This window comes from Tachysurus vachellii, chromosome 17, assembly GCF_030014155.1.
Source record: "Tachysurus vachellii isolate PV-2020 chromosome 17, HZAU_Pvac_v1, whole genome shotgun sequence".
NCBI lineage: Eukaryota > Metazoa > Chordata > Actinopteri > Siluriformes > Bagridae > Tachysurus > Tachysurus vachellii.
The window spans coordinates 9,801,717-9,936,241 of record NC_083476.1 but is presented as its reverse complement, the minus strand read 5'-3'; the positions used below and the strand labels follow the sequence as shown (position 1 = coordinate 9,936,241).

Sequence of the window (134,525 nt, the reverse complement as noted above, 5' to 3'; positions counted from 1 at the left end):
ACACATATAACTAATATTTAACACACAGTAAATCAGCCAGATGTTTAGAAGCCATTAAAGTAAATAAATGAAGTATGGTTTTAAGTATAAACTAACAATACACCTCTCTACAGTTACTATTATTATTAGCAGGCTTGTTTAATTCGAAGCCTGTTTAATAAGATGAACTTGTAAAAGTTTATTGATAAATATATTAAGGGTTATTCATTTTATTAACAAGGATTATTAAGTTTATTGAAATTACTTAATTTCATTTTGTATGTCGGTGCAGCGCGAATGAACGGAGTTAAATTTACACACTTTTTTTGTACATCTTAAATAAAAATGGTAATAAACTCGAACCTAGTGGTCACAATCGAACCCAGATTTCTGGCAATGTGAGACGGAGCGTTACGCGCTGCTTCCCGTCCCACGCGCGGCTTGAGGACCGACCGCCTCAGTAACAGGTGAACTGGTCTCATTTACGGTAGGCAACATTATGCTACTAATAGATTATATATTTGTTTAAATTGCATTTAGTATTAACAAGGATATCGCACTTAAAAGGTGAAAATAGTTTCTATAAATGAAACATTTTCTATTAAATCAGACTGACCACATTCCATTTTTTTAGTAAGTTTAACAATTAGGTCACATGACAAACAACTCAATGAATCTGTGTCACGTGATTGCATTGAGTTACATTATCATAATTCGTTTTAGTACAGACAGCAATATATGATCGTGTAATTTAAAAAGAAAAACCCTGAATAAAATGAAACCCTGCGCCCCCAGTGAAAGCCAATACCTTCCAACTGAGAATGATGGGGCCAAAAAAGTTGCCATAAAATTAATACAGGAATCATACCTAACCTTTTAGCTCCAGCTACTTCACAAGGAAGATTAATATTGTAATGAGTGCCTAAATGTCATGCAAATTCATGCCAAGAACTTGTGGAAATTAAAAAGCTTGTTGGCAATCTGGAAAATTAGACACATTTTTTACCTGGGTTTTCATTTGCACTTTGCCCCACTTTGTCTCATATGTAATCTTAATATCTTGCTAATTTGCATTCCCATGGGAAACATATGCACAGATTCCCTCTATACCTTCAGCACCACCCTAAAATTGATATGCAGGTTTTTAATGTGTATGCTAATATGCATGTTCATTTCTCACTGCAGAATGTTTCCATCAATCCTTAGCACATTTTTACTCTTGTTAAAATTTAATAAAAGTATAAGCATAATTTATAGTGTACATTTGAGCAAAATGCATTATCAGTTCAGTTGATTAACATTATCACACTTTCCTTCTATTTGGTATTCAATAAAATTGGTTATAGTGTCCAAAGTGATATCACATGATTGAACAATTCATGTATTATTTAGCATTGTTTTAAAGTAATTGTTTCAAATTAATGTCTTGAATAACACTTAGAGTTTAAACTGTTATTAGACTGAAGTGGTATAGACTCTCTGATAATAACTTTGATCCTCTAATGGACTGACTTCCCTTTCAGGGAACCCACTGTTTCCAGAAATGGATCCACTTTGAATCCCAACCAGAATAAATTTTTTACTGGAGATGTTTAATGAATATATGATATATTGATTAAAGTGTGTATTCTTAAAATCTTGGATCTACAATTAAATTTTTGATATGATTGGACTGTTGTACAATCCACTGTCTTGGTGTAACTCAGGTCCAATCAGTATTCTACTATTCTAACACTACTAATTTTAGATAATTAGTCTGATGTGAGAATGATTATGCTTTATACATAAATAACAAAGTCTCAACCTTTTTCTCATATAGTGTTACAACTGAAAACATGCAGTTGCTAAAGCTAGCACCAGTGGAGAGCAGCAAACCTTTTAAGAAGAGATAAAAATTTTGTTATCTGATGTAGACATCTCCCAACATAAAAACTAATAACAGTACTGAAGGATTTCAGAAATTCAGGGTTGAATGAAGCAACATCCCATCTCTAAAATCTGGCTACTGTTGACAGTGAGCTCCCAATTGCCACCATGACCCTCTACTTGAAACAACAATCTGTTATTAATTTCTATCTCCATTGGAACCAAAATGGTGGAAAGGAATTGAATAGGTCAGTATTTGAGTGTGTTTGATGAAGTGAGTTAGATTTTGCAGTATTTTATGTCCTGGCTGTATTTTAGTATTATTAGACCTTCATGTTAGTGTAATTGTGTAACTGCACAATGTTATAGTGGGCTCAAGCACAGATCATGTTCCTCATGAGGTAATGAAATGTATACACAAATCAACATCAATAAGAACTTGGAACTGCTTGTAATTTAGTTCTAATTTTACTGTCCCTCTTAAATTTATTACCGTTTTTATGTAAATTTTACTCTTCAATATGCTACACACATCAGCAAACAAGCAATCCATTGTGGCTGTAACACTTGCCAAAAATGCTGCTGAATATATGGTGAATGATCACCTCTTAATGCTACTTAAGAATGGACAGGCTTGTGTCTTGAGTATACCCAATGAACTTAATTCCAGCCAAGAAAGCTGCTGTGGATGATGTAATAATTGTTTATGTTGGCAACCAAATCAGGGGTGACATGGACTTCAAAATAAAAACTGCACTGACTGAATATTAGTAAAGATAAAACCAATGTTAAAAACCCAATAAGCTGCTATTGTTATAATGAGATAATGGCTATTAGTAGTAATAGCAGTTCCCTTCTACTGTTCAATTGCACATCATACTTATTAAACAGTATTAATTCCATTAATATTAAGTATATTCCGTTATGTACAGTAGTCTATTATTTCTATTACATGCATATTTACTATTATTATATATAAGTGGGGTAAATACAAACCTATGCTATTTAAGTTTCTCTCTCTCTCTCTCTCTCTCTCTCTCTCTCTCTCTCTCTCTCTCTCTCTCTCTCTCTCTCTCTTTATTTTATAAATTCTTGTGAGACTATTGCTGCTAAAATATATTGTTTTTCACTTTTTCACTATCTTTAGCATACATGTTTTCTTTAGCACGGTATTCTGTTTGTTTTAATCTTGTAAAATCACTGACAGTGTCTTTCCCTTGTGCTGTTGTTAGCATTAACTGAGCTCATGGTAGGCAATTAGGATAATCGTGAATGTTACACATTAGATACCTGTTTCTTCTTGTTTCATATGATAAAAATAAATATATCTAGATTATACTAGCCTGTGAAATAAAATGTCAGCTAGTTTTATTAATATTAGCACCACTTTATCATGGTAACTCGGGTTGAATTTGTTTATCATTGTTAAAATAGATTTCCTGTCAATCAGCTCTGTAAGTGGTTGGTATGTTTAAATACAGTTATGCTTTGATAACTAATCTTAGGATTAATGTACATTTATGGAAAGATTTATAACGCGTAATGTCCTCATGGAAGTTTCATTTGGAATGTTTATGGGACTGCTGACAGATGGTGTTATTCTGCATTGCTCTGCCACTAGTTACCTCTTCCTGCCAAAGATGGTCGTCATCAAAAAAGGAGTTGATTGAGAAATGAAATGAGCTGTGAAGTCTCCTTGAATTTGACTTCAAAGTTTTACTTAAATGTAGGAAAAGAAGCTCACTGCCATTTTCAGTGATTGGAACTGAGCCACATCTTTGATCAATTTTCTAAACATTTGTTTGTTGATGTGCTTTGTAAATAAATCGCACATTACAACTTTTATGCCCTGTTAAAGATTGTGATATGGTTTTTAAGCTTTCTTAACTTTTCAGTACATGGACACTTGTCCTGGGACTTCTTTACCAAAAACTATTAACAGACAATAAATCCCTAAAGTCTGTCATTTCTTTGAAGCAGAGATCAGAGACAAATGAACTGACAGAAGACTGTAGCTAAAGCAGGTATGAACATTTGGAAGATAAAGGAACCTTGATTCTTGTAGAAAACATCATGGTATTTGAAGCTGCTTTCAAATCCAGCCACGTAGATCTGCTTCCAAATGCATACAGTGATGGCAAGAGATGAAGACATCTTGCAAAAGCATGTCAGTGTGTGGTGCAAGAACAAGACAGTGACAACACCACTTAGTCATATAGCAGACGCTCATATCCAAAGCAACTTACAAGCCGTGCAAACAGTGAACATGAATTACAAGACTGATAAACATGTTTTATCATATGCAGTAGGTATGACCAAAGAAACACTAGTATAAATATATATATTTAGTTATTTACTAAATTAAAATTTTATTGAAATATTGTTAAAATTTACAACTGAACTCACCAATTGCATTTCAATCCAGGATGGCTTCTTCTTTTACTTCATTTTCTTAGTCAAAGATTTGCTATTGTCCTAGCCTAAAGGCTTAATATAATATATCTACATTTGAATTATTATGGTGAACACAGTGAATGGAGGGGAATGTGTAGATGTGTGGATAGTTGTCCTGTGTCTAATTGTATATGTTTTACAAAGCAACTTACAAACTGAAAAACTTCTGCATTGTAGTTCTGACAACACTACAGGGTACAAGGTTTGAACAGTTGACTGAGAAGAACTATTTAAAAATTACACCTGAATGGGTCCATGCCACCAACCAGCCATGCTAAATGAATATGCCCATGCTACACAAGGCTATTAAACTGGCAGTGTTTACATTAAAATGTGACAGTGTTTCCAGGTCCAAATGGATGACCCACAAAGACCTGTATGAAATTAATTATTTCAAGTGTCTTATCATAATGTATATGGGCAGTTAGGTTAACACCCTGAACTGTCTCATTGGCCGGTTCCATTGGCCAGGCATTTGGCACAATATTCATAAGTGGGGCCATTGCATCTCCTTCCATCGAGGTCCACTTCAAAAGAATTGATGTGGACCTGGTCAATGAAGACGTGGGCTTTTTGTTAGTTCTTGTGGATTTCACAATGTAATATTTAGAATATTACATTGTGGTGGTGCTACACATAGAATATTACATTGTGGTGGTGCTACATCATTTATTTAGAAAAGGTTCATGAAGAGCTCAAGGCCATGCTCAACACACAGGTAATTGAGAAGTCCCAAAGTGACTGGTCCAGACACTTTGTCCTGGTTCCCAAGTCTGACTAGGCAGTCAATTTGCGTGTAGAATTTTTGTGCAGAGAGAAAACTAATCAAATTTGATGTGTAGCCAATGTCGTGCATTCACAAACTGCACAAATTGTTGGATGTGGCTCTTTTTTTATTACTGACCCTGGAATTGACAAATAGATATTGGCAAATTCCCTTAACCATAATTCATATAACTTCAACCCTGTTTGGTGTACATCAGTTTGTCACCATTCTGTTTATAGTCTAAGATTCCCACCTACCACTGCTTACTTTATTATTTAATATTATAATTTACAGTATAATAATGAATGACAATGGCACCCTAAGCATCTGAGGCCTTGAGGCATTTAATGAACCTAATTTATCTATATTTTCTTTATATAAGTTGTGTGTAAATGTTTATATAAAATAAACAGACCTAATGTACCCATATTTTCATAATTCTACACATTTAGAAAAGGCTGCAAAACTGTGGCAGTGGGGGCATTGACTGTGTGCTGGTTTGTGAATGGAGGGCAGAGTAGAGAGAATGTGTAAGGAATAAGCGTGTACCTGTTGGTGATTAATGAACAAGTATTTTTTTACAGTGAATGACTGAGAGACGATAAAGTAGGCAATGAGAGAGCGCAGATTTGTGCTTAGAGGCACAAGACTCAAACACTGAATGCTGAGCTGTGTGTGTTTGTGTGCCGAGCTGTGTGTATGTGGGGGTGGGGGTGGGGTGGGGGGGAGAGAGATATATATAGATATAATAAAAGCCCTAACCCTAACACTAGGAGTTGTGAAAAGTATGAAGAAATATGGACACCCCAATTCATCTGTGATGAGTAATACATATTTTTACTTTCCCAAAACACTCAGTATGTTGGTTGATCTAAAGCAAATATTAGTATTTATAGCATAATTAATTTAAAGGTAAACAGTCTTACTTAGTTTTCTGTTCTTGCTGTGAGTAGCCATATTTGTTATGCATTAGTTGCAATTTAGGAGGCAATAAAAATAATAAAAAGCAATAATGTTTTTGTATTGCATATCATGTTCCTCTATGGCATCCTAAAATTCAACAAAAAAATTATGAAGGTCCAGTAATAAAATGTCCTGCTTACAAAGATCTGGATAACCTCATGAATGATGACTACAATTACTTTTTAATTCTTAACCATAAGTGATTTTTTATAAATAAGGCCACTTAAACTGGCTGTTTTGGAACTTCACATTATCACTTTTAAGTAGTGCCTTAGGCTCAGAAATAGATCTGTACAGTGCATGTGTGTGTATTTTTCTGCACTCCCTCAGAAACTTTGACTAATCTTACTCTCTCCAAGATTTTATATTTTTATTGAAACAGACAGCAATATTTTTAGCTGTTCAAATATCTAGGGGATCTTCATTCCACCATGTAGGTGGCAGAACAGAGAAGAGTCTTGATGCATATCTTCCTTGTACCCTGAGAGATGATGGGACCAGTCAGAGTCCCATGCTAGTAGATCCCCTGGAGCATGGTGCAGAGGAAAAAGACAAATGATTGTCCATGGTTACCCCAAGGTTTTGTGCAATGACCAAATGAGGGATCAGAGAGCTGTCTAGGGAAATCCAAGATACTTACATATGGATGAAACACCTAGGATAAGCAAAGGTTCTGAGTTAGTTGGATTAGATTTCAGCTGATGAGCTGTCATCCATATTGCCAGTGCTCTAGGAGCACTAGTGGAAAATTTGAGGGGAATAGATGTCAATTCTCTCCATGTCACCTGATATAACCAATCTTCTAAGTAGGAAGCAAACTCTTGCCATGCTGTGCCATAATTTCCAAGACTTGTGACAGTGGACAAGAGTGTTGTGGTTGACTGTATCAAACTATAATGACATTTTGGTGGATCTAACAGCATGTAGCTTCTCAGTAACAGCCAAAAGCACAATCTTTGTGGCTTGCCCCACTTTGAAACCACTGTTTGGGATCTTGGTGGTTGTTCTGTAAGAGATAGAGAGACAGATGATTATGAACAGTGTGTTCAAAGATTTTAGAAAGAAAACAGTCTGGGGATCCAGAACAGGTTTTTTTTAGGATGGGAATAACCCAATGAAGGCAGCTGGTACATTTCCAGATGTTATGGAACCATTTATGATTGTAGTAATTAAGGTCAGGGGGTCTTGTGAAATGGTCTTGGGCATTGTGGAAGGGACTGGATCCACTGGGCAGATGGAAGGATTGCAAGACAAGATGACTTGTATGATCTCTTTACTTGATAAAAATCTGTGTATAGTGTAAGGGAAGTCAAGGTAGAAGTAAAGGTAAGCAAAATTTTTTAATCATCTCCTCATAAAAGTCTTCAGTAGTCAGGGAAGATGGAGCAGAATAAGCTAGTGGGTTAAGTAGGTGCATTATGCCTTTCTTGTGAAAATCCTGTACATTTAACACAGTGACAATATGCACAAACAGTTATCAAAGTTAGCAAATTCTCACTGCAGAAATTGCAAATGGTCCCTGCGGAAGCTGGGGCATGGTTGAGTGCCATTTTGTGAATGAAGTGCAGAGCTGAGGAAGATAAGTGGTTAAAGTCACACAAGTGAGAGCAAAGAGAGAGTGAGCTGAGCACACAGAGCCATGTGTGTGAACATGAGTTTGTTGCTTGTTTACCACAGACATGTGATTGTGGCATTAAAAAGGTAGGCCTGGGCCAGTCTGCTGAAATAGTGGGGGAAGCCAGGCACTCCCAGTGTCAGTGTTCAGTGTCATTTGCTGATTCAGATCCTGACTGTGAGTGTCCAAGGGGGTACATAACAGGCTTTGGTGGGTTCAGGCTTTGGGTGCAGCACATAGGGGGAAGCTGAGGCGTGTACACAGGGATATTCACAAATACCCATTAGTGCCCATCACTACTCAATTTAGGGGTCAGAAGCATAGTATCAAGACTTTTATCAAGTTTTGATAAAGTGATTTACCAGCATTTTTATTTGACCAAGTGAAAGTTATTCACAGGTGGTGTGCAGCATGTTGCAAATATCAGCTGGTAAATCTTCTCGCTACCTTAAAAGCATCATTGTGCCCATTACCACTATTCAAGGTCCTTCTTAAAAAGAACTGGCATGGACATTGTTGGGCCATGCGAATAGACTGCACTAGTGCGTCACGTTGTACTAGTTTTGGTGGACTATGCAAAACAATACCCGGAAGCAATGCCTCTATCTCAGTGCATAGTGAAGCTGATGCAAACTTCCACGTAATATCCTGATTTAGAAGCCCAAAAGAGATTCTGACTGATCAAGGCACTCTTTTTATGTCTACACGCTGGAGCAGCTATCACTGAAGAATTTGCTACAGGCGCAAGAATGTCAATCCTGGCTGTATAATACACAGTCTCCTTAAACCTTAGAGAGATGTGTCCCCTGTGGTTTAGTTCCAGAGAGGGAGAAGCTGGGACCTGAGGTAAACTTAAAATCTGCAGTTTTTTCCATTCTTTTCCCCATGGAAACCATCTCTCACTGTCATAACTCACAGAGGTTGCCAAGTGGCAGCAGGAATGTTTTCTGACGTGTTATGAACTCTCCCTGGGTGCACTAACAACATAGAACACCACGTTGAGACACAGAGAAAAAGAATGATTTCTGTCATTTTAATCATGCCATGTCTTTTGCCAGATAGGCTGGTTTGAGTATTTTAGAAACTTCTGATGTCCTAGAATTTTCACAAACTAGACTTTTAACAAACAAATAAAAACAAATAAAAAAACAGTGACAGTTCTGTGAGTAAAATGGCCTTGTTGAGAAAAGATGTCAGAAGAAATTTGTTTGAGCTGCCAGGAAGGAAATAGTAACTCAAATAAGCACTTAGCAACCAACTTAAACAACCTTAAGGTGGATGAAGTACAGCAGCAGACAGCAACATTGGGTTTACTCTCTCATTAACAAGATGTTTTTGCAGAACCTTTGCTCTCAGGTATTTTGTTTTCTATTAACAACTATGCCAGAGTTAACAGTAACATAGATCACATTTTTTCCTCATTCTGATGTTTTATGTGTACATGAACTCAATCATTTAACCTGTTCCTGCATGATTTATGTGTTTTGCTGCTGCCACATGATTAAAAGATTAGTAAAATGAATAAATGCACATTCGTTCCTAATAAAGTGGATGTTAAATCTAAACAAAAGATTTGGGAAAATAATTATAGCTGTGCAAGTATAGCTCAATATGTTTTCCTTTAAATCTTTTCACATGTAGGCAATATGAGTCTATTTCAGATTTTGCTGTTAGAGACTAGAGAAAATTAATGTGTAAATATGTAATGGCACATAATTAAAATTTCTCATACCAATTTAAAATTTAATTGGATTCTGAAGTAAAAAAACCAGAGAAATATTGTTTTAAAATAAAAAGCTATAAATGTTTTACCTCATATAATAAGGGGAGATGTGTTTCCTAGCAGCCAATGATATTCCAATGCTTTACACCTATTGATTTGGAGGATATAATTTAAATTCTAACTCTAATTAAAAATAAATAAATAAATAAATAAATAAAATTATATATAATTTTTTATAATATAAGAGAAGAAAACAAGAAAGAGGTCATTCTTTTAACATTAATAGTAACATGGTGTGCATTTTCTAATTTTAATGGTGTGCATTTTTTATTTTAAGGTTTATTTTCTATTTTTCTTGTAATTATGTTGGCTTTGCAGAAGCCAACATTCAGTTTTCCTATTTAAGCTTAGACAAAAATTTATAAAGAGTAACTCCTCCTAGAGCTTTCGAGCCACATGCACCAAATTCGGATATGTTGTAGACCCTGGTCTGAAGTTTGTTGCTATTACTTTTCTAAGCGATCCGAGTACCGGTACTTCCAGTACTGGGTCTCAAAATGGACTTTTTTCTCATAGACTCCCATTATAAATTTTGGAGGTTTATAACTCGGCAAGCTTTCGAACTGTCTACACCAAACTCAGCCAGCTCCTTTAGGGTGATATTCTGAACAAACTTTTAAATTGGTGTACTGACTGGCCTTCCGGTTGTGCCGCAGCCCCACCCCCAAAATATGCAAAATCAAAAACACTTTTTACAACATGGACATGTGACATATCAAAACACTCAGAACAATGAGGGGAACTTCCTCACGTGTATTCTGATGGCGTCACTTGACACCGCGTGACTTCTCCTGCAGCCCCGCCCCCAAAATAAGCGAAATCAAAAATTAGCACAACATGGACATGTCATATATTAAAACACTCAGCCCAATGAGGGGAAGTGCCTCACGTGTATTCTGGTCATGTCACGTGAAAATAAAAAATTAGCACAACATGGACATGTGACATATCAAAACCCTCAGCACAATGAGGGTTACTGCCTCACGGGTATTCTGGTCACGTCACGTGACGTCATGTGATGTCACGTGAAAATCAATAATTAGCACAACATGGACATGTGACATATCAAAACACTCAGCACAATGCGAGGAACTTCCTCAAGAGTATTCGGATGATGTCACATGCCCGTCTCCACTTGCCTCCAAATGTTTTGGCACCCTATCTTTCTGTCCACTTTCCTCCAAAAGTAACACTGACCCTTATGTCCACTCGCCTCCAAAAAGCACCAGCATTTGCGAGTACTTGCACCGTCAAAGCCAACATCAAAGTTTGCCGCGACGAACTTTACAAATCTAGTTTCATATTCTGTCTTCTGACAATATACTGTATGTTTCAAAACGCTTTTTTGACTCAAGATCGACTTGATTTTATTTCATAATTTAACACCAGAAGAATTTAACAACACTTTGGTCAACATTTTTTTTTTTTAAATTGAGGCTTACAAATAAACGTCACTTTTTGTTGTGTCACGTGACAGTTACTGATCCAAAATGGCTGCCGACAACCTCCCATCTGAATTTGACGTTATCATCCTTGGTACAGGTAGGAAAGTGTGTTAGGAAAATAAACATACTTGTAATGGTTTACAAACATATATGAAGTGTGCTCTGATGACAAATACTGTGCTATCACTATCAGGAATCACGCTACGCCGTCAGTGTATCTAGTCTGGGTTGGTAGCTAATGCTAATGCTAATGCTATTTAGAAAACCGAATTACTAGGCGGTGTTGACATGGAAACCTCATTGATCAGAAGCGTCGCTAATAATATGTGTGAGATCGGATAGTTTTAAACTCAAATATATTGATTTATAGATTAGTAATACAGGTTAGTGTCTGTAGTCAGGTGACTGTGATTGCTAATTAGTTTGGACATTTCTGCATTGTGCATGATGTCATTGTGACTCTTATGATACTGGACTATATGATATAAATCTGGTAGCAAAAAGAGACCTCGATTTCCTCTTCCCAGCTGTTTACACACCATGACTTTATGTAGGTGTTGATCGAAACAGGAATTAACAGTGAAGCCAAACTGTCTCTGAGGCCCTCTAGTGGGTGACAACAGTACAGTTTTAACCCCGTTTATTTCCAACACAGGCCAAACTTCAACAAATACATTTCTATAAATATGGTTTTCTTAAGCAATTCGTGTAATGTCTTACAGCACTTTTAACAATTGACATAGTCTCAAAGCAGCTTTACAGATATGTTTAATATGCATGAGACTGGCTTGAAATAGGCGAGTGTCAGTGTTTTTTTCCTAAGACAGTAACTTTTAATTAGAATCCAGACAACTGGCTTTTATCAAGCTGAATATTAAAATATTTAGTCATACAGTCCCCTCTGAAACTGTTGGAACAGCAAGGCCAGTGCTTTTTTTTTTCCACTGAAGACATTTCAGTGTGAGATCAAATTATTAATATGAGAATTCAGCTTTTATTTCTGATATTTCCATCTACTGTAGATTTGTCAAGTGATCATTTTCAGTTACATCTATGGCATTTGGCATGTGCCCTTATCCAAAGTGATTTGTTGATGTAACTCATGATCGTACCATCAGAATGAATTCAGAAAACTGCAGAAACATTGTCTGCCAATTAAAAAAAAACCTTCCAGTCTAATTGAGAGTATTTTTTTATTATGAAGCAAGACAATGATCAAAACACACTGCCAACACAATCAGGTGAAATTTGAACAGGGAAAAGAAATGGAAGGTTTTAGACTGGCCAATCACCAGATTCAGTCACCAGACCTTAACCCAGTTTAGGAGCATTTCACCTCCTTAAGAGGAGACTGAAGGGAGACACCCAACATTTCACCATAAACAACTGAAAGATAATGCACTAAAATCTGGAAAAGACTGCAACAGCCATTGTCACATATTTCTCAACCTGATACAGTTATTGTTAGCAAGTGATATGCAACCAAATAGTTTATTTTAGTAATTTATTTTAAAACTATCTGCTTCATTACTTAGAAGTTGGATGTTCTGCCACCAAACTATGTTGTTAACAGAACTAGATGTAAATATAAGGAAATTAAATCTAAAATTCTTATCTCTGATCTTAGATTCACCTTTTGATTTCAACAAAAGAATTGGCCTGACTGTTCCAGTACTTTTGGTTCATGATTCATGAAAGTTTTGTGCAGCCCAGTCATTTATTTTATTTGGCATTAATTAACGAATATGAAAAACAAAAGTTTAAGACAAATAACTAGTCACTCTGTTATAAGAAAAGAAGTGCCTTTGTATAAATAGAAAACACAGGTCGGTCGGTCTGTCTGCGTTTGAAAAATAAGCTGTAACAAATGTCTGAGCTGACTGAAGATTAAGGTCCCACTTCTATAGAAAAGGATGTGTAAAGTCTTTTTTTTTTTCTGCAGTTAACGGCTGACTTTTGGTTCTTTTTATTCCATCTGCCAAGGCATTCTTTTAACACTTGTAACACATCCAGCATGTCGGTGCTTGGTGTGCATGATTACCTCTGGGTACAGTGTTGATCTAGACTTTTTCCTCTCATGATTCACTGTGTGCTCACAGACACTTGTGCACTTGACTTTTTTGGATGTTTGTGGGGCCTGTACATACACTGTCACTTTATTTTTAATCACCATACACACAGGAGTGTGAAGTAAATCATCCTTTCTAAAATGAAAAAAAAAATGGTTTGGCACATATAGCTTTACTTTAAAACTTTTAAGAGGCCCAATTGGAGTACATGACACCATGTTGCCCACTTATATATATACAGCCATTAACCTAGACACATTAAAAACTTGCTATGGTGGCACGACCCTAGATCAGTCTGTTAAGTCAATGACTTAACAGACTGATCTAGGGTCGTGCCACCAAAGCTAGTTTTTAATGTGTCTAGGTTAATACTGTATATATAAGTCATTAACCTAGACACATTAAAAACTAGCTATGGTGGCACAACCCTAGATCAGTCTGTTAAGTCAATGACTGTTTTACTCTTTTCATTCATAAATTATATTGCGCTTCTGTTAGCTGGTGCAGCAGGTAGTGTTTGCGGCTCCACGGCTCCAGTGTCTCTGGTTTGAAGCTTGGATTGCTGTCCATGTGATATTTTGCATGTTTTCTGTCAATTATTACAATATGTTGTTCAGTTCCATTGGTTATACCGATTTTACTAGTGTGAGAATGTGTAATAGTCTGTGATGAACCCATCCAGGATATATTCCTGCTTTGTGCCTAGTTTTCCTGTGTACTTTTGGCAAAATCGGATCAGACAGAACAATATAATCACTAATTTACTGGATTTTAATTTAATGAAGCTGGTGGAGTTTTTTGAGTTCTGTTTACCAGCGTTTTTGGATCTGGAGTGTTGGTTGAGTGCTTTCTGAGGTGTGCTGAGTGAACAATAAACAGGATCTCTCACATATGGTTTGTCAGAGGTGTTGTGGATTTGATCATATCTACAGCAACCTCTTATAATATGGGGCATAGTTCAGTGTGCTATTCCTGGCTAAGAGTCTACTTTGAAAGTGGGACAATTTCTTCACCACAACTGGCTCAAGACTACCTGAACTCTTTTAGTGAACGGAGGGCTTAACAACAGGGCTCTCTAATCAGTAATTGTAACTGATTCAGCAGACATGTTTTTTTTGTTTACTGGGGTTGGTTATGGTGAATTAAAGTAAAGAAGTTTTTACAATATTTGGCAGACATGTGGACTTTCTATTCAGAGACAAACACCACTGAAATAGGGAATGTTTCTCTCCTCTAAGATATTGGGAAAGCATCATTAGGGGTTTTAATAATAGCTTCAGCTAAGAAACTCTTGGAAAGTGAGCTCTCAGAAATATTGAAAAGTTTGCAGTCCAAATTAGAGGATCTTGATAGAAAATCCCAAACCTTTCCTAGTTAAGGACTGCACAGAGAGTTCATGGCTACTTGATCTGCACTGGAGGAATTGCGTACACAGAGGGCAGAATCCGCTTTATTTTATGTGGGACAAAGGCTTTATGATTCTGGAAATCGGCCAGGGTTCCTTTTAGCTAGGCTTGTGAAACAGAGATCAAACACAGTGTCGTGTTTATTAATAAAACAATGAAGGATTATTATCAACAATTGTATTCATTAAATAATATCCCACTTTCAAATTTACCAGCGGACAGCAGGAAGATACCAAGGAAAAAGATTTCTAAACAGATGTTTATAGACACCATCAAGTCACTTATAAGTGGAAAGCCTCTAGGTTCTGATGCCTCTGTGCCTGAATTTTATAAGAAAATGAGGGACCTGGGAAATGATAAGCTTCTTAACATGTTTACATAATCTTTTTTTTTTAAATTATTATTATTATTAGGATATCACTGTATCAAGCAAATGGGCAATTTCACCTTTTTTAAAAAAAACTATTATAAATTATATACCCAATATAGAATGCTGTTTATGTCTTCCAACGTTTCTAGTAAATGTAAATTCTGTTTTTATATCCGGGATACTTGCTAGAAGATTAGAGGCTTTTCTGCCACAATTTATCGCACCAGATCAGACTGGTTTTATCCACAATGGCTCTCAATCTCTCAAATATTAGATGTCTTTTTACCATGTCACAGTATTGTTTTGTGACACACTGTGAGTCCATTATAGAAATAATGTATAGGGCACCACAAGCAGCAGTCCTCACATTTATTACACTCCCTTCCATTTGATCTTAAGTGTTGCACGAGACAAGGAGGCCCCATCAATCATTGCGTTTTGCATTGGCTTTGCAGCCTCTGGTAGTGTCTATTAGACAAGAGTTAACAAAGTAAGGAAATTCAGGTTGGTTACACTACTCGTACCATATCACCATATGTTGATGGCAGCTTATTGTCAGTGCCAGCCCAGATTGTCCAATAGCTTCAGCTGCTTTTTTACACAATAAGATTAAATGTAGTAAGTCACAGTCCCCTCTTCATTGTTCCCCTTTTAGTGGTGGATTCAATACACTGTTAGTGACTTACAAAGCCATCTACAAAAGTTCATATGAAATAAAAGTTCAGAAAGAGAATGTCAGAACTTTACCTTCCAATATATCGTCGCTGTCGGGCTGAAACCTCGTATGTCCAAATTTTGTCAATTTCATATTTTTTCACATATCGATGCTATTGGTCAGTCCCCACGTGGGTCTGTTATTTTTACAAGTTATTAACCAATCTAAAGTCTTGAAAATAGCTTGAGCGCAAATCTCATAACTCCATTGGACACTTCAACTGTCCACCTCTTCCTCATTCCGCATTAGAGCTTCGCTGCATATTTCTCCTCAAGAAGAGTCGCAACGAATCAACACGTCTTCTGAGGTAAATGTCAAAACACTGGGCTCAGAGAAAAAAAAATCTTGACCCCCGCTAGTTCTGGTGCTCGTCTGAGGACAGGAATTTAGCGCAAGACAATCCACTGCAACGCGGACTAAACCCTGTGCACAGTAATTTCCTGAAAAATAACGGTTTTGGAGATACGAGGATTCCACCCGACAGCGACGATATAAAGGTGGCCTAGCACTGCTCTACTTACATTTCTATATTTGGGATTGTTGTATGATAATCTTTGTGTGTGTGTGTGTGTGTGTGTGTATATCCATCACATTTGCTCACTGTGAACTTGTTCTCATCCATGAAGGGAACTGTACATCAGTGGCAGACCTGCCAATTCTAGTGTTCTCTGGCAAATGTCCGTCAAGCTGCATGGTGCTGGTCTCTGAGTACAGGTCCCACTAAAGGATGTAGGGCCCACATCCTCATCCTCATACCACCCTCACAGAGTCTGTTTCTGACAGTTTGGTCAGAAACATGCGCACCAGTAGCCTGCCATTTTTGGTCATTTTGCAGGCTATTAAGCAGTGCTCTTCCTGTTCCTCTACGATTGTAGCCCTTCTGTGGTGTTATCCAAATCTCCTTGTATAACCCCCCATCTCCTCCATGTTCTTGAACCTGTGCTGGGAGATGCACCAAACCTCTTTGTGGCAGATCATATGGATGTGCCATCCTGGATGAGCTGGACTACCTGTGCGACTGGATTGGGTTGCAGGTATTGTGTTTTTCTAGAAGTAGCGCCAAGTACCCTAACAAAATACAAAACTAGAGACAAATCAGTAAGGAAAGAGAGAGCAGTTGTCTGTGGCCATGATCTACAAAACAATTCCCTTTTGGGGGTTGTCTTACTGTTCTTGACTTGTGCGTAAAAGTTTGCATTCCTGAAAGAAATTGTAAAACATTGCCAATTATTTGGAGAATATGACTGATGCAGATTATTTATTTTTCTTTGGCAATGTAAAGTCATTAATTATCACAATGTTGTTTAACTCCTTTTTAAAACCTAATGATAACTGAAATCACCTCAACAACTCTGATCAAAAGTTTACATATCCTTGAATGTTTGGCCACATTATAAACACACAGGTTGACACACCGAGGTTTAAATGGTTATTAAAGTGAAGTTTCCACACCTGTAACTCATTGTAATTGCAATTAGTGTCTGTACATAAACAGTCAGTGAGTTTCTCAGCTCATGAGGTGATGCACTGACTTGGCCGGATACTGCACCATGGGGAAGACAAAAGAACTGCCAATGGACCTGTTTAATAAGGTAGTTGAACTTTATAAAGCAAGAAAAGGATATATAAAGATGTCTCATCACTTGAAAATGCCAGTCAGTACTGTTCAAAATCTGATAAAGAGGTGGAAAATAAGAGGTTCTTTTGATACTAAGCCACGGTCAGGTAGAACAAGAAAGATTTCACCCACTACTGCCAGAAGAATTGTTCAGGACGCAAAGAAAAACCCACAAACAACTTGAAAAATAAATACAGGCTGCTCTGGAAAAATGTGCTGTTGTTTCAAGAAGCACAATAAGGAGATGCTTTAACACAAATGACTGCATGGTTGAGTTGCCAGGAGAAAGCCGTTATAGCACCTATTGCCACAAAAAGGCCCACCTTCAGTACACCAGACAGCACCTACACAAGCCAAACCAAAACAGAACTTTAGTCACAACCATAAATGCTTTGTTTGGAGAGCAGTCAGCAAGGCCAACGGTGATAAGTAGCATGTTATCAGAAAATACTAGCAGACAATTTGCATGGAACGCTTTTGGATGTTCCAACATGACAATGATCTAAAGCACAAGGCAAGGTTGATCCTCCGATGGCTACAGCAGAAAAAGCTGAGGGTTCCGGAGGCCATCACAGTCTCCTGACCTCAATATTATTAAGCTACTTTGGGGAGATCTCAAATGTGCAGGTTCAATATACATGTTCAAATATTTTAACAGGGATTATTTACTTATTTGTTATGATTTGTTTGAAGCTTGTGCCATTCTGTTATGCCTTACCTATTAACTTTAATCCTATAAGAAATAAAATTTGTCCTGAGTTCTGACTCATTCTGCATTAATATGTCTCGCACAAGTTACAATTTTTGTATTTGTCCTGCCATGAAAGCTTTATACCAGTCATATATATTTTTATTATTATTATTTATTTATTATTTATTATTCATATTAAAGCATAAAGATAAAACATAAGGGACAAGCTTAAATAAGCCAAATATTTTGTTTTGTTCAGAAACACTGAGATCTGGCCTTGTTTAAGCTTGTTATCCCTTCACTAATATGTAGCCGACGAATTCTTTACAAAAACCCGCAAGTAGCCTCCATGTTCAAAATGTCTTGGTTTTAAACACAATCTAACATTGTTTACTTTATTCTCTTGGAGCACATGAATATTACTGCCCTCATTCTTTATGCTGTCCTGATTTAGTGTGCATTTATATTATAGGCCAGATCCTTATGACAGCTGAAGCTGCTCACTAGTGCATGGGCATATTGTTCTTTAGTATGGGGAGGGAGGGAAGCCAAAGAGGGAGACCTACCTCTATGAATAAGAGTGACAACATTGGGCCATGATTGATGGTGCACAAATTAGGATCTCTGGCCCACTTTTACTTGAATTTTTGTTAATCCACCACAGCCAGGGTATGTGCACCCTGTACATTTTCTTTATAGTGTCAAGGTTACTTATTCTGTTTGTCCTACATTTATTCTAAGCAGAGTTTAGGTATAAATAATGCCTGGCTTCTACTACCTTACTGATGTGTATTTGCATTGCGCTGCAGTGATTGAGTTTATGGGCATGCGTAGCATGATGTAATACTCTCAACGCAGTTATGATCTGTGTTTAATGTGTATCTGCAGTACAGTGTTAGGTTGACTTGAGGTGACTTTTAATTTATGTTCTCATTGCATTCCTGGAACTTATGCTGAGATGCTGCCACATCTGCTGATTTGATGTTGTGCATTTTATTCATTCTTTCAAAGTAATATTGTTCCATACACACATTGAGTGTCAACCATATAAATGTTGTACAATAGATCATTAACTAAAATTTTTTATTGCATTCAGTACATTCCACCTCGTATGGACACGATTGTGCTTTTCAGCATTTTTCAAATGTGTACTCTGTTTAAAGGCCTGTGTCGGTTTATATAGTGGTCAAACCCCGCAGAATAGAAGCCTTGACACAATGTAGGTAAGTCATAGCAACTTAAATAAATATTAAGAACATGAAATCCATCAATCCTTCACACACTAATAGTTTGGATTTAAACACAAGTTAAACTGAAGTGTTTCAATACATGAACTTTTATACTGATTAATACTGAAGAGTAAAAACATTTTAATAATTGACTAGGCCTGTAAGTGATCATGAAAGGTTGTGTTTATTATTCCTACCATGACACATGGAACTCTGTTCATTGGCTCAGATTTTATCCTCCTTTTATTAGAAATTTGTACGCTTTCCACCATGAAGTGCACAACTAACACGTCTTATTTCCCACAATGTTATCTCCCCATTTTCAAAAAGTTATTATATTATTATATTATATTATAATATTATTATGTCAAATGTTTGGCTTGCCAAAGGTGCTTGGCTTATTCTGATTCTACATTTTTTCTTCTTCTGACTAGGGTGTCTACCGCAGCCCATAAAACTGTCTGATTAAAAGGTGAAATGTTAGCACCACCATTAGGTCAAATTTGGAAGTAAATCTTTGGTCATAAACCTTTATTTATTTTTACAGTTTTATTAAACATTTAATTTTTATGAACATAAGAGTGTGGTTAACTAACATCTTTAGAATAAGAGATAATACAATTAATTCAAATGAGGTGTTGCAAAAAATGATTACACCAAACAACAAATTGAACTAAATCTAATAGTTTGAAATACTTAATTTTTAAGAACAGCACCATTTCTTCTAGACATTGAATGAACAAGTTGATGACGTCTATCTTTTACAATCTTGAAGTATGGACTCTTTCAGGTCCTGGATGCTGTTTCAGCTCGTCTTTTCAGAATGTCCCACAAGTGTTCTGTTGGCAGGCGGTCTGGTGACATGCTTGGCCACTGAATCACTTTTACCCTGTTCTTCCTCAGAAATGAACCAGTGATCTTAGATGTATGTTTTGGGTCATTATCATGTTGAAAGACTGCCCAGTGACCAGTAGGGTATGGAGTAATGGTAGCATCTTCTCTTTCAGTATTTCACAGTATGTCTGTGAATTCATGATGCGATCTATGAATTGCAAAGCCTCCACATAAGAGCACGTCCTTCGTGAACGACAGCCATGCATGCCAGTCCTCTGCGGTGTACGTTGGTGTCATGGGAAACACTCACCCCAGTTTGACTTGCTAATGATTTAGCCAACTGTGCAGAACTTGCATTGCAATTTTCTTCAACTTTTCTCATCACGAAATGCTCTTGACGAGGTGTTAACTTGCAGGGATGGCCTGTACATCTCAGGGAGCTTCCCACAAGTCCATTTTTGTTTGTTTTTTTTTAGATTATTTTTGTGTGACAGTATTCAAGCTTATTACTAATTTCTTATACCCTTGACCTGTTTATGCACAGAAATTATTTTCTTTCTCAGGTCTTGTGACATTTCTTTCCCATGTGCTGCCCTTGTGTCAGCATTATGTGGGAGTGGATTTTCTATCTTAAATAGCATTCTTAATTGTCTATTATTCTGTGACCACCTGTATGTTGATGGATTATAGAATCCTCTGCTGGTGAATTCCTGTAAATTTATTTTATTTTTTCTCCTAACACATTCATTGGGGTATAATTTTTGCACAAATTTTTTTTTTATCTTAAATTATTTTGTTAGAATAGTTAGAATACCGACTAATCTCATTTGATGAGATTACAAATGAACCAGATTTGCACAAATATCTTCTTGTACTGATTATACCTGTTACTTTGTTTTAAGAAGTATCTTAATTAAATTATTATTTATTTATTTTATTTAACGTTGAATATCTGCTGTGTAATTCCCAGTGAATAAGCTGTAGTAATGATAAATGGTGATGTTCTTACTGGTACTTATGCTTATTTAGTCATTATTATATGAAATGTTTATACACTCAGTTGATTACTGATGTTTTAACAGTATGAGATTTGGGACTGTTGAATTTTTAGTTTCAGGATTGCCTAAACAAACTTTTGGGACAATTCTTAAAAGTCTACAGCTTAATCTGTTCTAGAATGACTGAAAATAAATTGCAAAGTAAGATTCTTGAAGACATAGTTTGCTAAGTTTGGTGTAGCAGTACTTTAGTGGCATCTACTGAATATCCTTCTCACCTGATGTCATCGCCCACCGTCATGTGCTCTTATGGCTGAATGAGCATAAACCCCCACAGCCATGTTACAACATCTAGTGGAAATCTTCCCTGTAGAGTGGAGGCTTTTATAGCAGGAAATTGGGAGCAACCCAATATTAATCTCATGGTTTTGGAGTAGGATGTTCACAACTCAGGTATCACATACTGGATATAGTGGATATAAATCTGCCAATTTATCTAGTTCTGTAGCATTAACAGTGAAAATTATTTTAACAGATTTGATTATAACTGATGATTGTGACTTATAGAATTAATCCTGTCTGGTTCTGTGAGACTGCGTGAGTGAATGAGTGTGTGTGTGCCCTGCGATGGGTTGGCACTCCGTCCAGGGTGTCCTGCCTTGATGCCCGATGACGCCTGAGATAGGCACAGGCTCCCCGTGACCCGAGGTAGTTCGGATAAGCAGTAGGAAATGAGTGAGTGAGTGAGTGGTTCTGTGAGAAACTTTTTACTTTAGCAAGTAATTTAGCACAGACAGCAGAAACATGGGCTTTATACATCTCAAAGGTTATCTCTTGCTCATATCTTACGGAACATGTGCGACTAGATTAGGTTAATAACTCATCAAATGCGAAATTGACTAGTGAACTATGAAGCCATGCAAAATCTGAACAAATATTACACTGATCCATACGCTGAAGCTCACCTTGGTAACACATATATGAGGGATAGAAGAGAGGAAATGCTGACTGTGTGTAAGAAGGAGATGGATAGCAGGAATGGCTAACAGAGAGAAGGACTGAAGAAACTTAGCTTTCCCTGCTTCTCTCTGTCCTCTCTCCTTGTCTTTCAGCTCGGGCTATAAATAACACCCAAAATGACTTTCAAGGTGCAAAGATATAGAATGAATTTTGTAATGTTCTCTGAAAATGAAAGATGATTTATGATTTCATACAATTCCTGCAGAAAGCATTTCAGGGCTTTGCTCAGTCATCAAAGTCCTGCGGACCGTGATCTATTATTTATTGCCAAGCATCTCTGTGTGGCACCAGTATTTTATAGCAGGTAATGTTTGTCTTTAGCAAACATCATGTGGGGGAAAATCAATAGTAGATAGGAAAAATTACATTAAAGATAGTGGCAAGAGGTTATTTAAAATGTTTTTTTTAGGATGTCTGTAGTATTGCTTCAACAGTCAGAAGCAGCCCAGCTCAGAAAGAATCTGAGGCTATCATGAATACAGACTCACTAAAACTGCACAGTTAAAGGCTTGAAGGTTATACAAGGTGATTTTTATTTTTATTTTTTTCATTTTTAGTTGTCCAATTTTGATGAGTCCATGATAGCCTCAGATTCCTGTTCTTGGTTGAAACAGAAGTGGGCCCAGTGTGGTCATCTGCTCTTGTAATGCATGCTCAGATGCGTTTATCTGCTCTCCATGGTTGTAAATACTTCTTATACTTTATAGGGTGGTGTACTTTTGTAACATTATCCTGCATTTCCAATAGATTTTGATCAGATGCTACTGCATGGTTCATAACTTATTCCAAATAATAAAGAATGAATTTCTTATTATCAAGATTTCATCAATTATTATTCAAACAGAAGGCTATTTTCTGGGGGGGCACGGTGGCTTAGTGGTTAGCACGTTCGCCTCACACCTCCAGGGTCGGGGTTCGATTCCCGCCTCCACCTTGTGTGTGTGGAGTTTGCATGTTCTCCCTGTGCCTCAGGGGTTTCCTCCGGGTACTCCGGTTTCTTCCCCCAGTCCAAAGACATGCATGGTAGGTTGATTGGCATCTCTGTAAAATTGTCCCTAGTGTGTGATTGCGTGAGTGAATGAGAGTGTGTGTGTGTGCCCTGCGATGGGTTGGCACTCCATCCAGGGTGTATCTTGATGCCCGATGAGGCTCCCCGTGACCCGAGGTAGTTCGGATAAGCGGTAGAAGATGAATGAATGAATGAAGGCTATTTTCTAAGTTGCCTTAAATGCTTAAATGCTTAAAAGACCTTTACAATACAGTATTGTTATGTCCTGAGTCATTTAGTTTAAACAGAGATGTCTGTTGTGAAAAGCAAATGTAATATCAGCAAAGATGTTTGATAATCCCCAAGTCCTTTGTGAATAAAGCTGCTAAGACCATCAAGATGCTAAGATTTAATTGAGAATTTATTGATTTAATAAGAAAATTCTATTTTTCGGTTTGAGTGCAGGCTTTGCACATCTGTGTTCTTGTTGTTGTTTGTTTGGGTTCCCTCTGTTTTCCCTGCCTGTATTCCCTCTGCTTCTGAGTAACCAGTTTTGACAAGGTGTTATGAATCTTCAAATAAACCTTAAACTGAAGTCTTCAGTTTTGGATTATTTTTCACTTTGATTCTCACCATATCCATTACTTTTCTTAACATTAGCCCCCACAGCATTAATCCCAACACCACATGTGCAGTTACTGGGGGGTTAGTTACTATTTACTGGTTAAGTAGCTGTGCTTGAACCTGGACAACAACCAACTTACTACATGATTTTAAACATGATTCATCCTGGTTATAATTATGTTGCTAAGCTTCCATGGAGGGGTGGTGGGCTTTCTGTTATTGAAACGAGTGGACTGACTTTTAAATTCAGTGAAGTTACATCACTTAAAAGTCTAGTCTTGAAATTTCCAAATACTGTCCCTATGCAAATGATTTTGATTTACTGATCACCCAAACCAGTGCCATGGATTCTGTCAGGAGGTAATGAAGTGCTCACTGTTGTCCACCCTATTTGTGCTAAATATTTACGTTCCTTTTTCTTTGGCAATCCTTGATTGAGTTTATGCAACACGTTGCTTTCCCTACTCCTATGAAGGGACATATATTCGATACAGTTTGCACCGCTAACTTAGACCAGACCTGTTTCACCCTGTGATAGCTCCCCTGTGGCACTTTTCTAGACATCTCAGATCACAAATTTATTCCCTTTTATTAAGTCTTCCATTAACCCACTGCCATTCTCCACAACAATTGAGACATCTCTGTTTTTACCCCTTCCTGCTAATGTAGTGTTCTGGTTGTCAAACATCAATTTTCTCATTTTAAATTCCCTTCTACCTATACCTCTCTGTCCATTTGGTTGTTTATTCACTTCTTAAAGCATGTGTACTCACTCTCTAAGTTCCCTTTTCTAATATCTTAAATGGTTTTCTAGTTGCATGTTCTGTTCCATCTCCCTTTAAAATGGCACAGTTTTTCAACTCATGCCTCTTTTTACTGTAGCTCTGAAAACAGCAGCAAGCTCTGTCACAAATGTTGGTTGGATGCCCTCAAATAGGACATGACCCTCAAGGCTGATTATCCAGGGTCCAGCAGCCACAGTTTAAACAAGAAATAGTAATTTAGGAAAGCATCTTGACCTTCGAATCCTTCTATGTATATTTCTATATTTGATGCAGATAATGTTAAAAAAGCTCATCTGATATGAAATATACAGTATGTCGTTTCAGTGAATACATACTGAGCAGTATTAGATGAGGAGTTGTGGGTAGCTTGAACATCCTGTCAACATCACCCACTGTGACACATTATAGTGAACAAAGAATAGTATTGTAATGAAAATAAGGAAAAACAGACTTATGTCTGCAAGAAGGATGAGCCCATCTGTGGTCTCTGTGGCCAATCAGTGGTTGGACCAAATGAAGTGCCACCTTAGTGTCCTTAGCTTGGGAGAGAGCAGTCTGGACATCTTGTTAGTAGGGTTGCACTTGAAATATTCTATAATAGTTTTCCCACATTCTTCCATGGCAAGCTCCAGGAGACACAGCTCATTAATATTCATGATTCTCTGACTGAGGAGCTAAGACCATTTGTTTCTGATCTCTTCAATGGCATAAGAAGGAATTGCATTTATATGACGACACAGTGGACAGAATCTAGTCTCCATGAGACCTCTGCTCTATCAACCCCACCTGCACCCTCCTGTCTTTAAAAGTCTATTCAAAGGCTTTTGCTCCACAGTATCATAAGTCTCCCCTGGTGTTAGTTCTGGTTGAAATCTGGTATATCTGTATGTATCTGTAGGCCCCCTCTTTCACTCAGAGTTTGATTAAGAGCTTCACACAGCTCGATTAAGCTGCTTTTTCGGGTTAAATTCTTAGTTTTTCTTGAGTTTTTCCCTGAATGAGAGAAGTGTAACCACCAGCCATAATGGTCAGCCATCTGCAATGGCTGACTGGATTTCCAGTGGCATTTGGTCCCGAAGCATTTGGAACCTTTCCGGATATGTTTTGGATATCTAGGATGGAAACCTTCTACTGCTTGGGCTGCTCAACTTTGATGGATGATGGGCTTGATAATGGTGAACTGTTTTCCAGTGTTCATGAGGTGAAGTGTGATGCAGGGCTTGGAAGCACACTGAGAGCCGTAGTGACTGTATTTGTCTCTAAATCAAAGAAAGCAATACATTAGTGAATGGCTATTTAAAGATGGAAACTTGACAAAGGTGCCATCACCTCATCAGGCAGGACCTCAAGATTTTTTAGATCTATGTAAATGGGGTCATGTCTAAATCTTGACCAAAAAATTTGAAATCCTGTTCTTTACAAAGATGAACAAGCTACATATGATCAGTACTTGACCTGTTTTTGAAAAATATCTGCAAGAGTAAGATTTTTCTTGCTAGAGCCAAGATGGTTTACTACTTCAAATGCATCATGATATAGAATCAAACCAATTGATGATACCACTGTCTTAAACAAGAAGTTCTTCCTAATATTGGTGCCATCCAATACATCTCAAAGAATATCCTCAGGTGGAACTTGGGAGTGTACTTGATTGTATTGCTTACTCATTGACTTACACTGGAAGAGGGATTCTATTGTTTGTTTGATTGGGCCATACTGAGTAAAGCACTCTTTACCTGCCTCATTTATTCTAATGCAAATGGGCAATGGTTTAACATATTTGAAACTTTTTTTAAAAGTTTTTCTTCTTTGATCAGTTTTCAGTGTCTTGGTAAGGCAATCCCTCCAGAGATCTTAAGGTTTCAGCACCCTGAGTACAACTAATTTTTATAAATCAAAACTTTTGTTTGTTGTGTCCTATCACAACTCATTAACATCAACATAGGCAAAAAGGTTATTGCAGCAATTGTTTTCTATGCTGCACACACACACACACAGCAAAAAAGGAGGAAAACTACAAAATCCACAAAATAGAAGCACAACAGTACTACTAGCCACCAAGCAACATGGCTAACTTATTTTAACACTTCAGTAATCAGCTTTACCTTCCAAACAATAATAAAAAAAGTCCAAGAGCTGCAGGTTTCTGGCCAGTCACAGCACAGCAAGAGGATCGCAAGTTATTTTTTTTTAAAAATTGTATGCTAATGTTACTAATCAGTTCCAGTCTCTTTAGAAGCTAATATGACATTAGGTGATAGATTAATTAGAAAATTCAGGATTCAGATAATTAATCCTTGAAAGACCAGACTTGGCTCCACGCCTGTTCTGTTTGCCACTTTGAGATATGCCGCCGTCTCATATTTTTGCGGGCTCTTTGCTGTTGATTCCAACATCACTCCCAGAATGCACTGTTTATTGTATATTGCAGTATTTTATGGGTAACCGCAAGTTGCACATAAATATTTCCCATAATTCATTGTTTTCTACAGTATAGTACCGTTTTGAGGGAAAGTGTTATGTTACTGTTGGAATTTGGCCTTTTCTTAGAGTATTTTGTTACACTGTACATTATGATTTCTTTTTAAATTATTCATTTAATTACAATACAATTGTTTAGTGCTGTCAGTATTTTTTCTCTTACACTCTCACCTGTACTCAGGACATTTCTCCAGCAATCACATATTATGTATGCTTTGGCCTGCTGGCCACATAAGGAAAAAATCAAGTGAAGCATAACATTTTGTGACTTGTCAGACAGGAAAATGTGCTGGAGATTTGATTAGGCTCATTGACATTCGTCCTGTCTTCACTTTTATTTCCAGGCCTTACTGAGTCTGTCATTGCTGCTGCATGCTCAAGAGTGGGACAGAGAGTTCTGCACTTAGACAGGTAAGTCAGCACTTTAACACTTAATGCATATGTAACTGTGATTCCATAAACCAGCATAACTTCCTGTGGCTTGTGGACATGAGCATGCAGCTAAAAAAAAATGTAATATTTTGTCTTTTGGTTTAGAATCATGCTCTATCCATCAGAGCAAAAATGTCCTTTATGTGTTACAGAAGAAACTACTATGCTGGAAACTGGTCAAGTTTCACATTCAATGGCCTTTTGTCTTGGATTGAGGAGTACAAGGTTTTTATTCCTTACTTCTGCAGAGACATGGTGTTAATGATGTTTTGATGTTACAGGTTGGTTTTTGAGGTTTTGACAAGCAGCTTATCTGTTTTGGTTTTGTTGACTTTAGGCTCAGCAAGAAATTCCAAGCACGAAGTCAGAACAGGGATGGAATGATCAAATCAAGGATGAAGAGGAAGTTATTTTTCTCAGCTCCGTAGACTCCTCCATCTCCAATTTGGAAGTTTTCTCTTATGACAGGTATTGTTTTTCCTCAATTTTTGCCATGTATTGTCCTGAATGAGTTAGTATTAATTAAGTATTAATGCTTTAAAACTCTTTATTTATTCAAATTATCAGTGTATGTTTTTCTCCAGTTTTAGTTTTTGACTGCTGTAGTGTAACACTAGTTTGTGTATTGGTGTAACACTGGTTTATGTATTGAATTATCTTTTTAAAAATGCCACTGAAGTAGAGCCTTTTATTACAAATTCTAAAATAATCAAAATTCTAAAACAATAGTACACAAGTACATTGTTCTATTTTTTTATTTTTATTTATTGTATATAGGTAATAGTAAATGTTTAGGTTTTAATGGTAACCCTGGTTCTTTGATTGCATGAATGAAGTAACTTACTTGCCCTTCTGGGTTGTACACCAGAGCTAAAAAAAAAAATAAATAAAAAATTGAAAGGTTCTACCCCAACCTTTCGAACAGCCCAGAGCCTTAACCACTTGAGCATTACCATTAGTGTTAAAAAAACCACTTTCCCCTTAAATACTAATGTAGTGTGTATATATATATGGAAATATATGCTCTGAACACTACCTACTGTCCTACTGCCTGACAAATAAATTGTATAAATATTCAGATTTCAGATAAAAAATCTCCAGGCAGAATGTTACGTTTTGATTATTCATCCTGTATACAGCAAACATTGTATTTAGTGTGTTTTTGGCCATGCATTTCAACACACCTGCCCTCTGACACTGTTTCAGAAGACAATTCTTGAGCATCAAATCAAATTAAACTAGATTTGTAAAGTTTGTTTCGACAAACTTTGATGTTGGCTTTGACGAGGCAAGTATTCGCAAAGGCCGGTGCTCTTTGGAGGTGAGTGGACATAAGGGTCAGTGTTACTTTTGGAGGCAAGTGGACAGAAAGATAGGGTGCCAAAACATTTGGAGGCAAGTGGAGACGAGCATGTGATGTCATCCAAATTCTCCTAAGGAAGTTCCCCTCATTGGGCTGAGTGTTTTGATATGTCACATGCCCATGTTGTGCAAAATGTTTTGATTTTGCATATTTTGGGGGCGGGGCTGCGGCCCAACCGAAAGGCCAGTCGGTACACCAATTTAAAACTTTGTTCGGAGTCTCACCCTAAAGGAGCTGGCCAAGTTTGGTGTAGATAGTTCGAAAGCTTGCCAAGTTATAAACCTCCAAAGTTTATAATGGGAGTCTATGGGGAAAAAAAGGCCATTTTGAGACCCGGTACAGGAAGTACCGGTACTCGGATCGCTTAGAAAAGTAATAGCAACAAAATTCAGACCAGGATCTACAACATATCCAAATATGGTGCATGTGGCTCGAAAGCCCTAGGCCGCATTAAATTTTATAAATTTTTGTCTAAGCTTAAATAGGAAATAACTATATAATTATAGTTCCTTTATATTTTAGATATATATTTAATTTACTTCAAAATTAGCCTGTCAGTGCACCTAAAATGCAGTTCTGTTAAAATGTTTCATTTATTTGATTATATCATGTCTATTATAAAAGCAGTGTTTACAGATTTATAAATCACTTGCTTCAGAAAAGATAATAAATAAACTTTCATTACAACTTGACGTGGGTTGATATAAGGTTGATATAAGAAAAATTTGACTGTTTTAGATTATCATTAATAAATGTATTTATGTTGATATTGTATTGTGTAGCAATATGTTCTGTCACCTATAGTGAAGAGTCTAAGGATGACGAGCAGCCGAATGCTTCTCTAGTGAACAGCTTGCCCGAAGCAACTGAAGAGACGAATGGCTGCCATATAGAAGCCCAAGACATGGATTCTTTCAATTCTTGTACACAAGGTGATGCTGACCCACAGAATCTAGAGGGGAATGAGCAAACATCTAACAGCCAAGACACCTGCCAATCAAAGGAAGAAATAAAAGATCAGCAGACAATAAGAAGCCCAGAGCAAGCACTAGAGGTCAAAAAGAAAATAACCTATGCTAAGCTACTGAAGGAGGGTCGCAGATTTAACATTGATCTTGTGTCTAAGGTGAGTGTTTATTTAATCATGGAAATACTGTATATGTATATAAATTTTGCACTGAACCCTTTTTCTGATCTTCTGCCATCTCCTACCAAGGTTCTTAGACACACCTGGAATCACTTTCTAGTACATATCCTACCATTTAATATATTTTCTAGATTTTTCTTTACATTTTTCATACAGGTTATTTAATTCTACTTTAATAAATTATATAGTTAAAGCGATGTCCTCCACTCTCAGCCATGCAGACTATGCACTGTGCTTAAAATAGTGGCTTCACCAGTGCACTGTGGACACTGTTTTTAGAGTGTGCCATGACTTTTTAGTGCCATAACAGCCTAATGCTGGCTTTATAGTATTTTACAGATACCCTTATCAGAGTGCTTTGCAGAATTGCTTTGTAGAATTGTAAAACATATTCTCCTGCTTGCAGGTCTGTGTCTCAGAAAACCATCAAAATAAAGCTCTATTAGAGTACAGCAAGCTAGTCAACATAAGCACCTGGCAAACAGTTCTTGTTTTTTGGTTGTTGTCACTTTTTACATAAAATTATTCTTTATCTATCTATCTATCTAGCTAGCTAGCTAGCAGTAAACAAATGTAGAAAATACAATTTTAATTAATGACTGATTATTCTGAACTAGCCAACACTATTTGCATGCAGTCAGCAATTTGTCTATTCTTAAGCACAGCCAGCATTTTGCATACTGGCACAATGGCTAAACAAAGAAATTATGGAAACAAATATGTATATTACCATCACACAACATTATGAGACAGTTAGGATACTGATGCAAGTGAACATGGATGAAAGAAAAAGTGAAATCCTCTCTTCGAGAGGATAGAATTTTATTTTGCAACCCATTTGCAGCATGTGCCACCATAAAGGAGGGAGGATGTTTTAGAACCACAGGTATGGATGAACACTGAAATTTGATGCAATATGCGAGGGTAGTTACAAGAGAGGGACAATATTACAGTTACATCCTCAAAAATCAAGATCCCTTTATGTTGTTGGCTTGTCTGCTGGATCTCCATATCAGAAATGGCTTTGACCTGAAACTACAGACAAGCAATAGATGTGATAAGGCTTGAAGTATTTATTATAATTTAGTCTACAAAATTAATAACATTTATTAATAACATTTTCCTATTTGTGAAACTTTAAGTGTGTTTGAATGAGAAAAGGTGTCTTGCTATGTTTTGCAAAAATACCCTATGAAAAGTAGATGTACTATATTGCATTGAAAAGAGGTGTAATTAAATTTACAAAGCAATTGTAGATTGTTTATCCTGTGTGTTGTTACCAGGATGATCAACAATTGTTTTTATGTTTTGCGATAGGTCCTCATGAGTCCCTTGTTTTTTCCTGAACAGTTAAACTGCCACATTTCTTCTACATATTACCAACAGAGGCTATATGATTTTATATGATCCATTTTTTCACTATTACATTATTGCACTCTGAGCACTGGGGCCCCTTAGGGCTGTGTAGTCAGGAAGTCCAGGATCAGGAACAGCATCTCCAGCACCACCACTCTGAGCACTGGGGCCCCTTAGGGCTGTGTGCTCAGTCCAATGCTGTTCACTCTGCTGACTCTGTGTAGAAATGCAAAGCTCAAACCGCATTGTCAATTATGCCTATGATACGACTGTGGTGGGAATAGCTAGTCAGCATACAGAGAGGATGTGAAACAGCTAACTGCCTGGTGTAGAGCCAACAACCTGTATCCGAACTTTGACAAAACTAAAGAGTTGATGACCCTCCGCTGAACATCTTTGTCAGATCTTTTGTGTAAGTTGTCAAGAGCACCAAATTCCTTGGTGTTTATCTGGCAGAGAACTTCACTTGGTCACTCAACACCAGCTCCATCAGTAAGAAAGCCCAGCAGCACCTCTACTTCCTACAAAACCTGAGGAAAGCCCATCTCTCTCCCCTATCCTGACCACATTCATTAGAGGGACCATTGAGAGAGTCCTGAGCAGCTGCATGTCTGGCTTGGGAACTGCACCGTCTTTATTACAATACCCGGCAGCAGGTAGCGAAGACTCTTCCCTCCATCACGCACATTGTGGATGACCCCAAACACACCTTACACACAACAATCAAAATTCTAAATTCTTGTGGTGGTAGTGTGATGGTCTGGGGCTGTTTTGCTCTTTCAGGACCTTGAAGACTTGCTGAGAGAAATGAAACCATGAATTCTGCTGTCTACCAAAAAATCCTGAAGGACAATGTTTGTAGCCTGAAGCTGAAGCAAACGTGGTTTCTGCAGCAGGACAATGATCCAAAACACACCAGCAAGTCCATCTCTGAATGGCTGAAGGATAACAAAATGAAGACTTTGGAGTAGCCTAGTCAAAGTCCTGACCTGAATCCTATTGAGATACTGTGGCATGATTTTAAAAAGGCGGTTCATGCTCGAATATCCTCCAATGTGGCTGAATTACAACAATTTTCAAAGATGAGTGGACCAAAATTCCTTCACAGCGCTGTAACGGACTCATTGCAAGTTATCGCAAACACTTCATTGCAGTACTTGCTGCTAAGGGTGGTGCAACCAGTTATTAGGTTTAGAGGGCAAACACTTTTTCACATAGGGCCATGAAGGTTTGGATTTTGTTTTCCCTTAATAATAAAAACCTTTAAAAACTGCATGTTGTGTTTACTTGTGTTATCTTTGACTAATATTTAAATTTGTTTGATGATCTGAAACATTAAAGTGTCAAAAACGTGCAAAAAAAAAAATACAAAATCAGGAAGGAAGCCAACAATTTTTCACACCACTGTATGGTTGAAATAACAATAAAAGCTTCATGACTTGACTTGACTTCACTATTTGTGCCCTAAATAAGCTATTTCATATCTCTTATGTTAAATAGCTTTTCCAGATCTCACATTGATAGGAAAAATTGTGTTGTGTGCATCAGAGGCTCAATGTTGTGTAATAACAAATTATTCTTGTGTTTCTAGTCCACTGTTGTTATAGATGCCACCTAAAATTAAAACTATGCACACATGAACCGAGAGACACAAATTTGATCATTGCATATATTGAAATGATAATTTTCTACTTACAGCTGCTGTATTCCCGTGGCTTACTGGTGGACCTTCTCATTAAGTCCAATGTCAGCCGTTATGCTGAGTTCAAGAACGTCAGTTGCATCCTCACCTATCATAATGGCAAAGTGGAGCAGGTAAGCTGGAACCTCAATGCACTAATAATGCTTAAAAGTGTATTCCCTCTAAATTATTGAAACAGTCTTGGACTTTGCCTACTGTGAAAAAAATACTAATTGTTTAAGTATATATTAAAAGGTTTAATTTTGTGTTACCCTTTACACTGTATTTTTTAAAATTAAATAAAAAAATAAGGTTTGAATGTTTAGGAATGGTTAGAAAGTGTGAGCATGTTTATATTCAACATAGCCACTAGTGATTCAGTATTTCTGACCTACACATAATCACTTGATACTTAATTATACTTACATATAATTTCTGCTTCAACTGTTCTATTTTAATGTGACCAAAAATAATAATTTGTAATTTTTTTAGAAGTGTTTATAATGCAAGAAAGCCATGTTTGAGTGTTTTCTGCTGAGTTTCTTAAGTACTATTCGGACGGGACTAGTTTTACAGGGGGTCGTTAGAGAAATTTCAGTTTCACAGACGTACTTTGTGATTTTAATCCCGTCCGAATCTTTCATGTCTGTCTTTTTCTCACACGACCTGTGTAAAAATTCCAGAGCAAATTACCTACTGTTTTTCAGTAAAATCGGCGCTCCTCTGAGAAATCTAATCCCGTCCGAATGCGAATGTCTCTGATTGCTGAAAAGTTTTTTCCAAAACGCGTTTTCTTGTCTGTTTTGGTCAACGTGAACTACCGTATCAACCCTAGCGCACCGGTATTCAAGTTTATTGATCGGTCATATGACCATACGCAATCCACGCATCCTGGACATGTGGTCTTGTGCAACGCCCACATGTAAAACACAGACACTCCTACCTCCGTAATAAACACAGAGATTAGTCCTGTCCGAATCTAACTCAAACGTCGTTTGGAAAACTAGTCCCTTCCGAATATAGTCTCCTTTTTTTTCACTGATATTTGAGTTTTTTGTACTGATTATCTTTCACTCCACTTTGTATGTTCACTCATAGCCTTACCTCTGTCTTCTAACTGACACACATCTCAAAGGTCCCGTGTTCCCGTGCTGATGTATTTGGCAGTAAGCAGCTGACTGTGGTGGAAAAACGTATGCTGATGAAATTCCTTACATTCTGCCTGGATTTTGAGCAACACCCAGAGCAATTCCAAGGTATGACTGTCTTTTCTTTCTGTCTGTCTTTTCTGTCTGTAAAGTTAAGTGCAAATTGGTGAAATAATTTGAATTGAGTTGGTCTATCTGGCAATGGGAACAATACAATATAGCAGATTGTATTGGTGTAGAACACATATTACATAATTTAAACAATATATTTTTACTCACAATTTTCCCTGAGCACACAGCCATGAATAAAGAATGGTATAAAAAAATTCCTCCGAGAGCAATCTATGAACAGTTTTGGATCCATGATGGATCACCTTGCTATAAGGCAAAGGTGATAACAAAGTTGCTCAGGGAACAAAACATTGAAATTATGGGTTTATGTCCAGGAAACTTAATAATATTGAGAACATGTGGTCAATCCTCAAGAGTCAGGTGGACAAACAAAACTCACAAATTCAAACAATGATGGCATGCAGTCTTTTGTAATATTTGTCCTTAATTCTCTCAGGTGGTATAGCTGCCCATTCGTCTGCCAGTATTTTATTTTATTTTTTGATAACATGCTGCATTCATCTTGCCATCAATTTTTGATTGCCACCGGAGCTCATACAGCCCCAGAACATAAGAGATCCTCCACCATGCTTTACAGTGGGGGTGGTGTACTTTTCATGGTAGGCCTTGTTGACTGCTCTCAAAATATAGTGTTTATGGATTTGACTAAAACTCAATTTTTGTCTCCTCACTCCAAATGATGAGGATTGTGAGGCTTGTCTAGGTGCTGTCTGGTGTACTGAAGGCAGGTATTTTTGACCATGCAAGTTATTTGTGTTCAAGTACTTCCTCATTCTGCTCCTTGAAACACCACCACCTCTTTTTTCCAGAGCAGCCTGTATTTCTCTCAAAGTTGTTTGTGGGTTTTTCTTTGCGTCTTGACCAATTCTGGCAGTGTGACTTAGTAAACACAACCAATTCTTAATCAGAGATTGAACAGTACTGACTGGCATTTTCAAGTGTTGAGAACTTTTTATGTCCTTTTCTTGCTTTATAAAGTTCAACTACCTTAAACAGGTCCATTGGCAGTTCTTATGTCTTCCCCATAGTGCCATATCCAGCCAAGTCAGTGCATCACCTCATGAGCTGAGAAACTCACTGACTGTTTATGCACAGACACTAATTACAATTACACAATGCGTCACAGGTGTGGAAACATTTATATATTTGTGTGAAGAAATAAGGATACCTCAATTCTTTATTAAGAAATGTCAACATGTCAATTTCTGATCTTGTTTTAATTTGTACCTGTAGATAAAAGTGATGTAATTGCACGTAAACAACAAAAACACTCTGTTTTCACTTAATAAACAAAAGAAATCAACAAAAATGAGTATTTCAACTGAGGAAAAAGGACACCCTTTGCCGTTTGAGGGGTTTCCTGCATGCACAGTACATTTCAAATCACCACACAGGATATAAGTTGGATTTAGATTTGGACTTGGACTTGGCCATTTTTTACTTTTGAGCAAATCCATGGTGGATTTACTGGAATGTTTTTGTCATGTTGTAAGGTACAGTTCCACTTCAGCTTCAATTTTTATTTACAGATGGTATCATGTTCCTGAAGCACCTTCTGATACAATGTAGAATTCATAGTGGATTCTATGATGATTTGCTGGCCAGGTCCTGCTGCAGCAAAGCATCCAAACCATAACACTTCCACCTCCATGTTTCACAGTTGGTATGAGGTTCTTTTGCTGAAATGCTGTATTTGGTTTATGTCAAACATGCCCTCTGTTATGGTGTGCAATTATAATAATTCCGTTTTAGACTCATCTGTCCAAAGCACATTATTCCAGAAGTATTGGCCTTTGTCTCTAGTAGTCTTTGGCAAACTTAATTCTTGCCCTTATGTTTTTCTTAGAAGCAAAGGTGTCCTCCATGCACACCTCTGATGATAATTAACATTGTGCAGTCTCTTTCTGATTTGTAGATTCATGCACTTTGACATCAACTGTAGCAAGAGCTGGCCGTAGGTCCCGTGATGATATTTTAGGGTTTTTGGAGACTTAAGCATCTTGTGGTCTGCTCTTGGGGTGAATTTGCTTTTATGTCCTGACCTGGCCATGCTGGCAGTTGTTTTAAATGTTCTCCACTTGTACATGATTTTTGGACAGTGGAATGGCTGATTACAAATTCTTTTGACAGCTTTTTATATCCCTTACCAGTAGGGCTGGGCGATATGGCTGTAAACTGTATCACGATATCAGTGTTTCATATCGGGTGATATCAATAATTATTCATATTTTTATGACCCATTTAAAATAAGGACCAGGAGAAAAATATATTACATTTAAACATTTTTATTTTAAACTTAAAATTCCTCTGATGATTAAGACATAATCCCTCAGTTATTAAGACAGAACTGTCAACAACCATGGAAAACTCAAATAATTAAAATGTAAACATAAGTCTAAAGTCACAATGAACACTTAATTATCTCTTATTATTTAAGGTGCAAAATGACAGAAAATGTAAGAACTGCTTAATAAAAGGTAATAAAATAGTGCAAAGTGTTAAATATAAACATAGAGAAACCTGAGAATTTAGTGCAAGTTTAGTGCTAGGAAGTTCACTAGCTGTTCACCTTCTGGTGAATAAAGTGTTTTAAAATATGTGCAGTGTTTTGTAAACATAAATAAAACTGAGGTAGACTGAGATACATCTGTAATATAAAAAACAAACCTGATACAGTACAGTAACATTGTTTGAAATATAAAACCTGCAGAAATATGAAAAAGTAGCTGACTTTTCCTCTTTTATTTACAATTTCCTCGCTGGCTGCGGCTCATTTTCTGCTTATCAGTCGGCGGGTTACTGAAGGCATTCACTAAATTCCAGGGGTTTCGTTACAACGACGTAAAGTGGGCGTGGTTTCTGGAGGTCTTTGAAAAATGCCGTCTTTCAAAAAAAAAGAGCATAACTATGATGGATAATGAAGGACAAAACAGTCATACAGGTAGATTTTATATTTTATATCTATTATGCTTTATTATTTCTGTTAAGCTATTTTCAAAAACAAATAAACAACCAAAAACTACGGTTAGGGTTAGATGATCAAATAGGCCACGCCTACCCGATGGCGCAATATCTGTTACGCTGTTTTGAAATCCCTGGAAATAAGTGCATCCCAGTTAACTGAAGAGGAATCCAGCAGACCAGCACGAGACAACGATTTGGCGCAACCAAATATGATACTGTTACATGATTGGCTGTTAGCGTGTCACTCCCTACGTTGCTAGGTTACCAGAGAGTGAGTGCCTTTGTTAATGCAACGCAACCTCTGTTTTCTTCCGACGAAGAATAAAAAATATCGAACATTTATCGAACACTTTTTTTATTGATATCGGTCAGGTGTCTATTTTATTGCCCAGCCCTACTTACCAGACTCATAAGCATCAACAATCTTCTTTCTGAAGGTCTCAGAGAGCACTTTGGATCTCAACACGGTGATAGCCCTCACTTCAGCAATTAGGAGCAAACCAAACTAAATATCTGAGGTTTAAATAAGGCAAGACTCCTTCAAAATGCTCTGTAATACTGTTCTAATATTTTGCAACTGATGTGATACACCTGTAAGTAATGTTATCCATTTAAAATACAAATAAATGTGATTGTGTCCTTACTTTTTGCTCACAAGATATTGGATTTTTTTAATTACATTTTTCATATAATTTATAAAAGATTTTTCTTTGGTTTTATTTGTTTAGTTATATTATGTATATAGGTATATTTTTTGTGGTATGAATATGTACTGTGTTTCCGTATTTTATATGTATTTCAACAAGCAGAAGCTGTGATGCTCAAAGTCTTGCTTGGCACTATTAAATATTACTGTGGAATAACAATTATCTCTTTCTTTTTTCAGATTTCACAGAAATGCCATTTGCTGAGTTTCTTAAATGTAAGAACCTGACCGAGAATCTGCAGCATTTTATTTTGCACTCCATTGCCATGGTGAGCCAAGATGCTCCAACCAACACTGGACTGAAGGCTACACAGCACTTCTTGCGTTGCCTAGGTCGCTATGGAAATACACCATTCCTGTTCCCACTTTACGGCCTAGGCGAAATCCCTCAGTGCTTTTGCAGGTGAGGCAACTTCTTTGGCTTTAAGATCCTTTTCATGCTACTACTCCTAGAAAATGTTGTCAAATTGTCACCAAGTTTGACACACAACATCTTCAGAGTAAGCCTCACAAAATGGTTTGCCAATAATAGGCCAACAAATCTGACCCCAAACCTCTGTAAGGCTGTATCTACACACAATAGTGGCACAAAACTCAATAGGTATCTCCAGGACTATGACCTGAGGCTTTGCCACAGATTTTGTGACACCTACTGGTCAAAAGTTACAATAACTGCAGAAAATCTAAGTGCTATTCTTGCTACTCATCCTCACGTCATGTTAAGACCTATGAAAAACGTTGTGAAAGGAATTTTGATATTCAGAACTGTTCTGTAAACTGCCAAACGCATAAAACAGGACTGCATCTACGTATCATCATGAAACCTTAATCCTTCAGGACCACACACTGAAATTACCCATTGTTTTGTGATCATCATTCCACCTTGTGGTTATTATAATTTCCTGGAGTATGCTGAAGTGATCTGATACCAACAGCTGAAAGTCATGTCTTGTCACCCATCTTGGATTTTGTGAAAAAAAAACAACATTCTTTTAATACTCTTTAATTATTTACAGTCAACACCAGATTTGGAATACATCATCAGACCAACCTGAACAAATGTCATTTTGAAACCTCAAAGTAGCACCACATGGCAAAGAAGTAGGGGCAGCTGCAGAACCAATGCCACCCTGCTGCCCATTTTGTTCATCTGAACCTTTCTTCCTACAGACAGAGATTTTTTTACTGTCCTCCAAATCATACACATCATGAGTCAAACTAAACGAATCCCTTTTAATTGAAGCTTATTGCCTAAAGTGCTCTTCTTTCTTGTGATTGCTTAAGCAAAATTGTAGCATCTCACCAGACAACACCAACAAGTGCAACTCACCAAATGTGGGTGCTTGGTCCCTTAAAATTATGCTTGCAGCTTTTATTCCAGTTATAATTGTGTAGAAATTAATAAATGATTTTTTTTTTCCTAAAAATCTCTTATCTGTAAATGTCATGATATCCTCTAACAAAGCCACGCTCTTTAACAAACAGACTAACTGTGCATAAACATCTGTGCTAAACATGGGCCCAGGATTATTATGCTTAAAATCACAGAGGCAACAGATATAGCACTATAATTAGCACTATAATTTTGAATTATATTGCACTACAATTCAAAAATGTATGCAAAGGCATAAATCCTACAAAAATCATTGCAAAAAAGCTTAAATTTAGTCTACCCTCCCAGGCATTTCCTTCCAGATAACAGTCCAGTTTGGGCAGAAAAACAGCCAAATGTGGCTATACTGGCGGGGCACAGAAGAGAAGGCGGAGTTATAAATCACACTGATACCTCCTTGCACATGATGGATGGACAGACAACAGCATGAACTCAATAAAGCTCCCTCTCTCAGGTTATTCACAGATCACTGAACAGCCACCACTAATAAAGTGATGAAATGTTTTGTCATTGTTGCGTGCATTATCCTTCAAATTTTGACAGCAGTGCCTTTTTTGTTTCTAAATAGCCTCTGGCACTCTTGCCATTTTCCAGATTGATGGGAAATATACTAATTGAAGTTAGTGACTGTCTTTACAGCATCAGCAAAGATTATGATCTTTGATGATAGTGTTTGGTGAGAGTTGTTTTTTTGTTGTGTATGAATTATTAGGCAACCAGTACCCCCAATTTACTGCACTGTACCTCACCTTACAGGCATTTTGATGTTAGCAGGAAACTTGATTGGTGAGCAGTAATTATTTTGTTTTAGTGTCTTAGTGCCAGGATAATTTACTGTTGACCCTCATAAGATAAAACATCTTGATTTAGACATGATAAACGGGCAGTGGTCCTTATTCATCAAAGTTTTGTGTGGTCAAATCTGGTCAAATGCAGTATTTGCATTACTACTAGCTAATTTTGTATCCAATTATTTACAAGAATTGCAATAAATTAAATTTGTTAAAACAAATATATACAGTGTTTCTTTAGCTTTTTTAGTTTACAAACTAATATTTGTATGGTTTAAAAGCCAGTGGCTATACTAAGCTATTATGTTTTTAATATCATCCCATCAAATTCCCATGGATTAAAAAGGCAGTCACCATCCTTACAAAGCCATTTTCAATTTATTTTGGGTTTGAGCATAATGCCTGCAGCCTATTTGTGCAGCCTGTTACATTACCTTTTAATTACATAAATAACTAGTTGGAGGCAATTGTTTAGTGGAGTTATGTGGGAAGGGGGAGGATGTAGATGAAGAGATGTGGGGAGCTGTCAAAGATTTATTTTGGATGTGACCTTCTCCACACTTGCTGCAGCTGTAATCAGTGGAATTAATAGCATAATCAAATTATACACAAACTCATAAATCATCTGTGAGTGTGCTGTCAGTGTGTCTAGCTATTAATGGCCCTCATTGTTTTGCCCACATATTAAAAAAATCACATCCTCAGATACCACCTTGATAGAGGCTGAAATACCATTTAGAGGCTATAAAGAATTGCCTGTGTGATGGTTCTGGATTCTCTCAACTGATAATTTACCCTTATGATGGCAAATGATTTTGCGGGGTAAGTTCTTGGACACCGGGGAAAGGGGAGGGGTCGGGTGCTGGCAACAACATCACAGCTGGCAAAGTCCAGTTGGTTATCCCTAGGACCATCATCATGACTGACAGTGTGGCATTAATTAGAGTATTATCAGCATAAACAACTGTCATTTAGGTTTAATAGCAACCATGAGCCTCCCGCCCTCCAATTCTATGGTTCTCGGTAGAGGACTTAAACAAGGCCCAGATGATTGCTGATATGGGTACTGTCTACCTTTTTGACTAATTTGTTGGGACAGGGGCATTTTCATAGAATTTTGATTCAATGTTCATTGATTTTATGGATAGAAAAGTGTCTATCTTTACATATGCTCTCCTTTGGGTTGTGAAATGGAACTTATGTAACCTGAGACCATTCATTCATATACAATGCCTTTTACACATACTGTGCTCACAGTGACATACAGTAGTAACATTTCTATGCCTCCGCAAGTAGTTGACATTAGGTTTTCAGATTATCTATCTGTCCGCCTGGCATGCAAAAATGTGTACTTGCATGTTTGTAGGATTTATATGAAATTTTCATTGTAACCTGCAGATGAACTCATTGGATTTTGGAATTGATCCAAACAGGGTCAAGGCCAAATGTCCTTGTCAAATATCAGTTAGATTTTCAATAACTTTCTTCCTGTTTGTCATCCAGAGGCAAACCTTTATGTACCTTTAAGTTTATGTTCAGGAGCTCAAAGTCCACTGACGATAGTTGAATGAATCCAGACAGGTCAAAGTCACAGCTAGGTCAATTATTTAATAGCCTTTTTTTGTTATATTATAAAATTTTAAATTTTATGCATTCCAATTGTTAACAAGAAGAACTAGACCTTTTGGAAGTGGAGTCCTCCCCACTGACACTGTTAGATCCAGTAATTGTTTTTTGTTCTGCTACTTATTTACCTGCTATAACCATTTTATTACTGAAATCTGTGTCTGAGTGTTTCTCTGCCTTGTTTTACAGAATGTGTGCTGTTTTTGGGGGCATTTATTGTCTGCGCCATTCTGTACATTGCCTTGTTGTGGATAAGGAGTCCGGCAAGTAAGTACCTGCTACACTGAATAGATTCTAACACAAATATCAAAATAAAGAATATGAAAACAAAGCCTATGAATATGTCAAAAATAAGGAAAAACATAGAGGCATTGTATTTCTCTTCTGATACTTCATTGAACTTCAACTTCAAGAAGATACAGGAGAGTGAATTGGTGGTCGGGAAGGGTTAAAATTATAGATATAGAATTAATTAATTTTCAGGTAGAAAGCTGTGTGCAGCCCTGAAGCATCTTTGTTCAGAAGACTAATCACAAGCCCTGCCACTTGAGTCGGCAATGAGTGATGCAGATTTTTCCTTGTGGCCTTACCTCCACTAATTCATTTTCATCTGCAGACAAAAACACCCTCTGTTACTGCCTCTTAAAAAATGAGAGTTTGTATCCAGTCTCCTTTGAGTAATGTTCTTGTAATGTGCATCAGGCCTCACCAGAAATTTCTTTAATGAGTTTCATACTCAGATTATTGTCATAAACTAGTTTGATTAGGATGTTTTTGCCTGCCCTTTACTCCCTCTTTCATTCTGGATATATTGAATTTCTTTCATTCTTGTGACCCTTTGGGTTTGGTTCGCTGTGTATTTGGATCTTGGAGAAAAAATGTGGTAGTGTTCGCTAGCTAGTGTCCAACACAACACCATTCAAAAGATAACAGTGGAGCTGTGGAGAAATTTGACAGAATGTGTGTGGCTGACTGAGTCTTTGCTGATATAAGTGATTTGAGCCTTTACTGGAAAGCATAACATACTCTCAAGCTGTTAAGTGACTACCTGCCCTTTTGTTTTATTTGATATAGTTCCATCTTTATTTATATAAACTGACCATATAAAAGTTAGTTTGTTCTTCTACATGGTGTGTGTGTTAGAGTATAGAGACTCTAAAAGATTACATGATCTTACTTGCCTCTTATCACAATCATTGGCACCTCAGTTCAATATGAGGTAAATGCTTTATATGCTTCTTTGAAATCTCTAACAAATAATCTTCCCTTACACACTCCTGTGCTAGTTCTCATGCTAATATTCTACTATTGCTAACATCTATATTTTGCTTTTATTGTTGGTCTATTGTTTGGCAATAGCTTATGCATGGAATGATGAAAGCCACACTGTTCCTGGAATCATTGCTTTTACTGCTTTGTGGCAGCCACTTAACTCAACTGCTCATCATTTAACTCAACTGAACTGCAAAGATAACATTTTTGTATGTTTTTTTTCTTTCTTTACCCCTCATAATCTCACCCTAAATCTGAGCAAGATACAACTCGGTAGAGATGCTGTAGAAAAGTTCACCCTCACCAAGAAGTGGAAATATAAGTGGAACATGTGGAAATACAAAATACTATTCAAATAACACTGTTAAGAGGGTCCACTAATGCCTCTCTTTCTTTTGGCATCTGAAGGAAGTCTGCATAGCAAGCAATGTCCTGAAGAGTTTTTATCACAGGGTGAATATCATCCTGGCACAGTAACTGCACAACACAACTGCAAGCATTGCGGTGGTGAAAACAATTTTAGGAATCATAGGCACTGAGCTCCTGCCAATACAGAACATTGACACCGCATGCAGTCTCACATAGTCATGATGGACACAAGTCACCTTCTTTACACATTACTTCCTTTCTTCTCTCTTCTGGGAAGTGGCTCAATTCCATCCACAGGTACAGCCAAGCGTAGGGTCAGTTTCTGCTTAACGACACAAAGACTTTTTAAATAGCCTCATGCACTTCAAAAATGTTTAAATCCCAGTGATGTCTGAATTTCATTTACATACTGTCAGATTATATACTGACCGTCACCCCAAAGATCTGGATGTGGATCAAGGTTCTCTGACCCATTGGTTATTGCCATCCATGAGTGTTCTGGGTTTTCCGAGCCAAAGTGTCCATCAGGCCTATTAATTCGGTCCATAAGATCTATTCGGACAGGGCACTGTACTGTATAGAATTGCTGCTCTGCAGTTGTGGTGTCTGGGTGTCAGCTCAATCCTGCTTGTGCCATACATCACTGAGAGGAAATAAGTTCCATGAAGGTGAAGAGGTAGTAGAAAAAAAGAAGAGCTGGCAAGGTGTCTGGAAGGCTGAACAATGATTTTAATTTCCCCTGTATCATAAATTACCCCCTTACGTCTTGACTTATTACAGGCATAAAGCTGAAAAGGGTAGACCTAGATTAATAATGCAGCAGAGGATTATGGGAGCTCAGAGCCCAACTGCCATGTTGACATCAAAGAAAGTCCGATGGATGCCAAACTTGTTAGTTAGGCTAGTGGTCAATTTATGATCTCATACCCCTGTTGGTTATGTTTGGCCCTGCTAATCAGCATTATCACACATTTTGTTGTATTTTGATATTCTGTTACCCATTTACCAGTTTGTTTGTTTAATTATTATTTATTTTATTTTATTTCCTGTTTCCCAATAGTTTTTATAGATGATCAACTAGTCACTTTAAACCATGTTTCACTGACAGCATGGTTCTATGTAGTTATCTTGTAGTGTATTATGTTAGGTAATTGGGATCAATTAAAGCACTAATTGGCCTGTTTCTGAACAGTTCATTGTACAAAGTGTAATAGGACTAATGACATTTCCTCCTTGGCATAGTTTGCCATGAAATGTTTATTAACCTATCCTGGTTTGCTTTTTTAAACAACCCTGCACCATTTACTATGATAGCCAAAGGGTCCCAAAGTAAAGCCTTGCTAAGGGCTCTCTTTTTGGTGTGGCAGAGTTGTGGGCTGTGTACCATATCTCCTGGCAATTGATGAAGCCTTCAGCCTTCTTTGTCAATTCCCCTCTATAAATAAATCTTCATTTACCTAAACAGGTCTGTACTGAATTCAGTCCTGTGTGAAGGGAGGATTGCAATGATGGCCACACTTTTTGTCGCTCACCTTGCCCTTTATTGTTTTGTGAAAGTCCATTTCAAGGATGTCACCCCTAGCCCATTAGTTTGGATAATGAGCCCTATAAAGCACATTTATAACTCTTGACATAACACGCTGACAGAATCCCCTATGTTCACTGTTCTTCCTGTTTCTGTCTGTCAGAGGAGAGGGAAGGTCAACACACTTGACCTGGATTTGGGATAATATGCTTGTATCGACAAAATTTAAGACCACCACAGATTTAAAAATCACCTTGTACTTTTTTATACTAGCTTTTACATATTATCCTGTATACGTACTTAGTGTATGTTTTGTTGTGAAACATTCAAATCTTGGTGTCATTCAGTAGGACAAACAAGACCAGACATTTATAAGAAATTTGAATATTTTTTCTGTTGAAAAGACCCTAAAACTGCAGATAATTAGAGTTGCACATCTTAAGCAAGAACATTTGTCCATCTTTCACAAGTTTTTTGCTGTTTGTAGGTGTAAAGCTGTGATTGACACTCATGGTCAGCGAATAAGCTGCAGTCATTTTGTGGTTGAAGACAGCTATATCCGAGATGAACAGAGAGCACAAACAACATACAGGTAAGATTAGGCAAATCAAAAAATTATTCCCTTTCTCCACATTCAGGTTTTTAATATGTTTAATGATTTTTTGCTAAATTTTGTAAAGGTTTTGATTTGGCATTTTTTAATGCATATGATACATAATAAATAAAAGAAATACATTACCACTGTTTCTGTTAGGAAGTGGTCATCCAGTAAAAATCTCTCAAAGGGTACTGCAAATCTACTCTCCAAAAAGACAGCTGCCCATTTACAGTTTGCTCAAGACTCAGTTTTATTCATTCCATTTTCTTTACACTGCCTAACTTCATTGCTCCAGACAAAGATGTACATCACTTATTTTATCCTTTCAAGTGTCATTTTTCTACACTCTTGGAACCCCACAGTATGAACAATATGTTTTACATTTACATTTATGCCATTTGGCTACTCACATTTATTTCTTTTATACCTTTGAACGGTTGAGGGTTAAGAGCCTTGCTCAGTAGCATCCAGTGGCAGTTTTGGTTCCCCTGTGATTTGAAGTGACAACCTTCCACTGAGAAGTCAAACATCTTAAACACTGAACTACCACATCCACATGTTTTAACAAAAGCATTCACATCATCAGTCAAGTGGCATATCTATAGGGTTCACCTCCTGCAGCCTCAGTAGTACTTTACTTGTACAGCAAAAGAAGATTCTTGTAAAAAGTTTTTTGAGTAAATTAGGCAGACAGTGCTCCATGTATCTGACTGTGTTCTCTAGTAGAGTTTTTGTGGGTTCTGTGTCACTCAATGTTTAAACACTGAATAAGTTAGGTGCCACTTTAGAGCCATTGAGAGTTACTGTACATCAGTCACATTAACTACAACTCTTCTCTTTTCTTATATACAGTATAATCAACCTTCAAGTAATATTGTACTCTCTGTGTATTTTTCTTCCTTGGGGTCACTCAATATTTTCTTAATTTCTTATGTACAATTTCACACATTAAGACTTTATGAATTTAGACCTTATGTAATTTTTTTTTACTATATAATTTCTTAATTGCAATTTGACATACAATGTTGTCTTTCACAGGCAGATATCCAGAGCAGTGGTCATCACAGACCGATCAATTTTACCTTCTGAATCAGATCAGCAGGTACTTATCTTGGTTTATGTATCTAGTCTGTATTTTTTCCATCTCCCCCATCAAACCCCCCCCCCCTCTCGCTAACCAAAAGAAATGGTTTTCCATTTGCATTCCCATATGCACTTTTAAATTCATCTGCCTCCAGTTAAGCTGTGTTATGGGTTTTTTGTACTTTTGTCTTTAAACTTGTATGGTATTACATGTCTGTAACCACATTTATCTCATGTGTGTGTTAAGGGTGGGGGTGTTGGGTTAGTGTTGGTGGTTCAATCACCTTAAAGCTCTATTGGTCCACTGTTTTTGAAATGGGAGGTGATCTAAAATTTAGCCAGGCCTAGTCCATGCCTATGACATGGCAGAACAAATAGAGGAATCTCAGCAGGAAGAAAATCTGAAATAATATGGGTGCCTATTGAATGGTTTATAAATGCATTCACACATACTATATGTCTTTATCATACAAGGGTCTTCATTCTATCCAGTTGAGTAGCAGTTTAAACAGCTTAACTAGGTGACAAACCTGCAGATGATGAATCAGGTTGCAGGTAGAATTTTAGCAGAGATCTGCACTAGCATTTATTTGCACTATGCTATTCAGTGCACTTTCAAAAACGTAACCAAAATGGACAACGTATAATACATCAGTAGCTTGCGGCCCTTTCAATTGCATACTACAAGACGTGTGTCTGTGTATGTACAGTACATGTGCCTATACCATTTTCTTTATTATTAAAACATTACAAAAGTCTGATAATTTCATATGGAAAGACTAAGTGTAATGTACTGTAGAAATACTCAGTGTCAAGAAATATAAGTGTAGAATTTTTTAATAATGGGTCTGTAAATGTGCTATTTGCACTATGATTTTAAAAATGTTTGTATTATAATTCTTTCATACTGAGCCTATTGTTTCATGGAGAATTTTTATATTTTTGAGACAATGTGTAAACAAAAAATCTGAATGAGAAGCTGATGAATAAGAAGCCAGCTTCATGATGATAATGATGATGATTATGATTATGAAAAAAAAAAATCATGATTAGACTTGCCATGTTTATTATCCTTTTGTTTTTTTTTTTAACACTTTAGCCCTTAGTTCTATGTTGTCTTGTGTAGATCTTTGTCTTTATGTAGCACCATGGCACTGGAGGAATGTTGTTTCATTTACTGTGTACTGCATCAGCTTTATATGGTTAAAATGACAATAAATGCGTCTTGACTCTTAGATTTTATTGGTGACAGTGCCTCCTCTTGAGCCTTCTTCTCCAGCTGTAAGGATGGTGGAGCTCAGTTCATCCTCCATGACATGCATGCCTGGAACCCGTAAGTTATACATAATGTGCATGACTCATTATAAGGCTGCAACCGTTTGCATTCATGCTTACTTCTTGGTTAATAAAATCAGTGTTCTGTGTTAAATGTGTGAACCTTATTTCTTTATAATGTGTGTGTGTGTGTGTGTGTGTGTGTGTGTGTGTGTGTGTATGTATATGTATGTATATGTATGTGTATATATATATATATATATATATATATATATATATATATATATATATGTATGTTAATAGATTTAACAGAATATAACAGAATATATTCTCTTGAATATCTGAATTTGCTAAAATCACAATTAGAATGAAAGCAGTATGTGCTTTCCCTAATAGTTTTTACACTGCTTGTTCAGAATATGTTCAGAAAATGTTCAGAATAATTTATTCAGACTATATTATAAATAAAATGTTTCAGTGGCTGTTCAACTATTTTTATTAGGGATGCCACTAAAATATTTCAAGTGAAAATGGGCAAAAACAGCTCTTTTAGGTTTTGGGCAATAAAGAAAAAAGGAAGGTTTTTAAATAAAATTCTTCAAATGCTTAAAATAAAGTTTCAACTCTAACACTTTACAAAGAATGCTAATGGTGAGGATAATTTAGTAAGAGATTGAATATCATTTTTAGTGTCTTTTTGTTTTTTAACTGGACTCTCCTGCCCTCCTCCACCCGTGAACGCTCATTTTGAGTATCAACAGGAAATGTTGGGCAGGTGGACATTAAACAGCACATTTGTTTATTTGGGAAATGTACTGGGTTTTTTCTCCTCTCACTGTTTACTACATAGTTAAAAATCTACAGTCCAGCTGAGTTTTTGTAATTGCCACAGTTCCTGACTGAACAGCAGGTTATATTATTATGAATATTATTCACATGTTAAACCTGTAATAGTGGAAATGTTTGGTTTCCTTTCTTTTTAGACCAGTGGTTCTAAACAATTACATTATTTATCACATTTCAAATGGTATATTTCTAGCTAATTTCCAATAAATTATAGCAACTACTTTTCTTGCTTGAACTATCTTATCTCAGTCAGTCTATTTTGCTATCAGTCATTGCAGTAGATGGTGCGCAGGTGAAGAATGACCAAGTGACTTTTGTCTTGCTGAAAATGAGGGAGAACTATTAGCATAACATTGCTTGAGTGGACAGAAGGATTGTAAAGCTCACACTTTTATAGGTTCAAAGAACGAGAAAAGTCACTGCTTTCTCCTGGCAACATATACAATCATTGAAATCAACACAATGATAATGATTTCTGACAGCAATACACTAAATATTTCTAGGTTCATCACTGCACTACATTGTTTAAACTGTGTTAATGGCAATTAGCTTAAAGACTCACATGTATAGTCTGACATAGAAGTCTTTTTTATGGTTGTTTTAGGATTAAATAGATTTTTCAATTAAATAGATAATTTAATTAACTATGATCGCTAACAGTGACGGCGCCTTGGACTTCAGGTAATAACACTCACCTGGTCATGGAACAACTGAGCAGACAAGTTTTTTTTTTTTTTTTTTTTTTTTTTTTTTTTTTTTTTTAAACAGCATATAATACTGTAAATGTGCTATAATGAATGCCCTTACATTAAATCTGAAAGTCTTTATTTAATTTCATCACCAATATACTATAGTGCACAATGTCCAAATATTTATGGGCCTCACAGTAGCTCACATGTACACTTTATGGTTCTCTCACAGAATCCATATATGGATAGATGTATAGACTCATACAAGCATTATTTAAAATGTATTCATATACTGACTAAATTAAAATTTCTGAGACATTATTATTATTATTATTATTATTATTATTATTATTATTGTTATTGTAGTTTTTTTTGTTTAGTGAATATTATCATTTTTGAATTACGACTGAATATTTCAATTATTGGGATATCTGTATTTTTGGGATTATTTTCTATCTGTTTTGTATATTAAAAATAAGTATAAATAAATGTTCGAAATAAATTGAAACCTATTTATATGCATAATTGTTGGCTGTTAACAGATTTGGTCCACCTGACTTGCTCATCATCAGACTCAGCTCATGACGATCTGGCACCTGTCATTTCCAGGCTTTTCCATGTACCCAGCAGCTGCAAAGAGGAATCTGTAGGTGAGATCATTGTCTTCATCATGCATTGTTAGCATCCTTCATGACAGTGAAATCCAAAATTATTAGTACACACACTGAGGAAGTTGGTGAGGGAACCACATGACAACCGAAAGAAGTATCAGAGTTGGACATTTTAGGAATTGAAATAATAACTATTAATCAATAAAAATTAAACTGATTATTAACTGGAAAATCCATGGTTTTAAAAGAGAAGCCATTGCTGAGTGCAGCCTGTGAAATGTGTTACCTGATTTTCAGAAAGCACCGCTGGACCTACAATTTGAATTGTGTGTTATGGTATTTTTACCATGTAGATCACAAGTTTAGCAAAACATTAGAAATAAGGTACAAGCAATGTAAATGTGAGTCATTAATGCTTTGGGGATTTTTAGCAGCTAATGGTACAGTAGCACCTATAAAGTTTGATTTAGTGATTAATTGTAGGGTATTATGGATAAATTACTTTTAAATTCAGACTTTACCATTAATAGCCATTGCATATGTTTTCCCCAATTTTTCAGTAAGTGCAGTACATGTTTAATGAATAGACATTGCTGTTTTAATAGTTTTGGAGGGGACTGTAAACTTTTGTAGCTAGCTTGCTGCATCCAAATGATTTGGAAGAAAAAAAGTCATATTATTCGGACTTGATTAAATCATTTTTATTACAAGTGTACACATGACTATAAAGTAAATGTAGGATTTTAAATGCAAAGCTTTTTTCAGTTATATAAAGTCACTCCCTGCACATACGAAATGCATTTATGAATTTTGCTGAAATGCACTATATCTGGTCATAATTGTAATAATATTAAAAGGGAGCCAATACTTTGATCTTGGATGCCTTGGTTAACAACAAAAGGTGTTATTTGTGTCAAGCATTGGCTGACTCACAATGCGACTCAAACTCTATACTGAGTAGTGGTACAAGGTTTAAATAAACATGTATGTCACTATACCTGGGTGCAGTGCCATTGTATTTGTAATGTGTTTGTTGAAACAGTGAATTTATTGATTAGGAGTAAGGCTGTTGTTAATATTCACTTCAGTTCTTTCCCTTGAAATAACAGTTTCATCTTTGTGCAAAATATTGCCAACATCTAATGATTTGAATTAGATGACAAAAGCTTGATTTAGACATAAACTCACTCTTGAACTTCTTTGACTAGAAGTAACTTTCAGACCAGGCCAAAACTGAATCCTGTAGTAGGGTGGATATCCACAGAGTTAATGAACACTGTTCAACACAATTACCAATCTGATTTTTCAATATATTTTGTTCAATGTAGTCTTTAATTTTGATATGTGCAGGTTCAGAGGAGAATGAGAAGCCTGTGGTATTATGGGTGATGTACTTCAACATGCGGGATACTTCTGGCCTTGACAGCAGCAGCTATAATCTGCCAAGCAACATCCATGTGTGCACAGGCCCCGATGACAGCTTGGGCAGCGATTACTCTATTAACTTGGTGAGTCTGCAAGGGGTAATAAAACAGCTGGTGGGGCATGCTAGGATAGGCTGAGAAAGTCAACAAAGATTCTGTGAAACAGAGCTAGGTGATGTCATTTTAATTAGAATTATTTTATGTTTCCTGTGTTCTTTTTTCTTATACATTTATGTATTGTTTTATAGTTATGGCTCTATTTTACTCCTACTAATATCTTTAAAGTGATGCAAAACGCAATGTTTCTAACATATGTCTGAACTCCTTGTTCTTTTCATCTCCCATATATCTGCTTAGTAAGTTAGTAAAGAATGGTACAGAACTAAGCAACGGTACTCTGAACTCTGTAGCACTTAAAATAATTTAGAGATCATTCTTTCAGTAAGCTGATAGATACCTCATTATTAGCAGTTATCTAGGCTACGAAATGGGATGGCTCTCTCCAATCTGATTTACCCATGGCCACCAGTGTGGTTAGCATAGTCCACTTTGCTGGATATATGCAAAATCTGCCCTGTCAGTATACGTCTTTTTGTCTGCTGCCAAAGAGGAAAGTATACACTACCATTTAAAAGTTTGAGATCACTTCCCAGTTGCGCACCTTTTTCTGTCTTGATTACAAACGGTTTGCACTGTTCTTTAAAAATCATCTGATTAATTTTATGTTTTTGACATGTATAAAAACGTTGTTTGTTTTTTTTAAACTAAGGAAATTTCCAAGTGAGCACAAACTTTTGAATGGTGGTGTTATGGAATTATGAAACCAGCATGAAACATCCCAGGCTTGGAGCATTTAGACCACCAAAACCCCAATTGCCCCCCTTATCTAATGAGAAGGGTCCTATAGAGTGTCCTCCCCACCACCTTTACTTCTAAAGGCTGAGTCTGTTTAAATCATGGGAGTCCTTCTGACTGAAATAATGCCACAATTTGTTGGAGATATAAATGCCTTCAACTTAAATAAATGCCTTCAACTGATCTGATGTAGTTGCTGCCCAATAAGCCTAAATTTTTCAGCAAAATATCACCTAATGCCTCTGACCTTCAAGAGCATATTTTATTGGATCCTTTATTCTAAATCCAGCTCAAATCACTAGATTTATTTATTTATTTGTTTATAATAATTATTATTATTTTTAAATCCAATAATTATTATAAACAAATAAATAAATAAATCTAGTGATTTGAGCTGGATTTAGAATAAAGGATCCAATAAAATATGCTCTTGAAGGTCAGAGGCATTAGGTGATATTTTGCTGAAAAATTTAGGCTTATTGGGCAGCAACTACATCAGATCAGTGGGGTCCTAATTCCACATTCTTGGGGCTCACCGCATTGTTGTTAACAAACTCCCACTCGATTGCTTCCTTTTTAGACAGAGTTTTGATCCAAAAGTTCATAACAGCAGATTTTAATCAGTGAAATTTGTTGTTTAGAAATTGATGGTAATTTCTGTCTATTCTAGGTTTGAGAGTAATAACTCACACAGACCATGTGACACAGACTATATATATATATATATATATATATATATATATATATATATATATATATATATATATATATATATATATATATAAATATAAATATATATATATATATATATATATATATATATATATATATATATATATAAATATATATATATATATATATATATATATATATATATATATATATACACGAGAGAGAGAGAGAGAGAGAGACCACATGGTCTGTTTAATAATACCCTGACCCTCGCTCCGCCACTGATGTGTGACCATGCAAATGATCCCAGGGAGAATGCAATTACCCCAAAACCAATAATGAGTTTGAGTGAATCTGACTGTTATTTGCATTGATTTACTTTTGGTGGCCATGTTTAAAAGTCAAAAAGTGTGATGTATCTAAAAGTCTTCATAAAGACTCCTTGTACATGATCATTAACATTTTGCAGGCTGACTTGGTATCCTAATGGTTAGGTATGTTGTGGATCTAATGTGCCTTCCCAAGAATCTTGCATTTAATCCTCCAGATTAGTAAACAATGCTGCTCATGCTGTCGCGGCTTCTGTGTGTAAATGCCAGTCGTGTTTCAAGTATAAACCAGCCCTTTTGTATCTTTTCTGGATGTATCACTCCACCCGATTATAGGTTAGTTTCATATATATATAGTTACATGCCCTGTTGTGTTTTATTCCTTATGTATTGTTCAAGCCAGACATAACAGAGATGCACCTTTTCAAACAAGAGTTGTGTTTTTAATAATTTATTTATAATATTCATGCGTTGATGCAGAATCTTATTGCAATCATATTATCACTTTACCAAAACTAGGTACGGTTAATCAATTAATTGTTGCTTTAGTCATTTTAATCTGTATGCTTGTGCTTGTAGGCTGAATTAGTGTTTCATCGGCTGCTACCTGATGAGGAGTTCTGTCCACCTGCTCCAAACCCTGAGGACATCATATATGATGGCGATCAGGGACAAGGGGCCATGTTTGAGAATGACGGTCAAAATGAAGGGGCTATAACTAAGGGAGAGGATGGGCCTCAGGAGAACACGCAACAAGAGTGTAGCTCAGAACCTACAGACAGTACAATACAGTGTGGGTCTGGTAATTATGACTGAATATAATGTTTAAAGCCCACCCCTGCAGTATAGTCCTTAATGAAATGACTATTTGTTAAGTGTTCATTTTACACAAGTGACTGTCAGCTTCTCTTCTGGAGATCTACATTCTTGCATAATTAAGGCTTTGCTAGTACTTTTCCATTGCTGTCTCTAAAATGTTAAAATGAAAATAATTGGTTTCCACACACTGCACAATTACTGTTGTTATATACATATATGTATGTCTAACCTGATATGTGTGCCTGAAAACATTTCTTTGGTGTTGTGCTTCTGACCACATCAATGCTGGCTTAGAAATGTACCTGCATGCAACTAAAAAGCTGCCTACCTTCAAATGAAATGCTTGGTAAATAAATATTGTTTCCTTCCTAACATGTTTATACATTTCAGTAACACTTAAATTCCACTGTGCATTACAGTAGACTTGTGCATGTGATTGCATGTAATTAAACAAAGAGAACACTACAGTCTGCTCAAATCATAAATATCTAGAAGCAAATATTTTCTTCAGACTCTTCAGTATGTGATAGCAAAGCTTTTATAGGCTCTAATGTACATTGTGATACAATAATTGTGATGCAACATTATGTGAAGGATACCTACACTGCTGTTTAAGACCTTTGTTAACATTACATGAATATTTTGCAAAGTAATACTGGATAATTTATGTAAGGGCCTTATGTAAGTGTCTAAATGTGTCTAAAAACCTTTTATGAAAGAACAAATTTAGTACAAAAAAATTGTTTATAACATGAGAAAAGATTCCAACATTTTTTTGGTCAGGTGACTTTCTTGGCAACAGAAGGTCAACTGTTGTGTGTGGACATTGTTTTCTGATTTACCACTTTACTTATTTGCATTCAAAACTTTATGCTTAACATCAAACTAATTATCTACTGTCATGTAAGGAGAAAGGTCCTTTTTTGCAAAAGCGTTTCCTACATTCTCTAACATCTAATTATAAACCTATTTATAAATGTTTATGCCCTGTGTAGGTACCCTTCAAATAAAGTGCCTATTTCAAATCTGAAAATGAATTGCTTACCTACAATGAATTAGTTTGATGACTTTTGTGCTGCTGCAGCTGAGCAGATCATTACCTCATTAGGCCCTGATTACCTGTACACATGTTAATTTTTGCAGTTACCTAAATAACCAATCATATGGCAACAGCATATAAAGCAGAAATCATGTTAATCTTCAAAAATGCAGGTCCTTTGTGAGTTCCTGGTATACAGTAATTAGTACTTACAAAAGTGGTTCTATGAAGGACAACTGGTAAATTGGTGAAAGACGTTTTGGTGCCGAAAGTTCATGCATGTGGGGAGTAAAGTCTAAGCCTGTCTGTTCCAAGCCCACAGAAGAGCTAATGTAGACCAAAGTGCTGAAAAACTTAATGGCTATTATAGAAAAATGTGTCAGAATATACAGTGCCTTGCATATACCAGTCAGGGTGCCTTGCTCACCACCAAAAGCACTTAGAGTGCATATGAGCATCAGAACTGGACATACAGAAATAAAAAGAAGGTCAAAATCATGTTTTCATTTCCATCATGTGCATTGCCTGGGGAAGAGATGGCACCAGGATGCTCTATGGGAAGAAGACATGCTGTGATGTGCAGGGCATTGTTCTGCTGGGAAACCTTGGGTGCTGCAGCTTTAATTTGGATGTTACTTTGGCCCTTACCTAAATATTGCTGTAGACCAAGTAAGCGTCTTCATAGTAACATTGCAGTGGCCTCTTTCAGCAGAATAATGCATTGTGCCACACTGCAAAAATTGTTTAGGAATGGTTTGAGGAACATGACAGACATGGCAAGGTGTTGACAGACACAGACAAGGTGTTGACTTGGCCGCCAAAGTCATCTCAGTCTGATCAAGCATATGTGGATTGTGCTGGACAAACAAGCCCGAAACATGCAGGCTCCACCTCGCAAATTGAAGTACCTGCTGCTTAAATTGACACAAATGTCTGCACATGCTCTTCTGAAGGGTTAGCCCACAGTAATAAGATTACTAAATAGTATGCTTAATTGTTATTGTGGCTTTCACACGCCAAAGCTACTTTATGGACACACTCCTACAAAAACTTAATCAAGAAAACAGTGTTATAATGCATCCATTATTCAGGATAAATTATAAAATTAATTCACAGTAATGAGAATATATCTCAAATAAAAACAGATACAATAAAGACCTAGCAAAACTATAAATGGAATTTTTAAAAATTGAACTTTGCATAGATTGTAGCAAACATGCCAATCCATAATTCCAATAAACCACACAGTGTCATTATTGTGTGTGCCATCATCATAATTCTGTGGAAGTTGTTGTTGTTATTATTATTATTATTATTATTATTATTATTATTTTAAAGCACATTTAGTTTTCATGTCATAGTTTGTGTGAGCATATTTTTGTTGTGAATTAACCAGGCACTAAATAGTATCATTGGGAATCAGTTGTATGCATAGAGAGACTTGACATTTAAACCTGAAAGGGTAGTAAGTGCTGGAGGCAAATCACCTAGCAGGGGCCACATGCAAGAAAAGCCTTCTGTGTTGTGTGTGTTTGGGAGGGATACTACTATACAACTGTATTTATGAGATATGAGATATCATTAGTACAATTCCACAAACATCTGGCTCCAGAAACATCAGGCTTTTATCTTTAGACAAATAACATTTACTGAGTTAATGACTGATGTCTAAAATTAAGAGTTAAATTTCAATTCAATTAGATTCAATTAGATTGACCTGTATAGTGCTTTTAGTATTAACTAGTTACCAAAACAGCATTTTAGAGTTGCCATAGTCTCCAAGGGGTTTAATCCACTGCAGTCCCTTGGGTTTCCCGGCTGTCCATTTGGGGCAATCCCCTCTAGCAGTGAGTCCCACCATGTGACAAGACTCCAACCAGAAGCAGAGCATCGGTATGGATCAGGCAGGTCCAGAGAAGAAAGGGTGACACTGAGAACTCAGAACTCTGAAGTAGCATGTGTTTTAAAAAATAAAAAAAATAAAAAAAAGGAAAAAAGATAAATGACTCATATTATAAATAAATATATTGGTCAGAATTTTTTTTAGGACTGTATATCATGGTTTTTGGTATTATTATATTTCTGAACAAATACATTTTAAGTGAAATGGGTCAAATTTATATAGTAGCAGAAAAGCATTCTGTTTTTGATTAGGGAAACTATAGAATATTTAAAATTGAATTTGTGAAGCGACTGCATTTAGCTTTCAGTAGTCCATCAGTAATCAGTGTTCTTTTAAACCCAAGCACATTTCATGTGATGTGCTGAAACTATATATAATCATCTCATAATTTCTTTATCATAGTATTTTTTGTCAGCCATGATTTACAATCTGCTGTCATTCAAGTAAGAGCCAGATAGAATCTCAGACTCTCTCGGGAGAGATAACAATTAAAGAGATAACTCTCTCTTTTCATATAACAATTAAACTGTCAGAATTAAAATCCAATTAATCAAAAGTTTGAAGGATTTTTTTTTTATCAAGTTAATGGAGCAAAAAGCATGTTTTTCTTAAATTATATAAGAATTTATTTCATAAACTACACAATGTAGGTTTGATCAACAATATCTATTGAGTCAATTACAGTTTTCCTTTGTGATATACACCTGTCATCAACATGAGAGGGGCAGCTAATACCATGTTTTCAAGTCATTTTAGTGGCAGCATGTGTCAATGAAAAAGCAATGGACTTAAAATAGAATCTTATAAAACACCAAACTTTTCATATTTATGCATAGAGAAATCACCATTTACATCTATGAACTGAAGACGATCAGTCATATAAGACCTGGAACAGGAGAGGGCTGAAATTCAATAAGTTAATTGGTTTATGTTAATACTATGAGAAATAATCACACTCATAACAGACTTCCTGGCAGCTTAAACTAGTCTGGTCATTCTCCATTGTTACGTTTAACACATTACTGTTATGCAGTATTGTAAGAAATTACCAATCTGGTGGGATCTTTATGATTACTGGTGAGTATGAGGTTCCAATGACCGGTAAGACTCTCTTTGGCCAATGAACGGCAAACTAAAACAGGACATGACTGCCACTCTGCCTTTTGATTTAATTATCATAATACAGCTAACAACATTAACAACAGGTCTCAGACCATACCTTCTAGTATAAGAACTGCAGTAGACCATTGGAACCAGCACAGGCAAAAGTAGTTTTAGATGCTCATTAACAAAGACAGTTTGAAGTCATGATTCAAACTATTTAAAGTTTGGTTATTGAATGTTTAGTGTTCGGTCTAACTCCACTGAACACAAGGTACCTTGGGACTACAAAAAAGACTTTGCACCATGAACAAATATTCCTTATTTTTCCTTATCTTTCTAAAAGCATGCACTATTTTCTTTAGACTTTCTGAAATATTAATAATTTTCTTGTAAAATTCTGGCTTTTTCCTCAAAATATTGACTTTTTTAAATTATGATGTTATTGTGTTAATGTTGTCAGTTTCCTCCACAATCTCAGTTTTTTCATGTTATGGCACTTTTCATCTATGTTCCAAAAAAGAACCAAATTCTTTCAAGCTGTTTGAATGGTAAAGTGATCTGGTCTGGAAGAGACGATCAGACTAGGAACTCAGAACACTGGAGCTCTGGAGTGGCACGTATAGCTCAACAGAGAGAGATCTTCTTTTAGTTGTACTTTATCATACAAGGGGGGCACGGTGTCTTAGTGGTTAGCACGTTCGCCTCACACCTCCAGGGTTGGGGGTTCGATTCCCGCCTCCACCTTGTGTGTGTGGAGTTTGCATGTTCTCCCCATGCCTCGGGGGTTTCCTTCGGGTACTCCGGTTTCCTCCCCCGGTCCAAAGACATGCATGGTAGGTTGATTGGCATCTCTGGAAAATTGTCCGTAGTGTGTGATTGCATGAGTGAATGAGAGTGTGTGTGTGCCCTGCGATGGGTTGGCACTCCGTCCAGGGTGTATCCTGCCTTGATGCCCAATGACGCCTGAGATAGGCACAGGCTCCCCGTGACCCGAGGTAGTTCGGATAAGTGGTAGAAAATGACTGAGAGAGTGAGAGTTTATCATACAACTTTACTTATTGCTTCTTTCAGCTATAGTGTTTGCCAGTGTGTGAAGTTACAAATGCAATCACATTAAAATATAATGATTGTTATTACATCAATTTGATAGAATCACTAGAAATGAAAATTAAATATCAATCACAGTTTGCATCTTGACAGCCTTTGTACAAGTGTTCATGGGTTCACATCAACAATGTGAATATTCAGTTCTATGGGAGGCTTCAATGTCTCCACAATCTGGATCTACAGAGAGACTGAATACGTATAAGTATAATCATTGTTAGCTTCGATTTAAACCTACGTTTGTTAAACTACGTGATATTATATATAGACCAAACGGATGTGTTGGTGTCCAAAGTATTCAATATCATGGTTCTGGCTGGAGTTTATTCACTTGTAGACGTTTATTCAGTTTTAACCAAACAAATCCAAAGCAAGTGAACAGGAGCGAATCCGCCTCAGGTCTGTTTATCATATGACAACCGGCTTCCTCTGAGACACATGAAGACATCGTTTATAAACTGCTGAAAGGACAACAGCAGCATAACAATGTGAGGATACGTGTGTGTGTGTGTGTGTGTGTGTGTGTGTGTGTGTGTGTGTCAGTATGTCCAGAGGAACACAACGGTTAATACTGTATTACTATAAAAACAAATGCTCCACTTGTTAAAGTGCATTTTCACTGTATCACGTGTTTGGCCTTTAAACATCCTACACAATGACTGTGTGACCTCTAGCGACATCTAGTGTCGAAATCGTACCTCCTTACGTTTTTTTATTATTATTAAATCAAATCAAATCAAATCAAATTTTATTTGTCACATACACATACATACAGGGTACAACATGTAGCAAAATGCTTTTTGCATCTGTCCGGTATATAAGCATAAAAATAAGGAATGCAATTTAGGATTAAAAAAAAAGAACAAAAGTAGATAGATAAATAAAAAAGTATAAACTATATAAAAAAACTATATAAAAGATGAAAATATAAGTGGAAAAATAATGTATATACATAAATGTGTGTGGTTTTTAAAGATTGCCCTTAAAGTGTCCAGGTGCAGTATGGTGTGTAAATAGTGAATATAGTGTATAAAGTGGCACTGTGCTGTGCAAGTCCAGAGTTAAAGTTAAAGTGTCAGTGCAAAAAAGGTGTGCATAAAAACAGTGAAGATGGAGAGAGAGGTCTAGTACTAGATCCTGGGTGTTTCCGGTGATTTAGACTCCGAATGGCCTGCGGAAAGAAGCTTCTCCTCATTCTCTCTGTGTTTGCTTTCAAGGAGCGGAAGCGTTTCCCTGAATGCAACAAAGAAAAGAGTCCATTGTTGGGATGACTGAGATCCTTTATATCTTCCTGGCTCTGGTCGGGCACCGCATGCTGTATGTTGCAGGTCAAGGAGCTCAGTGTGGATGGTACATTCAGCTGACCGCACGACCCACTGGATGGCTCACCTGTCCTGCATGGTGCTGTTTCCGAACCAGGAATTGATGCTACCCGTCAGGACGCTCTCAATAGTGCAGGTGTGTGTAGAAAGTCTTTAGCACCTGAGAGGGTCCCTTAAGCGTCTCAGGTGGTACAGATGCTGCCGGGCCTTCTTCACCAGGGTGTTGATGTGACAGGACCAAGACAGGTCCTGTGTGATGTGAACACCCAGGTACCGGAAACTGTCCACTCTCTCCACTGGGGTCCCGTTGATGTTTAGCGGTTGGTATGACCGCTCCTGCTTTGTGCTGAAGTCCACTATCAACTCCTTAGTCTTGCTGACGTTCAGCAGAATATTGTTCTCCTGGCACCATCTCTCCAGGTTTTTAGTCTCCTGTAGGTAGGCCGTCTCGTCGTTGTTGGAGATCAAGCCCACCACAACAGTGTCGTCAGCAAACTTGATGATGATGGTGGAGTTGGAAGTGGCCACACAGTCATACGTGTACAGTGAGTACAGCAGGGGGCTCAGAACACAACCCTGGGGAGCTCCAGTGCTGAGGGTGAGGGTGGATGAGGTGTGTTTGACCACCCGTACGGCTTGTGGTCTGTCTGTCAGGAAGTTGGAAATCCATTGAGTCACAGAACCTCTAACTTAGAGGTGAGCGTGGAGGGAATTATGGTGTTAAACGCTGAACTGTAGTCCACAAACAGCATTTTTGCATAATTCCCGCAGTCCAGATGGCTCATCGTGGTGTGGAGAAGACGGCAACCTCAGTATAGCGGTTCTGGCGGTACGTGAACTGTAGTGGATCCAGTGTGTCTGGTAGTGATGCAGTGATGAAGTCTCTGACAAGTCTCTCGAAGCACTTCATCACTACTGATGTCAGAGCTACAGGGCGGTAGTTGTTGAGGCAGGCGGGCCTGGATTAATAATAATAATAATAATAATAATAATAATAATAATAATAACTATTCTTATTGTTATTATCATTACTATTATTATTACTATTACATTGTAAATTATTGTAAAATATGTATTCTTATTTTAAAAAACAAACAAAACTTTTCTGGTTTCCTACCATGTGTACATATTACTTTACTTACAAAGCAGTGTTATATCAGTTATACATTTACAACCGGGTTGTATTTACAACTGGATACTCGGTTTAAATACACATTCATTATTATTATGACACTTAAGTTTGAAATATGTAGATATTTAAAACCTTTCATTTGGCAGCTGATACATTTGCATCCTCCAGAGGTCCTCCGGGCCACCGTAGATCGCAAACCTTTAACCAGGAAGTTTATTTCAGCCTGCACACAACATGGCGACTACCGAGCTGAAACACGAGACTTTACCAGATGAAGAAATGCTCGGTGATCTAGAAAAAAATGTAAGTGTCTAGCCAGTACAATTTATTATTACAACTTAATTTAAATAAACAATGAGTGTAGACAATTTCAGCAGGTTTGACACGGTTTTATGAAGTTGTTTGATCCATATGATGTGTATTAGGAGTCCAGTGACTTTCTACAGCAACCAGTGAGGTGTTGAGGAATATTGTAGGCTCTTTTGGGGTAAATGAGTTATCCACATTTATATATACACAGTTATATATATACACACTCCTGTACAATATAGTAAGACTGGGGAAACATTACAAGTGTTTACATTTCATGCTGGTGGTTTGTAACCAGGTTGTAAAAACTGCTTCAAAATGTCAAGAAGAAACAGGAGCAAGAGACAAAAATGAGAGAGCAGGCAATTTATTGAAAACTGCATTTAAACTCAAACAGACTGTTCATCAATTGATCAAATGTTTAAGACCAAAGCCTAAAAAAACAGAACTAAAAATGTCAAAAAAGGTCTCAGTGGTGAGAAGCGTCATTGTTCTTGTCGATCACTTCAAGAACTCGTATTGTCATGTTTGATGTAACTGTTTTCAGGAGGCTGGTGGGAACGTTGCTCCATGTGGTGAATATGGCTTCATGAAGGGCATCTACAGTCTGGAACTGATGTCCGTTTTTGTAAACGTCCCTTGCCATCCATCCTTGAACATTCACAAGGGGATTTAGATCAGGGGAACATGCAGGATGGTCCAAAAGAGCAACACTATTCTCCTGGAATAAAGTGAAGTCCTTTGTCAGGTGGGTGTTCTGAATTGCAGCGTGGTCCTGTTGAAAGACCCAGTCATTACCACACAGACGAGGGCCCTCAGTCAAGATATGTCCACATAGCCAGCTTCCGGTTGACACCTCTGCCCAACCTGAAGCTCCATTTCCCATTGAAAGAACAAGCACCCCATATCATGATGGTGCCTCCTCCACTGTGCCGGGCAGAAAACGTCTCCAGTGGGATCTCCTTGTCATGCCAGTAATGTTGAAAGCCATCAGAACCACCTAGGTTAAATTTTTATTTTTGTCAGAGAATAAAATTTCTTCCACCTTCAATGTCCCATGTTTGGTTCTCCATTGCAAAATCCAAACGTGGCATTTGAAGACGTTTTTTGTTCTTTAAGTATTTCTCTCGCAGGTGCTGTCTTATGAATATTGGGCTTCAGTTCGCATCAGTAAGGGCCTTTATTTGGGACCAGGATCAGCCTGTGTCTTAATGGACAGCCTGTCGGATCCTCCAGCTCAGTGCACGTGAAATTTTTTTGGGTCTACCACTTGAATTTTTTGTCCCATAACTCTCAGGAACTTTTAAGAAATTTAAAATGACTGTCTTCCTGCGCCCAACTTCAGCAGCATGGCTCATTGTGAGAGCCCTTGCTTGTGCAGCTCGACAATCCTGGTGCGTTCAAAAACAGAAAGAATTTTTGAACTTGCCATCAGGAGATAATGACATGAAAGCAATATATTAGTGCAGATTGAACAGCCTGTTTGAGTTTAAATGCAGTTTTCAATAAATTGCCTACTCTCTACACCTTGTCTCTTGCTCCTATTTCTTCTGACATTTTGAAGCAGTTCTTACAACCTGGTTACAAACCACCAGCATGAAATGTGAATACTTGTAATGTTTCCCCGTCTTAAGATCTTGTTCAGGAGTGTATTTACAAACTGATTTTTCTTTACAAGAAAATAATAAAAGATCTAAAAATGTATCTTATGTTGAAAATATTAAAACTGATGACTAAAACTAACTGATGGGAGAGACCTCTTCCTGCGCACAGTCCACAAGAGCTCACTGAATGCTTTGATGAGCGTGAAAAGTGCCACAGAAACGTATGTGTCCCATTCTTATTTTCTTATAGTTCATAGACATTTTTCACACTAAATGATTTCAAGTACAAAATATGATCTAAGACAGACATTTCTTTATTTAAGGGAAAAGGCCCTGCAACAAAGCTCACCATGGTGAATTTTTTTTTGGAGGGTTTTTTGGTCATGACCTCTAAATTGGGTTTAATTCAGGACTTTAATTTGACCACACCACAACCTTGAATTAGTTTATTTTGAGCCATTCTGAGATGAACTTTCTCTTGTACTCCATATCTTGCTGCATAGTTTTAGATAGATATCTTAAGAATTAAGTAAGAACTATATACTAATACAAGTTAGGGCCCCCTGTTGCTCTCAAACAGCCTTAATTCTTAGTGCCATGGATTGCATAAGATGTTGGACACATTCCTTTGAGATTTTGTTTTGTTAACATGATTGTATCATGCAGACCTTGCAGTTTTTCAGGTGCAATTTCATGCTCTGAATCTCTCATTCTATCACAGTTGTCCATTTTACCAGATTCCTAAGGTGTTTGATTACATTCAGATCCTATGGCCTGGAAGATGAATAATGCTGAATAACAGTGAACTCAATGACATGTTCATGTAACCAGTTTAAGGTTGACTTTTATATCTTGGAACATTATTAGGGTTGAACCCGTGTGTTCCTTTGCTGTTGTAGACCATCTGCATTAAGGTTTGATATGTTGTGCATTCTGATATGCTTTTCTGCTCACCACAGTTGTAGAGTGTGGTTATGAGTTACTGTAGCCTTTCTTTATTGTACTATTCTGAGTAAACTCCCAGGATATCAGCGTTTATAAAAAAAATAAAAAATACTCAGACCAACCTGTCCAACATCAAATCATCATCAGAATCACTGAGTGCGCATTTTTCCCATTCTGTTGGTTAATGTGAACATTATCTGATGTTGATGGCCTATGTCTGTGTGAGTTTTTTGCAGTGCACTGCAGCCACATGATTAACTGATTAGATAACTTCATTTTTAAAAAAGCAATATGTAGATAGAGAACACCGTAATGCAGTACTTGATTTGGTGTGTGTATAGTATGAAAAGTATAAGTAAAAAGTTTTTATAAAAGCAGTATATCTTTTGCTGTTTCTTTTTATTGTTTCAAATATTTACATGCTGACAGTTTGTCCTACTCCTTAGCTATAATGCCATAATAATGCCTATAATGTTCTTCAATGCCATAGAAGATCCGAGAGACTCCAGAAGACATCAAGCAAGAGGCCATCATTAACACACTGGCTTTCCATCCAAAAGAAGATATCCTTGCTGCTGGAGATGTTGATGGAGACATATATTTGTATGTCGCTTTTAAAACAGACATGTGAACTGTGCTATTTCTGGCTGCTAACATCTGAAGCCATTTCATAATGCGTTTAGAACACATGATAGAGAGTACTGCTTACAATGTCTACATCATTTAACAGATGATCAGATTGATTACTGTAATTATATATTGAAGCCTTCACCAGAGGGTTTCTCTGTAAGAATGCATCCACTTAATCCAGAGCTGAAACATAACCCATTTAATTACAATTTTATATGTCTTTTGGAACTTTTGTTTTTCCCCCTTGTGAAATCTAAAACTTTAACTGATGCTTCCAACATTGCAGATACAGATACTCATGCGAAGATGGGAAGAACAAAGAGCTGTGGTCATCTGGGCATCACCTGAAGTCCTGCAGAAAAGTTGCTTTCTCAAGTGATGGAGAAAGTGAGTATGTTTTTACAAGCTGTGTTTATCTCAGTTGGTCTTTTATGCTATGCTGTACTGTTTTGTTTTGTTTGATTTGATTTGTTCCTGTACATTCTTCTATCTTCCAGAATTATTTAGCGTGTCCAAAGACAAAGCTGTTCATGTCATGGATGCAGTGGCTGGAAAACTTGTTACGCGCCTTTCTAAAGCCCACAGGTATTGCTTAGTGCTTAGTCTGTAAATTCTAAAAGTGTTTGGTCATGTGAAGATCTGTGAAGGTAGCTTTGACTTACAGTATAGTGTCAAGCCAATCAACCGAATTATAATTTAAAGATTTTGCTGCTGCTACTGGTACTAATTTTTCTTGTTCCCTAACGACTCACGCAGACCAAACTGTTTCCTGCTATGTCTGTTACCTAACTCTTCACTACCACTGCTTGTTTGTCAGAGATCTTGTCTAATATTTTTTTTATGAGAAAAAGGTTGTGGTGCCATGAACAAAGATGGTGTCTTTCTACAAGAAATAAATTAGAATATATATTATTGCCTCTAGTATCTCTTCCATTCTGTTCTATTTTAATTGTGTTCAGAATATCTTTCTCATATACCCTAATTTGTAATGACACTATTTTGCAGTAAAGCAGTAATGATCACAATTTAGTAGAGTAGTAGCCCTATAATTCTAGGGTGGTGGGTCATAGGTTCTCCTGCTTTAAACTGACTTGATTTTTCTGTTTAGCAAGCCTATTAATGCCCTGCTGGTAGTTGATGAGAATGTGGTTGCCACTGGGGATGATGAGGGCACATTGAAAGTGTGGGACATGAGAAGAAGCACTTCATTTATGTCCCTGAAACACCACGAGGACTACATCAGTGACATAGCTGCTGATTCAGCAAAGAGGACTTTGCTTACATCCAGGTACCAAGCTAACAGCAAATAAACACCCCTTCAAAATTGAATGGGGGTTATTTATCAATCTCTTAGTAAAGCTGTGAGCAAATGTTTGCTTAAGCCAAATTGTACTATGAAAATTAAAACTTTTTCCCAAATTTACAGAATTTACATGGGTACATTTACATTTTACGGTATTTGGCAGACACCCTTATCCATAGTGACTTGTGTTATTAAATCATTATGTATAACTGAGCAGTTGAGTGTTGGATGCCTTGCTGGGTGCCAGCGGTGGCGATTTGGTAGACATTGGGACCAGGGAAACCTTAACCACTAGGCTAACACATCATAATTTCCTGGTCACAATACAAATACATCTGTTTATATCCAGCCTGATAATGATGCCCATATTATTATGTATTTCCTGACTTCGAAAAACTCTATCATTTTAGAAAATCGAACAAGAAATTTTTTTTTATTATTTATTTATTTATTTATTTATTTTTTTTAAGAAAAAAAAACAATGTTTTGGGTTCTTGTCTTTAGTGGTGATGGATCTATGGGTGTGTTCAATTTAAAGAGGAGAAGATTTGAACTGCTCTCTGAAATCCAGGATGGCGATCTCACTTCTGTGTCCATTATGAAGGTGACGGATACACAATGATAATGCAAGGATAATGCTAGTATGATAATGATGTTTAAGAAGAAACTATCTTGTTCTTTCCCTGAATCACAGCATGGCCGAAAGGTGGTGTGTGGCTCCAGCGAAGGGACGCTCTACATTTTCAACTGGAATGGATTTGGTGCAACTAGTGATCGATTTGCCCTCCAGGCAGAGTCTGTAGACTGCATTGTTCCAATTACAGACAACATATTGTGTACTGCCTCTATGGATGGAGTCATCAGGTAAGGGGCAAGCAGAGTGACAAAACACTGCAGTGAACAAGACTAATATACTGTGGGGCTTGAAAGTTTGGGCACCCCAGCTAAAAATCTTTTATTAATGTGAATAAGAAGCCAAGAAAAGATGGAAAAATCTCCAAAATGGCAAAAGTTTGGGCACCCTGCAGAGTTTATAGCATGTACTGCCCCCTTTGGAAAGCTGAGACCTGACAGTGTCATGGATTGTTCTCAATCATCATCTGGAAAGACCAGGTGATGTCAATCTCAAAGGTTTTAAATGCCCAGACTTATCTGACCTTGCCCCAACAATCAGCACCATGGGTTCTTCTAAGCAGTTGTATAGAAACCTGAAACTGAAAATAGTTGAAGCTCACAAAGCAGGAGAAGGCTATAAGAAGATAGCAAAGCGTTTTCAGATGCCAATATCCTCTGTTCGGAATGTAATTAAGAAATGGCAGTCATCAGGAACAGTGGAAGTTAAAGCAAGATCTGGAAGACCAAGAAAAATATCAGACAGAACAGCTCGCAGGATTGTGAGAAAAGCAAGTCAAAACCCTGGTTTGACTGCACGATCCCTCCAGAAAGATCTGGCAGACAAAGAGTTGTGGTACACCGTTCCACTATAAAGAGAAACTTACAAATGTGGTCTTCATGGAAGAGTCATCAGAAGAAAACCTCTTCTACATCCTCACCACAAAAGTCAGCGTTTGAAGTTTGCAAATGAACATATAGACAAGCCTGATGCATTTTGGAAACAAGTTCTGTGGACCGATGAGGTTAAAATACAACTTTTTGGCAAGAATATGCAAAGGTACATTTGGAGAAGTAAGGGCACAGAATTTAATGAAAAGAACCTCTGTCCAACTGTTAAGCATGGGATTGGATCAATCATGCTTTGGGGTTGTATTGCAGCCAGTGGCACAAGGAACATTTCACGAGGAAAAATGGATTCAATAAAATTTCAGCAAATTTTGGACGCTAACTTGATGCCAGCTGTGAAGAAGCTGAAGTTAAAGAGAGGATGGCTTCTACAAATGGATAATGATCCTAAACGCACCTCAATCCACGGTGGATTACATCAAGAGGCGTAAACTGAAGGTTTTGCCATGGCCTTCACAATCTCCTGACCTCAACATAATTGTTAATCTATGTATAGACCTTAAAAGAGCAGTGCGTGACAGACAGCCCAGAAATCTCAAAGAACTGGAAGACTTTTCTAAGGAAGAATGGGCGAAGATACCTGAGAATTGAAAGACTCTTGACTGGCTACAAAAAGCGTTTACAAGCTGTGATACTTGCCAAAGGGGGCAGTACAAGGTATTAACTCTGCAGAGTGCCCAAACGTTTGCAGATGCCATTTTTTTGTTTTCTGTTATTTTGAAAGTGTAAATGATGGAAATAAAATCTAACTTTTTTGACATATAAGAATATCTAATCTGTAATATGATGCCTTTTGGAGATTTTTCCATATTTTCTTGGCTTCTTTATGCACATTAATACAAATTTTTACCTGGGGTGCCCAAACTTTCGAGCCCCACTGTAAACAGTTCTTATTTCATAGCTTAGTTCTAAGCTATCTCTCCCAAATATTTATAATATAGTTTATGATCTACATTAAAATTAAATACATTTTTATGTTGAATAGTTGGTTTTTTTTTCCCAAAATGAAATCCTATAAAATGTGTAAATCATGTAATAAATGTGATGGCAAGTCTAAAAAGCAATACACTTCAGAGATCTGTATTGGTTCTTGATTTATTCTTCCAAAAACATTTGATGAGTGATGTATAAAGCTTTATTTTGACACAATTGGAAATTGACTTTTGAAAGGTAATTCAAGGAAATAGTGGTTTGAGTAAGTTACAGTGATTAGTGAAACAATGATACTGTTTAAATTGTAACTCATAACAGGTCATGTTCAACTTATATTAACATATCATTGCCTATTGTCAAGTCATTGTTTTTTAAATTTTGTCTTAACAGTATGTAAGGGCTTAGCTTTGACTAAACTACTTCACTCCCCTTCAGTTGCCCAAACACTAGTCTGAATGTTAGTGTATTCATTTTTTATTTACAATCATTTTAAAAGATTTATTGCCATTTATAGCATAAAAATAGAGACAGGACCATAAATATTTGGACATTTGGACAAAGTTGTTTGCAGACGAAATTAACTAATAAATATGAGCTAAAGTGCTTTCACCTTCAAATCTAAGGGTCTTTCCATCCAAATTGGATGGTATAGGAATTAAAGCATTTTTCAGTAATTACCCCTTTTTAAAGGACCAAAATTAAGTGGACAAACTAACAAATTAAAATGTAATTTTAAATACTTTGTTGTAAATCCTCTGTCTGGAATCACTAGACATCTTGGTAGAAACCAAAATGATGCGCTGTCAGTTTTATGTTTATTATTCTTCAATCAAACAGAGGTCAGTGTTCCTGATTCTTCTCATTCAGTGGTGCAGATTAGTGGTTGTTCAAAGGAAAATCCTGTTGTCCGCTGCACATCGGGAAACTTTTGTGTTGCGCATCCACAGAACATACACCAAATAAGTTTAAGTTCACACAGACTCAAGAGTGGGGGTTACAATTTCATGGAGCATACACTTATCAGACAAACAACTGCAGCTTTAATTAGATATTGACTGAAGATCTGAGAGCTTATATTTATTATTTAAAATCTAATAGCCTATACTGTGGTAGACATCTAAAATAACAATAACTTCATGTACAAGTATGTGTGGTTCTGACTATAAAGGTCTTGAAAATTTGGATTTTACTGATTTAAAAAGTGATAGTTGCTATAAAGCCTTTCTTTAAGTGAAAAGAGAATGGTTAGCTTATGTTAATTTATTATTTGCTAGTTGTGTTAATATGTACTTTGGATTGTGCTGTTTTTTTCTGCATTCACTGTATGTATTATAATACTTTACCTTCTCTGCAGGGCTGTCAATATCTTGCCAAATCGGGTTGTTGGCAGTGTAGGGCAGCACATCAGTGAACCTATCGAGGAAATAGCTTGTTCATGGGACAAACGCTTTCTTGCCAGCTGTGCTCATGACCAGCTCATCAAGTTTTGGGATATTTCAAGACTCCTTGCCATGAGTGTCAGCGATTATCGACAGCAAAAAAAAAAAGATGGCTGTCTCAAGGCACTTAGCAATAAAGCATTTGGTGGAGTAGGGGACTTTTTCTCTGGACTACTTGACAGTAATGACCCAAACAGTACAACAGAAGAGGCAGAGGACAGTGATGAAGATAATGATGGGGACAGTGAAAGAAACTAAGACGTTTCATGTGCTCAAGCTTCTATTAATTGCAGTAGCCTATTTTTTTAATCTGTATTAGCTGTACCAAATTAGCAGTTATTTACACCAGGAAGAATCTAATGATGTACATTACGGGTGCATTATACATTGTTACTGCCTGTCTTCAATGGATACATTACTGATTCAAGTAATTTTACTTTTGTCTTGTAACTACACTCATTGGTCATTTTATCACGTATATCTACCTTAGATATGCTCTGTACAGGTATTTAATCACTGGCTGTATCCTGTCTACTATTATGCATATCTGTAAATGGAAAATGTCATCTCTTCTGCTAATAACAAATAACCCAAGCCTTAAAACTGTTCTTCAACTAACAAACTAGGCTATTGTCTTTATAAAGGTTAGGTTGGTAAGGAGCCTGTTTAATAAAATTGGTGGTAAAAGCAGTCAGTCTGTTTAAAGGTGTCAAACCTCATGTTAGTTAAGTGTGCTTTTATCACACAATAAATAAACGTGATGGTAAGAATAAGTAACTTGTATAAGTAAGTGCTGTAACATGTAGCATAAGCCCAATTAGTTCCAATTGTAATCAGATACCTGATAATGTCAAAAATTTCACATCAAAATTTAGATAATGTGGTCAATAGCACAAATTTAATCAGTGAATATTTAATTGTATATAATTGTCTTTAGCACTAAGGAAGTGTTGAAGTTTGGCTCAGTTCCTGGTATTTTCAGAAATATTTATTCTTAGTCATGATTTTACTTGTCAGTGGCACAATAAATATTAAATAAACAAACATATCTACATTATCATGTTTTTCTTACCACAGTGCAGAGGGCCGTTTCAGAAAGGAGGTTCAACCAACTCTGAGTTTAAACTTGAACTCTGAGTTGACAAACCCCGAGATGGGAAACTCTGAGTTTTCGGTTACAGAACAGCTGAAAAGAGTTAGTTTTATCAACTCTAAGTTGACTGAATCTGAGTTAAGCGCGTTAAACTTTAAAAAGCCATTAGCAATGGAGCCCAGATATAACGAGTCACCATGGCAACAGCGTCAGACAAAAGAAAAGTCTGCATATTTCTCGCCAGCAGAACCGGAAGTGCTTATGCAAGAATATGGAGAATTTGAACACGTATTTTTTTTTTTTTTGTTTTAAAAAGCAACACTGCTTTTTTTTTTATTTTATTTAAAAAATACGTGTTCAAATTCTCCATATTCTTGCATAAGCACTTCCGGTTATGCTGGCGAAAATATGGAGAATTTGAACACGTATTTAAAAAAAAAAAAAAAAAAAGCAACACTGCTGTATAAAACAATAGTGGATTTAACATCAAATTTTAAAAATGTATTTTATATATATATATATATATATATATATATATATATATATATATATATATATATATATACACCTTTAGAAGTTATATTTTTAATGTAAACTTCTCCCTCCAGTTACACACTTTGTTCAATTCAAGGATAATTCATGCAATTGTATATTGTTCATTTCTTGTCTCTCCTTATTGTTCAAGTGGTTGATGTTGATTTGGGATTTAGAAAGTAATTAATAAGTAAGTAGACCAAATTAGTAAGTAGACCAATACTTTCTAGAGATAGTAATTATTACATTAATCTAATTAGACTGTTTGAAGATGTAATTTGTAGTTAGTAATTAAGAACTATTTTAGAGTAAATTCCCAACTGTTATATCATCAGAGGTGAAACCGGAAGAACAGTATTTTATTTTATCATGAAACAACACAAAAATGTTCAGAAAGCACTTAAGAGCGAGGCGCACTTTCCTGACCGCTCCGGCTCTAGCCTTACTAATATGTTCTGCATCCCCGATGTTATACACAAAACTACAATTTGCACAAAAAAAAAACGTAAGGCAATGCAAAGCATCTGCTCAGATGTAAGAGCATGGCCGCGATGGCTGATGTTAGGATGGATGAGATTATGGATCTTATTGACTGTAAAGACTTTCATCTACAGGACGTGATGGTTCAGTGGTTAAGGCTTTGGGTTACTGATCAGAAGGTCGGGGTCCAAGCCCACAAGCTGCTGAGACATCAAGGTTGGGTCCTTGAGCAAGGCCCTTAACCTCACCTGCTCCAGGGATGCACTATGGCTGACCCTGCACTCTGACCCCAGGCTCATAATAACCTGGTATATGTGAAAACCTAAATATTTCGCTGCATGTCATACTCTGTACAGTATGTGTATGTGACAAATAAAATTTTAATTGAATTAAACGAATTAGGCACAAATTAAAACTAGATCAGAAATTGACATGTTGACATTTCTTAATAAAGGACAGAATATTTAATTGTGTCTTTTTTTATCACATGACTGTATGTGCATTAATGTAGCTCTTGGTTTTATTCTGCTTCTCTTTTATGCATTTAGATACAGTAGGTGTGTTTTAGCCATAAAGGGAAACTGGTGTGGACCACACTGCCAGCTTTCGCCTACACAGGGCCCTCTATCACCTGGGCAAGCCAGGGAGAACTGTGAAAATTATGTTTTTTGATTTTTCAAGTTCTTTTAATACTGTACAGCTTGTACTTCTGAGATACAAGCTGGAACACACAGACAATGCGCCTCTCTAGTGCCCCTTTTCCACCAAGGCTTTTTCAGAGCCTAATTTAAAATCAGTTTTTTCTTTTTCAACACGCAAAGCACTGGCTCTGAACCAGGAAAAGTGGTTCTTCAGTAGCAACAAAACATTGCTGGTCTAGACTTAAGAACTGCTTGCGTCAGGGGCTGGGGGTGGGGTTACTGTGTCCAACGAGACAAAAGAGAATGTGGTTAGCGCCATTTTTAAATCAATTTAATCAGGATTTCCCGCTTTTAGATGCTAGTGTAGGTTCACAAAGCCATGAACATTAACAGTAAAGCAATATCCGCCGTTGTTGATGTTGTGTTTGTGTTTGCCCTTTGCTGTTGTATACAGTAAGACTTGGCTCTGTGATGGCTCCATAGCCCATGGAAAGGCAAACCAGTTCTTAGAAGGCTTGCCAGCAGAACCAACTTCAAACCAGCACCCGGTTCTTTCTTGTGGAAAGGGGGCATAGCAGAGCCATCAGCATCGCTGCTGATAGCTCACACCCATCTAACCTCTACTTCTGCCTGCTGTCTTCAGGGAGAATGTACCAGAGCCTTCAGGCTTGCTTACCATGCTTGCTTCCATCAGGCTTTCAGGATGTTGAACTCTGTCCATTACTGTACCTCCCCGTCTCCCACCTACTCCTAAAAAAAAAAAAAAAAAAACACATTACATGTACATATTCTTAAATGTCAATGTTGCAATTGTACACATTACAGTCTTTTTGCACTACTGTCATACTGCTGTTATCTGCCTTGCACCTTAAAAGGCTTTACACCCAGAACACAGAATGTTTACATATATTTGGATGTATATTTGCACCTTACAAGTTGTTGACACATTTGTATATTATCAAATTCACTGTGTACATTTACTCAGATGTATATACATTACGAGATATATTCACTTGGTTTATATATACTGTATGTCTGTTTATTACAAGTACACCGCTGTTGCCCCATACAAGTCTGTTTCTATATTACACTAACTGCTGATATTCTTATAAAAACCTTTCTGTATTACATTCACTATGTAAACAGTTGATAAAAGAGAAGAGAAATTTTATTTTGATTCCTCTGTATGTCTGATATGGTGATGAAGAGATGGTGGCATTAACAATAAAAATCTTGAACCTTGATGGAACGTCACCTTGCATCTTGGATCCTGGAGTACCTTACTAACCTCAGGGAACGGTTCTGGCTCCTTTCATCTTCACACACTATACTGCAGATACGACACAGCTGGCTATCAGTTCTCTGATGACTCTGCAATCATTGACCTTATAACTGAGGAGGATGACGCAAACTACAGAGGACTGTTCCAGGACCAGTAGTCTGGTGCCAGAAGAACTTCCTCCAGATCAACTTGAGTAAGATTAAGGAGCTGGTGGTGGATTTCTGCAAGCGCAAAACCTCCTCCTGACACCGGTGAACATTCACAATAGACATTGAGATAGTAAACTCGTATAAGTACATGTTTGTTCATCTCAACAATGAAATGACCTGGACAAGACAATTCTACTGGACTTTACAACAAAGGACAGAGCAGATTGTGCCTGCTAAGAAGACAGGTCCTTTGGAGTGCAGTGGGTACTCCACCTTTTTTTGACTGAGGTGGTCATTTTTTATGGGGTTGTGTTCTGGGCAGTGGTATCACTGCTGCAAACAGGAAGAGACTAGAAAAAAATCATTAAGAAAGGTCAACTCTCCTGAATACTCTCTTGACCCAGTGCAGTTGGTGGAAGAAAGGAGTATGATAGCCATGCTACCATGTATGTTGGTAAATGACTCTCACACCAAGCATGAGAGTCTGATGACACTGGGCAGCTTTTACTTTTGTGTGAGGGAGCAGTACCACAGGTCTTTCCTCCCTGCTGCTGTGAGACTATACAACCAGTACTGCTCCCAGTAGACCCCCAACCACAAGTTGCTATTCCTTTACCCATGTAACTATGCAAATTTCCCCTCTGTTGGATGAATAAACTTAATAAAGTTGATAACTGCAGCAGGGCATGAACAGTTGATGAGCACAGCATGTAGTTTTAATACACATATATTTTGTACAGAAATGTAAATTTCCTCTTGTCAGTATTACAATAAACCAGCAATTTCCCACCATTTCTTTTTTACAGGCTGACAACTTTTGGCATTGTAGACATATTGTATGAAAAGAACAGTGAAACATGATGTTTAGAAACATGAAACTTGTGACTGTTTGCATCTATGTTTACTGCATACCCCAAATTATTAAATGAAATGATGGGATTGATAGGAATGGCTTATGTATACCATGCTGCTGCCTGCGTTGCTGCTGGGTAAGTACAGACTTGACCCTGCAAGAAATTAAGATATTAAGAAATATGCTGCTGCTGCAAGTTAAGGCAAGAGGAACCCCCTTAATAAAGCAAGCATTCTGCAGTGATATATATATATATATATATATATATATATATATATATATATATATATATATATATATTTTTTTTTAGTGAAGTTGTTTATTCAGCTTGCACATTTTTTAATGCCATAGCCTTAAGGTTTTTTTACTTCTTGTTCCTTTACAGTGTCTGCACATTATTTCAATGCCAAAGCCTTAGAACCATTTACTTGTACTTTTCAACAATGTCCACACATCTCTGCACTGCTATCTCTGCACTGCTATCTCTGCACTGCTATCTCTGCACTGCTATCTATCTATCTATCTATCTATCTATCTATCTATCTATCTATCTATCTATCTATCTATCTATCTATCTATCTATCTATCTATATAACCAACTAACTAACTAACTAACTAAATAACACAAATATGATCACTCCTAACCATAACACCATACCCATAATTAGAGAAAAGATCACAAAAATCTTCTTCAGTTTGAATAAAGGTTAGATATTCATTACAAGGGCAAGTGTTATTTGCTGATGCAAATGAAATGCTGAAGGGGTGTCCCTTGTTGTACCAATGAGTATAAATCTGATAACCTACAGGACACACTTGTTATTAGTGAGAGAATAATGAATTCAAAACTGTATGAAGACATATTTTAGGGGAATGTCAGGGCAACAGTCCATGACCTTAAACTTAAGAGAGCTTGGCTGAAAAAGATGAAAATTTGTGTTTTGCAACGGTCAAATCAAAGTCCACACCTTAACCCAAGCAGAAGGGCATTAAGATGGATCAGGCAAGTCCAAATAGTAGTAGGTTTGCCTACAGGATTGCTGGTCACTCAGGAGTAGCATGTGGAACTCAAGAGAAAAATGGGGGGTGTATTGGGAAATTCTGATGTAGATATCAGGTGGGGGGGTCATACATAATGTCATATTCACCTCTTGATCTTGGTACTAAAAAGTGTTTAAAAAGTACTAGACCTTCTTACCATTCATATCTTAAATCTCTGAACAAAGGCTTTCAGGAAACAATAGCAAACCAGGCTCATGCTTAACATACGTTTGAAAATCTTTATATTCATTCATTCATTTATTCATTCATTCATTTTCTACCGCTTATCCGAACTACCTTGGGTCACGGGGAGCCTGTGCCTATCTCAGGCCTCATCGGGCATCAAGGCAGGATACACCCTGGACGGAGTGCCAACCCATCACAGGGCACACACACTCTCATTCACTCACGCAATCACACACTACGGGCAATTTTCCAGAGATGCCAATCAACCTACCATGCATGTCTTTGGACCGGGGGAGGAAACCGGAGTACCCGGAGGAAACCCCCGAGGCACGGGGAGAACATGAAAATTTCACACACACAAGGCGGAGCCAGGAATCGAACCCCCAACCCTGGAGGTGTGAGGCGAACGTGCTAACCACCAAGTCACCGTGCCCCAATCTTTATATTGGTAATTTAATATTAAATTATTGGTATCCATGCTACATTGGCTCCCAGTCAAATTTTGCATTGATCATAAAATACTGTTACTGACCTAAAAAGCACAGAATGGTCTCACAGCACAGTACCAAAGTGATCTTTTGTTTTTTTTATGATCTTTCACGCATACTTCGATTAAAAGGTGCAGGCTATTTGGTAGTACATCAAGTAGTAAAGGCTATAGCAGGGATCAGAGCCTTTTCTTACAGAGCCCTGCAGTTATAGAACAGCCTTACAATTAGTGTTCAGGATTTACACACAGTCTCTGTGTTTATATCTAGGCTGAAAAAACATTTGTTTACTGTAGCTATTTATAAATTGCTGTTCTCAGGTAAAGGAGTGGATATGGAAGGTTCATCGGTATAGGGTGATTGTTAAAATGGGATGTTTGGATGCTGTCACCTTTTCCACCCTCACAAGTCACTCAGGTTTGCTGACTGTGTCCCAGGAAGCATGATTACAAGCATACCTTGTATTTTTTTCTAATTCTCTCTCTCTCTCTCTCTCTCTCTCTCTCTCTCTCTCTCTCTCTCTGTTAGGCTATACATGCCTGTTCTGAGTTCCTAGTTCCTACGGACCTACTTCATCAATCATGACGCCCAGCGCCTGGTTGTAGTCTCATCGCCTGGTGTACACTCTGCTGGGGATGCTCATGGGATTGCTGTGGATGGGGTCACCTGGAGACTGTCACGTCATATTTGAGCTACTGTTGTGTCAGTCGGCTTTGCGGTCATGTATTCATCAGTGAACATTTGATTAGTGTTACGTCTGTGTTGAACTCAGTGTTTGCGCTGACCCATTAGTTCCGCAGAAGCTCTTGGTTGCTTCATTCCACTTATCTACAAACTGTTGAAAGCGCTTTACAAATAAATTAAATTAAATGAATTATCTTCCAAATTGTTCAGCCATCTGAGAATTGATCCTGTGTGAAAATATTTAAATCATCTGCATCCTTGTGTTGCCCAACTGGATGAGATTTACTTTTAATAAAAAGTTTAAACAATATTTGAACTGTAAGATTGTTGTCATGAACTGATGTACAAATCCTGACATTTTATTATTCAGTGAGACTTATTTATTATTAAATATTTTTATTAAAATAGTGAGACTTCTACAATTGAACAATTCATGTTTTTACAAATATAGTTAAAAGTATTACCAGGTCTATTAGGAGTTACATTTTCATCTTGCCTTGATTTGGTACGTGTGTTTTAAACAGCCCCTAAATATAATTCAGTACCTGAAATGTAAAAGGTTTTGTAGGTCACAATGTTGGTCTAAAAGACATAATGATAAACATTAGCTTTCATTATACATTATACATGAGTCACTAAGACCAAGACATTTTTATGTGAATCGTGTACAGTTCAGCTTACTATCAATGTGAGAGTTTCTGGGGTGCATTAATGAGATACAGCTTTACTTCTTGCCTTATGTCTAGCAGCATATATTTGACCAGAACAGTGCAAAATCTTCTACAAAACCCGAATCGCTATTTTGCGCCGCCCCGCTTTTCCCTCTCCGTTACCAACGTTACAAGGCGTGATTTACCGTAAACACATGACAAAATCCGTATAAACGACGTAATACAAAGGTTTGGTATTGACTGTTTTTAATGAACGTGTTGCATTCTAAATAGAGGTAAGTAAACTAAGCGACTGAATTATGTATATGATTATATAAGTGAAATCATAGCTAATATACAGGCATATGATAGCGCAATCATATACATTTCTGGATGTCAGCTAGCTTTGTTGTACATTTTGGCCTGTGCAAATAATGCGTTTGCATTGACACGTTAAGAAATTTAATTGCTTTTTGATTGTTCGTTTCGTTTAGTTTTTAAGGTTCTTGGACGTTTTCGGGAATATTTTGCCCGTTGAATAGGGTATTTACGTGTTTCCACACCAGGGTCGTTTAAAAAAAGAGTGAAGTTTTAGTACGTGGCAGTTAAACTTAGTGCTATTCTACAACATAGCTGAAGGATTGCGTAGAATAAGCTTTCAAGAGGTTCTCCGCATCAATTAAAGTAAGGTCCTATTTTGGTTTTTTATTTTAACTATTTTTAAGGCGAACAAGAAGCTTTGTTTTTTTTGTCTCTCACGTTTCTCTCAGTAGCTTACACAAAAATACAGATGGTAAACGGTTATAATCGTTGTGTAAAAATGAGCCAATTTAGTTTTGGATTTTGGTGTATAGCTTGTATATGAACATGTAACTTAAGTATTTTTTTTAACGTTAGCCTGAATTTTTACATAGTTTATATAGTAAATACCACATTTCTGTGAATGGAAGGTTCTAGAAACATCTCTAATGTTTGCGCAGCTTTTGTACCTACACAAATCATGGCTTTTTGGCAATTCCATACAGTTTATTACAGTAACACAAACTAAAATGCAATCAATAAACAAACAATTACCAATACTTCGAAAGAAATATATGTTTGAGAAGAACAACGACCTAAAAAAAAACGATATTATTCCTTGACAAATACAGATATAAATGCTGATAAGTTCTTAAGAATCTTGACTGTGATGTTGGTGGTTAAATTATTATATTGTGTATATTTCACTCATGTAAAACAAAATGCCTACTTTCTCCAAATGTTTAAGCCTTGTGTTGCTTGTCTAAACCTGTTACCATCCTGATGCCAAGTAATGTTTTTTTAATCTAAAACCTAAATAATCACCCACCAGCACCGAAAACGACTTACTAGTATTGCACAAGTGTTTTTACTTATCTTATTCTATGGAACTACTTATTCTATAGCCACACACCCTCTCATGTGTGGATACATTTGTCAAAATTTCATTAAAAAAATCTGTATTAGATTGAATGCATTTTAGCTTATGTCCAAACAAAATGTTTATATTAATGTTTGTATATGATACAGTTTATATAAATTTAAACAAATTTCTTTATATTGCAATATTTTCAAAATTCCCTACATGAAGTTTCTATGGAAATTTACCGGAAATCTTCCACCCCTTTGCAACCCTAACATAATAAACATTTCAGTTCTTGCTAGTTGTGTTGTTATATTACTAGATAATTGTTGCTTATGCATTAACATGCAATTGATGCTAGAGCTTAACTTCTTGTCAGTTTGCCTTGTAACATTCCTTCTATGCAGTACAGTAAAAACTTTTCCCTGAAATGTAGTGGAGCAGAGGTAGTATAGCGTATAAATAAAATGTAAATGTTCAAGAAAAGTGAACTTTACTAAGCACTTAGTTAATTTCCATCACTGTTGGATAGCCCAAATGTCAAGTTGTTCATGAGGGCTGCTAATTTGTATTTGTAAAGTTGATTTTTAATGTCAGAATTTCAGGTGATAAATTTCAGCTGAAAAAGAAACTATCCCTTCAAACTTTCATTTTTTAAACCTGAAGCTTTTTTTTTTTTTTAAATAAAATATTTGTTGTAAGATGTTATGTAGGGTAAATAACATGAAGCTCACCAAATCTATTTAAGACATTTTTAAAGCACAAAACATAGATTTCAGTAGGAAAATTTGTTATAATAAAAACTTAAACTTTCATACAATAATATGTAACTTTATTGATGGCTTTTGATTGTAAGGCCCAATACTCTATATACTGTATATGCCAGCTGTAACTAAATGCCAGCATGATCATGTCATCAGTCAACTGGATGAGTTTTTTGCTGCACACATGATTCCGCAAAGCCAGTAGCAGTGGACTGAGCACACAGCCTTGAGGGGCACCAGTGCTCAGTGTGGTGGTGTTTAAGATGCTGTTCCCAATTCATACTGTCAGATCTCTTATGCCCCTTTTCCACCAAAAAGAACCGGGTGCTGGTTCAGAGCTAGCACTGGTGCTGGTTCAAAGCTGGTTCCACTGGTGAACCTTCTAAGAACCGGTTTGCCTTTCCACCGGCTAGAGAGCCGTCACAGCGCCGAGTCTGACGTCACTGTATACGTGTCACATGTGCCAGCAACTTTAGCGCAGCAGCGGCAAACACAAACACATCAACAATGGCGGATGTTGCTTTACTGTTAATGCTCATGGCTTTGTGAACCTACATTAACACCCAAACGCGGCGAATCCAACGTTTACGTGCAGCTCCATGTAATCTGTATAAACGGAGGTTGTTATCAAGAAATCACAGTAAAAAAGTGTTTGTTTGTTTTCCTTTGTTTTATCATTAACAAAGGAAAAAACTTAGCCTTAGCATGTAGCTACCTACTATCATGTGTGCTGATAATGTATCATATTGCGGTAAAGTAAAAGTGTATTAAACATTAGTATACTTAAGGTACATTATCAAAGACGCTAACAGTAGCCCCGCCCACACCCCCTGACACAAGCGGTTCTTAAGTCTAGACCAGCAAAGTTTTGGTGCTACTTAAGAACCACTTTTCCTGGTTCAGAGCCGGTGCTTTGGCTGTTGAAAAAGACTCTGGTTCTAAATTAGGCTCTGGCTCCGAACCAGCACTCAAACTGCCTCGGTGGAAAAGGGGCATTAGTCGGGAAATCCAGGATCCAGTTGTAAAGGGAGGTGCTCAGGCCCAGCAGTCTCAACATTTCGATGGGGTGCTGAGGAATAATTGTGTTTAATAGTGAACTTAGGTCTATGTACAATATGTGTCCTTTATTCCAGGTATGTAAGGGCCAGATAGAGGGTAGTGGCAATAGCATCATCCGTGGAGCAGTGGGACGATATGTGAACTGCATGAGGTTCATTGAGTGTAGAAGCAGGGTCTTAATGTGCCTCATAGCAAGCCTCTCGAAGCAATTCATGATGATGGGTGTAAGTGTGATGGGACGATAGTCATTGAGGCATTATAGACATTATAAATATTTTTGGCATGGCAACGATTGAAGGTGTCAGTGGAGACTTCCATTAGCTGGTCTGCATATTCCCTATGCATTCTGCCAGGAATGTTGTATGGTACTTCTGTGGGTTAACGTGTAGAGTTTACCTTAGTACATTTTAAGGTATTTACAGCCAACTTGGGTGAAATATGTAGGAATTAGCCTATAGCACCTTATACATGTTCAAACCCAAGCGGCCACTGTTTGGCCCTTGAACAAGGCCTTATTTGCTCCAGGGGTGCCATATCACGGCAGACACTACTCTCCTGACCCCAACTCCCAAACAAGTTGGAATATATACTTTTTTACTGTGATTTAATGTACATGTGAAATGGCCTTAGAAGTAAACAAATGTGGTGGATGTCTGGAGATTTCTTTCCCTGGGGAAAAACATAGCATGAAGTCACAGAGATCCTACTTTCTTCAGTATGATATGAATAAGATATCATGAACGATTTCTATCCTAAACTATCTGCAATTGACATCAATAAAATTATTAGAATTAACCACAAATAATGATCTGTTGTTTAGGATTTTCTCTATGTCATCTGATTTGAAGCCATAGTTCACAAATAGTTTACAAAGCATGCATGCTGTCTTATTTGATGAAAGGTATCGATCCGGAGAGGGGTATAAAATAATTTTACTGTGAAAGACCATAAAAACAATCATCAACAAATCGTCGCTGTCGGGCGGAAACCTCGTATGTCCAAATTTGGTCAATTTCATATTTTTTCACATATCGAAGCTATTGGTCAGTCCCACGTGGGTCTGTTATTTTTACAAGTTATTAACCAATCTAAAGTCTTGAAAATAGCTTGAATGCAAATCTCTTAACTCCATTGGACACTTCAACTGTCTGAGAAATCTCGTAACTCCACCTCTTCTTCACTCCGCGGGAGAGCTGCACGGCATATTTCTCCTCAAGATTAAGAGTCGCAACGAATCAACACGTCTTAAAGTGATATCCAAAGTGATTTTTGTGGGGCTCAAAGAAAAAAAAATTGACCCCCGCTAGTTCTGGTGCTCGTCTGAGGACAGGAATTTAGCGCAAGACAATCCACTGCAATGCGGACTAAACCCTGTGCATTGCAGATAAGATAGGATTGTATCTTACAATGTCAAGGCAAACCGTTATGTTCAACCGTCATGCTCATCACTTTAAGCAAGCTGGCTGGCTTTTTGCCCTGTTATTATACGTAAACATGCCGTATAACGTAGTGAAACGATAATTTGAACTTTATTAATTTTATTTTTTGGGTGAACTATCCCTTTAACTATGATTTTATCGATGTTTATCTGTGTTATTGATGTATTTTAAATATCTATTTATTACTGCTTATTATACATGTTCATTGACGTTTTAAAATGTTTTTTATAATATAATATTTGAATTAAAATGAATGTTTTGGATACCACTATTAAATTATTGTTTTTATTATTATTTTACTGACTTTAAGTCAGCCTACTTATAGACAATGCCTCTCTTGGCACAGTGCATGTAAAACACTGTTTTTTGGACACTAACAAGTGAAAACAGGTTAGATACATTTGATACGTTAGGTTAGATACATTTGAGTAGGTCTGTTTTTTTAAAAAATCGATAGCTGTAATGCTTCTGTGCAGAAAGAAACCTGTGAGCCACGAAGGTAAGTTTGCGAGCAGATTAGACTGGAAACTATAATTAGATTTCCACCCATTAGACAGCCTAATCAGCTTATCGTGTTTTGTATTGCATCACTTATAGCTCTTAAACCTTTAAAATAGAGTTTAGGAAGATGTATGTAACTACAGTCATTAGCTTTGGTTAACTATTGAAGCCTTTTCTCTTGTCAAAAGGCTCAATGTGACCGCAGACTTTATTGAACACTGCTGGCAGCAGCGACGTCTGTGTCCATACCATTCTTATCAATGACAGCATAATCTCGTATCTCCCTGCTCCCAAGTCATAAAGCTTGTATCTCCGATAAAACGTGACTTTGGGAAAATGTTGTGTTAATGTTGGTACACAACAGTATATGATAGCAATATAAGGTATAATAACAACTTTAACGATACAATGTTTAATAACTCAAAGAAATACGGCGTTTTTTTAATTTCCTGAAAAATAATGGTTTTGGAGATACGAGGATTCCGCTCGACAGCGACGAAATATAGAAAATAGAGCAAGTCTGGCTATTATATTATTATATAGAATTCCATGCCTATAGACCACTCAGAGTGGTGTAATCAAATCAAAAGGTGGTTCAACAGATTATTAATTTAGGGTTGTGCAATTAAGTTAGTTGTAAGCTTTATTTTTCCTTTTTGCTTTTTATACGAGATACATGAGATATGAGATACAGTAGTGCTTGAAAGTTTGTAAAACCAATATCATTTTGTATATTTTCAGATAAATAGGACCCAAAACATAATTAGGTTTCCAGTCAAAGTGAATCCAATCAAAAAATGAGACAAAAAGATTATAGTTGGTAATTTATTTATTGAGAAAAATTGATTCAGTTTTTCGACAGATTTCCTGACATTTTTATTTTGGATTTGCTGGAATAATTCTGAATTTATTGTTCCATCAATAATGTCATGCCATCTGTCTTGGCCCAGATGCAGTAAAAAAGGTCATAAACCATAATATTACCACCACCCAATTTCACAGATGGGATTAAGGCTGTTATGCTAAACTGTAGTGTTTCTGTTTTAAACCAAAAAGTTCTATTTTGGCCTCCTCTGTCCACGAAACCTTTTCCCAATAGTCATCTGGCTTGTATACATGATCATTAGCAAACATCAGACCAGCAGCAATGTTCTTCATGAAGAGCAGTGATGTACTCCTTGCAACTCTGTCATGCATACCACAGTTGTTCAGTGTTCTCCGGATGGTGGACTAATGAACATTAACATTAGCCAACATAAGAGAGACTTTTTAGTTATTTGTTGGCTACCCTTGGGTTCCTTTGTGACTTTACAGACAAGTTTTGCTTTTAGAGTGATTTTTGTTGGTCGGACACTCCTGGAGATGTTAACAATGATCTTAAAGTTCCTTAATGGTCTTAATGGTCATCTGTCTAACTATTTAACTGTTTTTTTCCGAGATCCTGAAAAATCCATTTTGTTCATGACTTGACACATTTACATTACATTTACATTTACAGCATTTGGCAGACGCCCTTATCCAGAGCGACGTACATAAGTGCTTAAATCTCTAACATTGAATACATTAATGCTGGATCACTAAGTTACATACTTAAGATACCATGAGTTTAAAACATTTGTTCAAAGTTACAATGAAAGTGTCAAAGGTGTGTTTTTTTTTTTGTTTTTTTTTTAAAAATGCAAAAGATAATGAAAGAAGTGCTAGTTGAAGTGTTTCCTGAATAAGTAGGTCTTCAACCGCCGCTTGAAAATAGCCAGTGACTCAGCTGTCCGGACCTCTAGGGGAAGTTCGTTCCACCACCTTGGTGCCAGTACAGAGAAGAGTCTTGTAGTATACTTGCCTCTTACCCTGAGAGATGGTGGAACCAGTCGAGCAGTGCTGGTAGATCGGAGGGTGCGGGGTGCAGTGCGAGGAGTGATGAGGGCTTTGAGGTAAGAGGGAGCTGGTCCATTTTTGGCTTTGTAGGCCAGCATCAGTGTTTTGAATCTGATGCGTGCAGCTACCGGAAGCCAGTGGAGGGATCGCAGCAGCGGGGTGGTATGAGAGAACTTTGGCAGGTTGAAAACAAGCCGGGCAGCTGCATTTTGGATCATTTGCAGAGGACGGATTGCGTTCATATGTAGACCTGCCAGCAGTGCATTGCAGTAATCCAGTCTAGAAATGACAAGAGACTGAACAAGTACCTGAGCAGCCTGTGTGGACAGAAATGGTCGAATCCTTCTAATGTTGTAGAGAAGAAACCGACATGAGCGAGTCACATTAGCAACATGAGAGGAAAAGGACAGTTGATTGTCCATGGTTACCCCAAGGTTGCGAGCTGTGGCTGACGGGGAGATCAGATCGTTGTGTAAGGATATAGCAAGATCATGACCTGGGGATGAATCACCTGGGATGAAGAGCAGCTCAGTTTTGCTAGGATTAAGCTTTAACTGATGAGCAGTCATCCATGATGAAATTTCTGCCAGACATGCAGAGATCCGGTCAGAAGCTGTGGCATCTGCGGGTGGGAAAGAGAAGATAAGTTGTGTATCATCAGCATAGCAGTGGTAAGAGAACCCATGTGAGGAAATAACTTCACCGAGAGAGTGAGTATACAGGGAGAAAAGAAGAGGACCAAGTACTGAGCCTTGTGGGACGCCAGTGGAGAGTCTGCGTGGAGCAGATGTCACTCCCCTCCATGTTACCTGATATGAGCGTCCTTCCAGGTAGGAAGCGAACCATTCCCAAGCTGATCCGCATATCCCAAGACTCCTGAGGGTGACTTGACACACTTCCATAAACACTTACACTCACTGACTCCTGTTTATTAAACCATTGAAGTGAAAACAGATGGATACTAATTTGACCCTCAAATTAACTGCTAATCCTAGAGATTCACATACTTATGCCACTCACAGATATGTAATATTGGACCATTTTCCTCAATAAATGTTCGTGTTCTTTCGATGGCTTTCTGTTTTGGGGCATCATTTGGTCTGCATATTTGATTTGACACAGGATTATGCTGGATACCCTTCTTGATGCAACCCTACAATTTTATCTGGAGCGGTGGCTTCTTCAGTGATCAGATAAATTACCAAGTATAATATTTTGTCTCCTTGTTTGATTTGGCTCACTTTGTATTCTTTTAGGACTTGTGTGAAAATCTGTTGATGTTTTGGGTCATATTTATTTAGAAAAATTCTAAAGGCATCACAAATTTTCTTACTTCCAGCATAAAAAATTACCTGCATTTTAATACAGGTGTATAAACTTTTTTATATTAATTGTATATTGGATGTTGTGTAAATTTTTGTATAAAGTTGTGTCCTCCTAAGGTCCATCACATTCTTCTTTGTTTTGCTAACATTTAAGACAATGTTGTTTCACTGGTCGTCAAATTGTTGTATGCTGATGTATTGTCAAATGTGGTGTTCTCTGCACATTAAAAGACAGATAATAACACAATTATAACACAATTTTGATGTGAAAAAAGATACTCAGAATTATATTATAAATACATAATGTAAATGTAAACCAAATGTAAGCACAAGTATGCCCTCTGATGTGTGTAAGGATCACATGACCTTGTTTTATATAATGTTTATAAAAGCAATAGGTTTTATTATTTGTCTCGGCCATACATGTGTCCACAAAACATTTCAGCAACAATTCAGTATTATTTTCATTACTATTTGTTTGTTTGAGTGATAATCCCAGGGAGATATTGACTGAAGATTAAAAAAATGTTGGCTTTTGTTCAGCACCACTTTTCATGAAAAGTCCTGCTATGATGCATAAACAAGCAATACCTGATTAACAAAATATCACTAGTAAAAATGATCAATTTAGATGACAGACGACCATATAATTGTCATGTTATCAAGTGTTAGCCCAGTATGTTATAGAGGCATGTAGCCCACTACACTATCTCTTTAGCTGCTGAAGGAAGTTTGTGAGTATATTTGCAGTTTATTGTAGCAAACAAAAAAATTGCAGTGGCAACTGTGCTGACGGTAAGACCAATCTGGGTGCGTAATTACAGCGCAATGAATGCTTCTGTTTGTTATCAGATTTTCACAGCAATGGCTGAAGTGTGTATGCCACTACTAGAATTGCAAGGATATTTTAGAATATACTGATTATATGCTTTCTCTCCCCACTCTCTATCACTCTCTCAGAACTGTGCATCAGTGAGACATGCAATTTTTGGTGGTGACAGTTTGGTCTGTGTGCTGGTTCTGCTGCAAAATACAGGCAGAAATCTTCACATCAGTTGGTAAAAAAATTTTTATTTACTAATTTATATAGTTCTGATTTATTTTTTATGTATATTTAATATATACATATATACTCTGTTGTTAAAAACTTTCAAATGACTCGATGCTCAATACTAAACAATCATTGTTCAGTACATTTGGTAACAAGATTAACTTTGTCATTTGTTAAGTATAGTAACTCATAAGCATATGTTGTTTTATGTATATTCTATTTTTTTTTTCAGAAAGAAGTGTTTGCCCCTTACTGATTTTTTTGCACGTTTGTCATACTTCAATGTTTCAGATCATCAAACAAATATATATATACTAGTCAAAGATAACACAAGTAAACACAACATGCAGTTTTTAAATGAAGGTTTTTATTATTAAAGGAAAACAAATTCCAAACCTACATGGCCCTGTGTGGAAAAAGTGTTAAAACATAACTGTGGTTTAATTACATTTTTTAGTTCAATTTCTCTAGCCACACCCAGGCCTGATTACTGCCACACCTGTTCGCAATCAATAAATCACTTAAATAAGACCTGACTGACAAAGTGAAGTAGACCAAAAGATCCTCAAAAGCTACACATTATGCCGAGATCCAAAGAAATTCAGGAAGATGTGAGAGAGAAAGTAATTGAGATCTATCAGTCTGAAAATGGTTATTAAGCCATTTCTAAAGCTTTGGGACTCCAGAGAACCACAATGAGAACCATTATCCACAAATGGCAAAAACATGGAACAGTGGTGAACCTTCCCAGGAGTGGCCGGCCGACCAAAATTATCCCAAGAGTTCAGCGACGACTCATCCAAGATGTCACAAAAGACCCCACAAACAACATCCAAAGAACTGCAGGCCTCACTTGCCTCAGTTAAGGTCAGTGTTCCTGAATCCACCAAAAGAATGAGACTGGGTAAAAATGGCCTGCATGGTAGAGTTCCAAGACGAAAACTGCTGCTGGGCAAAAATAACATAATGTAAAGGCTTGTCTCAGATTTGCCAGATAACACCTTGATGATCCCCAAGACTTTTGGGAAAATACTCTGTGGACTGATGTAATGTTGAACATTTTGGAAGGTGTGTGTCCCATTACATCTGCCATAAAAGTAACAATTCATTTCAGAAAAAGAACATTATACCAACAGTAAAATATGGTGGTGGTAGTATGATGGTCTGGGGCTGTTTTGCTGCTTCAGGACCTGGAAGACTTGCTGTGATGAATGGAACCATGAATTCTGCTACTAAAAAATCCTGAAGGACAATGTGCGGCCATCTGTTGGTGAGCTGAAGCAAACTTGGGTTCTGCAGCAGGACAATGATCCAAAACACACAAGCAAGTCCATCTCTGAATGGCTGAAGGAAAACAAAATGAAGACTTTGGAGTAGCCTAGTCAAAGTCCTGACCTGAATCCTATTGAGATACTGTGGCATGACCTTAAAAAGGCAGTTCATGCTCAAAAACCCTCCAATGTGGCTGAATTATAACAATTCTGCAAAGATGAGTGGACCAAAATTCCTCCACAGTGCTGTAACGGACTCATTGAAAGTTATTGCAAATGCTTGATTGCAGCTAAGGGTGGCCCAACCAGTTATTAGGTTTAGAGGCAAACACTTTTTCAGAAAGGGCCATGTAGGTTTGGATTTTGTTTTCTCTTAATAATAATAATAATAATAATTAAAGCTGCAAGCAGCATTTCCCGGGTTCAAGCATTTAAGGCCTTTAGGGAGTTTAAGGCCTTAAAGGATTTTCACATACACTAATGCCCCTTTTCCACCAAAAAGAACCGGGTGCTGGTTCAGAGCTAGCACTAGTGCTGGTTCAAAGTTGGTTCCACTGGTGAACCTTCTAAGAACCGGTTTGCCTTTCCACCGGCTAGAGAGCCATCACAGAGCCGAGTCGACGTCACTGTATACGTGTCACGTGTGCCAGCAACGTTAGCGCAGCAGCGGCAAACACAAACACATCAACAATGGCGGATGTTGCTTTACTGTTAATGCTCACGGCTTTGTGAACCTACATTAGCATCCAACGTGTACGTGCAGCTCCATGTAATTTGTATAAACGGAGGTTGTTATCGAGAAAGTACATAACATTATTTTATCATTAACACAGAAAAAACTTTAGCATGTAGCTACTTACTATCATGTGTGCTGATAATGTATCATATCGCGGTAAAGTAAAAGTGTATTAAACATTAGTATACTTAAGGTATATTATCAAATGACAGTAGCCCCGCCCACAGCCCCGGACACAAGCGGTTCTTAAGTCTAGACCAACAACGTTTTGGTGCTACTTAAGAACCACTTTTCCTGGTTCAGAGCCGGTGCTTTGGCTGTCGAAAAAGAAAGAACTGGTTCTAAATTAGGCTCTGGCTCCGAACCAGCACTCAAACTGCCTCGGTGGAAAAGGGGCAAAAGTGACCCGCAAGTTACAGAGGGTGCCACAATATATGTCATGTCATGCTACATATGTCATGCTACAGAGGGTGCCACAATATATGTCATGTGAAGTACTCACCCGTCCAGTTTTCCCTAAAATAAACAAAGTCATATCCATAAAGCGAAGAAACACAAGCACCCAGATGCAGAACGAGTGACCCGCAAGTCACATACACAAAGTGACCGAATTCTTAAGATTCTGATTCTGAGAATCAGAATCTTTGCCTTACGAGTCAGCACAAAATTGGGTTTTTGGACTGTTGGGGGCGCTAGAGGGCTTTTCTTTTTAAAAAATGGCTGTTTTTAGTGATTTTTCCGTTATAGCACCACCAAGTGGCCAATCGCCGCGGTTTTTGAACTGTGACCTCAGTTTGACCTCTTTCAGATGTGTTCCAAGTTTGGTGTTGATAGCTCATTTAATTCTTGAGTTATTGACATTTTAGTAAAACTGGCTCCTCACAGTCCAAACTTTTTGGGGCCTCTTAAGGACCCTGAATCAAAATTTCGACCTTTTTTCGAAAATTATTGTCATTGAGACTCCAGAGAATATTACTGCACTGGATTGGTCTCGATCAGGCGAAAAACCTAGGACTAGTTAGCAAAAGTAGGTTTCGGATAAAATGCGCTATAGCGGAAAAATTTAATGGCAGAAATGGAATTGGAGATGTACGTTTTTTAAGTCATGAGCCAAGGATTCCAATGATATAAAGCACTTGAGATTTGGACATAGGGGTTTTAGGATTTTAGGGGTTATGGGGACAAACACGTTTTGGAGCGCTGAAGCGCCCCAAATTGTCCGATTCCGCTGAGATTTTGGCCCTGAGTAACTGTGACCAGTACTACCATCTGACCAAGGCTCTCTAGGCCTTACGGTTTGGGCTGCACAACCGTTTCTAGGGCGGAATAATAATAATAATAATAATAATAATAATAATAATAATAATAATTAAAGCTGCAAGCAGCATTTCCCGGGTTCAAGCGTTTAAGGCCTTTGGATTGGATTTGGATTAAGGCCTTTGGCTACATATGTCATGCTACAGAGGGTGGCACAACATATGTCATGTGAAGTACTCACCCGTCCAGTTTTCCCTAAAATAAACAAAGTCATATCCATTAGAGATGAGCCGGATACTTGGCTGAAACGAGTATCCGGTACGGATAAAGCACTTCTGCCGAGTAAGAGTATTATACGAGTAATACGAGTCAATATCCGTGCTCGGATTATATGAAAATCATCATTGGCTAGCTGATTGTGTCAGCGTTCTGTGATAGGCTAGTCACAGCGCCCCTCCCCTACAGTGATAGGCTAGTTACAGCGCCCCTCCCCTACAGTGATAGGCTAGTCACAGCGCCCCTCCCCTACAGTGATAGGCTAGTCACAGCGCCCCTCCCCTACACACATACAGATGTATTGTGTTGCTGTGTCTCGCTCTGCTCACTCACAGTCACACACAGAACAGCTCTCTGTCTCTCCCTCAGTCACTCGGGTTCGCGGGTCTTTTCCGTTAACGTTTAGGGTTTCTTCAGCTTTTTACTTCTGGTTGTAATGTTAATAATACGTACTTACTAACCAGTAGAGTTCTGGTAAACGTGGGTTCGTTCAGACGTGGTGCTTGCTTGGTAGAATGCGACTCGCATTGCGTCTCTGCCTGTTGGAGATTTTTTCTTTTTTAAACCTTCAGCTGTCTCTAACCAGTAACCAGACACTGTGTGTCTGACACGTTTTTGCTGTATTTCATAAAAACATAAAGGTAGTAAGCTAGTGTTATTAATATTACAAATTAATTATTACCGGTTAAAGCCCCGCCCATTTCAAGACAAGCCCCACCTACTTCCTGGTTAGGCCCCACCCACTTCGAGAATCAGAATCAGAATCTTTGCCTTACGAGTCAGTACAAAATTGGGTTTTTGGACTGTTTTTTAAAAAAATGGCTGTTTAGTGATTTTTCCGTTATAGCACCACCAAGTGGCCAATCGCCGCGGTTTTTGAACTGTGACCTCAGTTTGATCTGTTTCACATGTGTCCCAGGTTTGGTGTTGATAGCTCATTTACTTCTTGAGTTATTGACATTTTAGTATAACTGGCTCCTCACAGTCCAAACATTTTGGGGCCCCTTAAGGACCCTGAATCAAAATTTCGACTTTTTTTCAAAAATTATTGACAATGAGACTCCAGAGAATATTACTGCACTGGATTGGTCTCGATCAGGCGAAAAACCTAGGACTAGTTAGCAAAAGTAGGTTTCGGACAAAATGCACTATAGCGAAAAAATTTAATGGCGGAGATGAAATTGGAGATATACGTTTTTTAAGTCATGGGCCAAGGATTCCAATGATATAAAGCACTTGAGATTTGGACATACAGTTTGGGAGTTATGGGCACAAACGCGTTGAGGGGCGCTGAAGCGCCCCAAATTGTCCGATTCCGCTGAGATTTTGGCCCTGAGTAACTGTGACCAGTACTACCATCTGACCAAGTTTGAGCTCTCTAGGCCTTACGGTTTGGGCTGCACGACCGTTTCTAGGGCGGAATAATAATAATAATAATAATAATAATAATAATAATAATAATAAAAATCATAACAAAAACAATAGGTTTCCAGCGCTTCGCGCTTGAACCCTAATAATAAAAATCCTAACAAAAACAATGTTTCCAGCACTTCGCGCTTGAACCCTAATAATAAAAATCCTTTTATTATAATCCACAATAATAATAATAATAATAATAATAATAATAATAATAATAAAAATCCTAACAAAAACAATAGGTTTCCAGCGCTTCGCGCTTGAACCCTAATAATAAAAATCCTAACAAAAACAATAGGTTTCCAGCGCTTCACCCTTGAACCCTAAAAATCCTAACAAAAACAATAGGTTTCCAGCGCTTCGCGCTTTAACCCTAATAATAATAACCTTCATTTTAAAACTGCATGTTGTGTTTTACTTGTTATCTTTGACTAATATTTAAATTAGTTTGATCTGACACATTTAAAGTGTGACAAACATGCAAAAAAATAATCAGGAAGGGGGCCAACACTTTTTTACACCACTGTATTTCTACAGGATTTTAGAGCGGTTAAGGAGTAAGCATGGTGATTTTAGTAGATCCTTGTGTTTTGAACTTTTAGGATAAATTGTGGTGGCATTTTTGATCTACATATAAAATATCTACACAGTCAGACTCAGAGTTGGTGGTAAAAGCAAAGAAGTAAAGATGGTATTCATTTTGCTGCAGCAAAAGGCGTCTTCCAGAATTCATTTATATTTACTGTGGTCGCTGAATTATAAAGACTCTACAGCAGGGGTGTCAAACTCAAATTCACAGTGGGCCAAAATATAAAACTGAGATAAAGTTACGGGCCAAACTGAATATTTATTGAAAAATTAACTGCAACTGTTATATAATGTTCAACCTTTTTCGTATGGAAACAAAATTTAGTTTTGCTTGAACACAGGATTTGGAACAACCAGAGCTTGATTACAAACACATAAGAAATTAAATTTGAAATAAAAGACACATCAGTGGTGTTCATTTCTTATTTAAATAAATAAAATAAATTATGCCTTTCACCGTATCATTTTAAGTTCCTTTTTGAAGTGGATCTTTTTCAAAACCAACAACAAAACAACCAAAAATAATAATTTCATTTAATGAAAATCAACTTTTCGACTATTAACAGTTCATGCCTTGGAGTAGAAAAAGTGCATAAAAAACATATATTCAAACTCAGTTTTTTACACTCTGTTTCATTTCATAGTGTGTCATAATGTTTCGTTTCATAGTGTCTTCTTATTTTATATTCTTTCGTTACAGACAGGTTAGCTTCGCACACAAGACAAACAGGTCTGTCCTTTATATTCGTGAACAGATAATCTGCCTCCCACCTGTCTTGAAAGCTCCTATTGTCCATTTTTTGTTTGGCCATTTTTGTGGAGGGTGGAGTTAACTTGCCCAATGTGACTGTAGCATGCTTGTTAACAACTGTCAACAGAGAATGAGGGGCGCTTGCTGTTTGTGACTACGTGTCAATACAGTGGCAAGGCATTCTGGGATTTGTAGCATTAGCGGAGTGTGCGGCTAGCCAGCTGTAATGCACATTTGGTATGATCTCGCGGGCCAAATATAATTACACCTGAGTTTGACACCCCTGCTCTAGAGAAACCCGACTAGATAGAGAATCATATCAACACCCTAACAAAAAGTAATATATGCCTTTTACATGTTTTCTGATATGTAAAATGTTGTACAAATCTGTAGAATTCCAGTGGTTAGCCTTTTGAAACGATTCTTATTTTATTACAAGGTGGTCCCTGACACAGCCCCCATTCTTTGTGCCTGATTTCAATCCAAAATAAAATGTATACTAGAACACATGGGTCATTCAATGAAATTGGTGCCTTTTGTGCCTAAGAAATAGTTTGTAGTTATTCATCAATATTGCAACACAATTAGCTTCACACATCAATTAAATATTATTTTAAATAATTAAAGTTTATTTTCTGCTGACATATGGGTAAACAGGGATGACATAGATTAGGTGTCATCTTAGCCACACTATTTTTAAAGTTCATCTATTTAAAATGCAAACATTTTTAAAGCTTAGCCTTGGTGTTATTCAGCTAATGCATAGTTAGTATAGTGATGGATATATCTATTTAAATAGTTTTAACATTGTTTTTATTTATTTATTTTTATTTCACTGTAATACACTTTTACAGATGATAGTAGATAAATTCACACTCACAGAGACTAACAGATGGACAAATGGGTGAATGTGAATAACACTGCTACTGATGATGCTTTTGTTGCTAATGTATCTACCCCCATGTCAAGTATAACTCCATCATTAGTCTGTGCTCTCATTTTGATGGCAGAGAACACAGTTCATCCATTGTAGCACTAATAGTGCCAATATGAAATAATCATACAGAGGATAGATAAGTTCTGTTTGAGGTTTGGAAGGTGACTTGAAGTTTAACAGCAACATTGGATGTTTAACAAACAAGTTAGTAAGTCAGAGCTGTGTTTAATTATTTTTTCACTCTTTTCTCACCCTCAGGCCAGATGACAGACTTGATCTTTGCAGAGAGGGATTTGGTTCACTCCCTGAAGCAATATATCCAAGCAGAGGAATCCAAGCTTGATGCTGTGAAAAGGTACATAATTAAACATTGCAAATACTGTATATTGACGGTGCTTTCTGTCCTTACTTTTTAAAATTCTGCATGCATAAATATTGCATGCGTGGCTTTCATAGCTAGGCCAAAATATTCACTATATGGACAGAATATTTGTGGACACTGTCATTCACATCTATATGTGGTATTATTGTATGTTGTATTATTACAATTTCCCTTTGCTAGAACCAAGCTCAAACATGCTTCCGCATAACAATGTCTTCCTCCTTGACAAAAAACCCCAATGAACAACACTAAGATAAACTGGAACCCTGACTAACCCCAGAACCTCTTGCAGATCAGTGAACGTGTTCTTTCAGCTAAATCCCCCACAGCCATGTTAAAGAATCTATTGAGAAGACAAGCCTTCCCAGAAGAGTGGAGGTTATTCTAACAGCAAAAGGGGTGGGTTTGTTGGTTTTGCGAAAAACACATATGGGTGTGATGATGAAGTCCTCCCCCATTGATGGTGAAAATTGTTTATCAAATTTTGTGCTATATTTATATTATTTGATCCTTTACAGCTGGGCAGACCGGCTGGATGTGCTAACTCTTGCATCAACTATTGATCCTGAAGGCTTTTTGGCTCATCCAGTGAATGCTTACAAACTGATGAAGAGACTTAACACAGAATGGTCTGAGCTAGAAAGTCTTGTGCTACAGGACTCTTCAGAAGGTAAATGAGTGTGTTTGAGCAAGTTGGCACATTCACTTTATAGAGTAACATATTCTTCTAGGTATGCATTGAACCACTCCTGAAAGACTCCTAAATTTAACAGTGCTGTTCCAGTAGTAAGACCTGACCTGAAGAATGACTGGAATTTTTCAAAAATAAACTTTTCATTAAAGAATGCATTTATCTGTGAAAAAGTTTGAAGTATTTCAATTAAGACTGGTAAGAATCGTCATAAAACTAAAAATAATACTATTTAAAACCATAACATTCTAAAATTGAAAATACAAGTCTAAGAACTCAGCTATGGAATTATCTTCTGGACCTCTGAGTCTGATATCTTTGAATTGTGGTTTAGAAAATGTCAAAATTTCAGGTTTTATATACACTAAGCTATATGAATAAATTTTTTAATTGTGAAGCTTCAGACAACCAATCATTCAGTGAAGTGAAATGTCAGTAGTACAAATTAAAACATTTGGGTTGTGGCTTTATTTGAAAAATGTAATTGATGTGCTTAGTAGGTACTACCAGGCATTGGTGGTATATTGATTGTAGGTTGTTTCAGCATAAACCGTCCTTAATACACTCCTTGTTCCTGACAGGGTCTCCTTGTTGAGCTGTATAAAAATAACAATTGTTATTTCTGTTTAGTGGTGGTCTTCTACATGGTTGCTTTGCTACAGTATTTTTCTACCCAGTCTGCTTCCACCCGATTTTTAATGCTGTTAAAAATGAAATTAAAAAACAAAATACATTTTGGAGTAACCTGTTTGATTTTTAAATTAAAGTTTCCATTAGCTGCATCTTTTTTTTTACCTAAACTGTTAGAATGAAGATGAAATTTCCTTTAGAAATCCTAAATATTAGAGGCCTTAATGTTAGCAAAAAGTACTTCAAAGAAGTTGAATTCATGTCCCAATTCCTGAGAATTATTTATAAATCTGGGGCTCTTAACTTGTTCCTTGTTCAAAAATATATTAAAATGAGAAACTACCCATCCCCCAAAATGCTGTTCTTTAAACTCTGTTCTAAAACAGGGCATGCTTGTGTATTCAGAGATACTTTTCTGTTCACAGCTATTCTCATCAATGTAATCTTCCTATCAACTTGAGCTAGTCTGTCCCTTCTCTGTGTTGACACTTCTGCTATGTGTATTTTTTGTTCTCTCCCCCAAGAAAGTCTACTAAGTGGTAGCTGCAATAATGACAAATTTGATGAGAATCCATTTAATAGACAATTTAAAAAATTTTAAATGAAAATGGTTACCAAACTTCTGACAATTTACCTACTGAAAATGTATTACCCGTATGCTAACCTGCAGGGTTACTAGGTTTAAATAATTCACAGTTTTGTATGGTATGATATCGGTATATTCATGATTAGATGAGAACTTTCCTTCACATCCTTGGTCTATTCTGTTTTTCAGCACTTTTCCTTTGATGGTGGTGGTGATATTTTACTTGGTTCTCTCTATTTTGATCTCTCTACATTTCACAGGTTTCATCTCAAACATTTCTATACACAGAAAGTTTTTCCCAGATGAGGAGGACCAAAAGGGTGCAGCCAAAGCTCTTATGCGTCTCCAAGATACATATCAACTGGACTCTGAGAGCTTCTCTAAAGGCAAACTGCCAGGTAATAGGCATAGTAACTTTTTTCTGTTTCTCAATAACTCTGACTTTCCATATATATAAAATATAAATTTAACTTTGCTTTACATATAGCCTGCAAATTTGTCAATCTCTGATTATCTATACATCTTGTGACATGCATGACCAACTGTATTAATATGATTGATTGTTGAAATATTTCTCACACTCATGCAAAGCAATCCTCAAATTTTTTGTTGGGGTGTCTGGGTTTAGGTTATTCAGTTATGTTGCCTGATTTAGGTTTTTGCTAATTTCCTTGTTACTCTGACCAGTTATAGCTGAAATTTTCCTAGGTGAAATGGAGTAACATACTGAAAATGAAACATTAACATTAAATGAAACAATATACAGTCATGGGGAAAAAGTGCATTCTCCTTCAGTTTTATGTTTTAAATAAGTGTAGCGATTTTGGCTCGCGAAGCAAGGTAAATATTAAAAGTAAGCTATAACGTGTATAACGTGTATAAGTTATAACGTGTTATAGTGACTCCTAAATATTTTAACCTAAGTTGAAATTGACGGTAATGGAATTAACGTTACACTTATCTGGTCTGTTCGTCCGCCGAACAGGCCGTGTAACCTTTATTAATTCTATGAAGGAGGTATCTTCCCGGCCAAGAAAGATTCACTTCCCTTTTACTTTATACCGTAATTTAAATTAAATTAACTTAATAGAGCATGTAGTTCAGACCAGATGTTGCAGGTACCTTAAGTTTGTGAGCGATACTCAGAGACAATCACTTGTGGAACAAAAATATGGCGTTTAATGAATGAGACAAACACAACATAAAACTAACTACACAAACAAACAAAAGAAATAGAGAAACAAAAATGAAAATAAAATACACAAAAGAAATGAAATTGGGGAAAGGGAGGAAGAGACTGGAAAAGAAGAAATTAGAAAGGAAGGAAAGGAATGGCAAGCTTAGACTCCAAAATTAAATCACACCCTAACTGGGAAATCGTCACAGAATCTTAAATTCACCTTACAATTCAATGCGAGATTCCTACTTAAAATACGCATCTAAATTGATTGGTAGAGGAAACGGTTACTTGCATTGGCTTGCAGCACAAGAGTCTGGATGTAACGGAGAAATCTCAGTCAGGATGGGGTCAGACGTTCTTCCTGAAGATGGTTCTGGGAAGTGAAGCTTGCTGGAAGTTCTTTGAAGGAAGATGGAGTCGTCTCTAAGCTGTTCCGAAAATCTGACCAAGGATTGGTGGTGTTTGTGACATTTTAAAGGTCCCAAACTCCACCCATCTTTGGGGAGATGGCCAATACTACGGCCTGTGATTTTGGAGGGGAAAACTCCCTTTGTTTCAGGTGTCTGTGGGCGTGGTTTAGCTATAAAACTTTTAGATGACTTTAAAGTTTTATCCAAGGTGTATTAAGACGGTATGGTGCCTTTCGTGCTCAAATAAAATACACCAATGTTTGAAAAATGAGTAACGATAATTTTGTGGTCATTTGGATACTAAACATGAAGGGGAATGACGGTATAAAGGCAGCGGTACATTACATACACAGATCAGTAATCAAATTGTAACTGATGTTACTACGATATTGTGTTCTGATAAAGGCAAAGAAACAAAAATGAAACACAAAACAAAAATGCATTTTCATTAGGGAAGTGAAAAACAGATAAGCTTGAATACCTTCTGACATCAGACCTTAAAAGGACATACAGCATTAGAACAGGTATACCATAACATGCCAGGATCGGTAATTAAAGTATAACTGATGTTAATACAGTGTTGTGTTCTGACACATGAATAAAATACACCCTTGTCAGGAAAGTAAGGAGCAAATAATTTTAAGTCAGGCAAGCCTTAACAGAAGAAATTACAACAGGTTACAAGAATAAGAATCTTAGAGTATCATTATAACTGGGGAGGAGATACATACGAGTATGGGTTAATGCCGTGGGATGTGGGGCATTTTATTTACTCGTTTTATTAGTAAAAGGAATGTCCCATTGTGTTGTGTGTGTGTGTGTGTGTGTATGCATTTGCAGGTGAGTGCGTGTGTGTGAGTGTGTGTGTTTGTGTGTGTGTGTGTTCTGGTTGAGGGCCCCTATGAGTTCAATCAGAGAAGCGGCATGGGGTTATCTGGTCTTTGTGTAGGATCCAGACCTTCAGGAGCCAGTTGTGTGTGTGACACTGTGGAATGTAGCCCTCAATAAAATCGTAAAACTGGGTTGCTCATCGGTTGATTGAAGAGTAGATGCCGAAGTTTAGGGTGCCTGGGACATGAAATCTAAATGACCTGTACCAGACGCTACAAAGTATAATTAGTTTGGTATTCTGGAGCACTTGGGTGTGTCTCTTCACATGTAGACTATAAACACACACTTGATTTGCTCTAGAATACCATCTACCAAAGGTTTTGCTTTTATAGAGGTTGTCTTACTTCTTGATGATTAACTAATCTTGAGGCATCCGCTAATTACATCTTTAAAAATTGAAGTAGTAAAGGTACTTATTTTAAAATTAAGAACCCTTTTTAATTGTCCCAACAGCAAAAATGTAAAAATATACTATGACACCATCCCCTCCCCAAAAAGCTGTTGTTTAAACCCTGTTCTAAAATGGCCATATTTGGTATTCAGATATATTTTATATATTCAGATTATATATTTCTGCTCAAACTGTTCTAAGACGTTTAAACTTCCTAAATAATGAAATGATTCTCAGTCTTGTATGGTATGATATGTTTTTGAATAAATGAAAAAGAAAACATCCTTCGCATGTCTGGAAAAGTCTACAAAGCCGATATTTTATTATTAAACTTTTAAACTTAAACTACTTTAGTATTAAAATTATTTATTTAAACAATTAAATCCATTCTGATAGAGGATTCAGCTAAATTAAACTGAGACTGAAACAAAAATGTCTTAATTTTACTGTAAGAATTATTCTGTCTTTGGTCCACAGGTGTGCGCTACAATGAGTTTCTGACTGTAGATGACTGCTTTGACATGGGAAAGACAGCATACAATGAGAATGACTACTACCATGCAGTGCTGTGGATGCAACAGGCGCTCCGACAGATGGATGCTGGTGAAGATACCAAAACATCCAAGTCAGACATCCTGGACTATCTGAGTTACTCCGTCTATCAGATGGGAGATGTTCCTCGAGCCGTCAAACTCACCCGACATCTTGTCTCCATTGGTAATCAGTGCAACATGAGGGGACAGATAATTGTACAATTACATCACAGATCTCAAAGTGTGATGTTTAAAGGCAAAACCACATTTGAAGTTAAAATGCAGGCAAACTAATTTCAATAAATAGATTCAAAAATGAAATGATTACACGATATGGCCCATATGCGTCGCTGACCTAAACCAATACCAAGGACAATAAAGGAGTGTGTATATACACAGGATAAGAGTTACAACAAAAGACACAGGTGATGCTTTAACAGAGGGGTACAGGTCAGAGAAGCATATGGGCCTTATATAGTAATCATTTAATTAAAAAAAAATCAATTTAACAGAGGGGTTCAGGTTAGAGAAGAATATTGGCCAGAGGGTTCTCATAAATATAAATACAACCTGAATTGTCCTATCTATCTATCTATCTATCTATCTATCTATCTATCTATCTATCTATCTATCTATCTATCTATCTATCTATCTATCTATCTATCTATCTATCTATCTATCTACTTATACTTGTTCATATAGAATTGACACAGCTGTAATACTTAATTCAAAAAGTGATTTATTTCTGCCTTCTAAATTTGATCATAAACCATTTAACTGTTATACTAATCTAAGTAGAGGGTAACATTTACTGCATTATATATGTATTTGTTCTATTAACCATTAATTTCTATACTTTGTACACAAATAGATCCCAGCCACCAGAGAGCATTAGGAAATCTCCGCTATTTTGAGCAAATGCTCTCAAGTGACCTGGACCTGACCAAAAAGGAGCCTAACGAAGAGACATCCATTCAAATGATAACCTATGAGCGCCCAAAAGATTATTTACCTGAGAGAGACATCTATGAGGCCTTGTGTAGAGGAGAAGGGGTCAAAATGGTGAGTGTAATAAGATTATTATAATAATTATTATTTTATAGATAGCCAAATCCCACTAAACTTACCGTATTTTCCGGACTACAAGCCGCAATTTTTTCCCATGCTTTGAACCTTGCGGCTTAAACAATGACGCGGCTAACATATGGCTAAAATATAAAATATTTTTCCAGCTTTCAAAATTTTTTTTTTTCAAAAAAACACATTCTGTGACGTGCTCAGTTTTTTTACAGCATGAAGCGTTCATTAGACCAATGAAATTGCTTAACGGGTTAAAGGTAGATTCTCCGATGTTTGAGAAATGCTTTCAGAAAAGTCGGGACCACAAACTAAAAATCAAAACAAAAATCAAAACAAACATGTAGCCAATGAGCAGAAAGGGGCGGGTCTTTTCAATATGCGGCGGAGAGAGTGTTCAGTGCGCATGTGTGACATTAGCAGGAAGCGGTTTTAACATTGACATGGAGGATAAAAACAAAGAAAGAAAGCGAAGAAAGGCTTACGGTAAGGCAAGAAGTAGGACCCGTGTTAATATAGGATCAGCTTTCCAGCGCTGGAGAGAACTAAAGGAGCAGGAAGTTGGCCGCATATTCAGAGATTGGAGTTTCCCGAGTCAATAACTCCTGAGCTAAACGCTGTAACTAGGAAAACGCGGTTGTAGCTGCCTCTCTACATTACTACGATAGAAAAGAGGTGTTATTTGTGTAGTAACAGCGTTTAGCTCAGGAGTTATTGACTCGGGAAACTCGAATCTCTGAATATGCGGCCAACTTCCCGCTCCTTCAGTTCTCTCCAGCGCTGGAAAGCTGATCCTATATTAACACGGGTCCTACTCAGTTTTCTGAAGCATTTCTTAAACATCGGAGACCCTATCTTTTAACTCCGACACCGAAGGAGATGACTTCAGTGGTTTCAGTGCACAGGAGGAGGAAGATAGACTTGGACTTTCTTGGTAGGCTACTGTTTACTGCTAATTTTTTATTTTTTGTTACAAGCCGTGTTTTGTTAAAGTCTATTTATTTTTGTTACAAGCCATGTTTCTTTAAAGCCTGTGCAATAATAATAATAATAATAATAATAATAATACATTTTATTTAAAGGCGCCTTTCTGAACACTCAAGGTCACGTACAAAAAACAACAAAGACCATCAAAATCGAATAGCTACATTGCGATACAAATTAGAACAGCAGTACAAATTATGGTGTAGAATAAGCTAAACTAAACAGATGAGTTTTAAGCTGAGATTTAAATAATGAAAGAGAATCAATATTACGGAGTTCAGATGGAAGTGAGTTCCAGAGCTGAGGTGCAGAGTAACTGAAAGCTCTATTCCCCATAGTTACAAGACAGACAGAGGGAACACTGAAATGAGTGGAAAAAGAAGATCTAAGAGTACGAGGTTTGTTTTGGAGTATGAAGAAGATCAAGAAGATATGAAGGTGCAAGATTGTGGATAGCTTTAAATGTTAGAAGAAGAATTTTATACTTAATACGAAAAATAATGGGAAGCCAGTGAAGCTGTTCCAGAACAGGTGTAATATGATGGATAGAGGAAGTACGAGTAATAATGCGGGCAGAAGAATTTTGAACAAGTTGCAGCTTATGAAGGGTTTTGTGAGGAAGCCCAATAAGAAGGGAATTACAGTAGTCAAGCCAGGAGGTTACTAGACTGTGAACAAGAGTGGTGGTTGATTGGGTCGTGAGAAAGGAGCGAAGCCTATTGATATTTCAAAGGTGAAAGTATGCAGCCCGAGTAACATTATTTACATGAGAGGTGAAAGAAAGGGTACTATCAAAGATGACACCAAGACTCTTAACCTGAGATGAGGGAGCTATGAGAGATTCATCAATGGAAATAAGAAAATTTGAGAATTTGTTAAGCACAGATTTTGTGCCTATAATGAGAAATTCTGTTTTATTACTATTTAGTTTAAGAAAATTTGCTGAAAACCATGATTTTATGTCAATGAGTCAATCAGTAAGAGCAGATGGAGGGAGATTGGAATGTGGTTTTGTGGAAAGGTACAGCTGGGTGTCATCAGCATAACAATGAAACTTGACCTGATGCTTATGAAAAATATGTCCAAGGGGTAAAAGGTAAGTAATAAATAGCAAAGGGCCCAGGACAGAGCCCTGGGGTACACCAGAGGTAACGGAAACTGTCGAAGAGGTGAATGATTTTAGTTGAACGAACTGTGTGCGATCAGAGAGATATGAATGAAACCATTTCAGAGGTGTGTTGGTGATGCCAATAGTGGAAAACCTGTCTAAAAGAATATTGTGGGAAATTGTATCAAAAGCTGCACTCAGATGAAGGAGTAGGAGGATGGATAATAAGCCAGAATCAGCTGCTATAAGCAAATCATTTGTAATTTTCAATAGAGCCGTTTCAGTGCTATGAAATGGGCGAAAACCAGATTGGAATTGTTCATATAGATTATTGCCAGACAAATGGATATGAAGTTGAGCAGCAACAACTTTTTCCAAAATTTTAGAAATAAAAGGAAGATTAGAAATAGGACGAAAATTATTAAGGTTGTTGGTATCCAATCCTGGTTTCTTTAGAATTGGAGTTACAGCAGCTGTTTTGAAAAAAGAAGGAACAACTCCAGTGGTAAGGGAAGAATAAATAATACCCATGATAAAAGGGGACAGAGAGGAAGCAGTAGCCTTAACAAGGACAGTTGGTATAGGATCAAGAACACAAGTTGAAGATTTAGATTGATGAATAAGTTTTAAGATGTCATCAATTGAGGGTAGAATAAACTCAGAGAACAGTTGTGTAGGAACAGGTAAAACTGAGACACATGGAGTAGAAACAGGAGTGGCCATAAGTTGATGATGAATGTCTTCAATTTTTGAAGTAAAGAATGAAGCTAAAGTATTGCAAAAATCAGATGAATACAAATGAGAGGGAAGTGAGTCGGGGGTGTTGTAAAATTTTTCAATAAATAAAAAAGAACCCTTGAATTCCCTTCATTAGACCCAATTAAGCCAGAATAGTATGTAGATTTAGCTTTGGCAATAGTTTCTTTATAGTAAGACATATGTTCTGAATATATTTCCTTGTGCACAGTAAGGCCAGTTCTTCTAAAAAGTCTCTCAAGCCGTCGTCCTTTTGCTTTTAATTGCCTGAGAAAAGGAGTGAACCAGGGTGCAGTAACAGCAAATGAAACAGTCCTAGTCTTAAGTGGGGCAAAAATATTAAGCAAATTATGGAGACTATTATTATAATGAGAGACCAAGTTATCTGGAGTGGAACAGCTGTCAGCCCTAGGAAGACTTGCAATGCTTAAAGACAAGCTGCCCAAATTAATGTCCTTGATTTTTCGAAATGATATCATGCGTACAGATTTCGATTTGAAAAGTGGAAGATTAACATTAAAAGACAGTAACAGATGATCAGTACATGGAAAAAAGTCTGCATTAAGGTTGTCTGGAGAGACACCTGAACAACAAATTAAATCCAAAGTATGTCCTTTAGAATGCGTGGGAAAATTCACATGCTGCTGCAGTCCGAAGCTATCCAGACAAGATGTAAATTCTTTAGTTAAGATTGTTGTGAACATCATCCATGTGAATATTGAAATCCCCCACAAGAATTATATTTGGTGAGAGTGTAGTTATTTGATTCAAAAAAGCAGCAAAGTCAGGGATAAAATCCTTGTTGAACTTTGGTGGTCGATATACAGTACTGATAATAGTTGGAGTAGATCCAGAGAGCTGACAAACAGCAGCCTCAAATGAGTGGGAGGCAGAAACATTCAAAGACATCAGTCTCCACTTCTCAAGGTAGATTATCGCCAGACCGCCTCCTCGACCAGAGTCACGTGGTTGAATGATGTAAACAAACCCTGGCGGAATGGCATCATTGAGCGCAATACTCATTTTGTTGCTGCCATGTTTCGGTTAAAAAGAGAAAATCAATCTTGCGATTTGCAAGAAAATCCTGCACAAGATGCCCCTTACTCGTAAGTGAGCGGATGTTAAGAAGACCGAAACTGACAGTGTTGTTGTTGCTTGGTCTGGAGTTAGCCGAGTTAGCCAGGTTTGCCAGCACACGCTGACCGGCGCGGCGACCGGCGTTCCTTGGTGGGCGTCGAACAGCTGACCATAGTGACTTTATATCACTGGATTTATTATACCAGAAGTTCCGCCGAGAAGCACAATGAATGTATTTCCATCTTGGCAGATTTCCGGATGAGCAAGCAGTGCAGGAGGTGTTGAATCATACAAACACGGACGGAAACTCACAAGTTCAGCAGCAGAGTATTGAAACAGTACTGCGGACTGTACAAGAGGTAGTACAGTCCAGGCAAGTACAAGCCATAAACAATAGATCCTCATTGTAGTCTACGCAGTGTATATGATGTTAATAATTATTGTTATCGGGGAGAGCAGCGGCAGCCAAGACGCGCCAGCGTTCACTCTAACCCCCTATTCTTCAATTAAAAGTCTCAAATAAAGTTAATTTGTTTTAATGTACCTGGAGGCACCTGCGGCTTATAGATATGTGCGGCTTATTTATGTTCAAAATAATAATTTTTTAAAAATTCACTGAGTGCGGCTTATATTCAGGTGCGCTCAACAGTCCGGAAATTACGGTAACTCAAATGCATTAATGAGCCGAAACATTGTTAAGCATGTAAATCTACAAACACCTGCCTATAGGCATGGATGCTATAAATTCACTCTGAATGTGCCCTATGGTATTTAGCACAAAGACATTAGAAGCAGTCCTTTAAGTTCTGTATGTTGTGAGGTGGAACTGCTACCCTGCTTTTTACCCTACCAGATTTACAAAGGTTTTGAAAATGCTGATTTTCTTTGTTTGCATAGTTTGATGAATCATGCATTAATTAATTAATCCAGGCAATTTGTTTGCAAAACTTTAAAAGGAAGGCTCACACAGCTATATATAATGAGTGAAAGACAAAAATAGGCTGTCTCAAATATAGGAATGAAAGATTTGACTCAATCTCAGTCTTTTTAACAATGGATTTTGTCTCAAAGCAGCTTTACAGAACTATCTAAATAAAAATATCAGAATAAAAATAACAATATAAATAAATTTATATTTATCCTTAATGAGCAAGCCTGAAGCAATGGTGGCGAGGAAAAACTCCTCAAGACAAAATGAGGAAGAAACCTCCGGACGAACCAGGCCCAAAACAGAACCCATCCACATTTGGGAGAGTGTGCTTATATATAATGTCCATTTTACAACCGCATATAGTCAAGTGGAGGTGTGTAACCACAAGCGTTTGAGGGACTTGGAAATCACCATGACTTCTGAATTTATTATATATTTAACAATAATTCCTTCCTGCTGAAGCCATCATATGTACAATGATGGAGACCTGAGTGGTAAACCAACTGTCACAACAGCAGTTCAAAGCCGGCGCATAGTCTCCAAGTGGTTCTGTCTCTAGCAGTTCCATAAATTTCCATAAAAGCAGTTCATAATGTGATGTTGACATAAGGGCTTTCTGGGACATAAAGCAGCCAGAAAACCTGAGTGAAGATGTGAGGGGAATTATTCCTTCATCTCTATTGAGCACAGTGGTCTTACCTTAGCATTGGCTTTTTAAAAGATTATTCAGCCTAAAAAACACACATTTACCTAAAATCTTTTCAGAGAAGGTTTTATGTATGTGGCAGTCTTTGCCATATAGCATGAAATATCAAAGTTAATGGCTGATCAGTTGAGAACAGTTTGATCTGTTTGCAGTGGAGCAAGCAAAAGTGTGAAAACTCAGAGAAACTTGAATGTGTCTGCTGCACCCTTTTAAACCACCCCTGCTTCTACTGCATGGTTAGCACTTGCAGCCATACTCATCGACTCATCATATTTCTGCTGCCCCATATTGCAACCATGTGCTTTCTTGCTAATCCACAATACAACAGGCTTGTTGTGGCAGCAAATCTGCAATCACCAAAGGAATGTAACAAATAAGAAAAAAACAACCGTATTAACAATGTAGCTGCTAAAAAGTAAATGCTGAAAACAGAAAAAGGTCCAACAGAAAACAATTTACAACTGCAGGTAATATAGTAAAGTCAGGATAAGAGGTTAATCACAGGCCATTAGGATCCTAAAATCCAAATAAGTGTAAATAATCCAAATGAGCAGCTACATTGTTAATACGGTTGTTTTTTTCTGCCACAGACTCCTCAGAGAAGTAGCAGGTTGTTCTGTCGCTATATGGATGGGAACAGAAACCCACGTCTTCTGCTCAAGCCCATTAAGGAGGAGGATGAGTGGGACAGTCCACACATTGTTCGCTATCTGGATATCCTTTCTGATGAAGAGATTGAGAAGATCAAAGAGCTTGCCAAACCTAGGGTAAGTGCCCAACCCTAAAGCACATAGTAACTGCAATTCTTGTTAACCAAACTATACAATACATATATAATATAAACAACAATGTAGGCACAAAATAAGATGAGTGTAGAATTATTTATGTAATTGGTTGTACATGTCAGAGTTTTATTTAACCTAGAATACCATGGAGAATCTTAGGTGCCCTATGCCTAAACAGATTCATTATCCAGAAAAATGCAATGTAACAGAGAAATATTTAAATGTAATGAAAGAAACTAACATTTTAAATAATGGACCACTAATTCTAGATAACATACTGACAGTTGTTTGGTATAGGAACAAGAAACAAATGGTGATTGTGCCCAGGAGAATTAGAGCAGGTTCTGTTTGATACTTGGAAAAACTTACCAGGCAATTCCCTTATTCCCATTTTCCAGTTTTCTTTAAGTTCCATTCAATTCAGTTTATTTGCATGGCATTTTTAACAATTTACATTGTCTCAAAGCAGCTTTACAGAAGTATAGAAACAGAAGAAAAAATAAAAATAAATAAAAATAAGAATAAAAATAAATAAATGAATACATACATTTAAAGTTTAAAATTAATTTTATATTCTTTTAAAATTTAAAGTAATATATCTATCACTATCCCTAATGAGCAAGCTCGAGGCTGAAGGTGGCAAAGAAAAACCCATCCTCATTTGGGTGACACTGAATAATTCTTTCTACAAGAATTTATAATAGTGCAACCGAGAGCCTCTGAGGAACTATGGGTCTGCGCAAACTCTGAGTTCACCATGGACCCAACACTTCCTGCCAAAGTCTTCAAATTATTGCCAGACCATACAGATGACTGACACAACAATGGTTCAAAAAATGACAGTCTCTGGGTGGCCCCATCCACAACAATCCCATGAGACACTGGCTGACCATGCAGATCAATTCCCAGCAGGGTGACATCGGGCGACGAGACTCCAACCAGGGGTAGAACGTCAAGATTGACAAAGTAGGTCCGTAAGAGTAGACGATCAAACTAGGAACTGGGAGAGGCATATATAGCTCAACAGAGAGAGGGATGGATAGATAGATAGATAGATAGATAGATAGATAGATAGATAGATAGATAGATAGATAGATAGATAGATAGATAGATAGATAGATAGATAGATAGATAGATAGATAGATAGATAGATAGATAGATAGATAGATAGATAGATAGATGAGAAAATTGTTAGGTATGATTGAAATCAGGTAATGGACAATGTACATTATGTGCAAAGTGTAGATAGAGACTCCAGCAAGACAAGCTATGAAACCGTAACTAAAAGGCTAGAGCCAGGTGACACAGACCTGAGTGCTTTCTGGGCTCAAACACTCTATGCCAATGAAACCTCGAGATCTGTTCCTTTAACTAAGAAAAGCTGTTTATGAAAAGCTAGACTAAACAAACGTGTTTTCAGCCTGGACTTAAACACTGAGACTGTGTCTAGGTCCTGAACACTAATAGGAAGGCTGTTCCAAAGCTTTGGGGTCTGTAATAAAAAGCTCTGCTTCCTGCTGTAGTTCTTTGTACTTGAGGTACTACCAAATAGCCTGCACCTTTTGCTCGAAGTATGCATGACAGATCATTAAAAAAGCGTGACCATTAAGTGCTTTATAGGTTAGTAATAGTATTTTATAATCAATGCAAAATTTGATATGTGGATAAGATAGGGATAATATGTTCATATCTTCTGGTTCTAGTTAGGACTCTTAGTTTTAAATACCCTAGTTAGGCTGTTGTGTTTTTGACTAACTGGAGCTCTTACTGTAACTTCAAAACAGTAAAGCATTACAATAATGTTACCAATCTAGAGGTAACAAATGCATGGCCTAGTGTTTCTGCATCATGTAGTGACATCATATTTCTTATCTTAGCAATATTTCTGAGATGAAAGAAGGCTACCTTTGTGATATTATTTATGTGAGCTTCAAATGAGAGACCGGTATCAATAAATCACATCAAGGTCTTACTGCTGCACATGATGCAGGGCTCTCAAGTTTTGAAGACAGGCAAGAGTGACATTGCCAACCCCCAGCAACCCCCACCCCCCAACCCCCCAAAAAAGTGTTTCACCAGGATCACTGACCACATTTTAACCAAATACAAAGTATTTGTTCAATTTCCATTTATTAATGTATGTGTGGTATTGTTTATTGTAAGTGTTTGTTGCCTTTTTGGACTCCTTTATCATTACTGGTGCTTGCAAAGCAACATTCTTACTATTGTGCATAATCTTCCGGACAAAACTTCGGCGCGTAACTTGTCCTGCAGCTTTTGTCCTAGACCCATGAATGTCCTAGACCCAAATCGACCGGCTCATTGAGGAGAGGTGTGCTATGACTTTTATAAGCGATCCAAGTACCGGTACTTCTGGTACCGGGTCTCAAAATGGCCTTTTTTCTCATAGACTCCCATTATAAACTTTGGAGGTTTATAACTCGGCAAGCTTTTGAACTATCTACACTAAACTCGGCCAGCTCCTTTAAGGTGCTACTCTGAACAAACTTTTAAATTGGTGTACTGACTGGCTTTCCGGTTGTGCCGCAGCCCCGCCCTCAATATATGCAAGATCAAAAAACTTTTTACAACATGGACATGTGACGTATCAAAACACTCTGAACAATGAGGGGAACTTCCTCACGTGTAATTTGTTGAAGTCACGTAACGTCACGTGATTTCACGTGAAAATAAAAAATTTGCACAACATGGACATGTGACATATCAAAACACTCAGCACAATGAGGGGAACTGCCTCACGTGTATTCTGGTCACGTCACATGATGTCAAGTGAAAATCAAAATTTAGCACAACATGGACATGTGACATATCAAAACACTCAGCACGATGAGGGGAACTTGCCACGTGCAAGCACCATTCACATTTTCTTCAGGAAATGTACGTTCTAGTTTGTAATGTTGTTTTAAAACAGTTCGGCTCAAGCCCAGTTATTTTTAGGGTCATGATTGAGGACAATGTCCTGTCCAGAGACAAGCTGTTTCGTGTTAAGGTTTTGTTCAAACCGACCATTAATACCATCTCTTATTAATCTTTTTTTTCATTGGTTGTTGTGTTAAATCTTACCCATATACAATAGTGCTATTTGCTGATTGGCTATTGTGTAGCCACAATGCTTTCCTTCCATGCTAATAGAAATACTAAATATTTAGTTTGACGCCATTTACGTTCTAAATTCCTAGCTGATTGTTTTGAAGTTCGGGTGTTGTCATTGTACTGGGGTGCAAGATTTTTTTCTCTTTAATTACTTTCCTTAATTAAATTAGTTACAATATCTCAGGTGTAGAGAAATACTGACTCTAAATAGTCAGTTGCCTGATCAAATTCTGTGGGGTCAGATGCGATCTACTCATGGATTGTTAATTCTATGAGACTATTAGTAAATCTCTCTGCATCAGCAGACATAAATGTACGTTTAACATGGTGACCTGGCAAATTGCAAAGATCATGTCCGAAGAGCATTTTAAACGAAATGAGAGAATGGTCTGAGAGAGCTTATGATTGAGGCTCTGTGACAATAGTTTCTATATTTAATCCAAGGGTAATACTTTGTCTAAAGAAACAGCTAGGTTTGAAATTCATTCTGCAAATTTACAGAGGAATTCAGAATATGGTCCAGGAGGTCTGTAAATAACAATTAGGGGAACTGACTCAGTAGACTTATTTTTGTGGATACATATGTTTTGTTAAAATGAAGAACTTTGAATGAGTTGAACACATGTCTCGATTCTTTCTTGACATCAAGCTGATCATCATGAATAACTGCGACACCTCCTCCCCTGCCTGTTAGGCATGGCTGATGTACAGAGGTGGGTAGAGTAGCCAAAAATTGTACTCAAGTAAAAGTACTGTTACTTCAGAATAATATGACTCAAGTAAAAGTAAAAAGTAGACATCCAAATAATTACTTGAATAAGAGTAAAAAAGTACTTGGTGAAAAAACTACTCAAGTACTGAGTAACTGTTGAGTAACCTCTGATTTATTTTTTAACACGACAACAATCAAACAAACAGACAAAAATACAAAATAATCTTTAGGGAAATTATGGCTCATCCAATCAATAAAATAAATTAAAATTAATTAATTACAAAATAGCTTAAATTAAAATAATTCAGGTAAATTCAAGTACTTCATTCATTCATTCATCTTCTACCACTTATCCGAACTACCTCGGGTCACGGGGAGCCTGTGCCTATCTCAGGCGTCATCGGGCATCAAGGCAGGATACACCCTGGACGGAGTGCCAACCCATCGCAGAGCACACACACACACTCTCATTCACTCACGCAATCACACACTACGGACAATTTTCCAGAGATGCCAATCAACCTACCATGCATGTCTTTGGACCGGGGAGGAAACCGGAGTACCCGGAGGAAACCCCCGAGGCACGGGGAGAACATGCAAACTCCACACACACAAGGCGGAGGCGGGAATCGAACCCCCAACCCTGCAGGTGTGAGGCGAACGTGCTAACCACTAAGCCACCGTGCCCCCTAAATTCAAGTAGTTAATAAATAAAATAATAATAAATAAAAAATAAATATGCACAAGTAACACAAATTTACAAACCTTTATACTTTTTTACCAGGCAGAACTAGAATGAGGCAGCCCATAAATTCTCATAAACTGTGTGTGTGTGTGTCTCCAGTGACAGAACAACAGAAGGAAACACACACATTTCATTTCTTTTGTGTTGTGATTGTTGCACATTTGATGCCTTGATGAAAGGGCAATAATAATGAAATACATCTCTACTCCTTTAATTAATTTCAGGAAGCCTCTAGTACTTTCCTTAGTTTCAGGTAAGCTAAAGCTTCTGGTTGCAAAGCTGTTTTTGTTGTTCAAAATATCTTCCTTCATGTTCATCAGAACAAAGAAATTTATAAAGGTTTGTAACAACATGAGAGTGAGTAAATGATGACAGAATTTTCATTTTGAGTGAACTATCCCTTTAAATGTGTGTGTGTTCGGCGCTGCAAGAAACGACACGTCTGATGTCATCTGTTTGTCCGCTCTTGCGGCGCTGAGTAAAGTTGAGCACATAAAAAAAACTCGAAACAGCTGAACTCGACAAAACTGCTCTGTGTACTGTATGCCTGCGCCTCGTCCATTAATTCAATAGTATATAGCAGAAAAAGTTCTCCCTTACTTCTCAGCGTAAGAAATACAAGGTGTGAACTGACTGAAATGCGTGTCTCACGGTGAAGACTTGAGAGCGCTGTCATATGTAACCATATCTGCATTGCCGACGGTTGATTCTGACATGTTTGTGTTGCTAACTAACCCGTCCCGCCGCTGAGATTGAGTATGGTAACGTGACGAGACTGCACAACTACGTTTGAAACACAGTCACGTGGTAGAGCCTTAGCGGAAGTTTCTCTATCTGTCAAAATAAAACATTAAAATTGATGCGTAGAATACCAAAGAGGTAAAAAGAAAAGTAACGAGCTCATTGTAGCCTAATGTAGCGGAGTAAGAGTACAGTTTCTTCTTCACAAATCTACTCAAGTAAAAGTAAAAAGTATAGTGATTTAAAACTACTCCTAGAAGTATAATTTTTTTCAAAAACTTACTCAAGTAAATGTAACGGAGTATATGTAACTCGTTACTACCCACCTCTGATGATGTATATAACTATAACCGGGCAGACAAGCTTTGTTTAATGCTACAAACTCGTTTGGTTTAACGCATGTTTCTATTAAACAAAGAACATTAAACTTCTGAATCATTTCATTAACATTAAGTTCTTTAGATGTCAGAGATCTTATATTTATTAGTCCTAGCTTAAGATCAAAGGTGCTGGCTGTGCATTCACTATTATTTAATTATGCTAATAAGGTTACTAAAACAAATTTTCGGTATTTATAGTTTTTTATTTAGCTCGGAAAACAGACCCAGTCTCTATATTGTGATACCTTGATGACTAAATGCTGCTAGCAGACGGTCAGATTATCCGGATTATGTGCTCTCTGGCCCTGGCTCTGGGTTGTCACCGATTAATTAGGCCTGTTCATTAACTATGTGCTATGCTGCAAGAAATGAGAGCAGCACCTTCCTAGTGGGATGGACACCATTCCGTTGTAACAGGCCAGCCTTGCCCTCAAAAGTGTTCCAAATATCTATGAAGCCAACATTGTTTTCAAGCAGCTTAGTGACCATAACCTGCTGTAAGCTACATTGCCACGCCGCATTGGGAAAAGGCTAGAGCATACTACAGCATCGGACATTGCCTTTGCTAATACACCTTTACAAAATTACTCTTTGTAATCTCTGACTGACAGAGCCATATATCATTAGCTCCTACATGAAAAAGCCTTAGCTATGGCTTTGCGGCTATGCTGCCGAGTCGTCACCCATTCCCCACGCTGTAAGGGCTCTAATGCCGGAGTTGGATGGTTACAAACTTTAAAGCTGAGAACTTCTCTGTCAGAGAGCTAACTAATATATACTTATCACAAGTAAAATTAACACTAATGACCGAGGAAGAATTACTCCTGCAGCACACACACTGGACAAGCTGTAAGTTTGCCATACTTAATGATTATGTACCTTTGACTTGAATCAGATCGGAATATTGTGAAGATCTGAAGAGCGTTTCCTCCACTAGCTAAAAGACAGGACTGTTCTTTATACTGCAAGTTTGTATATGAAAATATGTTTCATTTTCTTATTTTGCTGATGGCATCTTTGTGTTTCAGAATTTCTTTAAATGTATTGTAATCAAACAGAGAGGCTGAAAAATGGTTCTTTGAAGTGCAGCAAAAAAATTGCAATGGAAACATCTAGTAATATTATTATATATGTACAGTATTTGATTTATATAACAGTTTATCTATTGATTGATTGATTGATTGATTGATTGATTATTTGCCATTCTAGCTTGCGAGAGCAACTGTGAGAGATCCAAAAACAGGTGTACTGACAACTGCACAGTACAGGGTGTCCAAGAGGTAAATCAGTGGTAAATCTATATATAAAAGCTCATACAAAAGCCATTTAATTCAGACAGTGATATAATTTAGAAGCATTTTAGATTTTAGAACAGTAGGCAGCTGTTTGCTTAAAGTCACATTCCTGTTTCTTTGACGATTTTCAGTGCATGGTTGGAAGGAAATGAAGATCCAGTCATTGCACGTGTCAATCAGAGAATAGAAGACATTACTGGTCTAACAGTGGATACTGCTGAACTTCTCCAGGTAATTCAAACAGATGTTTACTATGATTTACATTGTTTCTTGGCAACTTAGTTGTGGAACTGAACACCACAATGGCTGTCTTAAATGCCCATGGACAAGATTTTTAAAAAAAACTTTTGTCCACATTAGGTTTGGGATGAATAGCGGTATTTGAATTGAACACCTTAATAATGCAGTGCCACAATATGCATTTTACTATAGCCTGGATATAATGATTAGTCAATAATTGTGAATCAGAACAACCTCTGATCAGCTTAAATAATTAGCTTGTTTAAATAGTTGAAACATGTTTACAATGTTGGTCATTATTTTTGCTGAACATAATGCATCTAACACTCATGTGAGTGTTTAAATTAGCCAGCAGATCTATCTTAGCTAAGCCAATGGACCCTATTCATACCTCTAATGTTTGTAACTGAAAGATAAGCAAAAACAGGGTAAATGGCCTATTGAGCTTTTTAAACCTTGAGACAGTGATTTATGTGACAAATAATTAATTCAGGTAATGCAAAACCTAATGTATAAGGTTAATGGAGTTCACAGCACATAATGTTTTTGAGTGTAAGGTCATTTAACACTAAAAGTGGTGTTTTTCCAACTGGTTTAGTAAACATTAAAGTATCTGTAAACAAATAATCTTAACTATTTCTTACAATTTTATGTTGTTTCACCAGTGTTTCAACTAAGTTATATGATGATCCTAAAGAGAACCCTTTTTAAATTTAATTGTATATCTCTTTTTACAATTCACATGCCTCACAAGCAGTTTTATATAAGTATAGAAACAGAATAACATTTTTAATGTTTAAAATTAAGTTACCTTTATATCTCTAACATTTATTCCTAATGAGCAAGCCGGAGGCGACAGTGGCATTGGAAAAACTCTGAGATGATATGAGGAAGAAAGCTTGAGAGGAACCAGGCTCAGAAGGGAACCCATCCTCAATTGGGTGACACAGCACAGTAAATATTGTCAATGTAAATAATGTCCTTTCTACAACATCTTGTAGTTGAGTGGAATTAAGCAACCAAGAGCTCCTGAGGAACTAACAGGTCAGCACAATTTCCAAGTTCACAACAGTAGTTCAAAGTTGAGGTGACGGTCTCTGGGCAGCCCTATACACAGCAATTCCATGAGTCACAGGCTGTCCATGCAGACCTATCCCCACACACACCAGTGCACACCAGGCGATTAGACTCCAACTTAAAGAATTGATAAGACTAAGAACTCAGAACACTGGGAGATTGGGATTGGCATGATTTTGACAGAGAAAGGGTGGGTAGATATTAGGTATGATTGTAAACATGTGATGGTTAAAGACAATGTATATTATGTGCAAAGTGCAGACAGGGACTCCAGTAAGACTAGCTATGACAGCATAACTAAAAGTCTAGAGCCAGAAGATGACAGACATGAGGGCTTCCTGGGACATAAAGCATCAAACCACTTCACAGTCAACAAACTTGACTTGTGAGGGTGGTAAGACGACAGCATCCAGACATCCAAGTTCACCAAAAACTCTTATGTCCATTAACCCTCCAGATCTACTCTTTCTGTATCTGTAAAAAATCTGTATATTAAAGTAAGCTACCCATGTGTTATTATTTATCTGAGCTTCAAATGAGAGACAGGAGTCAATAATCAATAATAATCTGTAATCAGAAAGCTAATTTCTTGCTGCCTATGGTCCTAGTAAATGCACTCCTGTCTTGTCAGATTTATCCAGTAAGTTAGTAGACATTCACTGTCTTTATATTCTTGACACGATCTTCAAACTTATTAAGCTAGTGTCTCTCATTTTACTTAGCTGAAACATATACTGTAGCTGCGTATCATCAGCATAACAGTGGAAGCTAATACCGTGTTTACGAATACTTGTATGAATAGAATTACAGACAATACAAAAAGACAAAATACAAAAAGTACAAAGAATAGCACTGGCCAGTGTGCATACTATAATTTAAAGTACATTGTGCAAGAATTGTAAACATATATACAGTAAACTTATTTAGTAGCAGCAGTTAAATGAGGTATTAAAATATGGTATGTAAAACAGTAATGTGGTGTGCAAAAACAACAATTGAGTTTGTACAGTCGAGTGTAGTTCACACAGTTGGGTGTGAGTGTGTGTTTGGTATAATTAATTTCTGTTTGTTAAGAAGCCTGATGGCTTGAGGGAGAAAAAAACTATTGCCTGTTTGGTTGTGAGGGCCTAAAGGCTACAGTACCTTTTTCCAGATGGCAGGAGAGTGAAGGGTGTGTGTTAGGGGTATGTGGGGTCATCCACAATGCTGTTGGCTTTGCAGATGCAGAGTGTGTTATGAATGTCCATGATGGAGAGAAGAGAGATTCCGACGATCTTCTCAGCTGTCCTCACTATCCGCTGCTGGGTCTTGCGATCCGAGACAGTGAATTTCCCAAACCAGACAGTGATGCAATTGCTCAGGATGCTCTTATGCCCCTTTTCCACCGAGGCAGTTCGAGTGCTGGTTCGGAGCCAGAGCCTAATTTAGAACCAGTTCTTTCTGTTTCGACCTCCAAAGCACCGGCTCTGAACCAGGAAAAGTGGTTCTTAAGTAGCACCAAAACGTTGCTGGTCTAGACTTAAGAACCGCTTGTGTCCGGGGCTGTGGGCTACTGATGGGGCTACTGATGGCGCCTGGGGGCGGGGCTACTGTTAGCGCATGTGATAATGTACCTTAAGTATACTAATGTTTAATACACTTTTACTTTACCGCAATATGATACATTATCAGCACACATGATAGTAGGTAGCTACATGCTAAGGCTAACTTTTCTCTGTGTTAATGATAAAATAACGTTATGTACTTTCTCCATCACAACCTCCGTTTATACAGATTACATGGAGCTGCACGTACACGTTGGATTCGCCGCGTTTGGAAGCCAATGTATGTTCGCAAAGCCATGAGCATTAACAGTAAAGCAACATCCGCCATTGTTGATGTATTTCTGTTTGCCGCTGCTGTGCTAACGTTACCGGCACACGTGAGACGTATACAGTGACGTCACACTCGGCGCTGTGATGGCTCTCTAACCGGTGGAAAGGCAAACCGGTTCTTAGAAGGTTCGCCAGTGGAACCAACTTTGAACCAGCACCAGTGCTCGCTCTGAACCAGCACCCGGTTCTTTCCGGTGGAAAAGGGGCATTAGTGGACGCTCTTTAGAATGTGGGGGATGGGGGAGGGAGATGGGCTTTCCTCAGCCTTTGTAGGAAGTAGAGGTGCTGCTGGGCTTTCTTACTGAGCTGGTGTTGAGTGGCCAGGTGAAGTCCTCTGCAAGATAAACATTAAGGAATTTGGTGCTCCTGATAAATAAATACATTTTAAGGGTTTTTTGTTCATGGTTTTTACTTGTGACTTTTTTTTTGGTCAAATTGGCTTCTTTTGTGGAGCAAATAACTTGTTCGTCTTGTAAATACTGTGACTTTTTCGGTTATGATTTATTATTTATTTCCCAATATAGGTTGCTAACTATGGAGTTGGAGGTCAATATGAGCCACATTATGACTTCTCAAGGGTAAGCACATATCGCAGGCTTTCTTGGTAGTTTCAAAAGCTTAGGTAGGATACCTGTAAATCATTAGTTCCATTTATGGATTGAGAAATTCTGAAATATCTTAAACGGATTATGATTACCCATCATGGAAGATTGCATTACAGCTTTATAAAGTAAATGAAGTTTAAATGGCTTAATTAAATTGAATTAAGTAATTATTATATTGAAATCCATTTACATCTGTAACCTTAATATGAATCTAACATGGAAAAACATTTGTCCTTGTAATAAAATGCTTCATAGATAAAATCTTTCAGAGAAATGCTTGCCTTTAAAGCTTTTGCATTGTAGCAAATGTATTTAAGTGGATGAGGCTTGATGAAGGGTGTATTAAATGCTTATTCATACTTTAATACTAGGATTTGGAAGGACAAATGTCAGTTAGATTCTTACAAGAGGCACAGTTTGTAATTGCACAGTTGTTTAAGATTTAATCCAAATATAATATGTCCACTATATTGCAGTCATACGAAGTATTTTCTTTGTGTCATTGTTTTGTAATTTTGTCATAATTTTCATGTGTTGAGAACATCAAAGTTGGGATCCCTTTTAGCTGGTCAATTCAGTTTGGTTTAAAATTATAAATGTCTGTTGCAGCGTCCTTTTGACAGCAACCTCAAGGTTGATGGAAATAGACTTGCCACCTTTCTTAACTACGTAAGTACGTGTGCGCCCTGAAGCAAGCTGTCTTTACTCTGTTTTTACTATGAAATTTTATCTTCATAGAAAGATGAGACCGAGGCTTTCAAATCATTAGGCACAGGAAATCGTGTGGCTACTTTTTTAAATTATGTAAGTATGTGTACTCTGACTTCCTCTGGTGACTCCCCCCTGAGTAATGAATATTTAATGAGTGAGTTCATTTCACCAAGAAATATGCACTTTTTCAATATAAGCATCATGTGTTAAAGTTTATTGAAAATATTATTATGTGTCACTGCAAAAAAACAAAAACAACAACATCTTATACTGTAGCATACTGCTCTACAGGCTCTCCAGCTGTCTGTGTTTGAGACAGTTGGATTTTCCCCAGTGTGGCTCAAAATATTAAAGGAACCTTAATAATCACAATATAATAATGAGCCAGTTAAACTTCAGGGATGTCGATCTGCCCAGTTAGGAAGCATAAGTTATTGTAAATGAATTGTAAAGTTTTGTCACTGCAAATGAAAGTGACAACAGGTACACTAGTTTTGCAGGTGGTGACCACAGCAATTACTTTATATCATTCTAGTTTCGTGTTTTATTAGGGTCCAGTTTTCACAACGGATGAAACTAAGTTTTATTTTCATCTACATTTCTAATGGCAGATGAGTGATGTGGAAGCTGGTGGTGCCACTGTTTTTCCAGATTTTGGTGCAGCTATCTGGCCAAGAAAGGTAGGATTTATTTGCCATGACTTTCGGCATCCTAGATACTTAGTTCACAATCTCAATAATTTTAAGTTTGGAAGAAGTTACTTTTCTAGATAAATATTTAGCACTCTGTGACTTAAACATATATGTCAGTGCAATGTTCAGCAAGCTCAAATATAAATTGTTTATTAAACTTAAACACTACTTAAACTTAAACACATTTGCCAATGATGCACAGTATCTTCTGAACAGTGGCAGCTTGGATCCTGGGATTCAAACTCACAACCTATCAGTAGTCCAACACCTTACCTACCAGTTCCACAATACTAAAGGTTGTTTGGCTGTTTTCCACAAAACTAAAACGAAGTTTTAGACTGAAGGTTGAAAACCCCAAAACAAACAACTAAAAGAAGCTGCAGTATACAAGTCTAGAACTGCATCACAAAAGAAGAATGCAACAGTTTGGTAATGTAAGTGGGTCACAGCCTTAATCCAGTTATTGGAAACAGAGGATATGCAACTAAATATTAAGTGTTATTTACTTTAAGATTATCTATTTCAATATTCATGTTCACTAATAATTGGGTGATTAATACCAGAGATTCTGTGTTCTAATTTGTGTTACACAGTGAGATGTACACTCACTGAGCACTTTATTAGAAACACTATACTAATAGTGTCTAGAGGCCATCCCTCACTTTTAACCATTCTTCATGGAATGAATTTAAAATGCTGTAAACAGATTTTGGTGTATCCTGACATGTATCAAACAATTCACCTTGTAGTTGTATGCCCCTTCTAACACAGCCCAAAGGTGTTCTGTATGATTCAGATCTGGTGACTGGGAAGACACCTGAAGAGAAATGAACACGTTTTGCTTTGTGACAAGATGCATTATCATGCTTGAACACAGAATATTTCCAAAATTCCCCATATGAGGTTCCCATGAAAAGTTTCTGGAAATTTTCCAAGTTGGAAACTTACCAGGAATTTATGGAAATGAATTTAAAAATTATGGAAATTTATATAAACTGTATTATATACAAACATAAATATGAAAAATTTATTTGGACATAAGCTAACATGCATGCCTGTCTAATACAGATTTTGTTTTTTAAAAATGAGATTTTGACAACACTGGCTGAGGTGAAATGTATCCACACCTGAGATGGTGTGCGTGGCATAGTTGTATAAAATAAGATTAAAAACACTTATGCAATGCAGAGATATATAAATAATTAGTAGACAATTGAAAAATTTTGGAATAAAAACATTTTACAATTGATGCATATTAATTAGCCTAGAATACTAGAAATAGCCTGCTTGCTAAAACAAACTGTAAACTAGTATATATAATAGTTCAGTCAAAAGTTTGTACAAATTACAATTCTTTGTTTTTGAAAGAAGTATCTTATGCTCATCTAAGCCTGATTTATTTGATCAAAGATAAAGAAAAACAGTAATATTGTGAAATATTATTTCAACTTTTATTAAGCAAAGAATCCATTTCTGAAGGATCGTTTGACACTGAAGATTGTAATGGCTGATGAAAATTAGAAAGCCATTGTAATAATATTTCACAACAGTATTTCACAGTTTGTTCTGTATTTTTGATCAAATGCAGACTTGATGAGCATAAGAGACCTCTTTAAAATACATTTAAAATAGTAATGGGTCCAAAATTTTGATCAGTACTGTACTTCTGTAAAATAACAAAAAACTGGCTAGCTGAGAGGATAGAAGAAAGAGCATAACAGCTTGAGCTGGCTAGTCAATTAAATTGTCAATGAAATAGTGCTAGCTTAGATTTAGCATATCTGATTTCCTGGCTGGCTAGCTGCTGTATTAACACATTTTGGTATTTGCTAAATAAACTTTAATGCCATAGATAAAATATATTTACCCAAGTAAATATATGCAAACAGTAAAAAAAATACAAACCTGTGAAATCAGTATTTCTTTTGTAGTCAGAGCCTGGGTGGGGGAGGGTTAAGGGGGAAGATCCCAGGAGATCAGCATTTGTATGAAGATCCCAGGAGATCAGCATTTGTGTGTGAAGATCCCAGGAGATCAGCATTTGTGTGTGAAGATCCCAGGAGATCAGCATTTGTGTGTGAAGATCCCAGGAGATCAGCATTTGTGTGTGAAGATCCCAGGAGATCAGCATTTGTGTGTGAAGATCCCAGGAGATCAGCATTTGTGTGTGAAGATCCCAGGAGATCAGCATTTGCAGAAATTAGAAGAAATTCTACTAACAATCTGTGAGAGATTTCTGTATACTAAAATATTAGATTGTTTTAAGCAATTTGTGCATCTTTGAACTCACACTGAACAAGCATTCTGAATTCCCCTGTAATTAAATAACAACATTCTTTGACTCAGTATCCTCTTTCAGGTGTAGCTGATTACTGTATGTTGATGTCATATGGAAATGTAACATGTAACATCTTTGCTAGCCAGAATGAGATAAATAAAAAGTATTATGTGAGCCTTCTGAATTGTTCTATCATTATCACTGTTATGAGGTAAGTTGGGTAAAATTTTTGATCCCGTAACTCTAGAAGTGGATAATTACACAAAGCATGGTTAATACCCTAGATGCCAGAAAGCATGTGGACAGGAGGCCATTGAACATCCAATTCCAAGGTTCCAAGGAGTTGTTCCCCTTTCCCCCTACTATAACAGTATGCTCCATTTGCAAAAGCTTCTCACTAAACTTTGTAACATGGCTAGAGGGATTTATGCCCAAAGAGGCACAAGAGTTTGGGCAATGATTTTACAATTAATTATTAAGGTGTTTATTGTGGTTGAGATGAAGGTTTACACCTGTCATGAGAGATGTCCTGCTAGAACAGCTTTTTTCTACAGCATTCAAAGACAATTGTTAATTTCCAACTTTGTGGCAAGTATTTGGGGAGGCTCTCATATGGTTGCTATGAACAAGTGAGCATATAATTTTGGCTGTATATTTTATGTCTGCATACTGTATATTGCCAGTGTTTTTATGTAGTAATTTTGTCTTCTGTGATTCTAGGGCACTGCTGTATTTTGGTACAATCTCTTCAGGAGTGGAGAGGGAGATTATCGAACAAGACATGCAGCCTGTCCAGTTTTAGTCGGTAGTAAATGGGGTGAGTGAGGTAGACATCAGTATTTTACTTAGGAGTTTGTCTCTGGCTTCCACACAATGCAGTTTTGTTTCATATGGCAACATTTCAATCAGTGTTGTACAATATTTCCCAATTTATTATTCTCTGATGACTATGTGACATTTTTGAGTATCTGGGTTAGGCCTATTATTAATGTGATTAATGATCATTTTGAGTGATTTTGAAGTAGAGAAGCATTATTTTAAATATCCTCATCTAACAGACTCCATTTGTAAAGTGTATGCAATTGGTTGCTCTGTCAAAGTGCAAACAGGGACTCTGGCAAGACTAGCTATGACAGTATAAAAACAAAAGGGAGAGCCAATATGTTTTACTGAAATGGTTCCTTGTGGCAATGTCCATCATTAAAAACACTATACAAATTAACTTGTATATTTGAACATTTTTGTTTCCCACTGCTTTGATATAGACCCATACTTCTCTATTTTGTAACACTACAACAGCTACCTTTACATTTAGTGTAAGCACACAGGTTACATTTAGTCACCCTGTGATTTGTTAATGTTTAGAATTTAATAATTATTATATTCATAAATTTTGTGGCTGCATATTTGTAGCTGCTGGTGTTCCAGACTTTAGTTTTTGTTTTGTCAACACTGTTACTATTTGACAGCAACCTTTTTTCTGCTTTGGTTTACAGTGTCTAACAAGTGGCTTCATGAGAGAGGTCAGGAGTTCAGGAGACCTTGTGGCCTCACAGAAGTGGACTGATTCTGCCTGCTGAGAGTTACTTCTTAAACATTTAAACACTTTTCCTGCAGTGCCTGAACTTTGATCACAAACACAATAATTTAATATCTTGCACCAAATATCTTAGCCATGTTTATACAAATCAGCCTGTCAAGCTGGTAATCAGGGCTATGTAAAGTGCATCCACTTAAAGGATTGTTTTTTTTTCCCTGTTCTTTTTTTTTCATCAATGCATGCTCATTTGTTACAACAGAGTTCAATTGTTCCACTTTGTCTTTTTGTGAAATGTACAGAGTAGCCAAAATGGCACAAAATTTTAAAGGCCTTAAATTAAATACTGCCATTACTTTAAAAAGGCTTATTACAGCTCTCTGATAGCTTCGATTATTAATCTTCCATTTTTTTTGGAATCTCATCTCTGTCTGTTATAAAATATCCACACCTACTATAATTAAGACTGATATATGAAGAATTATTCAAGTATATACATGTCATTGTCTTTTTAAGAGATATTTTAATGTCTTTTTCATTGTGTTACACATATTCACCCCCTTGAACTTTAATGTAACACAAAATAACCCATAATATTGAAGTATAATCATGAATACCGTTTAAAGCAAAGGAATTCATCCGTTTTCCCATGGAAGCCATAAAAAAGTCATAGTTTCCTTTCCTTTAGAAGTTACATAATTACTTGAATGGAGTATACTTGAGTGCCGTGTCATAAGATGTCATGATATCTCAAAAACACATCTGTTCCAAGAAAGACCCCAGAGTTTTTTGGAGCACATGCTTAAATATAACACTGTTAATATCTGTAATTTAATCCACGATATCTGTAAATCACTTTTCACTCATAAAAATTCAATTAAAAAAAATTGCCACATTAAACTTGCCTACACATTAATTTTTGCGAAGTTAATGATCACAGACCCTCTGCACACTGTCTCTTCCTTCCTTCCTTCCTTCTCACACTCTCTCTCTCTCTCTCTCTCTCTCTCTCTCTCTCTCTAACACAAGGGAACATTTTTGGAGCAGCATAACACTACAGTACATTTCAAGCAAATACAGATGTACTAAAAATATACTACTTATTAAAAAATGATATGTACAACAGTCAAACAATAAATAAAGTCAAGGAGTGAAAAAGGAGCAAACAAAACAGGTGTGCAGTTGACAATGACATATGTATGTAACATATGTATGACAAATGAGTCTTCATCTATCATACAGAGATGAGCTGTTATACACTGATATGGTGAAAGGTTAGAATGATTTCTCAAAATATACTTTATGGTGGTGGAGCTGTTAGAAAATATGCTTTGCCGTATGTCATAAAGATGGTGGGATTGAGTGTTTGCCAAGTTTTGTCAAATGATTCAGTTTTTAGCTGTTTTAATTGTCTCATAGTTTCAGCCTTGCAAATGAGTTTATTAATCATTTTGACAACATTAACACTGATGCAGCTCCCCCAGCAAATCACAGCATAATAAATTGTGCTCACATTCACAGACTGATGGAAGAGTTTCTGCATCTAGATGTGTACATTAAAAGATCTGAGGTTTCTCAAAAAATAGAGTCTACTTATTCCCCTCTTGTATATATCATTGGTGTTGGTCCTCCCATCTAGTCTGTTGTATAATTTGACATCCAAGAATTAGTGCTGGAACTTTATAGATGCATCAGGATCCTCACAAGGTTGGCCTCTTCTCTTTGAAGTCAGAAATCTTTATGAAGCAGAACACAACTGGAGCTGGAACAACCTCGGGATGGGCAGAAAAGCATTTTGAAATTGATTCTAAACTCAACAGGTCAGCAAAAATATGGAAACTAATCCCATGCCTTCTAATTATGTTTCCCAAGGGAAGTACAGTATGTATATTACAAAATACAGAGGTCCTGAAAGTGATCATTGAGGGACCTCATATATGACTGCATTAAATGTGATAATTCTCCATTTAAATCTACAAAATTTTATCGATCAGACAGGTAGGATCTAAACCATCTTAATGCCTGTCCCTGAATACCTACTTAATTTTGTAGATGATCTATGAAAATGACATGATCTATGCAGCACTAAGATTAAGTAAAACTAGTAGATGCAGCCTTGAAACAGGTCATTTGAAATTTTAACTAGGGAAGTTTCTGTACTATTATGGGCCCTGACACCTGACTGAAACTCTTTAAAGATATTGACACAACCTTTTTCAATATTTTTTGACAACAAATTGGAAGGTTTGAAATGGGTCTGTAATTTGATAATTCATTAGGCTCTAGATGAGGTTTATTAATAAGGCACTTCATTAACATCATTAACATCAATAACCTAAAGATATTAATAATATTGAGAAGAATCTCTCCAGCTATTGGAATGGGATCTAACAAAAATTTTGTTAACAGGGGTGTGTATACTATTTATATCCACTGAACTTCAAGTCACTATGTTTCAAGGCTTACTATTTTTGAGCATTTTGTTAAATATCAAATTGTAAATAACCATTTATATTGAAATATAAAATTCAACAGATTTTTTTTTTTATCTGTCAAATGGTGTTGACATGGAAAATGAAATTTTATTTGTCAAATTAACGTTTCACCACACAAACAGGAGGTGGAGCAATTTTCCACTATACATCATGCACTGTGGCCCAAAGTTCACATTTATGTTCATTGATGCGGTATAATTACATACATGCCAGTATGTATTCATCAAAGGTGCTGAACCCCTAATGTTTTTGTTTGTATTATTATTATTATTATTATTATTATTATTATTATTATTATTATGATGTGCGGGTCCTCTAGGGCAGATCCAACATTATCCGACTTATTGGGCATAGTGTCAATAGTAATTTCACCAGTTTTGGGCACTACCATTGAATGCGTCTGGTATCACCATTGGGTTATATTTTAATTTACATTTTTTATTATAACTTTTGGCTGATTTCAACTGATCCCGTTTAATTTCTTGTCAGAATGCATGTGATGTAATTTTGCTTCTGTTTAAATGTTAATTCATATAAATGTTTTCAGAGTCTATTATTATAAACAGAATGCCAGTTATAGCTTTCTCTTTAGTATTCATTGTAGTAGGTGTTCTTACCTGCTGAATTATTTTTATGATAGCCATTATAAAGTGCTTCTAATTGTTATTCACTTGACCAAGCATCATGTAGGTTTAGCTGTTAACTAATTTTAATGCTTTGTATTAGAAATGGGATGCTGGTTGTGTTAAAACCGTTTATGCTCCCACATATTTAGAGTACACTAACATCTTTCATCTGTTCCATTTAGTGCTCATGTTTTTCAAGCCATTTTAAATTGCCATATGTTATTTTGCTATTTTCTCACCAGAAGCTACAAAAGATCATAGGATGGAGGGGGCTGGCCCAAGTCACCTTGCCCTCAACTGCCTTTTCCATTACAATTGACCCATAGAAAAAATAATGGCTAGCCCCTATTACATGTATATTGTAAATGCATAGTATTACACATTGTTAGAAACCTTAACAGTGTAGCTAGTTCGTAAATTGGCTTTTGCCATGAATTTGTCCTTGAAACACTGGTATAACTTTTACTATTGACTTGCTATTGAAGATTATCTTATGGTTTGTGTGTGTGTGTGTTAGTGTATATGTGATGTCTATTGTAATGGGTTAGCATCCCATTCACTGATCCAAGTATACTTTTTATCAACTGAAACTTTTATCAGTTATTTAAGTTATATCAGCATAGTTTTATAAGTTAAAGGAAACAAAGAAATATCATTCATCTTTAAATCTTATTAAATTATGTTCTTGTCAGTCCTATGATTCCCCTTACCTTTAACATCACCTTACCCTCAACTAGTTTTTCAGTTCTCATTCACCAGTAGACATGGTCATTGCTAGCTACTGTCTGACTGTCTTAAATGATTTGTGCTACTGTTTAGAACTTTTACTACTGTGTAGTAGTTGCTCTTCCTATAATGGTGTAATGATGTGCTTTTTATTGCCATTCACTCGGCCAAACATGTAAACATATGTAGGTTTAGGTGTTTATTATTTTCAATGTTTATTTAGGTTTTGCTTAAGACTAGATACAGGCTGTTAAAACATGTCCCCTCATTTTTAGAGCACACAATTGAAATATCTAAAAAAGATATCTGAGATATCTGGATGAGGGGACTTGCAGAGTCACCTTACACTCAACAAGATTTTTAGATCTCATTCACCTGTAGACATAGTCATTGCTATCTCCTTCACCACCCATTATAGTATATAACTATATATATATATATATATATATATATATATATATATATATATATATATATATATATATATATATATATATATATATATATATTGTTATATATTGGGGTGATTGTCTTGCAGGTTGAAGTCCTTCCCAAACAGATCGATGCATTTCTCTGTAAATTGGCAGACAAAATGTTTCTTCAGACTTCTGAATTGATTCTGCCGCTACCATCATGCTGTGCAACTGTAGGCCAATATCAAACATCCCCTTTATCCCCAAGATCCTAGAAATGGTTGTAGCACAGCAGTTATGATCACCTACATAGGAATAATATTAATGAAATGTGTCAGTCAGGATTTAAGCCTCATCAGCACAGAGACAGCACTGGTTACAGTTGTAAATGACCTGTTACTGTCACAGGGTTGTGTCTTTTTGCTGGTGTTACATGATCTTAGTGCAGCTTTTGATACAGTTGACTATGCTATTTTACATAATAGGCTAGAACATGTTGTTGGTATTAAAGGGACAGCCCTCTCCTGGCTCAGGTATTATTTGACTGATCTCTATCAGTTCGCAGATATAAATGGTGACTACTCTAAACAAACTAAGGTAATGTTCGATGTTTCACAAGGTTCTGTTTTATGCTCATTGCTTTTCTTCCTATTTATGTTACCCCTTGGTGCAATTATTCGTAAACATGGTATGCTGTTATGCTGATGACACGCAGCTATAAGTTTCAGCTAAATCACATGTGAGATACCAGCTTAATAAGATTAAAGATTTTGTGAAGGACATCATAGAGTTGATGCTTACTAACTTCCTTTTGCTTAACACTAACAAGACAGACATGCTTTTACTAGTACCACACCCAGCCAGAAGTAAGCTTTCTGATTACAGAGCAACTCTGGATGGTCTTTCTATTTCATCTTGTGAAGCAATAAAACACCTCGGTGTGATTCTTGACACCGGTCACACATTTGAAGCTCATAAACAATATCACAAGGATAGCCTTCGTTCATCACAAGAAATAGTGATGAGGTAAAAAAAAAAATGATGTCACTTATCAGGACATGATGTACTGTAGAAACACTAGTTCATGCACTTGTTACCTCTAAGTTAGATTATTGTAATGGTGGGTGGATGGAAAGTAAATATTGACATAGTTAGCACATACCGTTTCAGGTGTGATTGCAACAAGATTAGGATTGGTGCACAGAAGATTAAGTGAAATCTCTGTGAATGATATTCACTATCGTGAATGAATGTTTGTTATTTAGGTTCACCCTCAGAATAGGATGATTCCTTCTCAAAAGTTACTAGCCTAATTGAACAGTCAAGTTCATTAGTGAATTTGTTAGTGAATTTGATAATTCCATCACCATTGATTCTCACCAAAGGACATTGCCACAAGTATTTCAGTTTCAGTCATACCCATGATAAGCCAAGCCACCCCACTGCATCAGACAACACGTCCTCAGCTTCAGCCAAAGAAGATGGCATCACCATCATAACCAGAGCACCAAATGGAAAAGATACTCTGCAATGTATTTGTAAATGGAGGATACCAACAATGGCTAGCATCTGATGTTGAAGTGACGACACTTCAACATCAGATGCTAGCCATTGCTTGGGTGAATATAGAAAGAATGTTCTCCAAATTAGACTCAACGACAACCTGTGAGTGTTTGGTAATTTGAATGCCATTAGCTTTTGGAATAATAATGTCTTTAGAAATAGGTGTAACATTGCTTTGATAAGTTGCTAGGCACAACAAGGGCTGTGGTGGCTTTGCTGGCCCTGAAGGAGATAGGACTTCTGGACTGTTGCTGCTTCGGTTGGAGGTGAAACAGGAGCTTGATGTTGGGAGGCAGGGTTGGGGGATTGCAGGGACTGTAACATAGACAACAGAGAAAAGAAAATGTAATTACATTTTAATTGATTAATATGGTGGTTTGATTCATGAGTAAGATTACCGTAACATTATTTGAACTCTCCATACCCCACCTCCGCCCACCCTAGTTTCTAAGGGGAAGTGTATGTGTAGGGACTAGGTTGCTTGTAGGAGGCTATCTGGCCATATTGATACTTGTGCAAGTAAAGTTCCCATTGTCATGTGTCTTCAGCTGTGTGTTTGTGTGTGTGTGTGTGTGTGTGTGTGTGTGAGGCCAATAAAACAGTACCAAAATGAAGCCTATTCAATTATTAGGAAAATATTCTGACAAGAAACACAGGTGTTTATGTTATGGAAAAATCTAAAATGCATGACACTGACAGATTCTATAACAGGAATTTCTCCAGCTCACAGAATTCTGTGAGTCCCACCATGTTTCTTTGAAAATCTGTTCATTTTAAAACAGGCATTGTTGCTTCTAAATCTACCAAAAATATGATGGACTGCTCAGCTATCACAATTTTAATTTAAAATGGATATCTTTGATCATGCACGGTAAAGTTTAGACCATCTATTTTATGTGCTTAAATTTTAGCCTCAATGTGGTTAAGACCATGCATAACTGTCTTGCAATCAAATGGAGATTGTGACTCACCCAGTGTTCTATTGGTTATATGTTATTCATGGCCTGAAATATAGTAGGTTTGGCCTCTTCTTCTGATGAGTGTTGTCCTTACATTATTTCTTCTCATGGTGCTGATCTTTTGCATTCTCAAATGTCGGTGATGCCAGTGTTGGTTTTCCAGGAAATGCAGGTGATTTTCTCTCCAGCTGCTATAACTAGAACTGCATCCTACAAAATGATCCTTGATCCTTATAGGGTTTGAATGAAGTCACCTCCATCTGGCCCCTGTGAAGCTTGCTGTGCATGCCAAGAAATTATGTTGGACAGGTTTATTCTGTTGTGAAATGCTGTTTTGCAATCAGCTGGGTAACAGCTTGTCTAAAAAGAGTGTTATTTTGATGTTCTCAGTTTGGGTGGGTCAGGCCGAGAGTCATTATAGCATTGGGAAAGAACATAGAGATCTTATGGAAGTGTCAGCATTTTTACCATTAGCCATCTCAGTTTCGTTATGTACTTGTAATTAAAAAGAATGGACTTGCTTTGCTTGGCATTCTAGAGAATGAATTAAAAGTCTGATTGACCTGTCAAATATTCTAGAATTAATGGTGGGTGGTAGTTCATATTAAAATCAGATGAAGGCCATTAATTACTTGTAACACTACTTGAGTGGATTGTTAAGTTGCTTGATTTAAACTATAGCAATCATCTTCACTTACTACTATGAGTGGAATCTTTGTAGTGGCATTGATAAAATAGTGAAAAATACTTTTAAAAGAAATTTTAAAATAGTGGTATAATGAAAGGAACGTTCTTTCAGTTCTTTCCTCAAAATATCTGATGTGTAAAAAAGGTTTTGTTAAAGGGAGAGAGAGTTTTCTTTATTGATTTTGCCCTGGTTTGTCCAGGAGTGTTAATACCAAGAAAATGTTTAGATAAGAAGAATTTCCTTTGTAATATGCCTCTGAATTTAAAAGAACAAATAATAACAAATATTTTTTACAAACAAAATTGAATTTAATTAAAATTGAATATAAATACAATGGACTTCTAATTAACAAAGACAAAGAACAGACTATGGATTTAACAATCAGTTTCCATGGGAAAATATTATAAGTATCTATGGATGAATTATTTACCTACATATATATATATATATATATATATATATATATATATATATATATATATATATATATATATATATATATTCAAGAAGGGAAGAGGGAATAAGAAGGGAAAGAAAAGGAGGGTGAAAACAGTGAAAAACAGTCCCCACTTTTCAAATATTCTCCATAAAAATATATCTGCGATCTACCAAGCTATCTGTATTCTTTAAACATTAACAGGATACAGACAGGAAACATGGAATGCTTATAACTTGATCCGCATCAGAGAGGGGGACGAATGGAAGACCGCCTTCTCCACCCAGTCTGGCCATTATGAATACTTGGTCATGCCGTTCGGCCTAGCTAACAGTCCGTCCGTGTTCCAATCCTTTATCTATGACGTGTTCCGAGACATGCTCTATCGATGGGTAATCATTTACATTGACGACATACTAGTATACTCTGGAACCATGGAGGCTCACGTCCAGTACGTACGTGCAGTGCTGAAAAGACTGATTCAACATCAGCTCTATGCTAAATCCAGTTTAGTGAAGAAAATATTCCAGCTATTCCAGGGCTGAGGGGACCAGGGGGAGCGGGTAGCGGAATTTGACAGTTATGTCGTTCAGAGCTCGATAGTCTATGCACGGGCGGAGGCCCCCGTCCTTCTTCTTTACGAAGAAGAAGCCGGATGATGCTGGTGACACGGATTGCCGGATGAACCCTTTTTTCAGTTCCTCCTCGATATAAGTATTCATGGCCTCGGTCTCTGGCTGAGAGAGCGGGAAGATTCTGCCTCTCGGGGGCGTGGCATTGGGAAGTAGCTCGATGATGCAGTCGCCGGGACGGTGAGGAGGAAGCTTGGTGGCCTTGACCTTGCTAAAAGCCTCTATGAGGTCGTGATATTCGGCCGGGAGGTCGAGGTTGACGGGAGTGGCCGGCGCGGTGGTTGCGGAGTATAGTGGAAGCAGGGCTTCGGAGGGCTGGTTATGTGGAGCGCAGGCTGTATCCCAGGATATAATCCGTGGTTCTCTCCAGGAGATGATCGGATTGTGAAGCTTTAGCCAGGGTAACTCCAGGATCAGAGGATGACGGGGAGAGGTAATGACATAGAACCGGATTGTTTCGCGGTGATGGGGACCCACCATAATCTTATCCGTCCTTCCCCGACGGGTCGACCGTCTATCGCTTCGACTGCTGCGGGGACCTCACACTCTGTCACGGGGATGGCATTGGCTTTGATGCACTCCTCTGAAATGAAGTTTCCAGCAGCACCGGAATCAATGAGTGCCTCTAATTCAATACTTCCAGTACTACGAGTACGTTCAGGCGCACGGCGAATCGGGCGTCTGTCTGCGTACGCGAGACGAAACTAGTCACACTCACTAATTTGCTCTGCTCGTTCTGTGGTCTGACGGGACAGGAGGGCAGACGATGTCCGGTCGCGCCGCAGTATAAACAGAGCCGGTGATGTATGCGACGTGCTTTCTCCGTGGGAGTGAGATGAGCGGAGGTATGGCGTGTGGGCGGAGCACCTTCAAAGGACCGAGAGTTTGTGGATGATCGCCGGGCTCGGATCAGATTGTCGAGACGGATGACAGATCCATAAAGTCATCTAAACTTCTCCCTTCATCACGACAAGCGAGCTCGGCTTGCAGTTCATGGCTCAGACCTTTCCGGAAAAGGAGCTTGAGAGGTCTCTCCCCCCCAGCCTGCCTGAGCGGCGAGGGTGCGGAACGTTAAAGCATACTCCGCTGCGCTGTGACTCCCCTGGGAAATATTCAGGAGACGCTCCTCTGCGCTCTCTCCTCCAGCAATATGATCGAATACGCTGCGGAACTGGGCGAGGAAGTGGCTGAAGGAAGAAAACGCTGATCGTCCTCTCTCCATATGGCGGTGGCCCACTCCAGAGCCCTTCCGGTAAGCAGGGTGCAAACCAGGGCTATACGGCTGGCGTCGGTAGGATAAAGAGCCAGTTGTTGTGTCACAAACAGCGAACACTGCATAAGAAAACCCCTGCATCTTGTCGGGTCTCCGTCGAATTTCTCCAGGAAGGAGAGCCGTGGATTAGTGGTCGCGGGGATCATGCTGGAGGTTGTGCTGATACTTTGCAGGCGTTGCAGGGCTGTGACAAGCTCTCCCGTGAGTGACGCGAGGTGAGCCAGCTGTCGGGAGTGGTCGCTGACCGGCTGAACTTGAGAGACGAGCTGTGAGGCAGCGGCTGGATCATGTGGCGGCGAAGTCTTCTGTAATGACAGGTTGTGAGACTGAGGATCCATGTGCACGCTTTTAATACAAGCTCGAGGTACAGACAGGCGTAGGTCAGAATCGGCAATAACAATATCAAAGGTGAGGCAGAAATCGGAAACGGTAATACAGGCAGAAGGTCGGGGCAGGCGGCAGACAATCACAAAGTGGAGCAAAAACCAAAACAGAGTCAAAACCATGAACACACCGACAGACAAACGCTCAGACCGATAGCAGAGGCAAATCGAGACTTCGCAGAGAAGGGAAGTTCAAGTGGCAGTCAGGAGACGAGGCAGGTGCTTCATTCATAACAGTCACAAATACATTTTAACCCATTACTGAACACCTTAAAAAATGATCTAATCCTGCATCTAACTGCCACGGCCCAGGTTCGATTCCCGGGCAGGGAGATAACTCCACCACTGATAGGGTTTCTATGGGGTGGAAAATTTTTGGTACATTTCCAGAAACTTTCCATAGGAACTTCA

General features: G+C 37.2%; 3 protein-coding genes across 8 annotated transcripts; all 3 read left to right on the top strand.

The window, feature by feature from the left end:
- Positions 1-10,874: 10,874 nt before the first annotated feature.
- chm (CHM Rab escort protein) lies at positions 10,875-54,177 on the top strand. The gene is made up of 15 exons (XM_060891008.1): positions 10,875-10,968; positions 27,044-27,110; positions 27,284-27,356; positions 27,469-27,599; positions 29,299-29,620; positions 32,696-32,812; positions 33,814-33,934; positions 37,809-38,031; positions 41,628-41,705; positions 45,092-45,196; positions 46,241-46,304; positions 47,522-47,618; positions 49,638-49,745; positions 51,057-51,214; positions 53,566-54,177. The coding sequence occupies exons 1-15, from the start codon at positions 10,917-10,919 to the stop codon at positions 53,800-53,802; spliced, it is 1,953 nt and encodes a 650-aa protein (XP_060746991.1). The 5' UTR covers positions 10,875-10,916; the 3' UTR covers positions 53,803-54,177.
- A 7,417-nt stretch (positions 54,178-61,594) lies between these two features.
- wdr55 (WD repeat domain 55) lies at positions 61,595-70,783 on the top strand. Of its 2 annotated transcripts, none has more exons than XM_060891217.1 (8): positions 61,595-61,712; positions 64,758-64,870; positions 65,184-65,284; positions 65,395-65,482; positions 66,006-66,185; positions 66,705-66,804; positions 66,895-67,064; positions 70,009-70,783. In XM_060891217.1, exons 1-8 carry the CDS (start codon positions 61,644-61,646, stop codon positions 70,349-70,351), a joined length of 1,164 nt encoding a protein of 387 aa, XP_060747200.1. In that variant the 5' UTR covers positions 61,595-61,643; the 3' UTR covers positions 70,352-70,783. The 2 variants fall into 2 exon arrangements, with proteins under 2 accessions (XP_060747200.1, XP_060747201.1); XM_060891218.1 differs by having other exon boundaries at positions 61,614-61,712; positions 64,761-64,870.
- Positions 70,784-78,739: 7,956 nt separating this feature from the next.
- Positions 78,740-124,820, top strand: LOC132859653 (prolyl 4-hydroxylase subunit alpha-2-like). 5 transcript variants are annotated; one of them, XM_060890458.1, is made up of 16 exons: positions 78,740-78,858; positions 87,479-87,576; positions 95,060-95,156; positions 95,702-95,853; positions 97,351-97,488; positions 100,440-100,679; positions 101,367-101,557; positions 107,725-107,901; positions 114,821-114,891; positions 115,038-115,137; positions 118,622-118,675; positions 119,312-119,371; positions 119,441-119,506; positions 120,025-120,093; positions 123,104-123,200; positions 123,880-124,820. In XM_060890458.1, the coding sequence occupies exons 2-16, from the start codon at positions 87,498-87,500 to the stop codon at positions 123,948-123,950; spliced, it is 1,662 nt and encodes a 553-aa protein (XP_060746441.1). In that variant the 5' UTR covers positions 78,740-78,858; positions 87,479-87,497; the 3' UTR covers positions 123,951-124,820. The 5 variants fall into 5 exon arrangements, with proteins under 5 accessions (XP_060746441.1, XP_060746442.1, XP_060746444.1 ...); XM_060890459.1 differs by lacking the exon at positions 119,312-119,371; XM_060890461.1 differs by lacking the exon at positions 119,441-119,506.
- Positions 124,821-134,525: the final 9,705 nt, after the last annotated feature.

Excerpts from the sequence above, each read along its gene's own strand:
- chm (XM_060891008.1), top strand. The coding sequence starts at position 10,917 with ATGGCTGCCGACAACCTCCCATCTGAATTTGACGTTATCATCCTTGGT. Across the intron at positions 29,621-32,695 it reads ACATTGATCTTGTGTCTAAG|CTGCTGTATTCCCGTGGCTT; the intron begins GTGAGTGTTTAT and ends TTCTACTTACAG. Across the intron at positions 38,032-41,627 it reads ATCCCTCAGTGCTTTTGCAG|AATGTGTGCTGTTTTTGGGG; the intron begins GTGAGGCAACTT and ends CTTGTTTTACAG.
- wdr55 (XM_060891217.1), top strand. The coding sequence starts at position 61,644 with ATGGCGACTACCGAGCTGAAACACGAGACTTTACCAGATGAAGAAATG. Across the intron at positions 61,713-64,757 it reads TCGGTGATCTAGAAAAAAAT|AAGATCCGAGAGACTCCAGA; the intron begins GTAAGTGTCTAG and ends TCAATGCCATAG. Across the intron at positions 66,805-66,894 it reads CTTCTGTGTCCATTATGAAG|CATGGCCGAAAGGTGGTGTG; the intron begins GTGACGGATACA and ends CCTGAATCACAG.
- LOC132859653 (XM_060890458.1), top strand. The coding sequence starts at position 87,498 with ATGCAATTTTTGGTGGTGACAGTTTGGTCTGTGTGCTGGTTCTGCTGC. Across the intron at positions 101,558-107,724 it reads GAGGAGAAGGGGTCAAAATG|ACTCCTCAGAGAAGTAGCAG; the intron begins GTGAGTGTAATA and ends TTTCTGCCACAG. Across the intron at positions 123,201-123,879 it reads TTTAGTCGGTAGTAAATGGG|TGTCTAACAAGTGGCTTCAT; the intron begins GTGAGTGAGGTA and ends TTTGGTTTACAG.